The sequence below is a fragment of the Agelaius tricolor genome, unplaced genomic scaffold (genome assembly GCF_023055355.1).
Source record: "Agelaius tricolor isolate 1412-34295 unplaced genomic scaffold, bAgeTri1.0.p SCAF_6, whole genome shotgun sequence".
NCBI classification, from domain to species: Eukaryota; Metazoa; Chordata; class Aves; order Passeriformes; family Icteridae; genus Agelaius; species Agelaius tricolor.
The window spans coordinates 6,345,427-6,476,824 of NW_027269266.1; the positions used below are offsets into that span (position 1 = coordinate 6,345,427).

The 131,398-nt window shown below is 38.4% G+C and overlaps 2 protein-coding genes across 6 annotated transcripts; one reads left to right on the forward strand and one right to left on the reverse strand.

Moving 5' to 3' along the window:
* The first annotated feature begins 38,128 nt into the window (after nucleotides 1-38,128).
* On the forward strand, nucleotides 38,129-47,891 carry RNF32 (ring finger protein 32). Its single transcript, XM_071429895.1, is given in 9 exon segments — nucleotides 38,129-38,275; nucleotides 40,707-40,896; nucleotides 40,899-40,964; nucleotides 41,469-41,488; nucleotides 45,178-45,255; nucleotides 46,902-46,925; nucleotides 47,354-47,418; nucleotides 47,420-47,503; nucleotides 47,714-47,891. Coding segments are annotated over 9 exon segments (852 nt in total).
* A 4,912-nt stretch (nucleotides 47,892-52,803) lies between these two features.
* LMBR1 (limb development membrane protein 1) lies at nucleotides 52,804-121,368 on the reverse strand. 5 transcript variants are annotated; one of them, XM_071428590.1, is made up of 17 exons: nucleotides 121,037-121,368; nucleotides 105,989-106,061; nucleotides 103,728-103,767; nucleotides 101,734-101,873; nucleotides 96,646-96,749; nucleotides 79,040-79,166; nucleotides 78,760-78,828; nucleotides 76,317-76,381; nucleotides 75,054-75,126; nucleotides 69,519-69,599; nucleotides 68,627-68,703; nucleotides 68,316-68,393; nucleotides 67,761-67,834; nucleotides 67,441-67,531; nucleotides 65,929-65,995; nucleotides 61,602-61,763; nucleotides 52,804-59,612 (listed from the first exon to the last, which is right to left on the reverse strand). In XM_071428590.1, the coding sequence occupies exons 1-17, from the start codon at nucleotides 121,097-121,099 to the stop codon at nucleotides 59,530-59,532; spliced, it is 1,467 nt and encodes a 488-aa protein (XP_071284691.1). In that variant the 5' UTR covers nucleotides 121,100-121,368; the 3' UTR covers nucleotides 52,804-59,529. The 5 variants fall into 5 exon arrangements, with proteins under 5 accessions (XP_071284691.1, XP_071284692.1, XP_071284693.1 ...); XM_071428591.1 differs by lacking the exon at nucleotides 101,734-101,873 and having other exon boundaries at nucleotides 121,037-121,097; XM_071428592.1 differs by lacking the exons at nucleotides 101,734-101,873; nucleotides 121,037-121,368 and adding an exon at nucleotides 120,287-121,026.
* Between the last annotated feature and the right edge of the window lie 10,030 nt (nucleotides 121,369-131,398).

The following is a 131,398-nucleotide window of genomic DNA, read 5'->3' on the forward strand; positions in this document are numbered from 1 at the left end:
AGTCCTTTTACCTACCAGTGAATTTTGCTCTTTGATTTTAGGATTGTCCTAGACAAAAGACATCTTGAAATTTTGAATCCCATAATATATTTTCACTCTTCAACAGGAAGAAGATGCAAACATACCAAGATTTCCACTTAGAAGCCTAAAGCTGAGCAGAGCAGGTACTTCTCTGAGACTTAGGCATTGTGCCTTCCTGAAGATAAAACTGGTGAGCTAAAGGCAGTCTGTCTCTGCTTTATGATAAAGCTGATTGTCATAGAAAAGCTTTGCCATTAAGTTAAAAATGGGTGAGAGGAAACTTCCCAGGCTGTATCTGAAATGAAGCAGCTGAATATCTGGCAAAACCCATGCATCATAAACTGTGCCTCTAAAACTTCCCTTCCTTATATGTCAGAAACCAAAGAATTTCTTCCTTTTACCAAATTGCAGGAAACATCTCATCTCATTAACGCCACTCTTTCTTAGAATCTTTTAAACATGTATCTTTCATTAAAACTCTAATTCTTGATAAACTGAAAGCAAGATCTGGTGACAAAGAGGTTATAATTAATCTAGCAAGAGCAGTCAAAGAAATCCATGTAATTGAAAGCGAATGTATGAATGAGGAGACTAATGCTACACAACTTCCAAAGCCTTTTCTGTGGAATTAATACTACAGAGACCCATAAAAGATTAATCAAGATAAGCAATCGATAACTTCTCAAGTGCTAATAAGCACTGCCATGTCCCATGATATGTTGAGCAGTTTATCATGTTTAACCATATGAAGATTTATAGAAAATCCATTGTTAAAACCAAAGGATGAGGTAATGCACCACTTAGTAAATGAAGTGCAATTAAAATTTATGCTTGATATTACACATTCAAAAGATCTGTAAAAATCATTTTGATTTCCTCTTTTTAAGGGTACAAAATTAAGGTACTAGTTGTACCTTTCAGTCAGTAGTCCTGGGAGAACAGGGAAGACAGCAATGGCATTCTTCAAGTTAATATCTGCTTTCAAGTGAAAGGTGATGAAATAGCCTTAAAAAATTGTTAAGCTCTCTTCTCACTTCATTTTACTCAGGCATCAAACTTTGCTTGAAAATTTTGAAAGTTAAATAGAATACATATTAGGAACATAAAGGTCTCTGCTATCCATCAAACTGATAGATTTGCAGGTCAGATGAGTGAATTACTTAATGGCTAATTAATAGTCCATAAACTACAGGTCTTGACCTTGGGGTCACCGTGACAGAACTCCACACTACAGCATATTATTAATTAAAACCATCAAATTATGTATTTAGTGATCAATTATTTAACATTATTAAGATCTCTCAAATGTATTGACATGATTTGTTATTTATTTACATGTCATTGGGCAGCAATATATTCTGACAAGCACACCACAAGCATTCCTAGTGAGCTTTGAACAGAGTTATTAGAACAGGATGTACACTTTTCCTTTATAGGTACCTATTGTTTGTCTCTTTTTGGTTTTGTTCGGGGCAACACTTTGTAAGTGAGAATATCCTCCAAAGCTTAGCAAAAAAATTTAATTTAGAAATCTTTATTAAGTCATAAACATGTCATAGGAAAAAAAGTTAAGATCCTGCCTGGTTCCTTCATAAATTGCTAACTCTTAAAAGCCTTGTATTAAAACCAGTGACACTATGTACATCACTTTGCCTTTACAGTGTCCTGCCCATATATTTAAGCTTATACCTAGATGATCAACTATGTGCACACAGATATATACACACATATCAAACCATTGCTATGTTCCAATCACAGTCATTCCTGAAACACACATGATTCCTGTTTTCCTGTGGCGTGTGGATAATGATACAGGAGAGAAAATAAACCAACTAACCACTACCCCAAGAAGTACAAAATGACAATCGAGTTTCAGCAAGCAAGAATCAGATTTTCACAACAGATTACTGTCCCCTTGTAGGACAGAGGACAGTCACTCCACTAGTACAAGCTGGAAACAGAAAGAAAGAATGAGCTGAGGTGCTCCATGAACACATAAAAAACTTAGGATGAGGGGGAATTGTATCCAAGGCCCTGGAAATGCATGAGACCTGCTTAGTGATTAGTGCTCATCCTGTCTCATAAGATAAACTCTCATTTCATTGCTGCTGCCCCCAAAAAGCATGTTCATGTGTCCAGATGATCTCAATTTGACTTGGGCTCAGAGGAACCTGTTCCTCTTCCCTAACATGGAAACTGAATTTCTTAACTTCTGGTGTGCTAAATCACACCTGAATTAGATGCCTTTAATAAACAGCATGGGTTATGTTCCTCCATGGACAATAAATTATCCAGACAAATGTATCACTGTAAATTATATCAGCATGATAGATACATATAATTGAGGGTGTATAGTTCCCAATTAATTAACTGGCATATTCATCTGCAATTAGCAAATAAGCTCTCAGATCTTGGCGTGGGTACTGTAAATTGAATAAGGCATGGATGCATAATTACAATGAAGCATGCTCTTTTTCATGATAGTTTCTTCAGGAAAACATATTCACTTCAACCTATATTCACAAATCGCTCTGACTCACCCAAAATTACATTTTTTCAAAACAGATATTGTGTTTAGAAGGCAATGGAAGGATTATTAAGGTTATATTGGAGACATGCTTTGCTGGGACATCACTTTTATTACTAATGTTAGCTGGTTGGTTTTAACCAGCTTTGCTTCAGAGTGGTACAAATAATTTTTTACCACCTACAGCTGAAGATATAACATCACATCAGAACAAAAAGTGTTCCAGAAACATTTACAGCCAAGAGAAGTTTGCTTGTGAAGTGGGACCCTCTTCTTCCATTATATAAGTAGAATGAGTGAAATATTTTACAGTGCATACTTGTGTGACATACAAGTTCATGTCCCTGTCAGTAGACACTGACTGAGTTGGCCTTGGGTCTCCTAACAGCTGACTGGCAAAAAAAAAAAAAAAAATTAAAAAAAAAGAAAAACTCCTGCTAAAAACTGTTCAACTCTTCTATTGATTACTGATGGGTACAGAGTTAGCTAAACTGCCCCTGAAGCAGGCTTCTCAAGTCAAGCCTGCTGTTTTTTGAAGTATTCATTCTTAGCAGAACTTTCCTGTGCAGCCACCACTGTTTAAGCAAGGAACCATTTAAAGTTTTAGTGCCCAAACATAATGCTAACACTTCCACTCTGAGCTTCAATCATTGCTGCTTATCTGCAAGTCCCACATGACTGTGGGAGCCCATGACCCACCACCTTGCCAAAATCCCGCTCACGCACCTTGCAGCAGTGGCACTAAAAGGACACCCAGTGCCATTAAGATGTCATGCTGGATGTATGACCTGCAGAGCAAGCACTGCATCCAGAGCAAGAGGCATTGCCTATGGAAACCACGTTCCTTCCTGGCATCTCCAGGGCACAGGACTCACCGTGTTCGTAGTGAATGCCTTAATGCATTATTATTATTATTATTATATTAAACATCTCAGGCACTTTCACTTACCTTTCAGAATTAAAGATTAATCAATTCCATGACTGTGGACATCTAAACAAAATGTATTGATCCCATTCATTTTTAAAAGCAAGACACTCTGTTGTATTTCAATATGTCATATTTTAAGGCAACTTTATTGATCACACTTTGAGAACTCTTGATATTCCATTGGAATTTAAGATACAGAGTAAGCATAAGATTTTCATTATGATGATGTGCCCACAGAAACCACACTCTTTTGTATTGACATGCTTTTGTTTGCTTTGGGATCCACCCACTTCTCTTACTGTAAGCAGAGGCTCCACCTGAGAACCATTGTCCATTTTAGTGTTCCTCTGTTTTCCCTGGGACCACACTTACACATTGAAACCACTCCTACATGCAAGGGGATGATCCTGAAGACTGGGAGCAGACTTGCATGAGTTTCACATCACACACAGTCTTATATTACAAGCCTGCAGAAACCAGCTACTTTTCTGGGAGCCATTTTACTAAATTCAGTTACAGCCTTTCACCTTTATAGCACTCAGTGCAAGACCAGAACCTTTGTTTTCCTCTCTGTTAGTTAATGTTGATCTAGTTGGCTAAAAGAGGATAAATTCAATGGAGCATCAACAGCTTATGGATTCCAGATATGACAGTGAGGGTCTCATAGCACAGAAAGTTTAAGCAAGAAGGGGCACTGATCACATCTACATGATCAAATCAGCAGTCTGGAGGCATTATGCAATGAATCAACAATCATTGGTTCAATTTTCAGGATTTACAGCTCTAAATGCTCAGTCTTTGAATGTTTATAAAGCAGCAAACAGAAAGTGAGTCTGTTCACAAACACCAGACACACTCCTACATGGTTCCGTTTTTTTGGGTATTTCTGGATGCATGCACTGAAGCTGAGCCACAGTCCTGTTGGTATCCACAGAAGTCCAAATGCTACAGACACACAGAGTAAGCATGCTGGAAACATGCTATTCATGTAGGAGTTCACTGAACCAGGAATACACTGGAAAAGAAGAAAGGAATGAATCATTCCTGGATGCCACTTGGAACAGCCAGCTTCACAAGAGGATCTCAAAGAAGATGGCAAATACTGTAAAACTTCTCATCTGTGCACGCATTCCATGTGTTACCCTTAGCATTACCACTGGAGCCTCTTCCATAAGTAATAAATATGCTATGTAAATAAAAACACAAATAAATTCTGGTGCTCCAGGCAAAAAAGAGCTTATATTATAATATTGTAAATTATGAAGACTGTAATTGCTGCAGCCAATAACTTTTCAAAAAAGAACAGTGCTGATAAATATGTGTGATAAGGCTGAGTAAGGCTTACTTATTTTCAGAGTGGAGTAAATCAGTTGATTTAAGTTAATGTAATTATAGAAGGCAGGCAATACAGTAAAGTCCTCAAAAACTCATCAGCTTTCTTCAACACCTTTTTTAGTCCTGAGGAAGAAAAATGTAAATGAAACCTGTACAAGAGGCAAAAAAATAATTATTCTGTGAGTTAGAATTAAAGACTCATAGGATATACTGAGTTGGAAGAGACCCCTCAGGAGCCCAACTCCTGTCTGTGTGCAGGACACACCAAGAATCTCAAAAGATACCAAACACCAACCCTTCTTTAAGCATCTTTACTCTCTAACTACTTTTAAGACATCAATACATTCTTTTCACAAGAAATCGCAGTCAGTGATTTCATATTTAAAAAATACAGAGGAGACTAGGAATTATGATCTTTACACTGGATCACTTCCTGAAATGTGGTGGTTTAAAAGCCTAGTTGAACATATCTACCACAAACAAACACATACACTTTGTAAAACAAAACAAAAATTCAGCCCTGTCTGCCTAGCCACGAGGGTTTCTCAAAATGCCTGCTGGTTCAAAATAGAGTTGAGGCAAAATCAGGGGTTTTTTCCAAGATCTCAGAGTGTTGATAAAATGAGATTAGGATTCAACTTATTTCTGTTTTAATGGAAGATGCAAATTGATTTAATCCATTTTTTAAAACAGGATGAAATGTGCAGAGTATCACCCATTTTTCTCAAGAAGCAATTTCTCTTGTTCTAAACACCAATCTTTCTGTTCCTGTATCTGTGTTCCACCAGTAGCAACTGCTTGGTGCAATAAATGTCTTTTATAAATCTTTAGAAGAGGTAGAACTGATAAAAAACAGTGACATTTCTCAGGCTGCATTCTGAAGCTTTTAATTTGATTTTTCTCTCAGACAATTTCCTCCACTCTAATTACCTCTCTCAGTCTCTTAGGTGACCTCCTCTGCCATACCCTGAAATTTGTCTCCCTACGTTCTACAGATCCTGTAGTTTCTAAATTCTAATACTAAAAAGTCTATATTTTTATTATATCATTAATCCTCAAGATCACTTCAGAGTGCAGCTGGTAGGTAAAATCTCTTGGTGAAGTCCATTTCGTTCACAGAAAATATCACTCAACATGAATAATATCATATTTATTTTCCTTATTACTTGTTTGATAATACCAGCCTTTTTATTGATGAAATCCCCATCATTTTCCCTTGCAGACCCTGAAGTTTCTCCATTTTCTACATCTCCAATTGTGTCTTTTGTTGTCATCCTCATTGCTGTGACTCAATTTCCTATTTTCCATAGCACATTCTCACTCTCCCTTCCAGCTCAGCTGCACTTGAAACTCAGCTCTCTGTAGCCCCTCTCTCTCAGTGCATCTGCTCCAATCTCCCACATCCATGTTTCTTCTTTCTTTCAAAGCTTTCTTTCAAAGCCACATCTCTACTTTCATCTCCTCCTACACTCCTTAGCTCTGGCTAATCCATCCCCTTCACCACCTTTCATGTATATTCCTTACTTTGCACCACCCAATTCGTTTGGAACAAACTCAATTATTTATCAAATTCTCTCGCTCTCCTTCTTCATCTGTGGAATAAAAACTTCACCTTTACTAGACATGTAAGCCCCTTGGGTTGGCATGAGTGCATAAATTCATGGACATCACATCTTATAACATGCAATTGATGTTTGGGAAAGTATCCATGGCTGATGTGGCCTTAAAGAAGGTAAATCACAAAGACTTGCTTCAAGAAATCTTGATCTTCATAATAAAGCCATATCTAAGAAGTAATCAATCCTACCTCTGAGCACATAAATGGAGTCCCTTATGATCCCTGCAATATTTTAAACCAGATACATTTAAAATTTGCTTCCATAGATAATCCTATATCAGAGCCAAGCATTGTACCAACTCATATTTGTAAAGATGGACATCTAATTCTCCCCAGAAATTTACTCTGGAGGATCCAAAAAATGTTTCTGGTGTGCCAAACTCATTGAACACACAATACTTGCTAGATTTCTTCAGCTTTCTACAAGCATCATGCTATGTGCTAATACCAAATGTGTTCCTAAGGGTTTGACACTGGTTCAGATCTCAGGGCTTTGATTGCCATCCAGATTAAAAGCATTTTGTAAGTATGCCAACTTAATAAAAATGCCTCCTTGATACATTTCACCTGGCCTTGCATTACCTGTCTATACCCATCTACACCAGAAGAACAATGTAATTTCAATTCTGAGATTCCAGAGAGAGTTCAAAAGATCTTTCACTCCACTTAAGAAGACTTATTTATCTCTAGTACATAAACTCCATAAAATTAGGGTAAGAAACAGCTCCTCTGCTGTAACCTAAGCCTGTCTATGCAAGCAGTGTTTTGTTTTCTACTAATCCTAATTGTAATCATATTGTAGTTCAATCTCTCTGCAAAATATGGGTCCAAATTGGCTTTTCCTACTGTTATGCTTTAACGTTTCATGATTACTCAGCCCAGACTAAACTGTGGATTTTGCACAAGAGAACTTATCCTTTTTTTAATTAAATCAAGAATGTATTCTAGAAGGTAAGTACTTGAATTAAAATCTTTGTCTCTTAAGACAGGTCCCAGTATTTATTCTAAGAAAGGAAAACGAGCATATGAAAATGTAAATACATCAAAATACATTAAAATGCCCTAACTACAAAGGGAAACAAAGGAGACTGCAAGTTAAAGAATAATAAGGTAACACCACTCAATCCTAAAACATATCTGTAGAGGAAATAAGTCTAAAGCCAATGTGGTTTATTGGTTTATTTTAAAGGGGGGAAGGAGAAGAGGAATTAAACAGATTTCAAAGGCACAGAAAATTCCACACCATAAAATTAGTCAAGATAAAAGGGTTAGCTGAATCTGGATGTGCCATGAAAAATCCAAAATATCTTTATTTCACGAGTGGATTAAATATCTAGATTACTATTGTAGACCAAGATTAGCAAAGCTGTAAACCCCATAATTCTACAATGGCTTCATCCCTGAAACTCCACAGAATTAATTGAAGCAACAGTAAAGCATTGCCAGGACTGACAGCAAATCTCTTCCAAAAACAGAAGTTCTGATCTTACAGGGTACATCATCTGCATCTCAAACACATTCTTGAGATATCATAGGTAGACATCATCATGCCATCCAGTCAAATTCTTTCTCCTTTTCCAGGTGTAGCTTACAAATGGAATTACCTGAGTTGTGACCCTATAATAATTTCCACAGAAAATCTTATCTAGAATCAAGCAATTTCCTTCTATTCAGCAAAAACCCTCTATAACATATATAGCCAAAGATAATGCTAGCAACCTTGAGTGCTGGTAGTCTGGTATAAATCTTAGCCCATATAATGGAGAAACAGTGGCATGTTGTCAGGATGCTGCTCACAATTGTAGATACAAATCTACTTCAGCTTCCAGCTTATTCCAAACACTCATTACCATACAAAATTGCAAATGTTGTGTAGCTCCATGTGCACAGCAGATAATCTCCTAATAATATTATTAATGTGTTGATATTAATAATATTGGCTTATGGTCAGAAACACCTGGTTGCAAAAATCACATGCTTTCCTTCTGATGGCAGGAGATAAAAGTCTACTTTTGAACAGGGAGTATGACAACTTGAATGGAATGCTGATCTCCTTTCGTAGAGTGCCAAACTTATCTTCCATCAGCTCCAGAGTTTCACTAAACATCAGCCAGTCCCACTTCTAAGAGCACCTCTACCTCTTCTTGGAGAATTTGCTCTGGTTATGTTGCAGTCAACAGAAATCTATTAATTGTATTTTCACACGCATAGATTTTTCTAAGTCTCAGCAAATCAATATAATATTCAACTAATTTTGCTCATTCAGTAGGCTTTGGAGTCACCCTATATTTTATTTACTTTTTGGTAAATTCATTGGTACCAAAGATCTAAAATAGACTTATATCCTAAATTATTACTGTTACAAATGATGTATAATGACAGCTCAGGAAGTTGCTGTCTTATAGTTGCTCACTTATAACTGCGATTGGAGATGTCACTGCTTACTCATCAATTTAAAATGTGGGAGAACACTGGTTACTGAAGAAAGAGTTGCAGAAGACAAGGGGACAATATAAACTCCAGACAGTGATAAACATGTTTGTGTTGTGTAGAATCATCTGTTGCTGCTCCTAAATTGTCCTCTACAGCATGGTTTAGTAGCCAGCAGCAATAAATATTTCTTTCATAACTCACCAACTACCCCTCATATAGTTTTAATTCCTTCATTTCTAACGAGTTCATTAAAAAAATCCCTTAAACACATATCAAAGCTACTGATGGAGGAGCACAATACACCAGCATTATGTGCTCATGTTTCACCAGCCCTACAAACCAGAGATCAGCACAGCTGAGTTTAACTTTCCCAACTTCTCCTCTATTGACTGCCAGGGCTTGGCTCAGCTGCCCACACACAAGGATCCAATGCCACTGGAGATCCTTCAGAGATGCTGCAGTATCAGGTGTGACACAGGAGTGGCACCTGAAGGACGGCCAGGACACCCTAAGGTATCCCAAAAGGCACTAGATATCTATGGCTGGGCAGCTGAATGCCCCCCTGTGATTTCAGCAGGATGATGACCAGAAGAAAGCTCTTGGGACACAGTGTGAGCTGGCTTAACCTACTGCACTGCACTCTTTTAGAGACTGAGCACACTCCACTCTTATTCCCTCACAGTTTCTAATGGGAGGTGGCCCCAGAACTTTACCTGCTCTTTATGATACAAATATTGTTCATATTGCCAGCCTTACTCACAGATGGCTAAATCCATTTCTTTAATGCCAACATCTTCCAGCTCCACCAGCACCTGTGGTTTTCCTCCCTTGCTGGGTGTACAGAGAAGATATATCCACTTACACTGCAGTGTTTGCTAGGCTAAACAATCCTAGGCTTTAACAGTGCTTTTTGGGATGACATTAACAGTCTTTATCACTACTGGAAACACTGGATCTGAGACTTTCCATTTGCCTTTTCTGCAGTCACTTGGGTGAATCACAGCCATCCTGTTGTTAGCTACCAGACTCCAGACTTTCTACCCTCTTTGTCATTTTGTGTGGGTGAGCTTCCAGATTACAGCAATTTCTTTCTGTTAACTGTTTTCATATCATGATGTTTTATTTAATTTTTTTTTCTCTTCCTTCTTATATACCCAACTAAGATACCACAATCACAATCCAGTATACCATTTCTCTTATAAGACATGAGCTTTCACCTTCACTCTTAATCACTGGAAGCTCTCCATTCTTTGGCATAACTGAGGAAGTTCATTATTAGTTCAGAATTTACATCCTGGGCCAAAAAGGAAACAGGATTTCTTTCTACTGAGAGGATATGAGAAAGAGAGAAGCAGGAAAAAGCATAAGAAAAAAGCTGATTATCCTCAAAAAGACAACCTAATTCTTGTATTTGGGCACTTAAATCTGGTATCTAGAGAAAGATACTGTGAACTGCATGTTGATTGGGCAGGAAAGAATGCACAAAGTAATGATAAACTCAAAATTCACCATGGCCTTGCATGTGCTACTGCTGAGATGGTGTGCACAAGGCAGTTCCAGACTCTTCTCAGTGGAATCCAAGAAAGCAGGAATACAAGCAAGGAATTGCATTTATGCATAAGAAAAAGCTTTTACCTTGTAGAGGTGACTGAACACTGCAATAGGCTGCCTCCATCCTTGGATGCATTCAAAATGCAACCTGACGTGGTCCTAGCCCTGCTTTGAGCAGGAGGGGCTGGACTAGACAAATTCCAGAGGTGCCTTCCAACCTCAATCATTCTCTGACCCTCTATAATTGAGAAAGTAAGTTGAAAGCTACACAGGACTAAATTTTTGGCCAAATTTTGCTACACAGTAGAAATCTCGTGGCCAGAGTTCCTTGAAGCAGTGAAATCCCTACTTCTCCAAAGCCTGCATCTTTCACTTCCCTATTCTGAAAAACCTGTCTTTGGAAGAATCAAACCCATCTTGTTTCTTAATTGCCCTTTTATTCATTTGTCACCGACTCTGAAATGCAGAGCCCAGAGACCACTGCACATAACTGCAGCATGGACACATGCAGCTCATTCCTGAGCTGGGTTAGCTCTCACTGTCAGCTTGGAGGTGACCCTTCCTCAGTGAATCCCCACTGGTTTCCAGAGCTGTTCACTCCTGCCCTGCATAACCCATCCATTATTGCCACTCTGAGCAGTGTTTGATCAAAGTCACCTTTCCTTCACAGGAAGCATTTCATTTCCTTCCTTTCCAGTCCAAAACCCACTAGAGAAGAGTCCAGATAAATCAAATGGCCACTTAAGTCTCTCACTCATTGCAATCAAGCAGAGACAAATCACACCTGTAGGAAAGAACCAATTTGGCATTCACCTCCTCTAGCTTCACATGAGGCTCCTAGTCCAAGATGGGTCTGTGGGCTCCATCTGTGGCACATGGGGCAGAGCAGGACTTCACAAGAGGATCCAATTCTCTTGGACAGGAAGCACAAGTCCCCACCTGAAGAAGCTTCACCTTCCCCCCTCACTCTGATACATCTAAACAAGAATTTCAGGCAGCAAGTCAGGAGTGCTGAACCCCATGGCATTGCCTCCACACCTCCCTTGTCCATTTCCAAATTCACATAACCACTCTTCCCCTCTCCTCAGCCAAATGCAAGTCCATTTGAATTTGCTTCCACTGTGTCTCCCGACTTAGTAAATCAAATCCATTGTAAGGCACAAAAGCAAAGGCTTTCTTCAAATCCAAATAAATTGTGTTCAATGTTTCAGGATTGCCTCCCAATCTGCTGGTGTCTATAATGCATTTAAATGAAACGTATGCATATGAATGGTGATTGCTCCTTATTGAAACGCACATCTCTAAACACCCTGTAATCTTGTTTCTTACCAGTGTCTCCCAGAAATTATTCCAGCATAAAAGGCTTTCTTCTTCATCCTCACACCAGCTTTAAAGCCATAAAACACTAAATGTAACTCAAGCTTTTATATTGTCATTGTATTTATTATTTATTCCCTTTCCTCACACACACATTTATAAGTGTTTTGCAAATATATAAAGGAAATTCTCATGACTGGAATTTTGACAAAGACTAGGAAAACAAGCAATATATGAAAGACAGAAAAGAAAGTCTCTAATATTCCTGTCAAAAATTGGTAAATATTTAGAGACCTCATCTGATGGTTATTGCCAAGAGAAGGAGGCTTTTTCTTTCTGCAGTAGTTTTTTTGCAGCCTGAATTTCTTTCCCATCAGTCAGTCCCCCAGAACCATCTGATCTCTTAAATGAGCAAAGTAAATGAGTTCTCTTTTCTCTGCCTGTGTCTTATGTGTTCAGATTCCGTGTTCTGAATGACTCAAAGAGACATTAAAATCTGGACACATTGTCTCAAGAAAATATATAAAGACTTCCTGAGAAGATTTCTAGCATACCTGGGGATATATTTTTACTGAGTCTCAACTGCTGTCAAATTGCATTTCTTCCAATTTGCCTACTAAGAAGTAAATTTCACAATCAAAATGACTTTTAAAAACCTAAACTTCATTTCCCAGATGACCAAGCTACTTCAGATTCAAATTACATTGAAAACCTCCTACCTGCCTAAATCCCTTTTTAAAACTGATTCCTTCGTAGCCCTTTCCCTGCAAAGATACCTGCACTCTCCCTGCTGATTTACAGATCTGACTATTTATTTTCTTTCAAGTAACAAGGTGACTTTTTTTTTCAGAAAACAGAGATTTCATCACCAGGAAAATAAAATAATTTTCTAGAATGACAACATTTAAAATACACTAGTTGCAGTATGATTCGTGCGTGAACGGGTGATGAAAGAAATGCTTTTCTTCCTGCCAAAACTAACAGCTGTATTATTAAAAATATTGATAGGATGCTGCAAAAAATCCAGTCAGATTACTATTGTGAAAAAGTACCTCATCTGCTGCTTCTTTTTAATACAGTAGCAAATATACTGCCTGGTTTGGCTTCATGCCAAGATTAATTTTAAATTGGACCTCATGAAATATTTATGAGGTCCAATTTAATGGGATTGCTTTCTCTGGCATTAAGCCTGTGTGGATAGCATCTTAAACACTGATGTCTTTAACAGAACCTCAAGACACACACGCCAAAAAAATCCTTGGGTATTAATAGGCTTATTAATAAATTGTTTAAGGCTGTGACAGTCTATGTTAGAAGTATTTTGACAGGCCCTTTGTAGTGAATCCTTACCTGCTTTTCTCTGAGCCCTCACTTTGCACTCTGTCAAACAAATGCTGCTTAGCATTTAGCTAAATGGTAAATCATCATTAGTTAGAAACAAGCTGAAGTAAGCCTGGGTAAAGAGCTAATCACCCTTTGGTAGGCTTCCTGGGGAACTGACAATGCTCAGAAAGCTGCAGACACCACTCAGCTCCTCTGTGGCTTTCTTGACTCACTGAGACACCATTTACCTTTGGTTTCTAATTACATTTAATCGTTCAATAAAAACACTATATTGAGACACACATACTTACAAAAACCCTCAGTGTTTCGTACAAAGAAAACATGCTGAATAATTGATAAATCATTTTCCTTTCCTTTTTCAATTAAGAGCATGGGCCTAATCTCCAGAGCAAATTATTTCAACTGCATTTGAACCCATTTCTAAATAGCTGCTTCACTGCTTCTCCTCAGTGTTCACAGTGGACCTTCAGCAACCAAGGACCACGAATGGAGTGTGGTGATGAATCCAGTACAGACCACAGCCAAATCTGACCTCAGCCTGCTACTGCTAGGCAGCACCGTGGATGTGTGACCCCTGTCCAATGTGAAAACAATACTGCTTAATCCAAATGACCCCCTAAGCCTATGGATCAGCTCTGCAAGCTGCAACATGGTTCCTTGAGTACAGAACCAAGTGGGTAATGGAGCACAGAACCTCTCTCTTTCCTACAGAGAGCTTTGGGAGGCCTGACCTAACAGGGGCTTGTCTGGAGTGAAGTCGTGTTGTGCACCACAAAATAGAAAATATATCCCTGTGTTTCCCAGCACGACCCCTTTAGAGGGGCCACAGTCAGCTCACACATCTTGGGAAAAAACAACTAAAATCAGATAGTCAGAAAAAAAGATTGTCTGTCTGACCTGCTTGGTCTAACAAACCTTTCCAAAAAAATAAAGGCTGCCCTCCAGAAAGGGAAAGTATCAGGTAAGCAGGAGTGAGGAGCACACAATTTGAAAATTAAAGACTAGGGGGAGAAATCATATCAAATTATGTGTTTGGGTAACTAGAAGTCAATAGCTGAAAGATACATCTTTCCATAGGGTGCCCTCTGAGTCTAGAACAACAATTGACAGTCACAGAGTGGGACATGATATTGTAAAATGTGCCTCAGTTCCTTTGTGCTGGAGCTAGATATATTCCCATTTAAATCCCATATCCATACCTCCAATACTGCACTCAAGGAGCAGAAATTTGGCTTCACCATTTCCCTTCCCAGGACCCAGCATGCTCAAGAGTGAGAGCCCTTTAACAAAAATAGAGCCGTGCTACCAGGAGTTTGGAACTAAATATAAAAAGATAATGATCTAAATAATGAAACTACAAGGGAGTTTTAGGAAGGCAGATTGTAATTAGCCAACTGGAATTTAGCCAGGACACCACAGCTAACACCTCTGTGACCTTCAATCAACACTCTTTTAATATGCATGAAGTTGAGTTTCTTTATCATTAATAAACTGAATGAAAATCCAATTGGAGCAAATACTCTGTTGGTTGATTTTCATCATTACAGAGCTGCTGGGATGATTAAATTCTTGGGGGGAATACTGGTGAATAGTCAGTTTTAAATGCATAGCAAGCTAGCATTCTGTCCCCTCTCCAATACTTCTGGTGCTTGACAGCTGTTGGATGTGCACAGAAAATATTTTCACACTCATATCTGGGGTGTATAAGCAGCACACTTCAGATGTCTTCCTGGCAGAAACCCAACCACCCAAATTCCCACTGAAGGCAGTGGGATGGAAGAAGAATCTGTAGAAGGATACCTTGAATTCCCTTTCACACTCCTGTGAGGCCACCTTAGCACTTGGTATATTTTCTGCATCCTCTTTATTAAGGCATAAAAGTTCCAGGTCAGAACAGCACAAAACCTGCTGATTTTGTTGTTCCCACACAGATCAACACCCCCAGCATTAAAGAAAAGCTAATCACAGAAAAGCCACAATTCACAGGCAGACATTTCAAATGAAGGAATCCCACCCCACACAAAGCAGCTCTATGGAATAAAAACTTTGAACCAGCTACCCCTGTTTAGGAGTGTTGATAGCAAGATTAATTATACTTCTGTTGAGAGGCAGAAGCTGCCACAATGATGTGTCACCAGCACTTACTGAGCAAGGATGTATTCATCACAAGTGACAAGACTGCAGAGAAGTGAAATTCTTGTTTAATATGTGTCTGTATACTAATGCAGTTTGAAAACAAAGTTCTCAAAAGCTGGATGAGAAGAAAAAAGAGAAGAAAAAAGGAAAGGAAGAAGAAAAAATGCTTTAGCCAAAGTAAATGACAGGAAGAAGTAAAGCAATTTAATTTTTTTACTCATTTTACAGACCTTTTGAGATTTAATCTGCACAGCCATTAGGGATTTAAAGAGGACTGATGTTTGACTTGTTTGCCCATTTGACTTAAGACAAATCCATCTGACAACAACAAAGCACTTTCTTTGTCTTCACCACCACTTAATTTAAAGGGGACATGTTTACTAACAGCTTAATCTGTTTAATACAAACAGTCTTTTACATTCTTTAATCTTGTCCAAAAAAATAAGAAAAAAACCAAAACAAACCTTCAGAAACCAATTGGTCCCTTCCAAAACCCAAAGCCGGACATTGTGGAACGTGATATCAATAAAATATCTTAGCTGTATAAACACACTAAACAATTTGAATCTTCTTTATAAAAGCAGGAGAAATATGTTATTTTAAAGGTGTCTATTGAACACTATATGCTTTTTTTCTGAAAAAATGCTGTTGATCTGCAGGAATTCTATAGCAAATGCACATATTTATTTCACAGAGCTGCATGCTCAGAACTTGAGTTAGCATTCATGAGGATTAATGTCAAAGAGCATAATCACTACAACATCGCTCAATGTCACACTATTTCTAAAAACTACTCAGGACTGAGCTCAATGCTCTTTTTTCAATGCACATATAGGCTTGAACTGCATATGGAATGCCTCTTTTTCTAGCATATTCTCTTCCATCACCACTGGTGTCACTTGGTTGTTTAATGCTAATAAAGATGGAAAATGTCTTATTCTGTAAAAGTGTTAACCACCTGCTGGTCAGGTTTATTCTTTTCTGATTGCATTTTCTCATCTTTGCTGTTGATGTTAATCACAATCCAGTGGGAAAAAAAAAAAAGAGTAATGAGAATCTACAGATTCCAATAGTCTCAATTCTGGAACTGCCTGCTGTACCAGCTCAAATAAACAATTCAGCCTCAAGCCAGCATAACATGTGGGCATATATTTAAGAAAAATCATTCATCATAAAGATGCACTTTATGGTCTCGTTGCATTGAAGCCTTGCCTTTCCTCTGCATTTCAATTTCTCCATCTGCAAAATGCACTAAGAGCGATTCCAGCAAAAAGGTATTGCAAATAGAAAGTAATATTCTTGTCACATTTCCTGAGAACTTTGCTCAGGTAATGTCAAGCTATCCTGTAAGGTGCCAAAGATTAAATTGTGTAGTTTGCATTTAAAATTCTTAGTCCACAGGGTTCAGAGCCTTGCAGAACATTGCAGATATACCATGTTATCCCCAGCTCTCTTTGTATTTCAAAAATTTTAGCAGCATCCATCTTTCCTCTTCTTTGAATATGAAGGAGAAAATTTATATTTGTAAAATGCATTCAGGGCTTAGCATTTTTTTTTTAAATGCAGCATAAAATTGTGTATTGTTATACTTAATACATCAGTGCTGCTTCAGGAATTAGACAGTTATTAAAATAATAATCTTCAGATTATTATTTTAATAATAATTTATCTTTTGCCTTTTATCTTCAGATTCAAAAAGGAATGTAACATAAAGACACCTCTGTCAAAATGCTCATAGTGACTACACTCATGAGTAAATGCAGGCACACAAAAGTTAAGTGATTATTAGTCCTGGTTAAACAAGGAGCTCATGGAAGAAATGGGAACAAGCCAATAGTAAGCATTTACATAGGCCTTTTCACACAAGAATTTAAAACATTTTGAAAAGAAAACAACAACAAGAAAAAAAGCATCACTTGATTCCTGAATCTCAGTCTTCTGCTGTATCTACCACACATCAATCTTCTCCAGAAAATGTTGGGTTTAACATTTGCTTTGTTACACTTTGTATTTTCACTCTGCCTCTGTATCAGGTTGCTGAGTAAACTGAAATTTCATACCAACATGCATGCTTTTGAAATCAGACAAATATTTGAATTTTCCTGTGGAGGCTTCTATAAAACCCAATTACACCCTGTTCTGTAAAAACAATCTCTGATAGTAATAATAAAAACCATATGAAAATAATTGTATTTTCATGTTAATGGCAAAATAAAGAGCTGCTAGAAGGTATCTTTATCAGCCTAGCAATTATGTATATTTTAAGAAGACCATGGCCGCAGAATAGGTCAGATTTTCAGAGGTTTCTCTGAAAATTTCCCCTTAAATTATTATTTAAGATTTTACGTGGTTTTGGAGGAAGGTTGTCTTTTTATTTCATGTTTTTATAGCACTGTATCCTATCTATCAAAATCCTAGAAATAATGAAAAAAAAATCCTGGCAATATTTTCATTAATATTGTGATCATTGACTGATGGACATCTCTAGCTTGGTCTCAGAAGTCTTACCATTTTAATCAGAGACACAACATCTTTAAAAAACAAACCAAAGCCTACAGCCTCAAGGCATTTGTGAGAGCAGGACTGAGGGATCCACGTGGCTGTAGGTGTAAAATGTGCATCCCAGCTTTGCAGACCTCTTTTGAAAGCCTCACTGGGCTGTTTTTGAAAGCATGAAGATACTAACTGAGAGGTTCTTTCTCTTTAGCTGCAAAAGTATACACAGGGGGCAATTAAATTGCAATTAACTTCTAACCACCTTGTCTCTCAACAAAGTGGTTGTCTCCTGTGGGAAAGGAGAAAGTAAACGGGATTTGGAGGTGTGGTGCCCTTCCCTCCCTGCTTTCCCAGAGCTGATGAATGCCTACTCCAGCTGGAAAAATAGAAACAGCTCCAGTGAATCACAGCAGTTTGGACATCTTGCCTGGTTACTTGATGCCAGATATCTGATAATGCAGACACTCACTAATCCCCCAGGTACATGGCATTTTTGGAGAAAGGCAGAGTATGAACAGTCTGTTGGTGAAGAAAGGGACTTTAATTAACCTTACTTTGTGGGGATTTACAGTTTTAGACTATGCAAGTGGTGGCATTTAAATTTTCTGTCTTCTCTCTCTACACACTTCCTTGCATATAAACAGTAAGAAAAGCCTTGGGTTCCTCCTTTTTTCAGAGGAAGGCCAAAAAAGTTCCTTGGATGCAAACTCAGTTAAGGAAAATAGACATAATACAATAAAAAAATGAGGCTAAACATGAAGAATTCTACAGTATGTAACTATCCCAAAGGCACAGGAGCAACCAGGCATATTCCAAACATGACCTCTCCCAAAGCCAGTGAAGTGCTGGATGTCACACTGAGAAATGGGACATGTTTTAGGGGGTTTTAATTAAGAATAATCAGTTCAGCTGTGCAGGCAAAAGAATATGCCAGAAGCAAGTGCAGGTGAAAGAAAACAGACTTTTGCTACAACTTTTTGGTGCAAGAATCTTCTATGCCTGCACCCTCACTGGAATGTCTCACCATTATCCAAAATCAGTTGAAATTGGACAGGTTTCTGCATGGCAGGAATAAGGATGGAATAATGGATAAGGAATAATGGATAAGGAATAAGAAATAATGTCACCATAAGGAAAATGTCCCTTATAGCCAGGGACCCCAAATCTGTGATGCATTTTGCTGTGTGCTGCTTCAGTTTCATTTGAAATGATACAACCTGCAAGACAACCAGCAAATCCATTGTGGGAATGAAAAATTCTGCTTCTTTGAGAACACCCCATCTTCTTCAGCCTTTTTATGGGTGGAAGTTTTATGGTTCCTTTTTTTTTGCCTTTGGACTTTTTATTATTTCTTTATTTAATATTGAGAGTGAATACGGACAATTTATGGATCAAAGACTCTCAATTTTTCTGTAATGCGTCCATGTAAGAAAAATTAACCAACCCAGCCCTGTGACATGTAAAAATTATTAGGCATTTGGTGGAATTGACTGGGTTGGAATTTGAAAATTTCCACTTTCAGTGCATACCTTCTTGTGTCTAAATCCATTTCACATTCAAACTATCCTTACAAACTGTGCCTCACACATTCTTCTTTTTAAGAAGCTTTTCATTATTTTCAAAATCATTGACAATGCAGTCAGAAATAATCAGCATCAAGAGTTAGGGTATTATTCATTTATTCATGTCCTTTGCATCAAGAACCAGGTATCCCCTATGAGGCAAATGCTGTATGCTTAATTTACAACAGCTGGCCTGAGCACCACAGTAGAACCAGGCAATGTAAGAACAAAGTTTCTTCACTGAAAAACAAAGGAAAGTCAAAAATGCAGCTTGCTATTACAGCAAATAAAAGACAAATCGCTTAAGACTTTTTTTGTACACTTCTCTTTTTGCTAAAGGAGTCTGTCAGGACATTGGAGAGTATTTACAAGTGCACTGAACAAAGATCATAAAAATGGATGCCAAAGAAAATCAACACATCAGGGCTCACAGTCAGACATTCACAGTGAACCTGAGTGTGCAAGCCCAATACAGTCCCAAGGATGCTGAGACCTTTCAGCTCCTGATTCTGTCTCTAAGGGAATGGTTGGTTGAAGGTGTTGTGTGGAGGAGAACATTTCAGTTAATTGTGCTCACTGTTACTATCTGTTGTTGCCTGAGAGAACTCCACTTTCACAGGCCTATCAAAGAATGTGATGCCAAGACATCCAGAATTAGGTATGGAATCCTTTTACAATTTTATAAGTAATTAAACATTGATTTATGTTTTGTTTAATTGCAGTAAGAGCTGAGAAGGTATTGCAGAAAAGGTAAATTATTCACAAGAGTTCCTGATTTTATTATAAAAATGCAGAAGAGGACCTGTAGAATGTAGACATGCAGAATCTTAATTCATTATCTCATGATCTTTTATTCATGTGAGGAGCTAATCTTATTTTGATGCAACTCTGTAAATCTGGTGCAGGAAAAAATTCATTCAACTGCTTTGGTTGCCATTTGTACCCTTCCTACTCTGTCTCACAGCTCAATTTCTCCAACCAGCCTTCACCTCTCATGATGCACCAGCATGGTTCCATCTTACCTCACCCTGGACCATCCAGGGCTCAGGGAAGATTAACTGGAGAGTGTTTCTCATGGAGGAAACTGGGAGGAAGAAATGCAAAGATTGCAATCACTAAAGCCTGCATAAGCATCTATTTACTTTTAAAAATCACAGTTCCTTGTAGCAGAGAAGAGAATTTTGATAGGGTTTATTAGTGACAAAATATTAGTGTTTGATAAAATGCTAAAGTGAAATGCAAACACCTATAATCCAAAAAGCATTTCTTTTATCAAATGTGTACAGGATAACAACTGTCAGCAGATAACATTAGTAGCTAATGTTTAATTAATGTCTGATTAAGCCAGGTCATGGCACTCAAAGTTTAAGGTCAAAAAATGTTATAAATTATCAGAGGTGACGAAGACATAGATACAGATTAAAAGACAAAAAATGGTAGGATGTGAGGTACAAGAATGCTGAAAAGAGGCACAGATATTAGGAATATGAAAATACACCACTGGCCTGATTCTCATTTGTATTATGGAGTCTTTATGCTCTCTGTTTGTTTAATGTGGCTTTGAATGAAAGAAAATTAAAAATCCATAACCCCACTGGACTTACTAGCATGACTTCATCTGCTTAGTGCTGACGAGAATTTAAATCTTATTCTTCGATAAATTAAATTATTTAACACTAGAACTGGTTAAATACAGAAAAGGAAAAAAAAAGTAACATTCATATTCCAAAATCTATTCAGACTAACTAGATTTCTAATTTTTTTTTCTTCATTCATGCATATTTACCAGAACTCATTTTCAGTTGCTTGAACAGAGAATATTTCAGAGCCATTCTTGATGTGAACAGCCTGGGATGTGCATCAGCAATTCAGTGTAGTCTATTCAGAGAGCAAAACCATCATCAGGTAACCAATCCCAAAGTACCAATATATGCTACAAATATAACCAACTCCTTGTTGGACAAGTTCAGGTCAGGTTTTAGTTTGAGCTGCTTCAAATTGGAGTGATTTCAAATTTCTCACAGAGAATTGCACTGGCTCTGCCACAGGAGTGGGTGTGTTTCAAAAAAAGCTTTTAAAAAACTAAACCCAAGTGAAAGAATAACCCAGTCACTTAATTGGGAATATCAGGTGCAGACAAACCAGACTCATATCTTGCAGCAATAAATCTGAATACCAGATGTGTTAATATTTAAATCAGAGAGCAAAAATTCCTTACACACACTACCCTCACCAAACCTCTCTGAGAAAGGAGGGAAATGGAAAATTGTTTTCATCCCAGCTTCCTCGTACGAATCTCACTGTCAGCAGAGCATCAACTGCTAATGAAAGGTTCCTTCAGACTGCCTTGTACTTTACTCTGAATCAAAGTATCCTGACTGCTTTCACCTGCTGCTGCCAGGACAGGCATCTGAAAGTTGATCAAACATATCTGAGCCTGTACAAGAGCAATAAGGGATGGAGATGGATGCTGTCAGGTAGGAAGATGTCTTCACGGGCTGTTTGCTCAGCACTTGTCACCTCTGGATCACAGAACCTCTGTGTGCACCTTTCTTTTTTATTGTGACAACACTGCAGTCCAGCAGCTTTCATTCCTGAAAGCTTGATGAAAATACGTGATGATTTTCTGAAATATGAGAAGAAGCTGCCTATCTTTGGGAAGATGTTTTCTTTGATGCTGGTGTAAAAATGCACAGAATGCATCTAAACTCAATTAAGGAATATTTGTAGTATCACTTAACCTCTTGCAAATGCTTCCTGGCCAATTGTAAAGAGAGCTGATATTTTTCTTTGAACAGAAGAAAAAAAGGATCAGGGAGACACATATTAAAACTTACTTCTTGTGGGAATATGGTCTGGGAAGTTTCTTCCTAGAACAGAAAAGTTTTAGGGCTTCCAATAAAATGTAATATTATGTAACATCATGTCATTGCTTAAAGATTGTATATAGAAAATATTCATTACCAAAAGAAAATCCATCTAAAGGTGCTGGGAAGTTGCAAAGATATCAATTTTTTTTGTATTTCATTAAAGAATGTAACTACCATGAAACGCTGTACCCTAGTTCTTCTACTGCACAGATGTTTACCACTTCCTAATGACAACTTAAAAAGCATTTTCCTACCCATGGAGTCTTAGATTTGGATACACAAGAAAAACTGGTATGTTATTCAGAGGTGGTTTCCAGTTCATCCAATTCATTTAAGAGTTTCATTACAGCAGACAAACAGGAACATTGTGGCAAAGATCTGAGAAAGAGCAGATTGTGTTAGTAGGATTTAGTGTTAGTAGGATTCCCAAGTCTGAAGGAATACAGAGCTTTTCTTCTAAGGTGCCATTCCAATCTAAAGTCACAAGATGCTGTCAAGTGCTGTTACTATCTTCCTATTCAAGTATTTTACATGCTTCAAGTTATTAACAAAGAAAACCAGCTTCTGTACTCCCAACTATTCATACCAGCATCTCTAGGGAACACTCTGGAGGTCATTCTTCAGCTTCTGAGGTCTCATGGTCCAGATTCTTACAGCCCAAACTCCATCTGAAGTTGAACTGCAGCTGTATGTTGCTTTTGGGCTTTCAAGGAATCTCAAGCAACAGAAAACATCAAATAAGTGGAGATTGGGCTGTGTGAATCAAGGTTCTCCATGTCCAGATCCATACTGTGTCTCTCCAGGGCTTTTTTAACATAAAGCCTTGGAGGAAGAGGGAAGGGATAGTGCAGTGCAGCACACAGCATTTTCCTCCCCAACTCCTTCAGCTGAGACTGACACCTCCAGGAAAGTCATTCCCAACAGGTCTACAAGCATAAATAAAAAGTAAACAGAGGCTGAACTGGTTTGGGGTTTTAGATAAAGTAAGAACAAGGAAAAGTGGGCATAAAACCACTCCATATTCTTGAACATCAAATCTCAACTGTGTTCTTTCATTCACACGGATGATACCACCATGACATCAACTGGCTCTTTTTAAAGAATGATATTGGGCAAAGAAAAATGGAAAATAAGAAAATTCTTTGACTGCTCCAAAAATGCTTCCTAAGGGAGGGTGTGTATTTGTATTTAATCTGCCAGCAGTAGGATAAGGCTGAAGGTGACAGATGAGGAATTGAGCAGCCACCTGATAACGTCAGCATTACGAAATCCTATTCACAAAGACAAGGTGTCAGCTGTTCTTGATTGCCATTCAAGAATTGTGATGGAATTGCTAATAGAAATTCCATCTTTCACGGAAAATCTTCTCCACCACACTTCTGCACACTACAGAAACGTGGTCAGTAGCCAAAATGAGTGGAGTTTATGCTGGCAAACTGATAGAGTTTGCTGCTCAAAATAATGTGCATTGCCACAGGATCTACACCCAGCCACTGCCACGCACAAAGCCATCCACAACCTGAATGAAGTTTGCTCAGATACTCCTCATGCCAAATACCCAAGTATTTGCCAGACTTCCTGGAAGGGATTTACAGCCCATACTCCCAGGACAATATCATTGGTACTGGCCATTATCTACTTTTTGCACAAAGGGTACAAGCTGTTGACCAAAGGATATTGTACCATGAGATAAATGACTTCCTGGAATTCCCTGGATAAAGGCACTGAGAGATAATGCAATACAGAATGACCTCAGGTGGTCTTTAGACCAGGACTAAGCTTCCATAAGCAGGAGGAACTGGAATTTCCTATACTGTTTACTGAATGGGGCATATTTTAGCAGTTCCCAATCAGTCTGCCTTTAGCATCAAAGAAACAGCAGATCAGTGAAATTTGGAATTTTAAGTCCTGGTTCTTTATTGCAAATAACCAACAATCACATTTGCAAATGTGTCCTGGTTCCTCCTGACTGAACATGGCAAGGTAACTAATGAACACACTAAACCATATGAATTTGTTTTCTCCAAAATATTTTTCCAATTTGTTTTGTTTCATTTGCAAAGTGTTTCTTCATAAAGATTTTCCAGAAGGGGAACACTCACTTTTGCACTGTTCCAATTCACCCTGTAGGTGCTCTGCCCTCTGAACACCCCAGGCTTTTGATTTTCTTGTGTTATCTAAGTGACTCAGACTGGGAAGATTTGCCCTCCTTAAGGTTTTGGATCATCATGAACAAAATATTCTAGATCACTTTGGTGATTAAGCCTGAATCCAAATGCATGGATGCTTGATAAACAAATATATAAATTATATAACTATATTGTACAGGTATACTTTATATATTGCACCCTGCCCTAGAAAAAGGATATTACATTGCATTTGTTATGTAATGAAGGACCAAAGACTCCTTCCACATGGAGCTTTAGTTATAAATCATATTTCTGTGGGAGATCAATAGAACTCTCTGCTTTCTCTTTTCTTCTTTCATTCTTCAGGTTTCTTCTCCCATGTAAGTCTTTCCTTCTATAACGTCCCCTTTTTCATCCTTCTTGGAAAGAGAGCTCAAATGCTTTCAATACAAGAATATCATATAAAAATAATGAAAATCCTTGAAAATAGGGGATCTTCTCAACTGGTGGCCTGAAGAAGAAACAAAATCAGTGGGATGCAATCAGAAATAATTGAGACACATAATGGAAAAAAAAGTGTGGATTTGATAAACATCTATACTAAACATACTTGCATTTAATTTGCCTGAGATTTAAAGGCTTTTGATAGCCTAATCTAAAAGTTAAACATCCCAGGAACTGGGAAGAGCTGTTGATTGAGGACATCAAAGAAAGGTTGGCCCTTGCATACGGAGAAGTGTAGGCAAAGTGAAGTGACTGGCAGGTCACCACAAGAATCAATACGAGGACAGTTTCACTCAAACTGGATGCAACATAAAACAAGAGCACACAGCATGGCAGAAGAGCTTAGCAGTAATTAAAATAAAGAAAAATTGGAGCCATATTAAGTTTGGCACCAATAATTTTACAAGTGATCTGAACAAACTAGGAAAGCATTTAGCTTCCTTATTGTAATCAGCATAAAAGCAGGTTAAAGAGACTTCTACAACAGTAAAAACTAATAAAACAAAACACATTATGTGCTGGAAAACTCGGCAAGAAAGCTCCTCCTGATGAAGAAGGACATATCATCTGTTTAGTCTCTCCTGGCTGCTTAGTCTCAGTGTTCAGCAGCACTCTCTCTTAAAAGAGTCAGAGCAGTAGAAAAAACACATACACATCCTAATATTCTTAATATTTACATAGAAAGAAAAATCTCCAGCTACACTTAACCGTTTTAGTGGACATAAGAAAAACTTTTTCTGAATCTGTTTTGTTCTAGTACAGACCACTACTTAAAATACTCTTTCAATGACAGAATTAAACTAACAGCAAGTCTAATATTTTCCTCTAGCACTAGGTTTAAGAAGAGTATTATATCACTTCTTAAATAACCACCTAAATACAAAAAAAAATCTTTTTTTTTTTTTACTTGAGAGATATGGTGCACTAAAAATATCCTTAACAATAACATCCTTATTCCTTAGCATAAGAGAGAGCAAGACCACCTTTTAGAGATCAGTATGGAGGAATTACATTAATTTGACCTGCAAGAAAATTCTACCACTGCAAGTCCTAAGAGCACAAACGTGAATATGAGCAATAAGCAAAACTTGGAAGTGAAGCACCCTGGTTAGAAACAGTGTCAAACAAGAACAAAAGAAAAATTGGCAGTCTTTAACTTAGAAATTCAACCTTTGTTTCTATTTTTACTACCATTTTCAGGGAGCTCATCATCTTACACCTGTTCTAGCAACAGCCTCAAACAATACAGGCATCACCTTCCGATCACAAAGCACTATTTAAAACAAAAAAAACAAACATAAACACTATTTTGATGATGCTAGAGGAAATCAAATTAGAATTAATCTATGCAAGGACTGGAGTTAATCAAAATAGGTATTTCCAAGGTGGTGAGGAGGCACAACAAAAACAATGAATAAAACTTTCTCATCAGCAGAAGACCATGGATTCTGGCAGAGGAGATACTATCTACAGTGGGCAGTGCTCTTAGACAAGGCTGTCTCAGACTTCCCACTAAAATACCATCTTTACAGGAGTTCACATCTTCCCCAAACTGTAATGATTTGGGCTGAGAGACTTGAAAATTGCTAATGCTGAAATTTTTGGGAAATGTTGACCTAGAATTATTCTGCCCTTTCTCAGGGCTGGGAGGATGAATACATTTCTTTCTCTGTTGCCTCCTCCCCCCACCTTTTACATTTTAAGTAAAAAATACCTTTTACAGCTGCTTGGTGGAGATGCTACTGCTCCCTCCATGACTCAGATCAGGATTTGGAAACATGGCACAGCAGTTGCCATAGCTTCAATATCCTGTTGTTTTTGTGAAAATGTCCACAAATTCAGCCAAGTGATGAGTTTCTGCACATCTGCCCACACAGACTGAGTGGAAAATTTGACTGTAGAGAAAACAAGAAGCACAGCTGGACCCACTGAAACCTGTTGGGGCAGACTGTGTGTGTGTGTACCTTGTCCTTCTGAATCACAGGAGCATCCCCTTGCAGGCCTCAGTGAGCCTTTGTGTGCACCCACCTGGCCCACCAGCAATGAAAGCTGCACATTTTCTCCTTCTTTTCCCTTTTATTGCCTCTGTCCTATCCCCCCTCTCCTTGGTCTTGGTTAGAAAGGAACACCGCAAATGATCCCAATAGAATGAGAATCAGGCAGAAAAGTTTAAGCATGATTGGATAAAGAAGTTCAATTGCAAAGTTCAGAGTGGAAACTGGGCCACATGATGGAGAACAACAAATGGCAGCAGATTGTCCAGTGCATCCAAGGATTATGGTTTGCCAGTGTCTCAAGCAATCAACATGTGAAGTTTTACAATCACCTTCCCAATAAATTTGAAGTTCTCACTTCCTTCCACAGGACAGCATTATGAAAAATAAGGCTGAAAAAAACCCAGCAGTCTGGAATCCCTCCATAACTTTGCTCCAGCACCTCAGTGGTTTTGGACCTTTAATCTACATTAAGCTATTTCATTCTGTGTGCCAAGAGGCCATCACAGCTGGAAATGAGAATGCCATCCTTAAGACCCACTCTCACTTGCAGCAGGAGTTGAAAGATGGGCAGTGCATGAGGAAAGTTAAAAATGAGATCATTAAATAAAATAATATAATCCTCAAGTATTGCAGTCAGGTCAGTTTTGGCCACAGCCCATACGACACCAAAAAGATCACACCCAGCTTTGCACTGCTGAACTCTGTCAGGCCCTAACTTTCTGAAAAACCAGATTGCCTGAAATCACAGGTCTGATTTATGAAAGAAGTGGGAATCCAGAACTGCAGAAGTTGGCCACAGACCTGCTTTCCCTACAAGAAGTGTATTCTGAAATGTCAGATGTTTAAGGCATCTCAAATCCATAAAGTTGATCACTTTTACCACATATTTCCCAATTTTTTCTGTCCCCATGCATTAAATAGCAAAAAACATTTAAACAGTGATTAACCAAAGGATTAATAAACTACCCTCTTATGGTAGCACTATATAGAAAGATACTTGAGGAAGTTGATAATCATGCATTCAATGCTGGACAGAATGGTGTGCAGCAAATAACTCAGTGGCATACACTGAGCAATTCAGATAAAAAGAAACATTTCATAAAGCTCCTATTCAGCCATCTCTTTTGTATATGTTAAAGGCACAGACATCTCATAGAAAAAAGTAGCTATGCAATCATGTAATTTAATATCCCTGTCAGGATGATGCTGAATGATTGAAAAAATAACCAGAATGAAGATTGTCTATGTATTTTCTGTTTTCTCTACACTTGACTTTACAATCTTAACACTCTTGTAACAAAGCATATGATAACCTGACTTAGCAAAAACCATTTTCCCACTTTTGGGCACTTCCATATCAGGGATTTGTAAACACTGTTTTCTTGTATTGAAGTCCTACTAACATTTAGAAAAATCAAGAACTTTAAAAAGTCACAAAATCTTATATTCAAAAATATTAGTTTATTATACATTTCTAGTAATTTGGAATACTGAACCTGCCTTTCACAAACACATGCAAATGCTATCATTTATCAAGCAAAGGTGTAAGACCATGTTCAGTGACCCATTTAGGAGGGTATGGGGGTAGAGGCCAGGAATCTGAAAATATCCACTTTAAAATGTCTCCCTTCTTTAACTTGGATCAATTAGGGAAATGGTTTGCCATTAAACTATGGCTCTCCCACACACCATTTAAATACACACTTGACTCCCATTGAAATGGTCAGTTCAACTTAAATTAGATTGAACTGTGCATAAACAAAAGGCTACTGGAGAGCACAAAACTCCCATAGCACCCTCTGCTGATAAAGAGGGAATGGGATTAACATTCATACAGAGCAATTCCACAGAACAGGCAAAGTAACAGAGGAAAGTGAAAATGGGTTTTCATTGCAGTTCAGAATTTAAGCTGCTGCTTTATAAAGGGACCCTTTCAAGACATTACACTCAAAGGTCCAATCCTGCAGTCCTTACTCTGGCAAAATTCCAGCTGAAGTCAATGGGAATATTGCCTGTGTAAGGACTATTCAAAATTAGTCAAACTGTCTGAATATCATTCAATCAGCTCTAATCACTGCATTGAGAATAAAGGCCGTAATTTTAGCAGTTTTTGTCACTTTAAATTCTTCAACAAATACTTGCATTATTCTCTGTAAATCATCTTGCCAAGCAGTATTTGTCAAATAATTGGACAATTTTTTTCCATCAACCATTGAATAAATTATGAATAACAAGCACTGATTTAACCATGTGACTCCCATCAGTCAATTCTTAAGTTTCCTGTGAAGGGCTTAACTGGAGGTTTTATTGGTGGCTTAAACATTAGAGAAAATCTCATTCAACAAGAACTACTCAGCAACCTTTCCATCAGTATTGACAACACTAAACCTGAATGGCAATTTACTTTTTTAATTGTATGGACTACCATAAAACTTAGCATATTTTTGACAGAATGTCTAATTTTATTTATTCTTCCAAATCCAAAGTATAATTTTAGGAAAAAAATGCAAAGCTCTATTTAGGAGAGATGCTGTATGTAAAGAGATTTAATAATATTTGTCAAATTAACAGATATACTTGGAATAAATATTTATTTTCTCTCATGCACATAAGCCTCACACAGGCACAATAGCTACATCACATTAGCAACAGCATTTATGTCTCCTATTCAACAAATATTAAGCTGGTTCTTTCACCTCTGAGATGAATTCTAATTAGAAATATGAGGGCTATTAGGAAATTTTACTCTCTGTTAATGAAAAATTAAACTAGAAAATACATACACATTTAAACAGGCATTTAAAATTAAAAAATAGGGAGAAAAATTAAACTTAAATGAAAAATACTGGGCATCAACATGCACAAATCACCCAGTGACCAGTATCTAAAATATTAAGTGACTTCTGGTTTAGAAGAAGAAATAGTCCCTTTAAAGATCTATTATTGTGCAATCCAGTGTTAGGAGAAAACTTTGGGTTTATCTGAAATTGGATGGAACTGTAGTCATTATGACTTGGAACAAATAATTTTGGATATTAATGATGTCATCTGAAATGGTTTTTGTAACACCTATACCAAAATTCTAGAAGGTATTAGTGTTCCATGCAGTGGCTTGCCCTACAGACCCAACAGGGATTGGTTCTCTCTCTCCCCCATGTGGATGGAACTATCTGAACGGGGTTTTTGCCTCATTAACTCTCATTAACTTTGTGTTTCCCTCTCATTAATTCACCTTTTATTTCAGGTAGTATCAGGAAGTGCAATTAGCTGCATCAAGCACATCTTCACTACACAAATTATGTAGCTGGTAACTGTGTTTATAATTAAGTGGTTTAACACTGCTTTATTACATATTTTCAGTTGCTCACAACCTTGCCAAACTTGAGTTGTTTTCCATGCCAGGTTTCTGTCTCGGGAAGAAACTTTTCTGGAAAATTTCTGTGAAAGTCTTCCATGTGAGTGGAAAAACTGTTTTGTCTACATTCAAGACAGTTACTCCTTTCTCAGCTATTGCTGGTGTGGTAATTGCAGAAAAAGAGATAAACCTGGGGCATGTCCTTCTACATGTGCTCAAGGGAGTCCTGTCGGAGTTGGCAGGTTTAAAGCTCTGCCTTTGGCTAATATGTTCCATCTTCCCACAGCTCTGAAAATAGAACTACTTTGACCATATTTTACCCCAGAAGTTGACCAGCCTCTTGTCCTAGTAGTCTACACAGAATGTTTTCTGCCCCAGTGTAGGAAGACTTAGGCACCTAGGTCAGAAAAACTGTGGCTTTTACACAGCCTGAGATCTGTGGATCCACAGCTTGGTGGCACAACCTGTGCAGTTTATCCACAAGCCTGCCTTGAGCTCAGTGTGGGCCACCCACAGAAGTGTTAACTTGGTTTTCCAGAAAGATTTTCTAGCTCCCACTACATCTGTGAGATGCAGAGTTAGAGGCAGAAGGCAAGTCCCCCACCTTGAAGGTAATTTGGGCAGATGGCAGAGGAGCAGAAATGCCCTGACAGCTGTATGGACTTTTGAACTGCCTACTGCACTCTCAGTGCTCCCTTTTGCTCTGTAGTGCCTACAGAGCAGAGTTTAGAAAACCTCCCTGATGCAAGAACTGGAACTGGGAAAAGGTAGGAGAAAGGACTCGACTGGAGCAGGCTGGGATATGACAGAAGAAATCTGCATCCTACAGCAAAAATTAGAAAGCAACTTTGCATTGACTGCAAAAACTGATCCTAACCAGCACTCAAAAAACCCCACACCTCTAAACGCACACCCTCTAGCCTTTGCACAGCCTTGCTTTCATAATTATGTCAGTCTTTTGCTCTAGGTCTCTGCTATAATCACCCTGGTTTTCATATTAAAAACATATTGGGGTAGGTTCTCTGCTGGTGTAAACTGGCAACGTGCCCTGATTCTCGTGGAACTGTGCCAATTTTCATCAGCTGCAAATCTGGACCATTCTTGCTAATTTACTTGTAAAGAAGCTCCCCACATGCCTCTAATCATTTCCATTTTCCCCCTTGACCCTTCCTGTGTTTGAGGTTGGGTTTTTATCCTAGAAACATGGTGAGAAAATGCTTTATTTTGTTTCATCAGCAAATTGGGATGTCGTTAGTCACCACTTCTAGCCTCTCCTCCAAAATCAGATTCACAATAGGGTGCAGCACAGAAAGGTCTGTGACACCTCCATGGGTTGGGAAGGTGCAGGAATGGACACACACAGGGCAGCTCAGGAGTTAGACCTGCTCTGTCAGATAAAGAGATGGCACTTACTCTGTCCCTGTGGCAGTTTAAACACATCTACAATGATCCTTGGATATCCCACTGGTGTATTTTTCTAAGGAAATCTTTTGTTTTCTATCATCAACCTAGTTTTCCCCCTCATTGAATCTATTGTCTCACCTTAACTATTAAGTGGGTTTTTTTATGCTGAGCTGTGCTGCTAGCTTCTCTAGAAAAACTTTGTCTAGTATTTTTTGTGGAACTCATGTCTTTTTGATAAAGCTGTATATATGTACTTGTAAACTTCTCCATTAAATTGCTCATCTTCAAAATACACTATAAGGCTGGAGCAGCAAGATACACTGTTGCAACAATCAGAGTTATTTTTCCTTAGCATTATACTCCATCCAGGCTCTTTGTTGATTTAGGTCTTTTATCTTTAATGACTTTATCAATTAAGTTTCCTGACACCAAAAAAGTTCACCATTGTAATTCCTGGAAGCATTCTCAAAACCACTTATCCCAACAGGGTTTTGTATGAAGCTGGCTACCTCCAGCGTTCCTCTATTGTATCACATTTTCCTGATTAATTACCTAAGTTTTAATAGGAATTCAGTTAGCAATTCTTTAGCTCCTTCAGATTCCTTGGACAAATGCCACAAGTTCTGACTTTCACTGTCATTTAATTCCATGGGTAGTTGCAAACCCTGTATATACATCACTGCTTTTGGCAACACTTGCTCTTTGTAAATAGCAAATTCTAAGGCAAGTGGTTCCTTATGATCTGCTCTGCTGAAGTTCTAAGCCACCAAAACATTTTGTTTCTGCATAAGCTCTTTGTCTTTCCAGTTTGTTCCCTCTGTGCCTTGGTGACTCCTCATGTATTTTCAGCACGTTATCGCTACAAACATTCTTCAAATTTCTCCAAAGTATTTGAGTTTAATTACACTTGTATTACAAGCAAATGGCTCTGAAATAATAATAAACCCCTATTTTTTAACAATACACACCAATGCTGTCATCTAGCTTTACTCATATTTGCCTTAAAACCCCATCAGAGAAGAAAACAGTTTTTGCTTTGTGCTCTTTACTGTCACTCATAACCTATTCAAGGTAGGATTTAGCCCATGTATTTTCTGCTGGTCCTATTAACTCTTCACTTTTCTTGTCTAAAGAAAACCTATGGGATTTATAGAGCAGCCTCCCACTTCCACATCCCAATCTCTTTCCTACACAGTATAAAGAAATGAATTATTGCACCTCATTGATTTTTTAACTTAGCACCATATTTCACAAGTGATAAATTGTACCTACATTATCCTGATGCCAGACATTAAGCCCTACTCAGAGTTTCCTTTAAGCTCCTTATATCAGTATTTGCAAGTTTTATTATTTTACTGAAGTGTTCTTCTTTAGAGGTGTTTTTTCCCCCTTGCTGCACCAGAGATGTTTATCATGTCTTCTGTTCTTGGGTGTATTTTGCAAAGATGAGAGGTCTGAGCAGCCTTTAAGAAATGGAACATTTTAATCTGCAAATAAAAGAGAAGAAAAGCAAAATTATAGGAAAATACCCTTTCTTGTAAAGATTGTTTTTTGCTGCATACACTTTTGTTCTATGAAGAAATGTGTAACACTAAGCAAGAACAAGAATTGGTTTTGCTTTGTATAGGTTGATGAAGCAAAGAACAGAATACTATATTTTTCAAGTATCTTAATTTTTTTAAGTTGAACATTTGTGTAATGCACAGGGTGCAAAAAAGACAGGAAAATATTCTAGGCCTAAGCAAATGTCTCGAGTGGTCTGACAAACCCAATCTATTCAGATTAACAACAGAAATTGAGGGATGACTTGATGACATCGTTAATGTATCTTTTCAAGGAGCAAATAATACCAGTTAATAAAGAGCTCTTCAGCCTAGATGAGAGAGGCATAAAAAGAGCAAATGGTGAGAAGCTGATGCCAGACAAATTCAAATGAGATATAATAAAGAGTAACAGTCATGATGATTAATCACTTGAACAAACAACCTCCTCCACATTATGAAATTTTTTAGATGAAAAGTGGATGTCTTTCTGAAATACATTATTTAAACAAATGGTTTAAGCTCTAAACAACTGCATAAAATTCCTTGTACAATCTTAGAAGGCCAAAGTGGGCGATCAAACAGTGCCTCAAACCTGAAAGTTTTAATATGTGGCAGTTTCCAGAACCACACAACCATTTATAACTACTGCTGGCTTTCCATCATTTTCTGTTTTTTGGATTTTCTTAAAATGCTAAGTTTGTGAAACAGTTTTCTAGCCCTCAGTCTTGTTACACAAAAGGTTAATTTCCCTTCAGACATATCAGGTAAAAAGCAGGTGAAAGTTGTATTTAAAAAAACACTCCTGTTTCAAATAGCATTTAACATAAATAGGGAGAGGGGGAAGAGGGAGAAAAAGACACAAACAGCAGCTCTGGAAGTATTAAAAGCATGCTCTGAAAACCTCTGTGATGACAGTTTGAAGAAAGCAGCTTTTATGTGCCACTGAGCCCATCTCCACAATGTCTTTTAAATGCAACTGTTTACCTAGAAAATATCAGCAAGGGCCAGAATCTGGACTAGATGAGGCACCTTTTGATTGCAGACACTGAACTGAATCCTTACCTAATAAATTGTTCCACACCTTTGTCTGAAACAAGAAAAGCAAAGGTCTTCATTTTCTCACAAGAATGCACAAGCCCCCTCAAAAGCAGTATGGTTTTCTACATCTAAGTCTCAGTATTTGTTGACTTAAAGAGTTTGTATGAATGACAATGCACATCACTGGTTTGTTACTTCTGTCATCTGTGCTACTGAGTGTACCTTGGCTCAGATCAAAGTTGAAAGCTTCTTAAAAGATACACAAACCACAATGTGACAAATAGCATGCTTTGTTTGACACAGCAAACAAGAAATTACTTTCATCAATCCAGGGAAAGAATCCTGTGTTTTCAGTGCTAATTCTGAAGGCTGCAGTGATGGAACCAGAGCTTTACTTCATCCCCAAGGAATGAGGACCTCTCCAAAGACAAACAGAAAGGAAGAAACAATTTCAGTGCATTAAATGCTGACAATGGTATGAATTTGAGGCTTGCATTCTATGGGACACATTTGCAGAAAATTCCCCCTTTACACAATTAAACAGATATCCCACAAAGTGAAAAATGTCTCCATTAAGCAAATATTAATCTGAGTGGAAATTAGAGATTAGAACCTTCTCAGCACTTCATAAACAGATCCAAAACTAAACATTCCTACATCTACCACATTGCACAGCCTCCTACCACACATGGTTAATGCACCAGCAGCACAAATATTGCAAACAATATGTTTTGTTCTTCTAATAGCAACATTGCCTAAGCAATCACCAATGCATTCTGATCAAATATTTTAAAGTTTTCAAAAATATAAAGCACATTAGATCTATAAATCCTTACTAAATGTGCACTATTGGAGTAAAAAAGATTTTCAATAAGGCGTATGCTCAATAAAAATCAGTGGTCATATGTGAAATCACGTTTTGGTTGGAATCTAATTTGATCCAATAATGTATATGTACAAATTTACCCTTAAATTAAACTTTTTCTCCCTGAGGAGGAAGTAATATTTACTTAACAGAGCAGATTTTTAATTCAGCTATGAACAAGTGACAGCCTTTTCACTGGCTTGTAAGGGCTTTAAATGAGACCTAATAACATCCCTACTACCCTTACAAACTAAAATTGCTCAGCTTTCCTACTGAGTTGGAAGCACATGCCTGAAAGTTAACAGAAATTCACAGAAAATGCAAACAGTAAGAAAATAACAATGACAAATACAGAGTATGCCCATGTACAAACAAATATGTATTTAATATATGTGAACAAAGAGCAAATGAAGTAAAACATTTTCAAACTCCTGAGAAGAAAGGGCAGACACTGTGTTTTTGTAATTAAGGATGTCTGACTCGGATCTCTTTAAACAACCTTTAACAGGGCAACTACAAAGGTCTGTGACACTGCTCCTTGCTGAGTCAAAGGCAGGGCTCACATGTGCAGATTTGCCAAAACCTGCCCTCCTCAGCCAGCAGAAGTATTTCAAGCTGGAATTCCTCTTTAATGCATTCAGACTCGGCTCTCATTGTTTATGACCACAGTGCACTGGGTTCTCAGAAGAAATCCTGGCTTGTAGGCTTCCAGGAGAATAAATGTCCTGATTTCCAATGGGAGAAAAAAATCTGTGTGTTCACACAGGCAAAGGTTTATTCATCCTACTCAGTGTTTACACCCTGGAGCCTGGTTGGGAGGCAGGGACACAGCCCAGCATCCCTGGGACCATCCTACCTAACAAAACCTTTTAGGGATAAGCCCAGGGCAGGTAGAGACCTCACCATGCTCACTGCTCTCCACACAGATTTTATTTATTGTGTCAATACACACTTTTATAACACATCCTTTTAGAAACCACCAACCTGCACAATAGTACTGCTTTCCTTTCACTTATATTCATATTTTTATCACAATTGTTAACAAAATGAAGAGTGAAAACACATTACAGGCGGCAGGTTTCATGATGTAAAGACACAATATCAGTGGAGCCCATTACACTGGCTACACTAAAAAGTTTGCTTCAAACCTTTTCCCCAGCATTGCTGTTTCTGTATCAGATTTATTCAGCCCACACAATTTAATAGCTCTTCCTGAAAAGTTGCTCTCCTGCCATTGATGACAGCAGGCCACCTGCCTCTGCTAATTAGCAGTACCATGCCCAGTTGCAGCTCTACAAGAAGAAAATAGATTGGCTCTCTGGCTGATGCATTTCATTCTAGAAGACCAGAAGCTGTTGAATCTGTGTCTTACTCCTCCAAAAAGGTTTTAAAATTTACTGCAATGTACAGTACCTCAGCTGAGTGCAGCTAACCTGTGGCTAAAAATCCTCATTTTTCCTAAGTCTCCTTACAAAGAATTCTGTAAAAGTCAGTCATTTGAGACAGATCTGAGATTTCAGCACTATTTAAACATACAATTAACATTTAAAAATTATACACATGGATATAACCAGGTATCATTAGTCACTTATTAGTCACCTTCAAAACAGGCAGCGTGTTCATTATGTTAATGTCCTTGGAGGGTTTAAAGCAACCTTTTGCATTTGAAGTGGAGGCTCTTGGTAAAAGGTGGCACTTAATAAGAAATGGCAATTACTAAGGCATGTTACTCTCCAGAAGACTGCAGTATGAATTTTAATTTCTTCCTGGCCATGTATCAGCTAAGGCTAACGCAGGCATTTTAGTTTAGAAGCAGTAGGAAGTACAGTAAAAGTGAAAACCAAAATGAGAGAGGACACTAATCTTCTCTGAGTTTCAATTAAGGCCCAGCACCTCTGGATTAAAGGCTTATTTTAACGAAAAGCCTTAATTAAGCATACATGTGTATAGGATCACCTTAATGAGGTATGACAGAAATAGAAGAGATGGCAAGCATTATTTGAAAAGAAAGTTATTAGCAACTTTAGGAAAGTCAGTCATAGATTCTAAAAAAAACTTGAATGCAATACTGAAAAACACAAGAATGCTGAATCATGTTCAAGCATAAAACTGAAACAGAAATAGGCACAAGATAATTTTCAGTAACTTTATAATTATTTTCAGTATCTTTATATCCACAATGATACATGTCAGTGGTTTTTCTACACATCAGTGGGTTGGGTTTTGAAAATATTTCAGCATTTATCCTTTCATTTATATTTTAGACGGCACAAAATCAAGTTTTCTACTTATTTCCTAATTAAAATTTATTACTGAAAATCTTTAAAAGTTTATACTGTAAAATATCCCTTCATCACATTCGGTGTCAGGATAACGTGCAAGTTTCCTTTAAAAACTGCTATTTTATCTTTTAATTCCTGCCTTTGGAAACAATCAGTGATTTAATGTCATTTTAAAGATAGCCACTTCAGCTGCTTTTTACATCTTCCCCTACCGTACAGAGAGGTATTCTCATTTGCAGATTTGACTTTAAAGTAATTACTTGTAATTACAGAGAAGTGCATCCAGTGGATTAATCACTCCATTTATATGCTGCTCAAAGGATTACTCTCAGGACAGCCTAACTGCTTTTGCTCAGAAAATGTCACTTCCACAGGAAAACAAATCTCTCAAGTCAGCAGCAGCTGAGAAGGACTCTGACAAGTATTTAAACCCAAAAAATCAAAGAAATTGCACACCTGGATTTGAGGCACCATCTGTGCCTGTTCTCCTCGTGAAAAATAAAGGGCCACCAAGTGAGAATAACCAGGGAAATGGCCAGAGGAAGCCCACACTCCTTCTAGAAGGACTTCCACACAATTCTGCATCTGAAAGAAACACATCAGTGCTAACCAAAGACATGGGCAGTGCTTTGGCTCAGGAAGCCACATTTTAAAATATGGGAAGCCCCTGAAAGAGCTGATGCTGTACTAAACACTTCTTATCACGTCCCTGAGCCATTTTCTTTCTTGCCTTGCACAAAAATGGGATATTAGGGGACAAAGACCTTTGTTTGATCCATATGGATACCCTTCATCTGTCCTCTTTTTAAAGATATCTTCTTTTTTTAGTGATGATTCTATCATAGAGTTGCCAAAGACACAGGTGACCCAAAATGGCAGTGAGGAAGCTGCTGAAGGCTCTGGAGCATGAGTCCTGTGAGGAGCAACTGAGGGAGCTGGGGATGGAGAGCCTGGAGAAGAGGAGGCTCAGAGGGGACCTTGCTGCTCTCCAAGAGTACCTGAAAGGAGGCTGTAGCCAGGTGAGGGTCAGTCTCTTCTTCCAGGTAACAAGCAGAAAGGATGAGAGAAAACGGCCCCAAGGTGGGTCAGGGGAGGTTTAGATTGGAAATTAGGAGAAATGTCTTTACTGAAAGGGTTGTCCAGCACTGGAACAGGCTGCCCTGGGAACTGGTGGAATTACCATCCCTGGAAGTGTTTTAAAAAATGTGCAGATGTTAGAGGCAGTTAGAGGCACAGTTTAGTGGTGGATTGGCAGTGCTGGGTTACTGGTTGGACTTTTCAAGTTATTTCAAACCTAAACCATTCTATAAATCTGTGATAATCACAGGGCCTGCCTTCCATCTTACTACCTGCCAGGTTAAAAATGCACATTAAAAACTGAAAAACACAACAAAAATATCTTCAAATCCAAATGCACATGGACACAACTAATGCTCACTAACCCCCACATTCATAGAACTAAATGGGAAAACACTGCCTAGGGACAGTGGGATACAGTGAGTGGTAGGGAAAACCAGAAAGGAATCATTCCCAGGGGCTTCCCTGTGGACAGTGACTGGTATCAAGCCAGGAGAGGCTCCACTCCACCCTCTGAGGAGAAGGGAGCAACACCTCCCACTGCCATCCTTCCCTCAGAGCCTATGGGGCTGTGGGGCTGGGGGAAAAGGGACAAAAGCTTAAAAAGAATCATCATGGCTGGAAAAGACCTGTAAGACCAGTGAGTCCAACCATCAACCCATTAACCACTGCTGGGTCCACCACAAAACCATGTCCCCAAGTGCCACATCTACAGCTTCCCTGCAGCACAGACAGAGCCCTCTGGTCATCCCATCTTGAGCTGTGAGTGGAGAAGAGCAGGGCTGGCTGGGGAACAACCACACACTGAAACAGCCAGATCTGGGCTCCCAAGAGTAGGAGGGACATGGACCTGGGGGAGTGAATGCAGAGGATGCCACAGAGATGATCAGGAGGCTGGAGCACCTCTGCTATGGAGACAGACTGGGAGTTGGAGCTGTTCAGCCTAGGAGACCTTAGAGCAGCTTCAAGTGCCTTAAGGGACAGCAGGAGAGGGAACAGAGTGATAGGACAAGGAGTTAAATGGCTTTAAACTGAGAAAGGGTAGATTTAGTTTAGATATTAGGAAGAAATTCTTCCCTGGGAGGGTGGTGAGGCCCTGGCACAGGTTGCCCAGAGAAGCTGTGGCTGCTCCATCCCTGGAAGTGTTCAAGGCCAGGTTGGATGGGGCTCTGAGCACCCTGGGATAGTGGAAAGTGTCCCCAGCCATGGCAGGGGAGGTGGAACAAGGTGACCTTTAAGTCCCCTTGCAAACTAAACCTTGCTGTGGGTGTGAATCAGCCCTGTAGGCAGTGGCTCCTGTTTGTCACAGCTGAGGGCTCTCACTTCATCCCTGCAGCCTCCCCCCAGGTCCCATCCTCCTGCTGTACCAGGGGGGATCCTGGGACCTCAGAGGAGCAGCTCCAGCCCAAAGGGGCTGCCAGCATCATCCCTGCCCTGTGTATCACTGGCTTCCCTTTCTACAACAAGCAGAACAGCTCTGGGGTTTATTGCTGCAGCCACGTTTTTGTCAGCTCAGCCTGAAATTTGTGATTCCTGCCATTGGTTCTGAGTCCATTCCCTGTACACTGCAGCCCAATGAGGGTGAAATGAGGTTGACAGGAGGGGAACAGACTTGGTGATTTATGGATCCAAAGTTAACTTCTGTGCCTGGAACAGATGGTAAGCTCTTTCCCATGGGATCCTGAGGAGAAAACAACAGAAATTGTAGGTTTCTTATCTGCTATTGAGGAGGCTGCTTCTCCTGGGAAATATTATTGAAGTCCTTGTACAAATCTGCATGTAAAGGAACACTATTCTTGTCAAACCAGCTAAAGATTAGCAATGGAACATCATGATTTTACAGGGTTCTCCTAAAATAAAGCATAAGCATGGGGAGAAATGGAGGAACAGGTAGATAAGCCCATTCTCTGTATAAAAATAATACATTCTTGTTTATATTCAGGGCTCTGGAAGGCAAAATTAGCCTTTGGGATTGTTTTTAATTATATGAAATTAAAATGTGTTTGGGCATGCCAAACTTTTATAGTTCATAATGAGTTTATTGAATATAATAATTATGAGCTCAGTAATTAAAACTTTAAAATTACTGTTATTTTATTTAATATAAATGATAAATCAAAGATTTCATTTGACTTTTTATAAGTTAAAACTAGGATGTGTCAGAAACATCAATCTTAAATATCTTAAATTTCATATTACAGTAATTGCATGTTAGGCTTCAACTACTGGAGTTGTATGTGTATAAAAGCTTTTAACAATTCAAAAATATTGGCTAAGTGCAGAGTTTAATTTAATTTACTATAATATGTATGGTTTTAAATAGTTTATAACAATAATTATTCAAGATTGGTTGGGGTTTTTTTTGCTTTTTAGGGCTGCTTCTCCAAACAAGAGACAAGAGCAGTTTCTGCAGTTGCTCTGCAGGATGATATAATAGACAATCATCAGCTGCAGGATCCTTTAACATCCTAAGTCAAGGACAAGGAATACAAAGAACTTTTACAAATCCCATGAATAAAAGAAATAGTCAGAGTAATAGCAGATACAGGACTAAGAAGAAAGAGCACAAAAGCAAGGAAGGTGCAAAAAAGGAGAATCTTCTTGACCCCAGTGCTCCACAGCTGACATTAGGTAAACCATTCTGATTTGTAATTTTTGTTATTATATAAAATAAACTAAAATGTGGACACTAAGCTTTCTGTTCAGAAGACAATTTAATGCTCAACAGCATGGTATCTTGTTTTAAAATTTATCAAAATTCAGCAGTTTAAGCCATTAGGTAAAAAATGGGATTGCCATCAGTGGCTTAAATGTGTGATTTCATATCTGAAATGCATTTAAAACATTATTTTTGTGACAATGTAAATGTAAAAAGGTGAAACTAGGGCATCTTGATGAAGACATATTCTTCATTAGAACCAATAAGTACTTTTAATGTCTATTGAATGTCCTAACTTTCTTTACATTTTATTTTAAGAAAGCATCAGTGATTTTCTTACTGTACTTAGTTGGGGACAGGTTCTAGCATTAAGCTTTTTTTAAGGTCTATTTGAAATGGTCTGGTTTATTCCCTATTCTGTAAAAAGACATTTAATAAAGCTGCATGAAATGTATTCTTTGTTAATACATACCCAGCTTTGCTCAAAGTTAAAAAGGTTTGTTTATACAATGGTCCTGGGGCTAAACCAGGGAAGAATTAACACCTGTAGCTAAATACCTTTTTCAAATTTAGAAGCAAACATGCAGCAAGATAAAAGTCACAGATGTGAGGGCTTGGAATGATGCCTGGTGAGAAAATTCACTTTTAAATAGTGTTATAATAATACAGTTGTGGAGCAGCGACAGACGATATTGCTCAGAAAAACAAAACCAGGGAGCATCTTAAGAGACCAGGAGATCAAATGTGCTTCTTGCCTCTCTGTATTTCCCTTTTCTAAAGATTTCAACACTATTTTTGCCATGAACATCCTCTTATGTCCATCCTTTCTGTTGCCTCAATTGGGCACTACTTAAAGAACCTTCCGGCTCCAAAATTTGCAGTTTTGAGTATAATAAACTTTCATCATTGTTAATAGCTGTTTTATTTATTCTTTTTCATGCAAACACCCTTTGGCCTCCCTGAAGATCAGGTTGGCTTTGCCATAGGAACTGTCACAGTAATCCCAGCTCCAAGGGAACCCATTCAACCAGGGATGCTCCATTCAAGCACATCGGCCTTTGGAACCAGAAGATTCAGAGTAGTGCACAACAAGAGAGTGTAACCAGTGACAGGACAAAGGTTATTAGATGAGCTAATTAGCACTATATTTACATGGTTATAGTTCTAAAGACGGCAGGGTTTTGGTTTTTTTTTTGGTTCATTCTGAAGAGAGGATAGCAGGGGGAAAAACAGAAAAGAGGTATTGGGGTTAAAATGAACATCAACAATGAGTGATTATGGAAGCTAAAGGCTGAGGTGAAAAAATGCAGCCCAGGTGTGAGCATGTCTTCTGCTGTTATTAGAAAGACTAAGTATTTTCTCCTTAAATCACAGCACTGACTGAATTTTCCCACACAAATATTCGTGAAAGGGATTCAAAAGACTGTGCTGAAATACTTTTTGAAATTTCAATTGTTCCTGGGTTTTACTTTGTAGTATTTTCACCAATATTCTCATATTATTTCAAAATACATCTGTCAAACTTTCTCTTCCTTAATAAGGATTGTGTGGTTTAAACATTAAAACTGCAAAACAACTTTGAAAATGTAATTTAATGGAACATTTTCTTCTTGAGTTTATGGGTAATAAAACAAAGTTTCACAGGTCTGTGTCATTCATTTTTTTTCAATAGGGGTTTAATTCCTAAAATCTAGCATTAATAATTGAAAGGTTAATGTATGTAAACGCTTCAATAAGGTTTATTTTAGGATAAATAACTTGGTTGTAAATGGGTGTGTCAGTAAATGGGTTGGGCTTTTAAACTTGATGCATAAGGATGAAAATTCTTGGATGTCTTGAGCTGTAATAAATGTAGGTTTTCTTTGCTTGTATTTTTTCAAAGTGCTGCTTTGAGAATATCTCCACAGAGCCTTTTGCTTTGACCACAGGTCCCTCCTTGTGTGTCCTGCCACCAGATTTCCCTCAGAAACTCTGCTGCACAAAAGTTTTTCTTCTAAACACCTGTAGAACCTGTCTCTCACAAGTGTCCCATCTGGCTTGTATTATTTAGAAGTTCAGCTTTGCTGCCAATCTCTTCTTCTTTGGCAGTTTAAATAATCCATTTGTGAAGGCTTTAAATAAGAATTTTCTCTTACCCTGGGGGTATACAGAAGGCTTTCCACAAAGCCATCTCATTTTCTTCCTTAAAACAGTCTCTGACCACAGTGCTTGGAAAGAAATCAAGATCAGGCATTTTCTAGGTTGTGATGGTGTCTTTCATGCTGTCACTGCTTTGCTTTCTTGTTCACTCCCCCTGTACCCAGATTTTCTCATCACAGAGGCCATCACTTCATAGATTGGGCTACCAAAATAGGATAACAAAAGTGGGGTCTAGGTGAACCAAACCACATGCAGGGTAATCTCTCCCCACATTGTTCCAAAAACATAAACTGACCCAGCTGAAACCTCAAAGCTGTTGCTCTAAAACACAGATTCAAATTGATTTATGTTTGAAGGATGTCATGACCTCACAAGGAAGTGGGTTAGGCAGATAGTTCAACTAAAGGGAAGGCAGTATTCCTGATAGATCCTTTAGTACCTCTCAAAAGATCTTTTAAAAGATCAAAGGCAGTTTGTGCAAATTTCAGATGATTAACGATATACATCTGTAGATGGATGAGCTCAGAAGGAGAATTTTAGCCTCAAAAATTAACAAATCCTGCCCTAGAATAATGAGATGCTTGAGCAAGGGGATCACCAAAACCCCATGACTTGCTAGGATCCTTTTTTCTTCATGAGAAATGGGTTTGGATGCACAAGCTGCCTGATGGGGGTTTTGAAAGCTTACACAGAACAAATATGTGCTGCACAGTAGTGTCAGATTTGTGCACAGATTCTGGTATGAATGAAGGAGTTTACCCTTTCCTTCCCATCTAGGATTGGAACTCTCATCTAGGTGTCATCAGCTTGCATTGTAATTATTGCAATTACTGTATGTCAGTCTTTCTTTCTTGTTTTGTCAAACACCAGTAAGGCCTCACCATGGACTCAAGTTACAGGCTTGTTACACAAACCTTGGACATTTCTCCAGATTCTGGTCTTCAAAGATGATAAATTTCTATATTGTCCTAGCACATGGGTTTTATTGCTGAGGTACTGACACTGGACTTTATCTGGCACTTGTAGGGCAGGCAGGAATGCTGTAAGTATTTCACTTGTAAGGAATTTCACTGATTCCTTCTTTAAGAAAGCAGAGATTTCACATCTACATGCAGCAGGCACCTCACATTCATTGCTGGAGATGGACAAGTTCAGCTGTAACAGTGACAGTATCACTGGCCTCTTGTGACCACCTCTTTGTCTCTTCATGCTCTTTATTTCTCTTTCTTATGTCACAGCCTCATTAAACTCCAGAATTTTGCAGCAGCAGCCACAATTCTTTATTAGACTACTTGATTAATTTTTATTTTTAAGAATTCATAAATGCGATGCTGAGGAAAATTCACCATTTTGAGATTTTATTTATACTGATTATTTGAAATTGTGTTGTTATATTCTTTAGTTAATCCCATTTTAAAGGCTCTGAAAAGTATCAAAATAAATTCAAATTACTCAGCAAATAAAAATGTACATTAAAAAATCTTGTATAAATCCTGCATGTAAAAGAGGTTCTGGTAATTAATGAATAGCTAATCCATTAATGGTTTAGTTTGGAAGGGACCTTAAAGATCATCCAGTTCCAACTCCCTGACATGGACAGGGACACTTTCCACTACCCAGGTTGCCCAGAGCCCTGTCCAACCTGGCCTTGAACACTTCCAGGGATGGAGCAGCCACAGCTTCTCTGGGCAGGCTGTGCCAGGGCCTCACCACCCTCCCAGGGAAGAATTTCATCCCAATATCTAATCCAAACCGACCCTCTTAGAGTCTGAAGCCATTTCCCCCTTATCCTATCTCTCCCTGCCCTTGCCAGAATTCTTACTTAACAGTAAGAAATGTGTTGCCTGATGGTGCTTTGTCTGATGATAGATTTATATGAAGTATCTGTATAAAGTATTTCTAAGCAAATGCGGTATTAATGAATTTCATGTGAAGAAAATCCATTGTCTGTAAAGGCCAATGAGGTTTATTCAGTAATTTGTTGTCATTGTTGCTCAGAAGTCAGTAGTTGAGCACTCTTCCTTATCATTTCCTGCTGAAAAACAGGTAAAGAGATCCACACAGCATGGAAAATCCATACAGTGCTGTCCAATACTGAGGAAGGAATTTGCTATTGAACCCAGGGTACAAATATAACTGAATAATTGTGTGGACTCACAATTGTATGTACTTATTTTATTTTCTTGAGGTACTGCTGAAAGTCATCAGCTGGAGGAAGAAATGAAGGAAAGATTCTACTTTTAGACACCATTTAGCTTTTAATAGGTGGACCAACTCAGTGGCCAACTCTGATATTATTTTGAAGATGACATGGTAGAGGAGGCATTTGTGCACTTCTGATGTTATGTTATGACAATAGAGAAGCCTTTTTATCTGCTCTTGCAAAGCAGGTATAGGCTATTTTCTGCTTCAAATAAACTCCTGTTAGATATGGCTCTGGCCCTCATTCACCAGGGAAACATTTACTGTGTGTACAATTCAAGATATTTTCACCTTCTCAAAAGCTTTGTTAATTTCAGATGAGAACAACAGTTACTTCTATTTGGGAAACAAAGCAGGTGTACACCCAATGCCAGACAGTCACTTCCTCAGGTTATTTGATGAAATGCCTGCATTTTACCTTGATGGCTTGCTCAATGCCCATGTGTAGCATGGACATAAATACATCCTGTTTTATTTCATTCTCTAATCTATTACCTTGAAAATATTAGGCAAAAGAGACAAGTGACTGATGGAACAAAGAGCTGCTTCAGAGAAGTGATGATGGCAATTAGAAGAATTATCCCAATTGCTTAGAAGTTTCTTTCCACAGTGCACCTTAGGGCAGTTTTTCTGCCTGTTCCCTTTTCAATTTTTTAGAGGACTTTTCACAGCCAAGTGTGTGTTGTGAATCAAAGTCTTTGAATATCCTTAGATACAGGCCTGTTGCTTCTTTTTACACCAACATTAGCTGGAGGTGAACAACTGTCCACAGACAGGTGGGAGAGGTCAGGAAAGACCTGCCCATTTCTGGCTACCCTGAAAGTCTGAACCTTCACAAGAGGGAGCAAAAGACAGCACTCATTTAAAAGGTAACTCTACATTTGGCACAAAAAGGCAAATGCCTCTGGATTTCTGTTTGTCCTCCCTTAGCTTTCCTCCCTCGAGGGAAAAGCCACTGCCTGTGAAAGCTCTGAGCTCTCCCTCCAGCTGCCTGCTGGCCATTACTGCTCCTGTTCTTGCCAGCTCCAGTGCTCACTGCTTCTTCTGGGCTTCACTCCTTCCCCAGGTTCCCCTTCCTCTAAGAGCCAACTGCTGCTCTTGTCCAACTCTGTATCTTTTGTCAGGACAGAGATCATCAGCACTTGGTGGGAATGTTGGTCAGATAAAGGTGAAGTTTTCTTGTAGCCTGTCAGCTTTCTTTCTCTTTTGTCTTATTGTATGTGAGAAACGCTGCATTTGATGTGCATCACTTCTTGAAATGTAATGACTCTGTTGGGAAAGGGGAGGAAAATTATTCAGATTTCATTTTAAATGTTTGGTTTATAATTTTTTTCTCCAACCAGTAGCAGTTGCCATTTCTTCCTTTCTGCCACCCCATGTGCTGTTAACACAAAATTCACAATTTCACAAACTAATTTTGTTTTCACTCAAAAGAGTGCAGTAATCACAGAAGCAAACTGATGACCTTTCAGAATTTTTCTTGTCAGCATTTTTTTCCTTTTCAGCTGTTAGAATGCTTTAAAGTCAGGTTTGGTTCTGGGGTTGTTTTCTTTCCTTTGAAAAAACAGGTGCTGCATTCATGTTCCCATGTAGTCCATTAAGGGAGTACATTTTTATATAACTATTCAAGCACATGAGTCTTTTAATTAAACTACCTAAGTGAATATCTTAATGAATTAAATGTAATCATCTTGAAAAGTAATTTTGATTCCAGATTTTTATGGTAAGAAATATAATTTAAAGCTATTTTATGATGAAGCACTTAATTCTTTTTATAACCTTTTTTTAAAAGCATATGGGAAAATAGTTTGTAACTCAACTATACAGGAGTATACTAACCTGGAATAATTTAATCCATGAAATTTCATGTGAATACATAGAGACTTACAAAATTCTCTTAACAGTTCAATTTTAAGAACATGCATGTTGTAGATTGTTCATAGATTGATTAATTAACTGTTTTTACATTCTGTAATCTAGTCTGTTTCATCTGTACCAACAAGATGAAATATATTGTAAGTAATTGTAATCATAATTATTTTTTCAGTGATGCCTGAAAGCCTTTGAAAAATTTACAGGTAAAAAGTTGTCCTATGTGTAGAAAAGAGCAGGATCAGACCAGAGTAATACACGATGGGGCATGCTTGGTTAAATTGAATTAATTAGGTAAGCCTTACTTCTGCTACAGGTGTGTCACCAGACAATATTTATTTCTTAATAATGTTCCAAATGCATTACACTTTTAGTAAGAAACTAGACAGAATGCATGCACTAGAAAAGTTAAAGTTCAAAAAAAAAAGTAATAAATCATTGTTTCGTATAAATAACTAAATTATAAAAATTCGAGTTTCCTCTTCTTGAGCAGAATTGTGTCTTAGAGAATTTAAGCTTCCTGGAGGGGATATATTGTTATAACAGAGTCTAAAGACTTAAGGGAAGCAGTGCCTCCTAAGGATAGAAAATTAAGAAAGCAACTATTTGAAAAAATGTTTTGCTGTATTTGCTTCCTTGGTCTTTTTCCTTGGGGCAATTCAGCTTCCTTAAACCAGAACTCCTGAATATGATGAGTTCCCTCCCTCCCTTTTCACTCATTCCTTCTCATTCACACTGACCAGGCAGCACTGGAGCCACCCAGTTGTTCTGTCAGTCTGTTCATTCCATCCTCTTCAGAGCCAATGCAAAATCCTTCCCCAGAAAAGAGAAAAGAATACGAAGGTGACTGTAGAACGCTGATGTTCCACTCAAAAGTGCTCAAGCCCTTAAGTTTGGAATAAATTAACCAGTCAGTGGATTGTGACTGTCCTCAAGAAGCATGACTGGAACAGCCAACACTTGGATTTTCCTGCTGTTTGAAGCTCTGGGGAAGCACATACAGGCATCTTTCCCAAGAAGGTTGCCAGTTTCCCTTGGGCCCAAGACACCATGAAAGCCATGAAGCAAGGTCTCAGCAACAGGAGGTTGCAGAAGGCTCCTAAATGTGCTGAAAGCTGCAGCTGAATGGCATTGGTCACAATTCTCTCACTGAAATTCAGATGGCTACAGCAGCAGCCCTCCAAGCCACCTGCCTGGGCTACCTTTAGGGTCCCTGCCTTTGGCAGCTGGCTGCCCACATTTCAAAAGCCACAGGAAGATCTTCATCCAACAGGGAACAAAATGGGGACTGCTTTTCCAACTTCTATTAAGAATAAATTTATAAAGTCTTCTTATAATGATTAGGTTTGAATAAATTCAGTGCAAGTCATGATTAAAGGACCTGCACTTATTTTTCTTAGTGGCTTTCAAGTGGGAACTGTAGATGAGTTTTCCTGCTGTTCACTCTTATACTTTAAAGTGTTGGTTAATTAAAACATTAAAGAAAGTTTTCACAAGGAGCTATCCATTTCCAGGCACTAAAAAGCTCTTCTAAAATAACATTTGGTTCTCAAAATTGAACTGCGCTTTTAAAATGTCACTCCCCAAATATTAACATAATCAAATGGCATCACAATAGAAAAAAAAAAAAAAAAGAAAAAAAAAAGAAAAATTTTTTAATAACCCTGCTGCCTTTGGAAGGATCACAAAGGTTAAATGTCAAGTTTCATATGCTTAAATAAATATCACAAAATAAAAAAGAAGGTCTGAAATATTAGTACTAGGAAGGACACATTGTTTGTTTCAGGGTGCTACAGTAGCCCTTATTGCACCTGGCATTAAAATTTTTAATAATCTAGATCAAAGGAGATAAGAAAGGTCACTGAAACCAAAGTAGGCTACTTTTTAGCACTCCTATACACAGAGAGCAGGGTGTTGCTTCAGCATGTTAGGTAGTGAATTTCTTTGATCCTCCCTATAAATGTCACTCTGTATGTCATTTAATTGTGGTATAGCCTTTTATTGGTGCAATTAAATCTTTTCTAATGCATTACTTTATCTCCAGCTCTGCTAAAAATCCTGCCATTGTTCAGGAAGCGAGGTAAGTCACTGGGAAATGATGCAGTTGACTTTAGTTTCTTCCTCCCCCCTCCACATGATTTCTCCCAACGATTTTAATTTAAATCTCACCAAACAGTATAATGGTCCTGGAATTTGTTTAGTCATTTGACTTCCTTTATCACACAGAGATGGTAAACATTCTGTTGCTAACCTGAAGTGGGCTCCAAGCAGCAAAACTAGGAGGATATTAAACCAGTAAAAGCTTATCAACTGATTCATTGATATGCTGTAAATTCCAGCCTTTTCATTTTACTTTTGAGGGTTGCCATAAGTCAACACATTAGTAAGCAATTTGCTGACATTGGATCACTTAAAAAGGCTTCCCCATGGACAAAGTTCACCTCAGTGCTTTGTTTCATGGTTTCATTTTATCATAGTCCTGGGCTGCTGTACAGATGACTGATGCAGCTCTGCATACCGATGGGGGATTGCACAGTCACTCTCTGCCACTCTGTCCAAGCTTTAGGAAGTCTCAGGCATAAAATGGACAGGATATGGCGTTTTCAGAAATAAATTCAGTTACTCTGTTTCAGTTATTCTAAGATTTTAAAAAGCTATTTGGTATTGTGCATTGAAATTTCATTTTTACATCCTAGAACGTGACAATAACAAATTATTTAAAATGCTGATTTCCTTTCCATTTACATTGATAGTTCATGCTGATTTACCAGTTAACAAAAATTCTGGGTTAAATTTTAGTTACACTTCTTTAGTTACACTTCTTTCTTTCTTCACAACCTTAGACTTTATTTACTGAAATAAAGTCTAAGGTTGTGAAGGATTTGAGGTTGTGATGGATTTGAATCTGGTCAGATCATACTACAGAAAATCCAAGAGTAGCTCAAAGATAGTATCTTAGCAGCAGAGGAACTTCATAGATCCCTGTCTCATGCAGGAAGAGAGTTTTCCTCTTTTGTTTTTTACAGTTCCAGCTCAAAGATGCTCACTTGCTTACACCACCAGGTCAGGTCTGGTCAAGTCTGATACCACTATAAATGAAGACCAAGCATAACTCAGGGCCAGAAGTGCTTTAAAGTGATCAACCTTTACTTGATGGTGAACAGATACCCCAAATTACATAAGAGTTGGGTGTAATCTTACCTTGCTCTTTCTGAAGGCAGATTTTAATATGAAATCAGTAAGAGCAGTTAAAATTGCAATGCAGAGATTCAGTTCTAGAACCCAGCCAACAACAGTCAGGTACAACTTACCAGAGTTGTTATTAATTAAATACATAGTCACATCAAAATATTAAAGATATAAGCAACATTTTATGAGTCATTCAGAGAGCACATGGTGTCACCAGTCAGGACTGTTTGGAGACCACAAAGTGTAAATATTGGAGGAGGCCTGTGGGGGGACAGTTGTTAGTTTGTTTTTTGTTTTACACATACCACTGAAGGTCAGTGTGAACGAGAGACTGGGATGTTTCATTCCTGACACTGAGCAGTCCTGAGGGGAAGCACCGGGTTCCCCACCTGCTCTTTGCTACACAGAATTCTCTCCGAGAGTACAGGAGAGGCTGCTGCTTTTCCCATCACTTTGGGATGTAAATACATCCACAACACAAAGGCTCTCAGGGAACTTTTATGTTACATTGCTAAATCAGCATTTACTAACAAGGAAACTAATCCTATTTCTACTGACAAATGGATACATCCTTTTAATATCCTGTTCTGTTAGGGATCTTTTGGGAACACAGTAAGTCATAACAGCTCTCAGCAGTGAATCAGACCATAGAATAAAAAGAATATGAGATCATGTTAGCAGAAAATTTAGGAAAGTCAAAGTTTTTATAAATTCTTAGTGAGATTTTCACATCATTTCTGAGGGATTTTTGTGAGATTTGGGCTCTCAATTTCTTTGGGTCTAGAAAAGTTCATTTTAAATACTCTGATATATGCTATGGAGGGTCACTTTCACAGCTGGAAGGGAGCAGGTGTGCTGGAAAAGCTACCAAAAGAGAAAAAAAAAAAAAGTGAAATGAAACAATAGCAGAGTGTTCAGGTGCCATGAGGCTGGCTGACCTTGAGCTCAACCCTTCTGCCACCTCACCTCCCACTTCCCAACCCACATTCCCTGAAAAAATGGCTCCTTCTTTTCCTAGCAGGTTTTCTGTCACAGGAAATGCATGGAGAGAAAAGCTCACATTGCCTGGTCATGATACAGACATCAAAATGTCCCTTAAAACTGCACACATTTATGGACAGAGACACACAGACTTGTGTGAATCCCTGCAGAGCTTTCAGACACAGGGGTACATTAGGAGGAAGTGGCCACAGTGAGCTGGGATTGCACTCAAGATGATTAAATTCAAGAAAAGCAATCATTGTAGGTATTTATTTTGTTGAGCCCCTGGGGGAGCATCTTCAGATATGAAGATGAGATTGCCCAGTCCAATATGCAATATGCAGAAACATACTCAAGGCAGTAAAAAGGCATAAAAATCTATACTGAGGACAACACCTGAGATGCTTCTTCTCCCACTGACTGTCAAAAAAACCAAACCAACCAAGCCCAAAAAAATACAAAGAAAAAAAGTACTGAAGACATAATGTAATGCCAGAGCTCAAGCTTGGAGGTTTCTGTGTCCACTTGAGCTCTGTTTCCAAAAATACATAAGCATCCCCACAGACAGCAAAAAGGATGATAAGAGGCCTCCATAAAACTGTTGAGGGAATTTGGGGTCACTTCTCATATAGAAAATAAAGGGAAATGTAACCTTTCAGGTGGAAAATAAAGGGAAATGTAACCTTTCAGGTGTGGAAAAAACAGTGCAAGCAAAAAGACTTGTTTTACTATGGACATTTGAGAACAAAATTAAAGCTTAAAGCATGGTAAGGGCCCTTCACATTTGACATTTATGAAATCTTGGACAATTAAACATTGGAATATACTGCCTAGAGACAGCCCAGCAATCCCATCACAGACAGCCCCTGCCAGGCTGGTTAAATACCAGGAATAATGCAGCTATGTTTGATCCTGTGCAGCTGGATGGATCAAACATCTCCAGGTCCCTTCAGGACACGTGATCCTTGAACTTTAAAAACAGCCTAAACTCTCCTGTGAAATGGAATTTAAAGTCTGAAGCTGTTTAAGTTACAGACAGTTTAGGAAGCATGGTGGTCAGGGGTTTAACATGTAAAAATTGCCCTTCAGTCAAACTATTAAGGAATTGCAAATTACTTACAAATTACATAATGAGCATACTTTGCTATAAACAATCCCCACTGGCCTAAAGCAGAGAGTTCCAATTAATTGCACACCTGTCTTAAAACACAGGGCTGTGATGCCTCTGAATGTAGAGCAATCTCCATCACATTCCCTACCTCAGCTATTTTAGAAATGCAACCATTTGAGAATTTCAAAAGCAGGTTAAATTGGGAAAAGGAAGAAGAGAGAGGAAGACAACTATTCATACCAATTATAGACAGGATAACTTAGAATGACACAGATTATTTTTTCATTGCTTATAATAAAAAAGGGATAAAACTCTGCTATAAATCACACTTTACCTTTATTGAAAACACAGTAAAAAAAATTTTCCTACAAAACATTCAGTGTAACATTTCAAACAAAGGAAAAAAAACATATTACCACTGCTTTTCACAAAACGAAACAAAAATATCAGCCTAGCTAAGGCAGCAGATTTTTTTTTTTTTTTAACACAACAAAATACCCACAACAGAGAACATTATAAACCATAATTCTGGATGACCTAAAATGAACCAGGAGGGTTTGATGGGGAGATAGTATCTACACCAAAAACTATTGGGATTAAAGTAACACTCAAAGCACAATTTTTCAGCTGTGTTATACCTTGGTCAGATACATCCATGTGAAAGAAAATTCAGCTGCTCAAGATTGTGGAGTTTACAAAACCTGAAGCACAAATCAGACCAAGAGGGGACCACCAGTTCCATTCTGCACTCCCAGCCTCACGCAGTTCAGAGATTGTGCGTAATTTAAATTGCTCTTGTAAACTGTGACATGAACCAGGAACACTGCAGTGAAACCCTGAACGTGCACAGTGAAGGCTCCTGATGCCATCATCACAGCCCAGCCAGCAGCACCAACAGCAATGGCCAGGCCAGCTCAGAATTGTGGTTTTATGATCGTGCTACCTAAGCTCACAGGAAGCCAATTCCACCTGACAGGGATCAGGGTGCCAGCAGCACCCTAAGAACATCCTCAGTCTCCTCACTGGGAATTTTAAATACAAAATTTAGAAGAGACAAGAGCAACACATGATCTCTATTAAGGTAATGTGGGGTTGGCCCAAACCCCACAGGAAAGGAAATATTTTGTGTACATGTGTTTCATACACACACACCAATATTTCAAATCCCATGACCTAAATGTATTTTCTTTTTCTATCCAATTCTCCTTAAAGTAACAGAAATCACACCAAATAAGGCAAAAATACTTTGAAAGCTACCTTTAAGAAAGCAAAAGTGACTGAATTTTTTTGTTATATAAAGCCAAGGAGGAGAAAGTACTCAGAGACATTTTGTGACTCTTAAAAATTTTGGTCCAGACTGGAAAAAACTCATGGTTAGGGGGAAACAGGAAATCATGCACCAGCCAATTTTCTTCTTAAACATTTAAACACACTCACTGAATCCACTGCACAGGTATCACCACCATGCCACTTCTCTGAATGATCAACTCACGTGGGGAGAGAAGGCCCAAAACATGCTCATCCACATGAAATACAAAAATCCAGAGGAAGGTGAAGAGCCTGACCTCAGCACCTCTCACAGCCTGCCCCTGCTGAGAGCTGACACAAGGTGTGTCCATCTCCCACTGCAGGAGGTGTCCCTGCACACCCCGCAGCAGATGAGCTGCGGAGCAGGAGCACAGCAGGAGCCACCCTGCAGTGACACCACCCCAGGGGCTCCCAGTGGCCAAACCAGCTGGTTCCCCTCACTGAGAGCTGGGGCTGTACCCTCACAACCCTGGAAGCTAAAACCCAAATATATGCCATGACTAAACCCTCTCAACTCATGATTCAAACTGACTTGAGCTCTTGGTAATTTGTTAGAGGACCCTCTAGTGACAAGATTGCTTCAATGGAATCTAGTGGTAAAAAACAAGTTCATAAATGTGAACATTTTTGTAGTGGAAGAACAGTTCTAACTAGGGAATATCTCTCTACAGGCTATGTGGGAAAAGAAATAGATGAAAATCAAAGCAGGTTCCCCAATACTTCAATAGCTGGTATGTGTGGAAGCAGGGAATAGAGGAGGAATGCAAAATAAAGCCCTGTTCAGGAAAGGAGCTTCATCCAGTGATGCTGACTAGAAAACTTAATGTAATGGGGGTAGGGAGAAAAGCAACAACAGTGCTTGGGGTTAGTGATCAACAAACATCTAGAAGCAGCATTCCAAAGTGCTCAAGTAGGTACATATCAACATTCAGATACCTAAAAGCCTTCAAGAATTAGGATTTCCTAATTTCTATTTGAGGTAAGGCCTTCATACAGATACAGTTTCTAAATAGCTTGGAATTCAGTATGTCAAGAATATCAGCATTTACAGAACATTACTCACACTACCTCTTTGACTGTTTGGAGTCACCTTCTGTATTTGTAAAACATTTAATGCTATGTATATTTTAAAAAAACGTGAGCAATAAATGAAACTAAAAAGCTACTGATAAAATATGGTAGTTAATACAAAATTAGCAAGCATCCTGAGGGGTTTCTGTTGCCAAGACAGAGATACCTTCAGAAGTTCACAGGCTTCTATAAAAGTCCAAGATACTGTTTCACTGTGAATCACAAGACATTTTAAGAAGTGATGAAATTTTTTTCAGTCTCAGTGAATTACTGGCTTATTTAGAGAACATACAATTGACATTTGTATACTAATGAGACACATTTCTTTCTCTTTGAAAGAAGAGTTCTAGATACTCAAATTGTGACATATTTTAAAAGCCTTCCAATAAAGTTGCCTTCTGGTATGTTTTCTTACAGTGCATAAATCAAATCTATGTGGATTCTTCTGCTATTTCATATTTTGTCTATCTCAAGGGGGCAAGGTAGAAAAGGGGGTAGATATTGTATCACTGTGTGGCTGGTGGCTGTGGCCTTAGTTTGCTCTTGCTGAATGGGATAAATTCAAAAGTAGCATTTTTGTAAAGTTCAAATCTGACAATGTGACTGAAATAACTTGCCAGCTTATTACCAATAGCAAATTCAGTGTTCATGGGTTGGGGAGGGAAGTCAGTGTAGGCAATATTGTCTCAACTCAGTGCTAAAACAACAACAAAAATCCTAATACTAGGAGGTAGGGAATCTTATTTCATTAAAGCAATTAAAGCTTCACAGTTCACATCAACACTTTTTAAAACAAAACTAAGCACATTTCTTTTTGAAGAGGTTATTTATGTGGCCTTAATGTCCTGCCTCTGCTTAGATTATTTCACCCTGGTTTTAAAAAAATGCTATTTTCAAGATCAGAGAATACATTAAACAGGATTTAGCTGTTTTCCTGTATTTGTTATTTCAAAAATTTAGATGCCAGTCCACTAAGGGTAAGGCTCAGTTGCTGTACATACACCACCATCCCACTCCTGGGAGAGGAAGAAGAGGTGGGAAATAACCTAGAGCATGCTACAAGAACTCAAGGAAAGCCACATGCAGGAAGAGGCCAACTGCTTTCTGTTTCTACCTTATTCCTTTCTAATTAACACTGTAAATTCTTAAAGAAAAGGGCCATCATGTCTTTACTACACAGCACTGGGCACATGTGAGCACCTCAGGTAGCATCAGCTGCTGCACAGCCTCAGGGGTGAGTGGCAGAGACAGGGTGGGATGGACACTGGCACCCATCACTCCTGGTGACACAGGGGAGATGTGACACTCCTGGTGACACAGGGGAGATGTGACACTCCTGGTGACACAGGGGAGGACATGTCCCCAGGATCTGCTCCCATGTCCCTCCTGCCAAGCACCTGCTGCAGGATCTCCTTCCTGCCTGCGTGGGCAGCCGAGCCCTCCCTCCGCTGGTGCTCCAGGTGGTACTACTGGACAAGGAAAACCATTTGTCAAATATTTTAATTTCTATGACATTAAAACAGCCAACAGGGTCAAAGGGATCAGAGGAACAGGGCCAAAGATAAACAGCACATTACAGACAGTAAATAAAGCTCCCTATAAATGCAAAACTGTTACTTGTACAGTAACCAATACTACTATTTTTTAGCTTAAAGTGATAAGCATGTGTGCTTTATGCTTAGAAATCCCACAAATGTTACAGTTCTGCAATTGCATTTAATATTGTGCTACCAACACAGAAAAAAAGCCAAAAAACAGCTAACTTAAAACACTCAGTTTACACCTATTTTTTGGTCTTGTGTGGTATCTAGTTGAAGATGGAAGCATTGATGTGCTTTTTGCCTCATAAGAAGAGAGGCAGATGTTAATGTTACTAAGATCAGCTGTATATACCTTGAAGGTATAGACCACCTGACTCTACATGAGTCAAATACTAGGAATGTATTGTCAATATCCAGTAATGAATTACCAGTTGCTTGTACTTAAGTGACCATATGATTCTGTGAGAAGTATACAGTGACCTGTATCTTGCATGCAGTGACAAAGCCTTGCATAAGCACGTCATTTTCAAGGCCAAAGGCAAATTTTAATGTAGACAGTGTCACCATATCAGCAGTTGACTTTAAAACACAACACTGTCATAGTTGCACAAGGTAGTTGTGAATTATCACCCATCTTGGAAACCACACAGCACCTCAACCATCCCACAGAGTCCAGTGTAAAGTTTTCCCTAAGGCAGCCTTAACCCCACATCTGCCTGCAGAATCCAGCAGAAGGGGTGGGGACAGCCAAGGCCCTAACATTTGTTTTGAAAAAGAGCTTTAAAGTCTTGCCTGAAGCTTGGGTGCTTCTCAGCAGGAATTGCCCCTGCTCAGTTGAAGTAATTGCCCAACTCACTTGCAGAAGCCACACACACACACATTATAATCCACCTTTTTCTGTGTTCTTGGGTCACTGATGCCATGACAAACATCTCTCCAAAGGCACAAAGAGCAAGACCTATGCTGGTTCATACTTCTAGGTTTATTCCTAATATTATTTTCTTCAGAGTGTATTAACTGTCTTAGCATTGTAACAGAAATATCTATTATCTAAAAGCTAACTGGCCTCACACACCACAGTTCACCACTTCATTAAGACATGAGGACAATTTTGGTCATACAATGACTAGCATGGAAAAGTGGACATATTTCACTGGGTTTTAACTATGATGCCAATACATAAGGCTATAAGCTCTGAGGATACCTGACTGATGCCCCTAATAATATATCTCCCAATATTTTAAATATAAACTCATTTTAGAACAACTTTTAATTATAGCTTTCTGTTATTGGTTGCAGAACTTTGACTCAGATAAAGATTTCTCACTAAAGTGTCAGCACTAAACAAGAGAAAAGATGCTTGTAAATCTTAGTGAAATCAAGTAATTTTACTTTTTCTTCCAAGACTTGATACAACACATCAACAGTCAGTTCAATAAACCTTGAATTTATACTGATCACACACACACAAAAAAAAGTAATTATCTAGCATCATATTTACTACAGAAATATTTACATTATGCCCCAGTTCAAGTCAGAAAAGGCAGCTGAAAAAAAGATAAATCCTCATGTGTACTGGAGCATGATTTTTGAAGCACTTTAGGGGAAAAAAAAACCCAAGCAGACATTCACACACACAGCAATAAGGTCTACAGCCCAGAGCAGTCATCTCAAGAGAACAGCCAAAGAGTTTCTGACACAAGGTTTACCTTATTTTGGAACCACACTGGAAACCAAGTTGTCACCAACTAATATAAGACCTCAAACTTCAGACAGGCAGACTTGTTTCACAGAAATAGGAAATGAGCAGGAAAATTTTCTGGCTCCCTACATGAAGGGGCACTCACTGAAGGTGTCCCCATTCCAGTCTGTTTGGAGATTACTTGTGGCTGAGCAGGACAAAAGTGCAACCAGATTTTGAATACTTTCTTGGTATTTTTCTTTACTATAAACTGCTTAAAGGATTCCTAAGGCTGCAAGGAAATGCTACAAGAAAGGACATTATCACCCACTGATGCCATCTTGAATCTAAGGCCTCTGAGCAGTTAAACACTTCAGAAATTCAAACTACCAAGACTGCACACATTTTACTTACCAAACCACCTACTGTCATCTCTATAACTTTAGAATTTAATTTATGATATCTACACATATAGGCCTATATACATTAAAAAACAGGCTAGTGACAGATAACTGAGTTATGCCACTGAACAGAAATCCTGGTAACTGAAGTATAAATTCAGAGAAATTTACTTCAAATTAAAGATTGTAGAAAACTGCAACTGCAGCCTCCTAGGCCTGCACTCCTTGCATTGATTCCAGGTACTGCCTAACACAGTAGTTCATCAAAAATTTCACAGGGTGTCTTGGGTAGGGGAAGGGAGCTCCAGGGCACAACAGCTCACAGAACTGAGAGCTGTGACAAAGGATCTACACAGCTTTTTACAAAGCATACTAGGCTCAGATTTAACACTGAAGTTAATCATCATCTTGGACTTCTGTAAGACATTGTTTGACCACCAGTAAAGCAAGCTGGCATTAGGAGCTAAGGACAGAGAGCTGAAAACACTGGCCTGCTGAGAAGGCACCATGACACAGCCTACTGCATCCAGCACTGGGATCTCTCCTGTCCTTTTTAACTCACTCTCAGTAGAGCTGTTTATCTCCTGTCATGGGTACCTACTCCAGCTACTGTACATTTCCAGTAAGGGTCATATGGGCCTTCAAGTGTATGTTTTCTTCTTTTTCTTTTTTTTTTAAATCAAGTCCCAAAGTTATTCTTTATAGCTGTGTTTGTATAACACAGGAGGTACTGTGCATTCAAATGGTAGCAAGTCTAAAAATAAAGATGTGAGACTGTCAACAAATAAAAAGGAATGCATTTTTCTCTTCAGCTTCCAGTCTTCAAGGCACCTCCTGCATTAACTTCCTGGGAAATAAACAAGCAGACCAAAAGTTCACTGGAAAGAGAAGAATCTGACACACCTAACTTCCTCAGAAGCATCCAAATGAGACAAGGCTCGACCCACACTAACAACTAAAAGCAATATAAAAATGCTGATGAGATGACAGGAATGCCATGAGGTTGATGTTTCCAGCTCTGCTGATTGCAGGTGATTGTTATCACAGTGTTTTCTGATGGCCATTTGCAGAAGGCTTTGTCTCCGAGTCTCTTGGATTGTTTGATAGGTGAAGTTTATCTAATCCTGCAAAACATTACAGAATAAGGAAAAACTTAAGACTCCCCCTTGTTTCATGCACACAGGCATTCAAAAGAACACAGACAACCCAAATCCTACTTCATGATTGCAGACTTCACATTTGCTGAAGACCAGAACTGATGTTCTACCTCCTGCAAGAATTGCTTCTGGGAAATTCCCTCAGTGTTGTTTAAGTGAGAAAATCCATTACAGTGGACAAGCATGGAAGACAGAGAACCCTAACTTTCCATTGCTTAAATCACAGACTCAGATGTTACGGACCAAGACAGACTTGCAATAATTTACCCTGTCACCTAAAAATACCTAAATAATTACCTAAAAATATTAATTTTATTAATTTGATAATTATTCTTTATTTTAAACTATAACATCTTTTTGTAAATCACCCACTGCTGATCTTAATGTCACTGGTGATGACCAGATCATGTCTCTAAACTATTTATATGTCTAATTACATTTTTAATACTACGCTATTATTGATTTATCACTGTTTCCAGCCTTTTGTTCTTATTGCACAATTCTCTATTGTGAGTGCTAATTGTAGTCTCACATCCTGCCCCAGGCAAGCACTTAAATTACTCTTTTTGAGGGGGAGGGAGATGAGGAAAGATGGCAAATTTAGCCATATTTTATTCAAAAGAGGCATGATGTCAGTCCTTCCTTGCTTGGTACAGTTTCTCTCTGAAGTCTCCCATCAAGCCTCTAAAGCTAAGTATCAAACCTGGGAAGAATTTCTTATTCATTTTGTGTAGACTACACTGAAGTGCCATGATGTGCACAATTAAACTTCTTGCATTGTTGGAATTGGAATTCCAAAATTGATTGCACTACTAAAAAAATCAAATTCTCCTAAATATTGCCTTATCTGTAGTCCTAATATGTGAAATTTTTGGTCATAAGCCAATTTTGGTTCTCGTTCTTTGAATTCCATGGGACAGTTTTCAACAGATGCAGCCTGTGATGTACAGCACTGAAAACAAACCCAGTTTGTGCCAGGAACCTGCACATTTCAGGGTTTGTGACTCCCTACTTGTGTCAAATCCAATGATCATTACCCTACTATGCCTGCATTTTTATGTTTCTTAATCTGCCTTCACCATCTGCAATTTTTTATTAAACACTTTATTTCTAATTATTTTACAACAATTTTAAATTAATCTTTCACCAGGATTCTGGGAAGTGCTTGGATTTTGTTTCAGCACCACAACTCAAAGCAGTGAAAACTAACAAGAGTAACTTCTAGATGATGTAAACTGAATCCTCAGCTACCAAGAAACACTAAAGTTTCACCATTAATCCTCTCAGTTTAAGCAAATACTACTCTAGGGATCTAAAGAGAGAGGAGCTTTGTTAATTAGTAAAGATAAGATGAGGCAACAACAATAGAATAAAAAATAGAATAAAAAAATAATTTTATCTTCTTAGTATCAAATGTGTTTCAATCCTTTCATCTATGGTCAACAAATATCAATGCAAAACTTGATCAAATTTTTGATTATATCAGGTACAGGTTTTACTCAGCCAGTTACCAAGGTTCTGTACATTGTGTACAATGATTTTCTGAATAGATGTTCAAAAAAGAGCATGACAATAAAGTTGAGATCTCTGCTAACTATTTTTAGGGAACTAATAAGTTGCTTTAGTCAAAAAAGAAAGGCAACCCATACACAAGCTGAAGTTTTAATGTGGAATAATTGCTCATAGCAATGAGAATGCTTCTGTGCTCTCCCAAGACTGAAAATCCAGCTGGAGACCAATCAGTACCACAGGCGTATCATTGAAATCAACACTGTACCTTAGCTCTGGACTCTTCAAAAAACAACACATTATTCATCCTCACACTTTAACTTAAGAGAAATTTCCAGAAAAAAGTATTCTGTGACCTGTGACAGAACTTTACCAGTAGCACATCATGGTGTCAGTGGTGGAGAAGGGATGGTGAAGCACAGAGTGAATTTTCAGGGCCGTGCTTACCTAATGCCTTCAGGAGCTCTTCTCGCACAGCAGACGTGAACTTTCTGACCAGACACAACGTTGTCATGATAGCAAAGAGCAAGTTGTATGATAACACAATGTAGAAGTTCCCTAGCCAGTTGAACCTTCCAAAGTCTCCAAGGAGATCAAATCTGGTGATTCCTGTTAAATTGCATACAAGATTTAGATCAAAATAATCATAACATTTTTTTAGGAAACACAAAAATTTCCTTCTATTATATTTACACTTGGATGCAAAATTCTTATAGATAGCACACCAGAAGACACATGGTTAAACACACAAGACAATGCTTGTTGGTCACTATAAAACTGTAAGACACCTTTATCAAAATGTTTTTTTAAACTTCATATTAAAATGCTTGAATAATGGGATTTGAAATGAATTGTCCATTCTAGGTAAGAACTCTTTTTATGATATTAGTAGATGTAATTAGGAAAAAAATCAGCTTTAGTATGAAAACTGCTTGAAACCTCAGTTTTGAGAAATCCTTAATGATTCCAGAAAAGACTGAAATGCACCTTGAGCTTTTTTTAAAAAAAATACAGGTAGCAAACAGCCTTTCTATGAGAGCCACAACATCTTATGGTAACCACTAAGCCCCTAAAGTGTTCTTCCAGAGCACTGCTTTTGAAAGCAAAGTTTAAAGACATCTTTCCAACTGCAGTTTTTCTCCTGGATCCACCCCACTACAGCCATGGAGCATTTGCACAGAAGGAAAAGAGGCTGAAAGATGGTGCTGATAGGTCTCCTCCAACCCTGACACTTGGGCTTTGTGCTGATCAAAGGCCTGTCAATCACTAATTAAATGAACAACATTTTTCTGAAACATGGAAACATCTACAAGGTGTAGGGCCCATGGCAGAAGAGGAAGCAGCACAGGCTGTTCCTTTGTCAGGTGCCATGGAATACTGCACTGAACACAGAGCAGAACACTGAGATGACAGCCACATGATCACTGTCTAGGATCCAAAAGCTGCTGTATTCCCAAAAAGCTTTGGCACAGATGATGTCAGAGGGAAGTGTGCCCTCACAACAGTGCAAAAGCAGGAAGCTGACCCTGTCCCAGAAGTAAAATGGCAGCAGCAAATGAAGCAATCACAAAGTAGCCTTGGCTCTGAAACTCCTGAAAGCTCCTGATTTTCTATCATCTTATTTTGAAAGTTTTTTGGGGCTTTTAAAAACTGACTTCAAAAGTGATAATAAATGAAGAGACAGAATTAAGGGTCAGCTGCACTTCTTCCAAGGGTAAACCTGACACTTAAAAATCTCACTGTATCTGCATACCCAAGACTTGCAAGCCAGTTATCACAATGTTAAAAGATATACACACTTCTTATACTCAGCACCTGTCATTTAAATTAAAACATGGAAATTGAATTTGGTACCAAATGAAAAAATACTGAAATGAAAAGGAGTTGTTTCAAATAATGAAACAAAACAATCACTGGTCAAAACAGCAGAAGAGGCAGGGAGATATACTAAAAAAGCACAGAAGGTCTTAGCACAGAAAGAAAACAACTGAATTAACTGGTAAAGAGATGAAGGACAATAAACACAAAGCTGCTTTCCTACTTGAAGGCAAACAGTGCCCTTAGCATTTCCAAAGCAGCAGTGTTTTAGCCAGATTGTGAAGCCACATGAAAATTAAGAAAGTCAGGTTTGAATGTACAGGCTCCCAAAACTTTAAAGGAAAAGGAACAAAACAGGCAGAGCACTGGAGTTTTCTGGAAAAGGAAAAATATTCCTTGAAACACATAGAGGTCCAGGAGCAGCGTTACCAGGACAAACAGAAATGAACCCTGACACTTCTGTTAGAGTAGGTGGGAAAATAATTGTCCATAAATTACATTCAATTACATTGAATTTCTTCTTACAAACAGAAAAAGTCACTGCTCATCAGAAAAGTGACACAGTAACAGTCTGTAAACTCATGGGAGAAAAAGGTTAAAAAGGTTTTGAGGTCTTTCTTAAAGAAGCAGTATCTACTCAGCCCACAGAGAAAAAAAACCCAAGACTTTTAATAACTCTTCAGTAATTGAACAAAAACTTGCATATCTAGTGGCACAAATATATACACACAAAAGCTGATGAAATTTTACCAAATAAACTATTAAACAAAAAAAAAAGGTAGGTTTTAGACAGCACACACAAATAAATTTAAAATCCCCATTTACTTGTAGATAATAGTCAAGTGTGGAATTCTAGGAAAACTTGCATATACTCGAAAGTTCAATTTTCTCTGGAAATCTTTGTTTTTTGTATTCTTGACTTTAAGTGCTTTATTCCTAATTTGTTTCTCTGTGACTAGCAATATGGTGTTGGCAGGAAACATTTCTGAAGGGCTACTAAAAGGCTGAAAAGTTCTGGGGAAATATGATTTAACTTATTTTCGTTTAAAACTTTCCTGGAGTTCTAGAAGAATGACAGGTTAGACATATCTACCACCTACATATCTAATTAGAATGCTATGAAACATGTAAGAAGAAACCATTTCCATTTTGAAAAGTTGAAAAAGGTCAGTGCATGTATTAGATAACTTTTGCTTTTTCACCTTTCCCATAAGGATAAAGTCTAGTCTTTTCTGTATAGCCTAGAATCTCGCTTTTTTAATAAAGTGAAAAGACTATGAATCTGCTTAACATATTTATTTCTTTTCATCTATTCAGTGCCACAGGGAGGTGGCATGTAGTGCAACACACATTGATATTTCTGCAAAAGCACCACATGACTCACTGTACTCTAATACACTCTATTAATCCTGTTTGGACAGCTGTGACTGTGCATTTGTTAGCTGTGTGTTAATTGTTCCATCTTTTTTCTTCTTTTATTTATCTCTATGGCAAACTATTCAGGAATTTCACTTGTTAGTCTGGTTTTTAAGTGAGTTTTACCATTAATCTGTTTCCTATGGGACAACAATGGACCCAGCATGTACACTTACTCCCACAGAATCTGGTTATTATCAGCTGGTAATCTCATGGATCATTAACAATTAATTTTATTTTCTTTTAAACAAGTCTTGAATGCAGTAACTTAGTGGGCACAAACTTATGTTACAATTCTATTCTAAAACTGATTTTTCTATGTAACATCAGGCTCCACATCCTAGAACCATCTCACTTCTTAGACCTTTATTATACTGGTTATATTTTAAAACTGCACTGCTTTAAGTACTTGAATTACCCTTTTGCATTTTTGTGGAGTTTTACTATAGATTTTTTCAAGTTCTAGAATGCTTATTTTAAGATTCAATTCTCCAAAATGCACTGCAGAAGGTTTTTCATTTGCTATAAAAATGATCTATAATTTATTAAAATGTCCCCTCTGTAGAAACACATAGCATGAGAATATCCAGTATAATACTGGAAAACCATGAACTACTCTTGATTCAAGAGTATGAAAGGAAGAGCAGCTAGAGAACTACTGAGCACACACTGCTGGTCTGTGGGCCTGAGCTCAAACTTCTAAGCTTGTACTTAAGACTTGTACAGCCTGAGGTGAAGATTTTTGTTTTGTTCTATTTAATGTTCCCAATGAAATTCACATTAGTTACAAGGATTCTGCACTACTTAAAAACGTGTAATAGCCCTGCAATTTAGCTTCAAGAATTCAAGCTGAAGATTACCTAATTAAAGTGAAGATACAACACATTTTTCTAACTGGTTAAAACAGATTGACTACTTCAAATGCTACTCCCAATCCTTAGCACTAAAATCAGGAGTTCTTCGATTCTGCTATGGAAGACTCCAAATTGTTAAATTTGAAAAATTAAGTTAACAAAAAATACAAGCATGTTATTGTAGGGAAAATAAAAGTAGCCTGGTATCACTGCTGATTAAAAAAATAAATGAAGAGTCATTAACTCTTCATTAAAAGTCATTTGCACTCAGTGTTACCTCAAATTTCAGACACCAAATCCCAAATGTAATTCTTGACAGGAACTAAGCCCTAATTTCAAAGTGAACGTGAAACTATTTCAGACTGCTCTGGACAATCAGTTTTCCTATCTTTTCATCTCACAATCTCCTGTTTTAAGAAGTTTCAAATCTGACCTTTTTAAAATAATATATTCTCTAAAAAATGCTTAGCATCTTTTTCTTTTTAGAAAGTATGTTCTGCAGTTCATGTACAAAGATGTATGTTCAACAGTTCATGTAGAAATGAAGGCCAAAGATACATGATCTTTCATCTGAAAGTGATGGCAAGTTACATAGTATGGAAAATACAGCTACAGGCTCTTCTTTTTTCTTGTATTTTTTTTCAATTAAACATCCTTTATTATGATGTTACTTCCATTTCACTTACCCAGTGTCCTTGACATCACTGGCAAAGCAGAGCTCAGCACCAAGATTGAGACACAGTTTCCAATTATCTGTTTGAAAGTGACAAACAGCATTTAAATGATAAATGAGATTGCTGAAGGGAACACAAAGAAAAACAGCAGTCAAGATGAAAAAGAATAATTCTTAAAAAGCACATTCTTCAAACTGAACCTAAAGCAATTTACTGTAATATATTGTTAGTCTTGCTGACTTCTGTCACTCCTCTCCACATGGTGTTACACAAGACAAAGATGATCCAAGAAAAAAAATCAAATATGTATTCATGTGCTTTTAATCAAAGTGTTATGTATGCTCAGATCCAAAATTATTCAAAACAACCATGTTGCAAAGCATCAACTGTTTACTTACTTCCTGTGAATGTTTTATAAAAGAACAATTCCATGGGCTTAGAATGGATGACTGATACATCAGCTTAAGCCTTGGATGTAACTGCTTGCAGGATTAGCACTATTTAAAAAATTACAACAAAGAGCTTCCTTTCAATTCAATGCCTGTTGTCTACTTTAAATAATACCAAAAAAAAATCACAGCTGTTAGATTTCTTTTTGTTCTTGTAAAGCCTTTAAAAAGAGTAATTGAAACTTTCTTTCAGAAAGGATCATTTTCTTCAGGTCTAGTTCTATCAGAAGCCAAAAGGAAAAAAAAAGTAAACTTGAAAGTAGGTAGACATTTGTACATTTACTATTTATTTCCACACTATTCCTGGTGTACTGTAAACAATCAATAGGAAATATTAAGAACATTCCAACTCTCTACTACTTATTTCTCTAATCATTCTGTGTGTATACCCACTTTCTCACTTCCAACAATTTGTAGTAAAAGTATCTTAATCCATTACTTAAATAAAAAAACAATGAAACATATTGAAAAAATAATTAAATTCAACATCTGTTCCTTGGTTACTGATCAATTCCCCGTGTCAGCTGGGGGAATATTTTGCCAAAAACCTAGGCATGTTCCTCCCAATTAGGTAACAGCACTGGTTATGCTAAAGCCAGTGCTAAATTGTAGAAAGTCAAATTAGCTTCAGATTGCAAAATGTTGCTGAATAGCTGTCCTCAGTCTTACTTTCATTATTCAAATTTGAATTACTTTGTCTGTATTACTTCTAGCAACCACGTTGTTCAGATCTCAAACAAGCTCCCTGAAGTACAGTTAACACAATCAAAGTTACTCATTAGCAATAAGTTCCCTTTGAAGGAAGTTCTTTCACTTGCTTTTCTATAGCCAGTTAACAAGCTCTGCCATTCCTGGCTTTTTACAAGTCAATGGATGCCATCCAAACTAAACAGAGCACATCCTTTTTCCCACTCATTCAGCATTTTGACAATCTTCCAGTTTGTGTTTACGCAGCTTACAAACAAATACTGATCACTGCAAATGAGCCATTCAGGACAATTACTAAGAGAGTCAGTTTGTCTTGGGTGGCAAGAAAGACAGGAGGGGGCCATGCCCATCCCAGATTGTACCTCACCTTTGTCATAGTTGTGTCATCCTTCCTGGGAGTAAAATTCTCAAAAAAACGAAGACTGTAGAAGCCGACGACAGAAGATACCATAAGATAGCTGTGAGAATCAAGGAAAAAAGGAACCTCCAAGGAATGCAAGTTTCACTCAAGTTCTCAGCAGTCTCCTAAAAGTCTTAAGAACTAAAGAAAAAAGAAACAAAAACAAGTGTTTGAGAAGGACTGACCTACCTTTCTTCCTTCCAGGCTAGTGTCTTAGTGTATTATCAGTGTCCCAGAAAACTAGACAGAATACTTGTTAACAGACAGAATTCTTTCAGAAAGGATACAAAATCAAAATGATTTCAAGTGCTGCTCCCACAAAGCCAAAGGTGGATAAGGAGGCATTTCCTATTCCAGGTCCCTACAAGGAAGAAGATACTTTGCATAATTAAGTAAGATACATGCAACAGTTCATAAAGTTAACTTCTACCAAGAACACAACATGTAACATCTTATATGCAATACAGCCTTTTCTCAATTCAGTGTTTCAGTGGGGTTCTGATGTCCCACTCTCCAAGTGCCCCCACCTCATGCAATGGCACCAGCAGCTTTCAAACTGCAGTGAAATGTATTGCAAAGACAGAACTGCAAACTCCAGATTACTGATCTGCTGTAGTGCATCACTGTATCTACATGAAGCTTCTGCACTATTTTAGTAAGAACTCACTGCAACATGACATGTAATAAATGTTTGTGTGGGCACAGGAATGAAACCTAGAAACAAAGTCAAGGTCAAGACTCATTCGTTTCCATGTTATTAAAGCAAAGCTCTCACTTGCACTTCTGCAAGGCCTCCAAAGCTTTATTAAAATTATAGAAATTGTAAGAGAAGATTACTTTACCCCTGATCCCTTTGGCATTGCAGTCTCATCAACCAACAGGTAAAGAATGTTGAGAGCGACTAAAAGAACTGAAAAGGACTATAAAAAAGAGGAAACACTCTTGTTATTGAAAAGTATTCCACATTTTTAAAGTCTTCACATTTATCCTCACTAGACTCCATAATGTCAAGTTTTTGTTAAATGGTCAAGAAAAGAGTATCAAGATGGTTGCTTAAACAATCTTCACTCAAAAAATTTTAAACTATTCCCTCAAATAACCAAAGAACTCTTTATACTTTTTGCTGGGAAAAAAAATAAAAGAAAATTCTTACTGTCTCAGTCAGGAGCAATATCATGACAGCTGGATAAACTAAATTCCTTTCCCAAGCAGAAGCTTTTTTCCTCCGTTCTGTTCAGAAGTGAAAAAACATAAGCTTAATACCATAGATCACTTTAGAATAAAACAAGTAAGAATCATTCAGCTACCCATAAGCTGACTTACATTAATGTAAGTAACAACAGTATCCTGATCTGGAACAAACATCAACCAGTTCATAAGAACATCCACCCTGTACAGCTCCACAAAGCAATGGCACAAATATGAAACCTCTCTAGAGAAAGGCTGGGGAGACAGAGACAAGCAGATTTTTCCAAGAGGCATGTTTCCCCTTAACCTTTTTGTTCCCCTAGCACACAGCAGTTCCACAAAGTTTAAAATCTGCTGAATTTACAAATACACTGTTTACATGTACATTTTAGCATGACCTAAAGGGACAGAACAGAATTTTAGATATTTAAATAGTATTTTCCTCTTGTAAGGCAGGAAAGACAGAACTAACTTCAGTGGACATCATTAGCATGTGCAAGAAAAGAAAAGAAAACACTGTTTGAATATTACAGAAATAATTCAAACAGAAAAAGGAAAGTAATGTCATTGATTAGCCCAAATACTCATAAGCATATTATACATGAAAAGCTCCATGCAAAGAAGTGTTACAATTTCTCTAAAGTAACGTTAAAGGTAAGATCCAAATCAGACTCCTTACTTTTTTTTTTTTTTTTTGTCGGAGGGGTGCAATGATTTCATTTGCAAATTATTTGCAAATGCACAAATTTATTTAAGGACAAACTGGAATCAATCAAGCAACTGCTCCAAACTAAACACAGCACCTCAAGGTCATTTAGTAAACTATAATCTACATGAAACTTTAGAAAGTTCATTACCAAGATTTGTTTTCTTGCTTCTCACTTTTTCAAGCTCACGTTCCAGCTCTACCGTCTGGTATTCCACTGTGGAAGATACACCTTTTAAAACAAAAGACATGATTTTCTTTTGGATGCAACTGCAAGGCACACAGTGACAATTTGGATTCAGGAAGCATCACATTAAGCACTTGTGACTTTAAACTGCAGATGTTTCTTTGAGACTCTTCAAATACTTCTCAAAAACAGCAGAGTCTACCCAGAAGATTTCAGCACAGAGGTTTCAGCATCATCTCCTGTGATCCCAGCCTGTTTGCTGATGCTGAACTTTCACACAAGTCCAATAACCAGCCATAGTGTGACAGACAGGATGTCTCAAATGCCTCATTCTTAAATCCCTATATGATTCTGGTATGAAGATTAAAAGAATCCCCAGATGCCCTTCAGGACCATTATAATTTAGCAAAAGTGGACCTTTGCCTTTAAGGCGGCCAGCGCTCCAGATTCAGCTTCTGCCCCTCCCTCCCTCCCCTCAGTAGGCTCCACACTCCTCAGTAAGTTTCCACACTGCTAACACCTGCTTGCTGATGAATCTTCTGCTCATACCAGCTTGCCTGCTCTGTCCCTCCATGCTTTCCAGCTCACAACATACATGTGTCACTGTTGTGCAACTCCTCATACTTTCTCCTGTACATCAGCTTAGCCCTGACAGCCATAATATTAATCCCTTTCCTCCTACTAATTTTCTGCCTAAAAGTTGCCCATCAACTTTTCTTCCTATCCTTATGCAGCCTTGGGGAAACCCAGCCCATTTTCTCTTTCCATCCTTTTTCTCTTCAATCTTCCATTCTCTTCCAACAACTCCTCTTTTCCAGTGCAAGCTCAATGGGGTTTTCCTCCTTGATGCCAGTTCCTCTACAAACCCTGCACAGTGTTCAAGCACTGACACAGCTCTGCAATGCTGACTAGAGATCTGCTGTTTCAGTTCCCATGCCATTATTTCTGCTTTAGCTTTCACTCTCTGCAATCACAACCTGGAAATATTCTGCCTGGGATAAGTTAGAAACACTCTCCACTCACCTTTGTTCAGAAGGTGAACAAAGGGATGAAAGTGGGGCAATCTCACTTGAAAATAAGTTAAGGGCTCATACTTTCCCTGTCTATTCCAGGCCAATTTCACTCTGCAATAACACACCATGGCAGTGACAGTTCAAGGTCTTAAACCCAAAATCCTCTCTGCTGTTGTTTTGCTGATTTACATTCACACCCTTCACCTGCTGGCCATTCCCTACCCTCAGCCCCACCTCTGGCCATGGGCTAACCTGCAAGAGCACCATGCTCCATGGACTTTTTTTAAACAGTGTGTAATAAATTTATATGAGATTAATATTCTTATCCAGGCTTTTATCTGATATCTTGATCACTTGCCTACAAAATCTAAACAGCACTCAGGCTGCTGGCACAGCAACACTACTTTGTAGTCCAGTCTCATTATTTCCTTATTTTCTGTTGTCTCCCCATCCATCCAGCAACCTCAATACAAGAAAAAAAGTGACTCTTCTTATTGCAGGCTATGAAATACTTATTTGTTCAATGCAGTCAAATCACCAATCAAACATCCAACTGTTTAAAATTTTAAATGTTTAACTGAATTAACTGAATGTTTCTTTCAGACACATTTTTGCATATAACAAGTAACTCCTGTGCTTTCTCTAAACATTTATCTTGAATATCAGTGAAATAATGAGTATGGGATAATATTTACAGGGCTTCATATATACGAATATCTCTAATCTCAGGACTATTCAGTAAGACCTACAGACTCTGTTCCATTACAACATCTTATCAGTTGAAGTGCCTAAAATACAAATGTCAGTTCCACTTCTCAGTGTTTTTTAAAAAATTAATCATAAAACACAGGTTTTCAGAAAAAGTCTTTAAAAAACCCAAGCTAATTATCACTATAAAAATAAGCTTTTGTGATGATGCATTCCCCCCCAAAAAAGTCTAAAACATCTGTTTTATGGAATGACTAATTACCATTAGGTGGGAAAAAGAATAGTAATAGAGCTCAGTGGGAAAAGAACTTTCATGGAAGCGGCTGGACAAGAAGGAAAACTCAAGTCAGCATCCAATGTTTTCTTCTTTTCTGTAACTGATTTAGGAGTCTCTGAGAAAAAGCTCAGTTCAATATATATCTATGTTTTTTTCTCCCCTCAACATAAAAATCCAGAGTTCAAAACACTGATTTCATGGGAGTCCATCCAATAAATCAGCATCATCACAGAAGGTCCCTAAGACACAGGTCAGTAGAAAGTCTGAATCATATCTAAGTGCTGTTGTAGTTCCTCCTTAAAAAACAGTTGCAAACAACAGGTTGCTATACAAAAGGATATTTTATGAGAGAGGCAAGGTTTCAGATCAGTCAAAAGAGTATTTGGAAAGGATGCAGCTAAATTCTTAAAAGCTCTCTAACATTAGCTTTATTTCAAACACGCACAAAGTTCAATGTCAGCGCTGTCTAGCCAATAAATCAAATTGGTAGACGAGACTTGTTTGGACTAGCAATGAAAAGTTAGAAGGGATTCTCCAAGAAAGCCACAAAGCAGCTCATTTAAGGTCAATTTAACGGTATTATTCTGTTTTTCTTCCAGCCCCGACATAAGATTTCAGTACCTCAAAGGAAATTGTAAGAGTATCTATTTGCATTCCCCCAAGGTGATTGGCAGTTCACCACCAATTAGTTCAAAATTACACTGTTACTAGTGTGCAATAAAAACAACACCTTTCATCTTTCTTACATAGGTAAGGATACCTTCAGAGCCAATAACTTTGATCAAGTAAGTATTTTTGATCCTACCCCACCCGTCTCTTTGGATTCAGGAAAACTAATAGCTGAAGGCAACTTTTTTCTTTTAATATAAAAAAGTCCCAGCTTTATTTTTCAACTGTAGGAGTGATGTGGGTACTGAAATATAATACACTGGAAACAAACATTTTCCCAAAGCCCAGTATCTCTTCAATAGATAAAAATACTAGGGTAGATAACACAATCAAACTTTCCCCTCCCTCCTCCTCTGATTTTCAGTTAGACACTGCAGACACCTGAGGAGGAAGAAAATTAGTTCCCACAAAGAAGATCTACAGTTTCACAGATAGATTTATTTTCAAATATGAAAAGCTTTACAATCATCAAGTATCACTTAAGCCTCTGCTCTAGTCCTCTTCATTTTAATCAAAATTCAACTCTTTAGTTATACATATAAATAAAGTATTTAATTTCAGAGCACTTTACTGGAAACCTGCCCAGCAAGGTTACTTAAGCACCATGGATTCCACCACCAACATGGTGGAAGAGTTGCAACAGCCATGGCAGAGGAAGTGTGTAGCTGAATATATCCACTGTGATACAGCAACAATGACAATCTATGTGCTAAAACACAGATTATGGCCTCTAACATCACAGACACCTTTTACTGATGTAATTAGCACCACTCCCACTCCTGCACACTTTCTAAAATGCAATAAACATGGTAAACATGACCTTTCATAGTTCTGGCAATAATGATGTCAATGCTTCTGGCATAATTTGTATGTATTAGAAAGACTTCTGGAAGAGAAGATGAAGGTTTCCCTGCTCACCATAATGAGAACTGTGCTTAAATTTGCTAAAGTAACTAGTACAAAAATCCTGCAAAGTATCTTCCTGCACATATAACATCTTGTCCCACCTACATGCTATATTCAAGTTTAAATTTTCATTTACTTTTCATCTTAAATCCATTAATTTTCTCTGTACACCAACCTAGGGATTTTCAAGCATTCCTTTTGGGGGTGTCCATGCCATTCCTTCAGCACTGGAAACAGAGGGGATCCAGATCCTCTCCTGTCTCATTTAAGCCCCATGTCTTTCAGTGTTCAAGAGCAGGCTGGTGAGTGCTCCATGGAATATGGGTGGGCTGCAGTTCCACTTCTCACTGAATACCAAGGCATGTGCTGAAAGCAAATCCAGTCTCTTGGCACACATCCTAAATCCATACCCAGCTAGTAGGCACCTACAAACAGCCTAGGTCCACTCCACAAGTCATATCAATCTGCAATATAAGCAACTCTTGAGAGACTTCTGCAAGAAAAAGAGCAGCCAAGCATCACCTAAATAATCCCATTCCCCATCTGAACACTACTTCCAATAGATTCCTGAATAACTACTGGGTCATTGCTCTGTGTTGTACACAAGTAGAATCACCATGACAACATAAAATATTCAGTAACAAATATTTTACAGTTCCCAGCTAACATCAAACACACAGAATGATTATCATCACCCATCACAGCTTCAAAGACACTCACTGCCTGCACCTTCTTGTGTGCCTGTGTGTAAATGCACACATAGTGTGTCACTATAAACACCTGAAAAGGTGAATGTAACTTTTAAACTGAAGTTATGGCTGATTTCAGCACAAAAGTCGCTACTCCTCCACAAATTTTAAGCCCTGGAATAAAGATGACCACCATGATCTTCCATGTACTTCCCCTGACCAAGCAACTTTGGAAGGAGACTTAATGAGACCTCAGAGCAGGAAAGCTTAAGATATATGACAGAAGACTGAAAAGCAGGAGAGAAAAAACAGGAAATTTTAAAAATTAAGGCTAAAATAAGTCATCATGACACATACATTGTTGTGCTGTCTTACATGAAAATTCCTTGGTTCTCCAAACTGCAGTAACTGCATAAATTATGGATGGATGGCTTATCCATGCAGTTAAAAGCAAGTCAGAATATTTGTACAACATGATTTCCAGGTACATAGAACCAATAAATTTTCCATAAGTGGTGCCTGCCTGTTGCAACACTCCTTTCCATTCTAAGTCAAAACTTCATACTTTACTTCATGTTTTTAAACAATCCATAACAAAAACGCCTTATTAAGAAATGCAAAATTTTAAGACTAAATACAGTAAGTCTAAAATCATTCTTGTAATTATTAATTTTCATTACTTATTAATAGAATATTTTTATTTATTGAATTCACCAAATAACTCCTAGAATATAATGGCGTGCTCTGATTTTTAATGGATTTTACCTAAGATTTTAAATAACAATCAACCAAAACACAAAAAATCCTCCAAATTAAAAACAAAAACTCATATTGCAGGAAGTCAAGCCTCTTGCTAAGCTTGCTAGCAATCAACTTGTAAGTTCATTGTCCTTCAAACAAGGCTGAAATAGACTCATTTTCCAATCCAAGCTATTTTGCACTAAGGGTGGTGGGTCTGGACAACAACTCAGTTGCTCTCTCAGGCTCAGAGCAATTCCCACATTAGAGAGCTGATGAACAATTCAAAAACAAAACCAAAGCAAACCACACATACACAAGAACCAATCTTGGAAAACCTGGTGAGGAAATGTACCCCTGTAACACTTGTAACAGGCTAAGATGTTGAAATTTTCTGTTTTGACAGAGGAGGCTGATCAACAGCGAGATTCCTGACCAGAACCACTCTACTCTAAACACTGTATCTGAAGCAGTGCCATTACAGGTATAGCATACATACCATTAAGCTTCCTCTGAATTGCTTCTTCCTCTAAAGTGATGATATACATCTGCTCATCTAGGTCTTCCAGGATCTGTATTTGCAAACAGAAACATGAACTGAGTATCAGAGGCACTTGTTTTCCTGACTGCATTCACATAATCAGATTCACTTTGCTCCTGTAACCTGTACTTCAAATATACAGTCTACAACTTTACAATAGTGACACAAATAAGAACTTCACAGAATATTATTCCATTCTGTTACACAATTGTATCTTTACTGTAAGCAAAGTTAAAGTTTTGATTTTGAGTTAAGGCTTTTATGTTCAGTTTCAATCTAAAGAGACAGAACAGTATGTCTGACTACATTCAAACCATATCAAACCACACCCAATTTAAACAAAAATAACTAAAGATTTTGAAAAATTGTACTAAAAAGCAGCTTTTCACATAAGCCAGTATTTCATGGAAATATAAATTGCTATTGGAAGCTAAAAACCAAATAAATGAAGTCAGTCTATCTCAGCTACCAGGTGCTTTGAGACTAAAGATAAAAATAGTAGGTATTTTCTTTGTATTTCCAGGGTTGAACCGACTAATGAAAAGGAAAACAAGATCCAAGTGCACCCAAATTTTTGTAACTACTAAGTAGGACATGTGACACTGAAGTCACTAAAGCACTTCTATGTGGTACAAACTTCTCCCTTCCCTCACAGCATTCAGACCATGAATCAAAGAGGATCTGTGTGTAACAAGCTCTTAAAGATGACAACTACCCACATTTCACACATCTCTGTGTACCCCAGGTACCCTTCTTGTTATCCAGACTTTGTGTTCTTTGCTACTGAACTCAGAATATGCCCACGCTTTTCAGGCACTGGTAAAACACAGCAGGAAACACTGGTAAATAAATAATATTACTAGCATCGACAGAAATTGAAAAATCAGAGAAAGTCTCTATTATTATAAGAAAAGCTTTGGGGAAAAAACAGGCTTTTGTGCTATATGAAAAATGTGAGATGAGTACATAAATAGTGGTTCTAGAAACTGATGAACTGAAGAGTTCTGTAGAAGTATTCTAGATGAAAGTACCAAAATACCATTCCACCTTCTCACAGGTAGCACAGGAGGGCAGACTTGGGGAGCACAGGAGGACAGACTTGGGGAGCACAGGAGGACAGACTTGGGGAGCACAGGAGGACAGACTTGACTTGGGGAGCACAGGAGGACAGACTTGACTTGGGGAGCACAGGAGGACAGACTTGACTTGGGGAGCACTTACCGTCGGCTTCACCAGCAACTGACCCATTACTGTAAACATCCTCGAGAGCCCCACTGGTGTGCACACTGCAAGGGAAGGAAGAGTATGCCAAACATCATTTGTAAGTCAAAGACCAGGTGTTTTTATTTGGATGCTAAGTGTGCTATTCCACATATCACCATTTTTTGGTTTAGAAAAGAACTGCAAGAGCTTAAAGCTCCAACATTGCACTTTCAAGCACATCGCATGCACATGAATTTTGATCTCTCCCCTCCAAGAGCTTAACTGTGACTTTTTGTCAACAAGGAACTCCATATAATTGGAGATCTTAAACTTGCTCAACTAATTAATTATTTATTCAAAGCATGTGGCACCAGAGGCTATGTCTTCACCAGTAAATTCAGCAGTGCCACAATGCATTCCTGGGCTTTAGACTGGATTGCCTACACCAGTGAGTTGCTAGAACTATTCCTGGCATGATTTGCCCTGGGCCAGTTAACACTTGCCCAAATGATTCTCAATGCTCATCTAGAGTTCAGGCAGCCCAGGAACCTTTTTCCTGAGCCAAAGCTGCACAGACATCTCCCAACTGCAATATCAGACATCTGCCAACTGCAATATCCTCAATGGAGTGACATTGGTTGGCCACAGCACTGGAGAACATCTCAGGCACATTTCATCTTTTAGCACAGGTGTAGCTGCAAGACCAAGAGAACCTGAAGATGCTTTGGTCTCCTGAAAGTTATCCCTCAACTTCCATTGAGAGTAGGCTCAGCTACCAGACTTTAGACTATTTTCTGTGAAATAACAACAGGCCCTTTCTGATCCTAGCCTGTGATGGTTTTCAGGAATGATGCATGTCTGCTTCTTGGGAGAAGGGCTTAATCATGATAATAAAAAATTATAACAGTTTAGGGAAAACTGCCTTCAAATACTGAAATACATCAGAGAGGAAAGAATTTATAACAATATGGATGAGCATGTACATACATCTATAGTTTCCATTATAATAAAACACTGTTGCCAAAAAAAGTAGACAAGATGTTATTGTGGGAATTGAATTTATTTTTATTAACTAGTGTTTCACCGTAGCTACTGTGTATTACAGAAAAATACAAGAGTATTGAAAATCTAACTTAAGCTTGTCTGCCTTTACTGCAAAAGAATCCTGCAGGAAAAGGAGAAAAGACAAATGACATGATGCTCCAAATCACCACTGCAAAAGGCTTTACTCAAACACTGCTTCAGCAATTAAACCAGCTGAAGATCTAAAGCTCTACCCCAGCAGCTGCCCCACTGCTGTAAACTGCCCTTTCAGCTACACAGATCTAACAGCTTGGAGGGCCTTCACCTCAGTGGTTTGCTTAAGTTACACATTTCCAAAACCTGGCATTTAGTCACAATAATTTCAGTGAACTGGTTTACAACAGCCCCTGAACTCAGCAGGCTGAGTTTTCAGCTCTGCTGAAGCAAACTGCAGGGCAGATTTGAAGTTTTGTAAATCAGCTTCCAATTAAAGTGTTCAGCACCTCTGTGAATGCCACTCTGGAACAGTCTGCACAAGATGTTGAGAATCCCATTGTTTATTCCTCCCACCTTCCTCCAAAGGGCATTTGAGAACCTGCACATACAGACAATCCAAGGAGACTCACTGAGGTCTCTTTAATAGATCTGTTTAAAGGATATCACAAATTATGATTCCCCACCCTTTCTCCACAGTGACAAGCTTGAATCTGTCAAGCTTGGAGAAGAGATGAAGCCATAGGAATCTAGAAAGGGAGATCTTCTGTTCCTCTCAGGAACTTTCTAGAAATTATTCAAGGAGGGGGCTGAGATTCTAGGTGGGATCTGGAGCCTTCCATCATGTTTCTTATTCTCCTGAACATGGATGACTGAACTCTGGCTAGGAGCAGTCAGTGTAAAGTTGGGTTTTTACTGCATTTGTTTCAGATGCAATTGTGTAACTGACCTGCAGACTGGCCAGAGCCCAGCTGAGTGATTATGGAAGCTGGCTGCACTGTCTTCCAACTCCCGCCTATACAGCAACATTTTCAATTACAAAAGGAAGAATGGTAGTTTACTGAATATAGGACAAAATGTTCCAAAATAATTTTCTCACCATACTACCGGCCTCCTGCAGACATTTCATTTAAAAATTGTGCTTTTCTTTGCAGAATAGAGTGCCTGTTTTTCAACTACCTGCTTTAACAAGTTATTAGTCAAAATTGGGTGAGTTGGAAAGTTTCTCAAAAATTGAAAATCTAAGGTACCATTTATTTAAACTTCAGAACTCAAACCTAACAAATTCACACCTATATTTAAATTTAATCAGAAAAAGAAAATCCCACTCAACTTTCACAATTAATAAGTTTCATTTAACCATAAAAAAAATTGAACACAATATACAAAAAAATCCCCCACCATAACACCATTCATCTTTTGGAATAATGAGGAAAACACTTACACAGAAGTAACAAGCATCCCATCAGTGATATACAGGAATATAAATATGGGAGGTAGAATTCCCAGAGGTCTGTAAAAAAAACATTGAGCACAGGTTTAGCTAATTACCAAGAGGCTACTTATGTCACAGAATTTAACATCAAAATGGTGCTGACTGAATTAAGACACCTCCTTCACAACCTGTGCAATATTCACATAGCACATACTAGAAATACATTTAACTGGAAACCTGCATTTCTGTATTTACAATCAATCTGGGTGAAGGTTTTTGCATTCCATACCATATAAAGACTCCATACTGGCAGCATCATTGTCTATGAGTGCTGAAGCCACCCATACGATTCCAAGGATAAGCAGTGCAAGAAGAATGAGCATTACAAGGGTTTCCAAAATCCGTGCTCTGATGCCCTATGGACAGAAGAGGGGAGAGGGAGGGAAAAAAAAACACAGCCAAGAAGTTTGAATCAGGTATTTTCAAACCTTTTTAAAATTGCAAGTAAATAGCAGATCCTTCTTCCTAAATACATACTCACATTTTATCACAGACAAAAGCATAACATGTAATGCACATTTAAAAGGTAGTGCATAAAAAAAGGAAGTACTTATGGCTTTATAGTGCCCAGATTGCATTCTTCCCCTTAAACCCATAGAAAAACGTTTTAAATTGCATATGCCTTACAGTTCTCATTAATCTCATTATTCCATAAAGTACTCTTTATACCATATGATTTTGTTCGAGCATTTTTAAAAGATGGATTACTTTTCTAATACTTTCAGCAAAGAAAGTGGATTAGCAAATTTTTATCTATGATTCCAATCAAGGGAATGGAAAGCCAATTATGGCAAATAGCCAAATGGCCCGGCAAGCATTAAACCCCGCGCAGGTACAATGCAGCAATTCCCCCGAAATCGCTGGGCAGCCGTCAGTCTGCGGAGCCCTCCAGCGCTCGGCTGCGGAACTGCGGCTCCCGCACGGCTCCCGCCCTGCCCCGGCCCCGCCGGGCACACGCAGGGCTCACCGCTGAAAAAGGGAACAGCGCTCCGACAGCTGATGCTACATTCGCTAATATATATAATATTTTATATATATATACATATATTATATTATATATAATATACCAAATAACCAAAAAATAACACCAAAAAATCACACCAAATAACACCAAAAAATCAGATTTACTTTTTACTGGTATCACTAAATATTAACTCATTTTGAGCGATAGAGTGTTTGGGATGCTTTCTTCATGCATCCATGCCATTAAGGAACCATCAGACTGATATTTAAATAACAATTTTACTTCTTTCTTTCTTTCTTTGCCAATATACATCTCCACAAGCAAATCCAACTTGTTTTTCATACAGGTTCACCCCACCTTGGGGATATTTCATTGCAAAGACTACTTGATAGTTAAAAGCAGAAAATTTGTTTTACTTTATTATTTTTTCTATTTTTATCACATCTTCCCTCGCTGCTTAACTAGGGGGTTACTTAAGGGTAATCTTTATATGAAATTTACCCTAAAAATGATGCTCCCTACATAATCTCTGCATCCAACCATGAACGAGGACCCCAGGCATCCTAACCATGAGCACTGATCTCTTGTAGCACACCAGTTCCTCTCCTCCACCAGTTCTCTGCAGAACAGGAAGATTACCACTGACAACTCTCTCCATTCTGCTCAGGGCAGAAGAATTTTTATATTTCACAGCACACACACAGACTAGGATTCACACTCATTTAAATACAGTGAAATCATAATACTTTAAAGAACTTTGGTGAAGTGATAAATAGAAATATTCTGCCAGAGACACTAATGAATACTTGGTAATGGTCCAGGATAAAAAAGAAATTAAGACACTTAAAGCACATAGGTAAATACTTAATCTCAATTAGGCACCCATAAGACTGTGCCCTATGAAAACATTAATGTTCCAGGCACATTAGTTCATACTACATACATTAGAGTACTTGCCAAATAGCTGCTATTTGAAAGGAATGAAAGGTACAGAATTTTCCCCCTGTGCATATGGAGAAAACCTCTGGAGAATCACAGAATGATTGAGGTTGGCAAGGACCTTCAGAGGTCACCTGGTCTACCCCCAGCTCAAGCAGGAATCTTTTGAGTTTGCCCAGGAATCTTTTGAGTTCCTCCAAGCTTGGGGACTCCAAAACCTCTCTGGACAACCTCTGGCTTCATTTTCAGTAAGACAAGCTGCCCCCTGGAGTACTTCTACTTTAAGGCAGTCAAATTTTCATTTGACATTTATTTTTCATTGACCAAATAATGCTGGGATCCTGATTAAGTTAGAGGAGTTTAAAAAAAAAATTCACAAAATACACAAAATATAATTAAGCTCAACATTATAAAATTAAGTGGACAATGGAAATGCATCTTAAGGTTGTGGGCTTTCATACACCCCCTGCTGTACACTAAGAATACCGCTATGACTTCAGGTTACATTTCTGTGCATGAGGGGGAAAGGGTGGGAAAGAAATAAGGGAAGTAATAAGGGAAGAAATAAGGGAAGTAAGAAAACCTGGAAAAATACATTCCTTTTTAAAAAATCTTGTCTAAACAAAGCCTACTATTAGAAAGACTATTCACCACTCTAAAATCAGAAAATTTGAATCTGTAACCAGGACACATTTTCATGAATGGAAACAGATGAAGTAATATAAAGCATGGTTGGTTCTTCAAACATTCCCTGAAGATATCAGAGGAAAAAAGAAAAAAATGAAGAGTAACATGAACAGAGAGAAGGGGCTCAGAAAGTAGCCTCACTTTTGTACACACTGGGGTTATTCATACTCTCCAGGGACATGCAGAGAAGAGGGAAGGCTGTGTGCTCCAAGAGGGACAAAGACATGACCTGGACCACACAGAACAAAATGACAAAACTAATGCATGCTGAAAAGAAAGGTGGAAGTGCTGGAAAGAATCTGATCTTTGGTCTTCAGTTCATACATCAACTTCTCTGCATGTCAGTAAAGGAGAGGGACACATTCCCAAACAGACTCAGGATCAGAGTTTAGGAAGGATGAACACCTGCCAGTTTGAAGGAAGGCAGTACTTCTCCTTCTCAACAGTGATTTTGCTTTTAGTAGCTCTCCACTTTAATGCCTTTTTCCATGAAGGTATCTAGAATAAAGCATCAACTGTCATTGCACTACAAGCCCATAACAACATCTCTGGTAACAGCTGAACAGGAAAACAAAATACACCCAACACCTTACAAATTCTTCCAGCTGAGTTTCAGATTATCCATAAAGCAAAAGCCACTCCTGCAAGTCAATGCCCTGTGTGGTTCCCTGCTGTCCCTAAGCAGAAGTCTGACACCTTACAGGCTGACTGACACATTAAAGGAGTCTCTTGTGGAAGATGAAAAAAAATATGATAAACAAAAACTTTTGGAAGCAAATTACTCTAATCCAATAGAAACTGTAATTTAGCTATTTATCAAGAAAATTGGGGGAAAAAACTGATAGATTATACCCTCCAACCCCCCAACTTCTTTTTTTAAACTTCAAAGTTTCACAGCTTATGAGTCCACACAGCTCACCTACACTTTCACTCACAGCATATTTTCAAAATCCACCCAGTTCTTTAACATGAGCACTTAACCAAGTGAAGTATTTTATTAAAGGAAAGATATTTAACATATCAATCCCAGCAGACTGCAACTTGCCAGGAGCTCTGTAATATCTGTCATCTTCTCTCTGCACTAATGGGGGAGTGGAAAAAAAAAGAGCATTTGAAGCTCTCAAGGCCTGCCTACAAATAAAAGCTGTCCTACAGACACATTCTAAGGATCTTGTGGTTTGTACAACCTGACTCTCAGACTTCTAATTCTTTAAAATTCAATTGTCAAGACGATCAGAAGTTTTTATAGCTTAATCCTGAGCTACTTATGCTGCCTGGAGCACCAGGCCTAAGGGTTCATGTTTCCAGGAAAGCCTAATTTTAGCAGGAAAGGTTTTAATTATTTTAGAAGTGTCCTGACAAATTTTTAATTGCTACTCTGTACTATCAAAATCTTACCATGTTTCTTTTCCATTATGATTAACACAGATAAATCATCCCAGATGACTAATAGCCAAAAGATATTAAAAAACAGCATATGGCCAAAAAAGGTAATTCTTCATCTGAAAAACCCAATGAAGTACAAATGGCAACAACAGTCCTGAAGGAATAACAGATGTCATACAAGCAGCTCAGCATAATTACCAAGCAAACCACCTCTCCCTGCAGTACATTTGTGTTGAGGGATGACTATTATGCCACTTATAACACATTAAGCCTTTTCCTGATATATGTGCCAACACATAACACCTAGAGACTGGTTTTACTTTAGAAGACAACATGTGTGGTGATAGGTCCTTACAGCTTTTCAATAAGGAAAAGGAAAATTTCTTGATAATGGAGACAAAGTGTTTGGGGTTTTTTTCTCCATTTAAAATTCTGGAACTACTTTGAATTATACAAATGTAACAACACAAGATGCTTTGACATTAATCTGGCACCAGTAACAAGTGAAGACTTTGCTCTGCACACTGGTTGTCCTCCAGGTTCAGGCCTCTCACACAACCAGCAGGGCACAGGGATCTCTCCTGACTCACAAGGACAGTGCAAGAAACCTCCTGCCTGCTCCTCTCTCCATTGAGAGCCACATGGAAAGCTCTGGAAAGTTTAAATGTGGCACAATCTGGGCCAGAAAATCACAAGTTGCTATTTTCTAGGAAAGAATTATTAAATAAATGAAAGCAATCAAGCCATTTGTTGCTGATTTTTTGCTCTGTCAGTTGTGAGGAGAAACACAATCATTATTCTTCAGAAATTTAAGCATAGTTTTTAATGCTGTCCAATGCTATATGGATTCTAACATATACATCCAGGTATTTACCTAAAATTCTGTTGTTTTAATGCTGATGAATGATCAGAAAACCTTTCAGTATTTTATCATCTCTTTTTGCAAGATGCAAAATTCCTGGTAAAGTGAAAGAACTACAGCCCCATCCTTATTTTAAGAAAAAGCATTTCTTTGTTGGAACATTACCTATTACCTGACGATAGAGATTTTGATGAACATATTATGAGTTCCTGTACAATTAACATTCTTGGATCTACATTGCTAATGCAGGACATGGAATGGCTTTTATTAATTCCACATTTTAACCAAGTTGCAAACTGCAGGGGAAAAAAAAACACCCTATCATCAATGAAATAAAAATTACACATTACACACAAAACCAGAGAGTGCTAACTAAGTTTCTATGGTGCTGAATATGTGAACACAGTTCTGCTTGGACATCTTGACCTCTTGCAAGGTAGGTAAACATCACTTTTTACACCATGCCCTGACCCATGGGGAAAGCCTGGGAAACATTTCTGCAATCATGGCACATTTAAAGTACACACGATGCCCATTGTTCTCACGTGACAGAAAGGAGCCTTAGTAACCTCAAGATTTGTTCAGTGAGGGGCTGATGGCAACAAACACACATGATAACATCTGCAGGAGAAGTGGAGGCACTACAAAAAGGGAGGATTACACTGGGTATGAGCTTGGGGATGTTATATATTAACTCCAATTACATTTTTAGCATGTGACACCCCCTCTTTCTCAATTTGTTAGCATTAGTGAAGAGATGAGTGTCAAGCATTTCACCCTTTTCTATGGTTTGACACCAGACTTGGAGCAACCCTTGCTGTGACCTATTCAAGGCAGTCCACAAACAAGTTTTTAACAAGTAAAGGAGAACAATTTTGCATCAGGCAACGTTAAACACATCCTACATTTAGCACACTGATATTTTGTCAAGGGGTCACTACCTCCCGAGACTACACTAATTACTAAGTCAAAAACAGATGCTGTAGTTTTAGGAAAACTCAGTTAATTTTAAAAATGTAGCTGGTAATGACTCAGAACCTTCATGAAGGAAGCTAAGAAATTTTAATCAAGAACTAATATATTCCAGGCATCAGATTCAAGTAAGTAGGGAAAATAGAAAACCAACATTTCCTTGCCCATACAGGAATCAAATACTTCAGACTGTAACTACCACTGACTGTGTCTTCCCCCACACCACCTCCTCCCTCACAGAATCTTCACAGCCTACAGGGATTTTAAGATTAAAATGAGCACTTTTCACCACAATTTTAAAGCTTATATTTCTTTTCTACACAATACAAACATGAAAAAATCAGTCATAAAACATTCCAAGCAACTTTCAGCTGATTTTTCTGTTAGTATCCTTTCTCAAATGGTTTCACAGTTGTTACCATGCTGTCAATGGAGCAGCCAAAACACTGAACTTTATCAAACTTAACAGCCAAAACTTTTGTAAGCAGCCAAAATACTGAACTTTATCAAACTTAACAGCCACACTGGATAAGTAACAAAATCCAGAAAAATTAAAGTTTTGTTGGAAAAAAAACCAAAATTATTTCTTTGGGTACTAGCTAAAGACATGTAACAATCAGCATTAGAGTTATGCCTGCCAAGTTGGAAGTGAAGGACCAAAAATCCCTCAAGTACAGCTCAAGAAAAAGATATCTTTACTTAATAGCCTGGGGAGGAGGCCACCTATCCAGGATCCAGTACACTCCCTGCAGTGACTCCTCTGCCAAAAAAACTTATGCTCCCTTCTCTAGTGTCTCAGAGGAACATCCAAACCACAATGTTATAGCATAGTTTGGGGTCCATACCCATCAAATGTTCCTGTTGACACCACTGCACACAAATAACTCAGTGAAATAACCTAAAAACCAAGGAGTCCTTGCAGATCTTAGTCCTTGGGACCAGAATAAAAAACAGTTCTTCCTCACTTTTTTCCCTATTTAATTATCCAATGCAAGATGGACTCCAGTGAGAATGATAAGGTGGGATTAATTTATTGCCTAGCAGTTAAGGCACTGTTTCAAATACATGGACTGAAATCATTCAAGCAAAGAACTGGCTCTTCCACATTAGGCATCACTCCTGTAAATTTAACAGAGAAATGGTACATTTAAAGTATTATTCCTTATAAATTTTGTATCAGAATACATACTAGAATACAGAATACATACCAATTACTTAAAATGAGGAAAAGCTAAACAGAAGAGCAGCCAAAATGCAAGCAGACACTAACTGGAATAAAATAATCACAACCTACAGCTGTCAGATGCATATGACTACCCTGCTGCAGCTTGCCCTAAAAGGGACAGATGCAGACCTGTGAACATCCAACCCCAACCTTCTGGGGAGAAGGGAAATGAAAAATGAAAGGATAATCACAGTAAAATGGTCACTGTCTCAGTGTTACCCCTTTCTCCCACAAGTTTGCTCTGTTGTTCCATTCACTAGCCCAGCTCTCACTAATTAGCTCTGAGATGATCCACTCTCTCCACCTACCAAGTTTCCCAGAGTTTCCAATGCCACCTGCAACAACAACATGGGAGCTGTGGGATTTCTGACACTGTGAGTCTCCCTCTAATCATTTACTTTTGGATCAGAAAGAATCTTTCCTGCTAGACTGGCCTGATAGGAAGATAAATAGATGCTTTCCAACTTCTTTGTAGCTTGGCAGAGCACTAAGATAAGTAACATTAAGACTTGGAATTTGTGATTGTGTTTTGGCAGAATGAAACCCTGAAGACAGTTACGAAAAGCAAATGACATGTACAAGCACAAAGGTCACTTTTAATGTTCTAAAATAAATAAAGAAAACAAAAGTAAATCCCCTGAAGTCATGTCTATTACTAATGCCCTGAGAGGGTGAATAAGCCCAAGAAGAAAGGAACTTCTAGGAACTGGCCAAAGCACCAGAATGCTGAAGTTCCTGTTAATAAGCTGGGAAACTCTTGAAAAAGGTACAAAAAAACCAAAAGACAGGGATGGGAGAAAGTCTTTGGTTCTCCCTCCTCCCTTCCTTTGTAAATAAAATTGTTGTCTGCCTCACAGATTTTCACTAGAGATGTGTAAGCTCCTTCCTTGTCAGTGCAGAAAAAGCAATTCCTAATACAGAGCCATCCATAATGTGAAGTAATTTTAGTAATACTGAATAAGTAATACAGACTACAGGTCTAAATATCACATGCTTATCAGTATCAAAAACCTACTGCCTTCAGAGAAGGAATGAAAAGTGGTGTCTGCCTAGTAAAGTTTCAGTTAATAAATAAAAACCCATTAGAAAAACATTTATTGACTTTCAGTGATTAAGACAATTATATTAAACCTTTAAACTATTAATATAAAATTCCCTGGAAATTTTCTTCTGTGAATTAAAATTATAGTAAATCTGTAAAGAATTTTAAATTTTATTATAAAGCAGCAAAAGTGCATAAATAGACTTAAAATAGAGACAAAGTTTTGCTTGTTCTGAACAGTCACTACTTGATGTCAATGGAGACTCAAATGAAGACCCTGACTAATGTGGAAATATTTAAATATTCAAATCTTAATAAGACAGTCCTCATTCATAAACCAGCCACTTTTATAAAACAAATTATATCCTCCAACTAAAACTAACAGCAAATCAATTTATTGTTTCTGACCATTTACTGAAATAAATCCAAACACAGTGAGATGGGAAGATGCTCACATTGCCTCTTGAAGGCAGTGCGCCTCTCAGATATGTCAAACTCAGATATGCCAAATTCTTTGCCAGGGGTCTGAATCACAGCTATTTCAGGGATCTTGCATGTGTGAATAATTCCTTCCCAAAGGATGGCAAATTTTCCATGAAACATGTCAGTTTTTAATTAAATTGTTACATGAATTCTATTATAAACTGACAAGTAAAATAAAATAAAAAAAAATTGAAAAAATACATCTCTGGATTTTTAGATACACAGCTATCATCTACCACAAACAGAAAGGTCTATAGAGGGTATTAGGAATGCTCCATCCAAACAAAATTTAAAAGCTACTTATTTCTGCCTAAAAATAAGTGTCTTAGGAAGAATATTTTAGAAGCCAGTGCTTCAGTTTACATCAGTGATAAAATAAGAGATTCAAGCTTAGCATTGGTAGCTGTACCATTTGAACACTTGACAAGTAGTAGAAGTACTTAACATGTTTAAACATGTTTTAACAGTTTTGCTTGTTCAGAACTCTGTAAGCTATCCTAAAACCAAATAAAATCTGCAAAAAACCCCTCAATTTATCCACTAAGAGAGAAGAGGAAAATATTCTCCTCTTATTCCATTTGCAGGCTTCCAGCTACGTGTTAAGGCTATTAGCAGAAACTGTGGAAATTCTACAAAGCACAAACTTGCTACATACAGCACAAACGTGCAAGTTCAGGGCAATGTAGGCGTGGGGAAAGCACAAAAGTTCAGCAATGCAGCCCATTCCTGCCTGGGGTGAGGTGGAACAACTAATGCTCCAGTGCTAGCTTCCAAAACTGAGTTGTTTTACAGATGCCTCTCCCTACTCACAATGTGTCACCTAATGCAGTTTCTCAACAGCATGCTAGAGAAATCAGTCAGAAAACCACTTTTCAAAATAACACCCTTTTCTTTGTGCAGTATTTTTACCCCAACATTACTAACAACACTAGGCTCATCTTGCTGTTAGTGATACTGGGGTAAAAATACATCATCATCTCAACTATCAATTTCCATAGCTCAAATACATTAAAACACTGCCAGAACACAAACTAACCTGACACATTTTGATTTTCTATCTACATTACAGAATTGGACACAAAAAGTAATTTTAATCTCAGCTCCATTCACAGTTGCAGAAAGGCTGAAGCCCTGCTGAAGATAACGAAGCAGCAGTGAGGCAGCCAGTGCAGAAAAGCTGTACCAAATAAACTTTACCATCAGTTTATCTCCTGGTAGCCCACTTTTTTGTACCTTCCACTGAGGCCTCTTTAAACGAAGTACCATCTAATTTATGGAAGCAACCAACTGACATTTAACTACTTCAATGAAACTGAGCACAAATCACATCTCATCACATCTTGATCCAATGTGTGCAACAACCAACATTCCCTTATTTCCCCCTCAGCTGTCCCCAGATACAGAACTGTTACTTATATTCAACAAACCACCAATCTCCTATGCTAATATTAAAAAAAGGCAGATTTTTGCCTATAATGTCTCCAACTGACTTAAGGAAAAATTATAATAAAAACCTGATAAAATATTTTTTATATCTACAAAACCAAATTCACATTAAGCCACTATTCCTCACCTAGCAAGTTTCTCTCTCCTGGCCATTGATTCTTGAATTTCTTTTTATCTCACTCTCAGTGAAACATGGTATGGCCTTAAGCTGACAAATACATGGATGTTATTTACCTGTCCTGCACAGCCTTTGATACTAAATGTATAAATACAAATATTTAGGACCAAAAAAAATATTGTGTTTTGAAGTCAAGATTTTGAAATACAAAAAAATAACACAACCATGATTCCCAACCTCTTTTGACTTACCTGTAGTAATTTTCATGCTCTAACAGCCATAGTGAAAGGACAGCAGACATCACTGTAGACATCACTTTTACAAAGGTATTTTCATTTTCACACTAATCTACAGTAGAGTTATATATTCCAGTCACAGATTCACAAAAGCAGGCCAAACACTCACCAAACTCTAATTTGCTAATGTATATATACCTGTAAGATAAGAACTTTTTTTTTTCCTCTGCAAAAGTGTAAGTGAAGGATTTGGTAGTGTAAAGCTGCAATTTTAAGATGTTTTCAGAGTTTAGTGTAACACTTGTCAATGTTACATGCTAACAAGTTATACTAAACCTTCTCACCTTCCCTCCCCAGCTGTTCTATAAGCTCTTCTCATTGTTAGTATTACATGGGGTTACCCTCTACATGACAAATTACAAACACATTCTACATTTAGCCATGCACAATCTGTTTCTGAGACTTTGGTGGAAGCAGCAACCACACAAAGGTTCAGGATAGGCACCATCCTTAATACAAGATTTACAGTTAAATACAGTCCTTAACTCTGCACCTTACATCCTACAGATTATGTTATGGGCTTGTACAGTTGTCAGCTAAGTATACTTTTAATTAGAAGAAGGAAAACTATGATCAAGCTTCTTGCCAAATCAAAATTCCAGAATCATCAGGATCTGCTTCTAAACAACAACAAACTCTAATAAATTTTAGGTCGTGTCATTTAAAGGGCTCCAGTTTAAAAACTGGACTTCATATCTGAACTTAACATGTTAACTTATATCAAAAATACAAATGCAAGCAGCTGCCTTTGATGTGACTGATTAAACAACTTTTGTCTCTGGCATTACTAGTGGAATGAGTAAATGGGTTGTAATACAATGTACAATAATTCAGTTGCATACTAGTAAACATTTCATAGAGATCAGAGCACTAAAGTCTCAGTTCATGCTAAATGATTTTATAGACAAATAAATATGAGCTTAAATGCCAAATAAACATCCACTGTCATCAGGGCACCTCAAGACTACTTGGTGAGCCATACACACAGTGGCCTGTGGGTATTGCAGTCAAGGGTAGAAGTAAGCATAAAGCACAATCAAGCGCTGTTTGCAAAAAATGTTCAGGATTCTTGAATTCTCCAAATGCATTTTACAGAAAAATCAAGGCAAATTTTAAAAACTAATCTTAATTAGAGATAATTTCATATTGGAAAGAACTTCCAAGCCACTTATTTTCTAGTGTTTTGCAACACAGGAACAATTTCTTTCCATGGAAATTGCTTGAGACATGTGAAAAAGTTTCTAAATGTAAATACTTCAAAACTAACTTTGAACATACTTCCTTGTCATCACACACTGTAAAATGTCTTTTACAGAACTCTACACCTATAGTTGTACCGAAGTTCTACTGGTACAAACAGCAAAGCTGGGAGTACAGATTTTCTATAAGGAAAAAAAAAAATAAATTAGAATTTGCATACCCACCAAGAAACAAAAAAGCAGCATGTTCACTTTTCACTGTATTTATTACTGTGTTTAGTTACTTGGAATTTGCACTTACAATGCACTGCAACAAAATACATCAGAAACTTAAGCTCAGTTCAGCCCTACTTCATAGTGCAATGACTAGGAAAAGTAATTGCTATTAATAAAGTGGATCAAATAAAATATTGGGGAGATGGAAGACATACACACTATGGTTGTTCAGCAAGGTAACAACAGAGTACAGCAAAAAAAGCAGTTTGAAAATTGTTAATATTTTTGCGAAGCTTCAACTTTCACCCTCTCCCCAAATAAGTCATTTTACTTACAAAACATATTTTTAAAAGAGATGAAGGGAAGAAATCTGCCTTTAAAAGCAGAAACCCCTGCATTTCACTATTTTGTGAGGAACCTGTACCCCCATGTTTTACTTGCATGGGTTAAGCTGCAGCTGCTGACACAGGCAGGGCTTTGCAGCCACAACAGCCAAATCTTTATACAGTAGCAAGCACAACACAATAAATGTTCTGAGCATGGGTCCAGCTCACCTGCCTTCAGCATATCAACAAATTGCTACATTTTTAAGTGGTGTTTTTATTAAAATAAACTGAGAATTTGGGAAGAGCCATCAAGGAAAAGGCAAGCAGATGGAGAGGCAAGCTGACACATAACAATAGCTGGTGAAATATTACTCTTATTTTCTGTAATAAACACCAAGATCAAAACATTACGCAAGTTAAATTTCCTTGAAAGGTTCCCAGCAGGAGTTTTCCTTTTTGTTTGTGCAGTACACGATTTCCTCTCACCCACAAAAAACATACCAAGAATGTGCATGTGCCACTAACACTAAGCAGCACTTCCTTAATCACTCATTTCCAACAATTTATGGATGATCAGTGGCAAAAACGAGCAAAAATAATGAAAGCATGCAATGAAAGCTCATTGAGACAAACCGGCTTGGACTTCCTACTCATTTCTGTGTCTCTTTAAGATGGGGGTCTGATACAAATTAGCCACTGGGAAAAAAGTCATCTGGTCATAAAATACAGTACAGGGTCACTTTTATGTAAGTTTGCCAAAAGGGACATAAACCAGGACAATTTCAAACTGTGACACAGGATAGAAGTATATTAAAAAAATCTTTGTTCCTCCTCCATTGTGCTGTCATGTTGCTCAGCTTTATAGACATTCTGAGCACCAGCTCTGGCCTCTTCGCTTCCACCTGGTCTACCTAATTAATTAAGCAAGGAAGTTACCTCAAATTTTTGTACTATTTGTTTTTATTATCATGCACTTCTTTTGATGTTCCAGGAGTTAACCTCTTAATCCACAGACTCTGTGTGTTGTGTTCTGAACATTTTGGGATGTCTGGATAATTTGGATAATTGGTCAGGATGTTGCTGTCGCTCATGTTAAACTTTATGCTATGACTACAAGTTCAAAGATCAGTATTAAAGTAATATACTTCATAAAGCCTTTTTAAAACTCTACACTTGTGATTATGCAATACCTAGTTTTTCCAGTTTCTCACAGTAGTAAATTGCACTATTTGTATTTTCTTAAAAGGAAATTACTCCAAAACATCCTTCTCTTTGTCAACTTCAAATAAATACGAATTTCCACTGAAGTTACATCAAGAGAAAGGTCATATTTTAAAGGTCAAGAAAAGGTATGGCAATTATCTCCTCAAAAATGTTTGCCTCCTTCACACAGCAGCACACATGTAACTTTCTGTGTAGTCTGTTACCACACATGGAAACATCAGCACTGCAACCTACTCAACTGCAAATAGAACAATTTTTCTTTTTGGAGGGAATGATAAAGAATGAGGTTAATTCTGACATTAAGAAACACTGCTGACAACTTTGTTTCATAACTACAATCTGAGCACATCAGCGACAAAGAACTAAAAGATTATCTAAACAAGAAACATAACTTTATGCACAGTCTCTACAAAAGAAGACAAGAAGAACAGAGAAAGATGTAGAACAGTTTTTAATACTGATGCAAGAGATTAAAGTGATATCAGGTACACCAACAGCTCAGTTAACAGCACTGGCTAAGTTGCAATGTATTATGATTCAAAGTCTTGAAAAATCCAATCCACACTGTGCACACAAAAATGTGTGTGCATGCATTCACACATGACAGATACACAGAGACATACACATCTATACATATGTATATTATACAGCTCCAGTATTGGCTAGATTACTATTATCATTATTATTATTATTATTGTCCTGGCATCAGAATTGTTCAATCCAGTCAATGGAAATGAACATGAGCAAAGAGCAGCATTTAAGCTCTTTAGAAGGGCATGGTCAGCCCCCTCAGGCCCAAAATGCCCTCTCTGAGTTCACACCGTGGATTTCATGAACAACTAGCAGAGAATCAGTCTGAACTCCAGTGCAGCACTGCATCCATCCATGGCCATCATTTATTTCATTTCCCAATTTCTCTCTTCTGCACAATGTGCAAGCCCTTGGTTGTTTCAAACTGTTGCCCTGGGGAAGCCAAGTGAGCCTCTAAAAGGGACCATGTGCCATTTAGCAAGTACACCAGCAGCCAGGGAAAATGGCCATGGGCAATTGGAAGATGGTTAATCTAGCCCATTCTGATTCAGAACAGTTAAGAGAGCAATGCTACCACTCAGGAACATGGAATGAAAAGTTATACAAAGCTCACAACAGTAATTTATGAGCTATCTGAAATATCAGAGCTTGCAAAAAAAAAAAAAAATCACATTACAGTCAATACACAAAATCAACTTTTATAGCACAGTCTGTGATAAACGAACAGATGGCTAAAACCTTCAGGAGTCAGACCCACACGTGATAATGACTAAAATTACTGTTGCTATTTAATCTGAACAAAGACAACCATTAAAAAATGAAAAAATCATTTCAATTTCAGGAATGAACCTCTTAATTATGCGCTTTCAAAACCCTTATGGAAGTCCAACAAGTAATTGACATATTAAGACCTTCAAATAGACATCTTCAGTGCACGCACCTATATCCCAAGTGACCTATTTAATCATTATGATGAAGGAAATTCAATGGCAAAAGGACCTGCATAAAAGCTTCCACTGGAACAGACTTTTTATCCAAACTTTCATCTGAGTTGGGTATCTAGAACCAACTGCTTTCCCAACTCCCAGCTGAAAGATTAAATATCCGTGCCAAACCTCTTTACAGAATGTCTTCACATTTACAGTAGATCATTCTTTTCTTAAATGCTAAAAGTTTTGCCAAATGTATGAAATGTTCTTTTAAACTGAGATCACTAAAATCTGATTTTTCCAGTGAACAGTAATAGCATTTGAACAATGTTTTATCTCTCTGGCCCATTATTTTGATGCGATGAATGACAAAATGAGACTTTTTTTTTTAAATATACACAAAATAATTTGTTCAAATACCAAAATTCTACAAAGTAATCATGGTCTCAAAATCTTCTTGCAAAAGAGGTAACAAACATGACAAAAATCCACTGAAAGTAAAACTTGATGGGAAATACCCTTCCTTTGCAGATGCTAGAACTGAAAACCTTACATGCATTCATGAGTTTGATTAATCATGAATTTTCCCAGATTCTAATCACCCAAATATGTGATGTAATTCTTTAAAACATATCTAGCAATTATTACAAGGAGAATCCTTTATCTACATCAGCATCTGAAAAGAACAGCAGATTTAATTTTAACTATCACCTTAGTCCAGAAGTGCCATCTGCCACTTACTTTCCAAGAAAAGCAACCAAAGACAAGGTCTGTTCATATTACAACATCCAACAATACCTGAATCCTGACCAGCAGCTTCAAGGCTCACTCCAAACTGGCAAAACAATTCCATCTATTTTGAATAATTTTAAACAGAGCAGTGAGATAGAACAGACATTCCATAAAGGCCAGGAGTATTTGTACCAGGAATCAAACTTGGCTTCTGGGATGCTCCAAAAACATCCAGAACTCAAAGTAAAAAAAAAAAAAAAAAAAAAAAAAAATCAAAATGGAATTTCCTCCCCTCCAACAGGTGGGTTTTGATTCTAAAATCTGATCTCATCTACCCCCATGAAGAAGCAAACTTCAAAGAACCAAAAATCATCTTTGCCCTGGCATCTGCAGAAGATTATGGTTCTATCCAACCCATCTTATCTCACAAATGCTCTCAAGCATAAATGTGCAATGGTGAGCTGATTGATCTTGAATGGGGTTTATTGATAGCCACTACCATAAGAAAGTAACACAGTAACTATTAAAAGTTTCATGTAAAGTGCCAGTTTCATGTAGCTGGGATACACAAGACCTTACCCAGTATGCTAATGGAGAGAACCCTTGGTTTTGTTGGATGGCAGGAAACACAGACCCCACTGGAATCAGTTAATATATTTTTAAGAAGAAAAGATAAATATTAGCTGTGGCCAGATACTTAAGTGTCAAAAGGAAAATGGAGTGGCCTCCACATGAAAACTGGAAAGACAGAGTTGCTAAAACCTCTCAGCCCTGTAAATACCTGAAGTGAATGAAGAACAGAAAGTGTTTTCCAGCCAAGATGGATGAGTTAAACACAGGAGCCCATCACCCAACTCCCTGGAAGCTGAATGCATTAGTTTGGTCACCCAAACCCATAACTGAAGTGACCTGGCTACTTGTGCAGTTTGGTCAATGCACAGCAATGCTGAGCAGCATCAGCTCAGCCCAGGTGACACCAGACAACATTTACACAACCCCTGGGCCAGGCCCTGCAGGTGTTTTCTAACACAGCTGCATGGCTGTAATCCACCAGTACCTTCTGCTGTGGAACAGAGTCACTGTTCCTCCACAATATTCTCTCTGAATTAAAATATTCCTTCACACAGTAGTTCCTAAGTTGTTTTACATTTGTTTTGCTGTCCTGTTTTTTCTCAAGTGAGCCCAAAAACCCCAACATGATGGCAGCACTTCAGTTGAGTTTTCCCTAATCCCACCAAGAACCAAAATGGTAACTTCACTGCCTTCATGCCAGTTCCTGTCAATGCAACCAGGAGTGATGTTTTCCTTCCAAACACAATTAGCCCCTTGAGGCTTTACATTACATGCCATGCTTCAGTGACTCATAGTCTTTTGCATCCATCTTTAATTCATTTTATTCTCCAGATTTCAAGATCACTTTCCAAGACCCTTTGCTTTGTGACAATTGTCATCCAAAGGGAGCAGAATTCCCTCAAGTGTAGTATCATTAAAAACAAAAGTGTAATCATGTGGATGATAAAGATTAATGGAAAAGTGCTACAACTGGTCCCCAGACAGTCATTCCAGTTTAATCTATTTGATATTTATGATTCGAAATTAATTTTGATGTGCCTCCCATTATAGTAATTTTTCACTGTATTTCTTTAGTTCATGTATTATTACAATCATTATCATCTTATTGTTCAAAAATTGCTTTGCCAAGTTCCCTGCTTCACCGAAATACTCAGCCCTCTCAACCTGAATATACTCAACTGAGTTGAATATTTTAAGACATTTTTAACATATTACTTTTAATATTGACCATATTTGAATCTTTTTTGGGATGTCTGTAACCTTTAAAATTCACAAATCAAGCTTGCATTCTCAGGGTCATCTGTTATTTAATCACACTTCCCATTAGCAAGAAACCTGTCCTTCTTTTCCTTATTATTTTATTTCTAGTGCATTTCTTGAACTTTCTCTCCTCTTAACATCCCAACAGAATCATCTTCTAAAAAATAAAACCTTGATTGAATCATTTAATTTAAAAAAGAATAAAAGTAATGTTCTTTATTTCAGTACACATGGCTTTTAAGGAGTCATTTTTCCCCCTGTGTACCTGGCCTGTGCCAGAGTGTGCAGCTGTATATGACCTTCACATAAGCACACACATGCCAGCACGAAGTCCTCCCCAATCTGGAATTTCAGCTTCATCAGAAACAAGGGCCAAAAATGAAATGTACACTGCAATTACTCTGTATTTAATAGTGTTTTCCTACCTTTTTTAAGCCAGCAAATCCTTCTGATTCCAGGAAGAAAAATGCAAAGGGCATCAACACAAATAAACATAGATTTGAAAAAAGAGAGGCAAGATTCCACAAACCTGCAACAAACAAGAAGTTTACATTGTAAGTTTCACAAATATATTACACTTTCCTCCCTCACATATAACAATGTAATATATGTACAAGTGCCAGGGGTTATGGATATAGTTATTTACAGGTCACTGCTGAAAAATATCCATTTCTCTGCATAATGATCTTCAAGCAAAACCTGGATACAACTTACCTTTCCATAACAATGTCTGAAACCTTGGTAGACAGGCTGCAAGCTCGGGTGTACCACTTCCACAATCTCACTGAAAGTTCTTTAGAGAACCACTGCAGAAGTTCTCAGGACCAAAGTATTTTACTGCTCTCAGTGAACCTCACAAAATTCACCTCTGTATACTCCTTTTCTGCCATATTTCCCAAGTAAACCATGGATCTCAGCATGAGCAGTACACAAATGCCATCATCACCTCCAAATCAGAAGAAGACATCCTGGTAACAGCAGCCTTCCACAATGGGATGACTGGCTCAGAAGGCAAAAGAAGAGCAGCAGATATTTTTATCTCAATTTGATAAGGCTTTCAATGTCATCTCCCATGAACCCCCTCATAGCTTAATTAATGAGGTATGGGCATGGTAAGTGGACTCTGAGGTGGACTGAACAGTGGCTGAGCTTCTGGGCTCTCAGGGTTGTGGCAGAGTGGAATGGACACCCTAGGGGGCTGCTGGTGGGTCAAACACCTTCACCAGTGACCTGGTGATGGCACATGCCCAGCAAACCTCCTCCAGAGACAAAATGGGGAGCACTGTCCTGCAGCACTGATGAACCTCAACAAGTGGCACAAATGGACAGGGACCAGAGAAGAGAGGATTTAGGGAGATTTTATCCATGTATATAAATATCTGATGAGGGAGGAAGAAAGGAAAGCAGAGTTGGATCTTCACAGTGGTATCCCACTGATCTGAGGAGAGGCAATGAGCATGAATTGAAAAACTGGCAAATCTACTTACTCAGGGAAAAAAAAAAACAAACAAACTAAAAATCCCAAGCATTTTCCACTGCCACTGTACTTAAGCATTGCAACAGATCGCCCACAGGTTTTGAATTCTCCATCCTTCAACATATTCAAACCTAAAAGTGGAGGGCCTTGAGCAGCTTCTCTGACTGACCCTGCCTGGAGCAGGTTATTTCCAGAGGTCTTCCCAACCTCAACCATTCTGTGATCTATGTGAAAAATCAACAGCTGACTACAACAAGGACATCTGTAAGACACATGTGACATCTGCAGGAAGAGAAAGGGTTTAGAAAACAAGCTGAACTGATAACTAATCTCTGTTAGGCTATCTGCTCTATTAAGATTTTCTAAGCTGAAAACTTTCTGAACAGCCAGTTTCTGGTGCCTAAACATGAATCCATCATTAATCATTCTATCAGAAGTTGTGCAGGATGCAGTGTTTCTTCTTTATAAAAGCAGAAGTTTATCTGCAATTTAGTAGCTAACAGGTCTAACTACTGTCACATGTTCTGCATCCTAAAAAAAAAAAAAAGTCAGTAGAAAAAAACAGGTTTCCTTCCCCAAACCACACACACTTCCATAATTCTGCAGGACTGTATTGTATAACTTGAATATCACTCAAAAAATAATATTCCCCCATGATAAAAAAATTCCAACTAACAGCCTTGTTTGTTTACTTCTTCCCATGTACAGGCTTGTTCCTTTTCCTCTTTGAAACTGTTCATTTTGTAAAAAATAGGGAAGAAAAAAGGCATTTACTGGATGTCCAGGGTATTCATTATCAAGAGAAGTTTCTGAATTAGATCCAAGTGTAAAAAACTTAGCAATGATTTCTGCCTATACCCTCTCAAAAAATGGTTCTACCATACACCTCCTTTTTTCTTAAAGGACAGCATTCAAATTTGAAGGAAAAATAGAAGGTGGAGGGGAACAGGGAGCCAAGTGAACTTCAACAATTGACAGCAGCAGGAGACCAGCAACCAAACTCAGCCAAACAGGCTACAGAAAACAAAACACGAAAATTCCAAAAGATGCGTGAAATATAACACTCATTTGCTAAAGAAAACAGAGTGCCTAAAGGTGGCTAAACTCCAGTTAACAAAGAGGGGGATTTTTTCCTTTTCAATTTGCTTTGCCAGGAAGCTCCTGTTACCATTCGAGAAACATTCAGGCATGGCAACATCAGCAGGAATGTCATTAACAGCCCTTACAAGGGGACATTAACTCCAGCAGCCTGCACTTTTTTTTTTCTTTCCCCCCTAAAAAAGACACCAGAGGAAGAGTAGAAATACAACTTGATGGGGGTAGGAGTCTTATTTCAGCAGTTTTCTCTCACTGAAGACAGAGTGCATTCAGTTACCTAATGCAAAGCTGAATACCTGCTTGTCCTAATTTCAGCAGCTCCATTACGTGAGTATCTTACAACAGAAAACAGTGCTTAGGAGCTGCAGAGAACATTGAGCATTTGAAGGGAGGGGAGACTGGTGCACACCCAGGGTGATTTTTAAAAAGTTAAAATCCAGAAATTTACACATTAGTAGCATACAGGAAACACATTTATAGAATATTAAACTACAGAGCTAAAATATGCACATAAAGTTAGGCAAGACAAGAGCAGTGCTGTTCTGCTGCTCACAGACACATGTACTTTCCTCAAAGTAAGGATGTTCTCTATTTCTTATTGAATTTGATAGTTCAGCAATCAAATTAAAATAGACACAGAAAAATAATTATTTTCTACTATACTGACTGCATCATAAAATGTCATAAGACACTTGACATCAACATATAGAAAAGCTTTAAGCAATCAACTAGAATTTTTTTCATTTGCATTTGTAGTGACCTAAGACTGTCTCCCATAAAACAAGTTCATAAAACGCAAAAATTAAAAATTTCTCAGTCTTTGGCAAACAGATTAGACCCTAAGCAATTTCCCATTTTTCTTATTCATAGCAGTTTCATTACGTTTTACCCCCACCTGGTGGCTGTACCCAAAAGCAGCACAAGGGAACACTGCTGTCAGAACTAGTCCTGGATTAGTTCAGCATGTATTAATTAGCTAAGTGTGTTTATACTGGATCCAGGTCTGGCCTTTCTGCCTAGCTTCAAAAGTTTCAGGCATATATTTTCTGCTGGTTTATTTGATAGAAGTAATATAACAATCTACAGGATTTTAACTCTGTCAGCTTCAAGTACCTCAGATGATAGCTGTAAATCATAAATCTAGAAAAATAAAACGTTTTAAAGCAACACAAGTGCTCCGATTTGACACCATTTTCAAGGCAGTACACAGACCATAGGTGAAGGCTGTGTAGGCCGAGCATGACGGGGCTGGGAGCGTTTCTGAGCTCGGGTACCGGAGCTGGGATCTCAGAGCCGCGCGCGTTTCTCACCGGGCGGGGCGCGGAGTCCCGAGCGCGGCGATCCCGGCGAGGGCCACGAGGGGGAGCCCGAGCCCGGGAAACGGCCCCGGGCCAGCGCAAAGCTCAGGGACCGCCACGGCACCTCCCAGGCCTCGCAATGCACACCTGGAAACGGCAGAACCTCAGCTCCCCTCCCTGACAGCCACTGCTAACGAGGGGCACAATTTCCATTGGGTAGGATTCCTATTCGACCAAATAGAAATTGTACTGTGCGTCCATAAAGAGGTATTTTCAAACATAATCACACTAAAAGATGGTCACTGGCAAATTCAAAGGCTTTCCTATTTAACAGCAACTATTCCAGATTTCTTACTAACCCAGATTTTCTGAAGAAACAAGTGACATTAAAATTTTTTGAAATGGTTACTATATAGTTTTCAGTCTCTGATGGATTTTATTGCCCTTTTCCCAAAGATGATTCAGACACAGAAGGAAGCATTACCTTCCAATAGTTTTTTTTTTTCTCATGTTTGGGAATAAAGAATATAAATGTCTGAGCAGCTAAATCCATGTAAAAAAATCAATATTTAGCTTTTCCTCCCATGTAGGAGACATACCAAATTAGCAATTCTCCCTGACATGTCACAAAACACATCATAAAATAACTCAACTAGAAAGAGCCTGTGAAGCCACCTAGCCTGACCTGCCCTTCAAGAGCCAAACTGCAGGTGCCATCAGGCTGCTCAGGGCTTTGGCCACCTGAGTTTTGGAAAACTTACAGGATATTCCAGTGCCTTTTCCACTGTTCAACCATCCCTGCTGTGAAGAATTATTCCATTATGTCCTACAATCACTTCTCACCTCTCACTTCACAAAAAAACCAAACAAAACAAAAATCCAAACTAAAAAAGAAAAAAAAGATGCTTGCAAGTCAGGGATCTGGAAATTCATTAATTTGCTATGTGGGAATATTATTAGACATTTAGCAAAAAGCATGCACTTTTCAGAGAAAAATCCTCCAAAGTCAAATTGCTCTCTCTTCACACAACTGAAGAGAACTCCATAGTTAACCTGTAAATTATTTGTACCAGTTTAAACAGTTTCATAGAGTGAACACACTTTCTGCAGACAAACCTAGAAAAGAATGTCCTGTTTTCACCAGTTATTTCATTGCATATATTTATCACAATACTTATATTCCACAATTTTCTTTGTTTGCACATGAATCACCAACACCTGAATTTAACTATCTAGTCTGAGCTGCCTACAGCTAGCAAGTTTCTTAAAACATGTTTTTATTTATAGAATAAATTTATTGGTATCACCATAAAGAGAAAGGCATCTGAATCTTGCATTAACATAAAGAAGAGGTGTGAACAGCATGTTTCAAGTTAGCTTCTAGTAGCTCTTATTTACATTAATATTCAAAGCAGTGAATTTGGTTTAATTCCATCAAGCCTGCATAATTCTTTAAAAAAAGAACAGAACAGTTAAGACAGACTTTTGTGATATATCACACAGCAACAAAACCAACTAGCCAACAGCACATTAACAATTAGCATATTAAATGAAAATTAGTTATCAGTTTGAAAATAAGAACATATCTGTGCACATATAATGAAGACATTCATTTTAATTAAATTATGCTGAGTACTAACCATGAATTAGTGAGCCATTTAACCACTGAATATAGTAGTTTTGTGGAAAAGAAAGCAGGATCTCATTGCTGATTATTGAGAAAGGTAGAAGCAGGACTGCACCAGCTGAAACTGCTAGAGTGAAGGTGCTCAAGAACAGCCTGAAATTTAAAGAAATGTACCACTGTTACCACCAGCAAGCTCTGAACAGCAGGGAAAAAAGTAATTAAACTACCTGGCAATCAGTGTCTAAAGGCAATACATTCTTATATTGTAAATGGGCAGGAGAAACTGGGATTTCAAAAACATTTGACTTTAAAAAAGCAGATTGAAAATAGTTTACAGAACCCAATATAAGTAATTTGTTTTTACCAACTACTGTGATTACTCTCTTGGCACATGCATACGTTCAATTCCACTGTAATACAAAGGTTAAACTACTGGAGTTCATTAAATATCTTTTCACAAATCTCTTCTGTCAGTTTTAATTTCCCACATAGACATATGCACAATAAAAAAATATTCAGTTTTTACATTCTTAGGAAATTTTTAAAAGCAGAGCAACATTCTAACCACTAAAGAGTGAGTACAATTATACAGAAATATTTGAACAACAAACTAAAAAAAAATAAGTTGGGTTTTTTTCACAAAGGAGTTACTCAAGTTCTCATCTCATAGATGCAAAGTCAATATACAGAAATTGTCAGAAATGTTGTAAATATTTAAGCTTATTCTTTTCAGATCTCAAATGCAACTTACACCAAATGCCATCTTGTGGCATTAAAAAGAACTGTGTCCTTAAAAAAAATAAGATCAACAAAACTTTCTTACAGAAATAGTGCAATAATAAAACTAGATAGTGATATAATAGTGCTATAATAAAACTAGAAATAATTCTCAACACAAAATTGCATGACAAAATAAATAGAACACTCCTACCACAGTAGCATCAGTAAGCTTACTTTTCCTTAATAGTCTACAAATCCATTTTTCATTCATACAGTACTTAGAAAGTATGAGTAAGTAATTTTAACTTTAAAAATATTCTTTTGTTGTTGTTGTTGGCTTCTGAGATTTTTTCTTTTATTTAAGAATGTTTAAGTATTCTAAGCCAGAACTGGGAAACCTAACAAACTACAGCAAAGTGCTCCAGCCCCTTTGCCTTTGTTTTCCCATCCCTCCACACCTCAAGTCCTGACAATTATGCCACGTGAAGAAAAATCTATTTACAGATGTTTGAGGGTTATTGTTTTCAGGAAAATAACATGCACATTTAAAGAAGCTTATGCTGAAAGAAAAAAGAACATCTTCTATTTACAACAACACTTTTCTCCAAGCTCTCCTTCCAAGGGGATGCCAGCAGCACCAGGGAAGCCAAGAACACTGGAACACAGCAGGAGCCAATTCACACAGTTCAGCCAACTGAGAGGGCAGCAACAGCCACAGCAGCTCTGCACATCCTGAGGCATTCTCAAATAGGAGATATTCATATCTAACTTCACACAGCAAGAGGATAAGGAGAGAGCTGCTGGCAGACCAGTAGGTCTGGCAAGTGCTGGTCTTCCCCTTGTAACCTTTCTGCAGCTTTTTTACACTGATCAAAGGTATCTTCTTCAGAGAGAGCTAACTTGCTTCACAGGAGCCACGGCCTCCCTTCCATTGACTGCTGTGGCCACTTACAACACCTCCCATCCAAACACCTACATTTGGAGACCTAAATGCAGGTCTGGCACCCAATTCCATCTCTTGCCCCAGGTCCTCATGCAATGTTCTGGCCAACTTCATAGCTACCAGCAGAACTACAGGTGAAAAAAGGCCTAGACCAAACTTACACAACACTTTTGATAACTCAAGGTGCCACTATGCCAAATCTTTTTCACTGACCCTCTAGCAATCTATTTAAGATACATTTAAATGTATTTCAAATAGATTCTTATTTATTGGGAGGCACAGAAGATTCCTATCATAACAACACATTCAGGAAAAGCAGTTCTGCCAAGAAGAGCTGTACATACGATATTCTGTTAACGATGGCATCTTCATCCTCTTGCTCATCTGAAAATTAAATGACATCAGGTTATATTCAACACTCACTTGTCTTTCTTCAGGCTAAAATGTATATAGATAGGAATGATTTTCATTTACAATTAAAATTCAGATGTACTGATACAATTCATGAGCATCAATATTTTAAGAAGGTTCCTTCCAAAAATGAATACTCTCACCCTGTTTTTTCCCGGGTCAAACTCTTTTCAATCAGTGTAACAAAGCTATTTCACTTAAATATGCAGATCAAAATCTCTTGGAGACCTCTTCCAGAGGGCTCTATGGCAAACATGCTTTCAGACTCCTACAGCCACAGCTTCTGCTGGAAACTGCCCCTTTGGGCTCTCTGGAACCACAGAGAGCAGGCAAGCTGCAGGGAAGTCTAAATGTCCATACTAAGCTAGCACACTGCTAGAAATCATTTGCAGTATAAGTGTCCTTTAAAAACAAGAAAGCATACCCAGAACAATAGTGATGACTACTCAGTTGCTTCCCTTTTCTTACCCCTCTTCCCAGCTCCTGGGGATTTGGGGATGGGGAGGAAGGAGAGGTGGTCATATTCTTGTTATTTGTTTTGGATTTAAGGTATCATGACTTCCTTCTGATACTTCACATTTTAGACCATTTTTATTCACTTACTCCTCACTTAATACTTCACTAAAACAATCTTTTTCAAACAATGTCAACTTTTAACTCAGATGAATCACTAACACATCATTTATTCTTTACACCCTTCTCTAAGCACATCAGTACACAAATGTAAGCATTTCTTAATTTGAAATAATGCAGACATTTTGAAATAAAAATTTCTGAATTTGAAATAATTTTACACTCAGCATTCTAAAGTTCTTCCCATTTTCCTTAGGAGATAGAACACTTTGACTTTATTCTTAAATTTAAAAATAAATTTAAGTTCTTAAGAGTCATGCACACAGTTGAAATAAACACATAGCAAATAACCTCATGCTATTTTGAAATTCTTCTGTGAAAGAACCTGGAGGTGTTGGTTTTTTGATGGATACTTCATGGTGTTTTGAAAGACTACGTAAAGGTCTCTTATGAATCATTTTGGCTAAAAAGCTTCTTGGAAAAGCAGTGAACAATTTGTCCTGAAAGAGTTGCAGCTGAGTTAACTCTTCAAACATTTCTCATCAGGAAGACCATAGCAGGCTACAAAGTGTGCCTAAGTACATGCTCACAAAGCTTTCATCAAGTCAGGGCAGCTGCAGAGCTGTTCCTCTTCCCAGCTGAGGAGATAACTGCCAACAAAAGGTAATAAAAGTGTCTTTGCATCCAACAGGGTTTGCCAAACCAGCTTCCCCTTCCTGTTCTTTCCATCTCCAAATGGTAGCAGCTTTTTAATGTCCAAAATACATATCAGGATCAGAAGATAGTATCTGTCTCACTTCCTATGTTCATAGAGATGTACCTTTTTTCCAAGGAATTAAATTCCATGAGAAGTTTACTTTTTAAAACACAAATCCATACATGACAGCAGCTCTGTCACAACACAGGCCACTCAATAAACAGTTTCCAATAAAGTTCAGAGCACCAAGATCACCATACACAACAATGTTTCTAAAGCCTGATTATTATCAAGCACCAAGGTCCCAGATAAGCTGTCATAAGTCAAAGATTCTGTGATTTTATACTGATTTTTATGCTGTCTTTAGAAGAAATATCAAAGAGAATGACAGAGCTTCCTACAGACTAGTTTTAGAATGGAAACTAGACAGTGCTCCCAAAGGGAAAAAACAGAATGTTATCTCAAGGTATTTTCTAAACTTCAGTGGTGAAGTCATAAACAGGTTAAGACAACTGAAACAATAACTGTACCTGATCAGAGCAGACTTTTTGAAGAAATAATGCTCCTTCCCTTCTGTAGGACTGGCAACCTTTCACTTTCCTAGCCAAAGCTCAGAACCTGATTTTGCTGCTAAAACACAGCTGAAGATACTTATCCTGGAAAAGCTGATGTGAAAGGAGAACATCAGGATCTCAAGACAGGGGAAGCAGAAGCATCTACTTTGACATGAACTCCTTTCTTCCATCTCAAAACAATGAACACATAGGCTGCCATACACAACCAGGTCAATCCAGGCTGCCATAGACCAGGACCTAACAAACAATTCTGTTTCTTCCACTTTCCTTGTGGAGATGGACAGGAAAAGAATCATCTATTTATTTGAAAAACAAAAATTTTTTGACATATTAAAAATTCTATGCTTACCTGCTTTCCTTTTGTATCTTGTGATTATAAAGTAGGAGACTATGTAGAGAACAGCAAACAGGAGAAAACAGATCTGGAAAAAAAAATTGCATTTATTAGGTCATGAAGAAGTGCCTGGATTATAATAAGCAGTAAATCTAGTTTAAACAATTGAATTCAATCAACATCAGCATATTTTATGTAAATTTCAAGACTGTTATATCTTATTAATATCTTATTAATAGAAAGTTAAACCCATTAAAATAGCTTGATTAGAGTAACAGGTATTGCATCAATTATTTGGTCAGCAAGTTTTACTCTAAAATTAAGAGAAAAGACTTATTCACAGTGTGATTTTTTGGTTGAGGGAGAGTGAGTGGAGAGGGATGAGCTGATTTTTGAAGCTTGAATCCACTTGATTTGTAAAAGTTATCAGGCTTTGTATCCCCTTCAGAAGTACCCTAAGGGTAGTTGTATTTTATATAATGGGCTCTTGAGGATCTATTTTGGGCTATGCTGTCAGCACATGTGAAAAGAAACAAACATGTTTACTATTTGCATCCTGTCTTGAATCAAACAAATTCCAGGTGACAACACACACAGGGACTCTGCCTACAGAGCATGTCCAAGCATGAGCTCATCAAACATGAGGTTTCCTTCACAGTCAGAAGCCAAGGGCACAACTTCCCTTCTCAAAGGTTGGGGGTTTATTTAGGTCAGATACACCTTCAGCCCACAGTGCCTTGGACCAAGTTGTTTGTAAGATTTAGCACTACAATAACAATACAATAAGACCAAAACACCTGAAAAAAATGCTGGAAATACTATAGGAAAGGAATTGAACAGCAGGAAAGTTTTAGCCCTCCAAGCCTTTACAGGTTCAAAAAAAAAAAACAAAACAAAACACAAAAACAAACCCCACACATTTTATTTGCTCCTGAATGAAGCATCAGTGGCTCAACATTGCTGCCTTAATCCTGGATGCCTATGCCTCTTAAACACGAGTCAGTCAGAAATGCAACAAGAAGCAAGCATGCCATTCTGTTTTGGAAATTACTCCACTGGACAATAGCTGACCTATTCCTTTAAGCTATCATCTGTAGATTTGTTGCCTTTAAGACTCACTGTCTTAAAAAAATCAAGAGCAGAAAGGCTACCCTAAGAGAAAGGGAAAAGTGAAAATGAAGGCAGTGGTCATAGCCCTGATAAATCTGCATCTAAATAACAATACTGCATCCAAACCAGCAAATCACAGTGGAGAATGATGTATTGTTCATGTAAGACAGACTTTGTAAGAAATACTGATAAATATAAACTGAAAGGGTTGTTTTTCTGGTGTAGTCAGACATTTCAGATTTTAAAAAACCAAGTACAGCCAAGTATCTGAGTATGGCATTTGGGTGACTTCCAGGTTCCTCCCTGGGACAACAGTGCTGTAAGTCTGGAAGTGGCAACCCAGCTCATTCTCTGTGCAGGAAACACAGCAGCAACACCCAAAATACAGGCATTGAAAATGAGATTTCATAACTAGATCTCTGAAATCCAGTCTTTAATCCAAATAGAGCTTACCACTCCAACTTTTTTAAGGGTGCCTCATAGAAGAAATGGTTTTGATAGAGAATCCAGTTCTTTAAATAAGTCATTCTAAAGAATGTTATTAAGATTTAATATAAAAAAGTTGGTATATTTTTGAAACAGGAAGAAGAAAACAAGCTGAGAACAGCCTTGGTTTTTCAGAGTCCTCTGACACAGCTTGTCATGTCAGTATTGGAAAATGCATTGCCAGTGCTGAAAGAGAATCCTTCTCTAAGCTTCCAGTTCCTCTGAAAACTAGACCAAGGCTACAGCTAGAGACATCTAATTTTAGGCACCCACTTTTGAAAATCAGGTATCACATATACAGGGTAAGTGAATTCTTTAAAAATCTGTCAGATGCAAATAACACGGTGTAACCTGTGTATAAGAAAAACAGTTAATAAGTTAAGTTCATTTTTTGTTAGTTTTATTTAAAACAAGAATAAAAATTACTGTGGTCTTGTTTACACCTTCAAATAGAGCAGCTGACCTTTATTCTATCTGTGATAGCAAGGTTCCAATGAAAATGTGGGTCTGTACTTACAAGGCACCACTGAGATAACTGAGGTATTTTGAGGGCAGAGCAGACAAAAGCTGTCCAGTAACACAAACTGTCAAATGCTGGATTTCTGGCTTTAGATAACAGCTACTCTGCAACCCAGCAAAAAGGGGTAACTCTACAGTCTGGTAATTCTGGTGTAATTCTCCCTTTACTTCTGTCAGATTCGAGAACAACTTTGTAAATGTTTGCTTCAGTTTACTATTGAAAATTCACAAAATTGTAAAATTGTTGGCAAGAAAATAAATAAATTCTATTGAATTAAAGCTTTATGATCTTAAAAAAGAACTCAGATTAAAAGTCCTTCATACTGACCAAAACAAGTTAAACAGCAAACTCAGAAACATTACTGCAGTCTCAATTTACACTCAGTGAAACCTCTGATCCTGAACTGTTTCTAACCATGCATTCTGAATAGCTTTCTAAAGGAAACAGCTCAAGTCAGCATCCCAACTATTTTTAGAGTAGAATTCAGTTAAGCTGGGGAAAAGGAATGTGTTGCCTATGATAGCTGAAGAATAGGCTCCACTGTCCTGTCAGCACTGCAATCCTGGGCTCCTATTCCTCATACTGCTGTTTGTTTCAGGATATTTTTGTATTAGGAAAAGAAACCATCCAGCCTTGTTTGTATTTGCTGTAGTTTCAGTTCATGTTTCTCAATGATGAGTGGCTGGGCTTGTATGCAGCACTCCAGGCAAGATTTTACAGCTGCAGGTAACAGCACTAAGTCCTTCTTGCTCCACTGAAAACGCTTCTCCACACTCACATTGATACCTCAGGTTTCAGCTTTTTATTTTTTTATTTTTTTCTGATTTTGGGCTGCTTTGGTGTGTGGGTCTGGGTTTCATATTAGGGGACAGTAAAGTGTGGGTCTGGGTTTCATATTAGGGGATGGCAAGATTCAAGTCTGGGTTTCGTATTAGGGGATGGTGAGCTCTCCTCACAGAGCAGGCAGACACAACAGAAGGAAAAAAATTCCTTCTCCAGCTGGGGACCCAAGGACAGGCAATCTGGATCTCAAGGCCAAGAGTATAAACAATGTGGACTGAGGAGAGAAAAACAAGAAGGATGGGACATCATGGGCTGGGGCTCTAATTGGACAATTAGTCCAATATGCAAATGGACCAAAACTTATTAAAATGTGAGATCTTGTCACCAAGCCCTCTTTTGCTTCCCCCTTGGAGCCATGCAGGCAGAGCCACAGCTGTGGCTCTGGTACTGCCAGGGTGTGGCCTTTGAAGGCTCTTCAGTAAATATCCTCTTTATTCCCCTTAACTCTGTCTGGCCTCTGTTCCAGCTGCTTAAGGCATCAGCCTGAGAGCCACACTGGTAACTCAGCATTAACCTCCTGCCAATGCATCCATCAGCTCTGTCCTCCCCAGCTGCTTACAGCAGAGTAGCTCTCAAGTTTCAGTAGAAACTCGGTTTTAGAGTTCAAGTTCATCACCATGTCTTTTCTTTTTTTTTTAAACCACACCTTAATGTCACACTGCATACAATCATCTATCAATTCCATTTCTAATCTCCTACTAAAAAGCACAGGTAGTCATACGGAAATAGGGACTAGTCACAAAAGAACACCATACACAAAACTACACTGATACCTTCAGTAAAAAGAAAAATTTAAAAGATCCTTTATTCTGTTAATTCCATCTTTCCTTCAGAAACTATTGTGTGTGTCAGTATTGGAGGCAACATTGGAATTCAGTGTTAAATCCAAATTACATTGCAAGTTGTTTCCAACCAAAAAGCAGTGATTACTGCCATCACCCATCTCTACAATAACAGCTGACAAAAGGATGCTGCACATACAGCAAATCTAGGATGAACTGTATTCCCCAGATCCCCAAGATCTCTGCAAGTTTTTCACTGGAGCTCAAATGAAGCTTTTCCAGGTTTTACTTGGGCAGACAGTCAAGACACTGTGCAGAGAATGTACCCAACTGTGAAGAATAAGGATTTCTGACATCCCTCACTTGACAAGATGTCCTTTCAATCTTAAAGTTTATTTCCTTAAATTCATTCCACATTTGAGAGACAAAGTAGTTGTGGATCTATTGCCATAATTAGACTGGGAAGCTACTTTAAACACAACTAGGGTACATTCTGACCTTACAGAGGAGAGATACACTGTCCATGTTTGACCAGGTGGATCAAAATATAAAGGAAATTATGAGGAGCCCAAGACTTGTCTATGGTTATAGCCAAACAGTCATCCAAACCAATTCTTAATAATTTGTAATGTCTTTGTGTGCATGTCCCCTCCACAGCACTCAGTAATTGCAAACAAGACACATGGACTCTGTGCCACATCCCAGGGCTCCTTTCTAACAGATGGCACATTAAGAAATCTTCAAACCTCAAGCAAATAATTCATTTACATCTCTTCCCACAGACTAAACACAACTTCTGGTAGGACAAGCAAAAAGAAACCTGTCTTCCCCTGAAGCCCTTAATCTATTCAGGAAAGGAAGTGCCTTCTGCTCCTGCTTAGATTACACACCAGGCATGCCAGGAGAGGCTGCTTCTGGAGACACACTGCACTACATTCTTGTGTCTCTTGTGGAGAGACTCTTGCACAGTGTCAGACCCTTGGATCTCTCATCCAAAGGCATCCAAGCATGATCCACACCATACTTTGGATCTGTACCACACATCTCCCAGCCCCTGTGAGAATTAACTGCACACCACCATGTGCCTCTAAGGGGCCAACACTGAAGGTTTCACGAGCAGTAACAGTCTGAACCAGGTCAAATCACGTTGTAGTTATCCCAAATCACATTGTAGTTATCCCAAATCATCCCAATCACGAGCAGTAACAGTCTGAACCAGGTCAAATCACGTTGTAGTTATCCCAAATCATGCTGTAGTTATCAGCAATTACTGAAGATCAGCTGACATTAATTTGTCTGTGTGGATGATCTTTAAAACTCTGGCACTGAAATTCACGCCTCAGATTGGGAAAGCATCTTCTTCTGTTGCAAGTCTAAGAGCTACATTTTCATGCTAAGAAAGAATGTGCTCAAAATGTGTAAGGTTCTCTTTTTTCTCCCCTCTTACAAACAAGATTCAACCATCTTTTAAAACTGCAATTTGTGTGTGTGCACATTAAAAGCTGCATTTCTACATACAGGATTCCATTATATATAATGGATATATAATATCCATTATAGAGCATTGAATTATTCCCAACTGTTGTGAGGGAGCCGTACTTTACACTAAAATAAAAGCATATAGGTGCCTTGTCCAGTAATTGTTCATCACCTCTCAGTCAGTGTGCCCTGGTAGCACACACCTTAAAGAGCATCCCTGGCTGTATTACTTGAAGCAAAGTAATTGTCTCTCTCGAAGCAGCATTCACCCTGTTAGTTTTGAGCCCCCAGTACAGGAGTTGGCAGTTACAGAAAGGATGGTCAGCAATGATCCAGTGGAGGCTGGAACACTGGCCTGGTGCAGACAGGCTGAAGGATCTTAGCATGTTCAGCCTGAGGACAAGAAGGCTTCAGGAGGACCTGACAGCAGCTTGCCAGTGCCTAGGGGGAGGTCAGTACAAACACAGAGCTGAGCTCTTGACCGTGGTGATGAGACTGAGTTAAGAAGAAATCCCCTCCATGGGGAGAGCCAAGCAGTGGAACCAGCTGCCCAGCAAGGCTACAAAGTTCCATTCCTGGAGGATTTTAAGCCCCAAGTAGTCTGATACCATAGCAGACCCTCCCCTGAGCAGGAGCCTGGAGTCCACTCAGCCTTGTTTTCCACTTTCCTGACTCAACAAGCATTATAACAAACTTAGTCACTTCATAATTTATACCCTTCTCCAGGTCATTTATGAAACTGTTATTAAGTGTAAGCACAGGCCCCTGTAGGGCTGTGTCAGGGATGTCCTCCCACTGTGAAAGAGCCAGACATCCTGCAGAACAACTTTTAGCAGCAAGGAACCACCACAGAACTCCTTCATAGAGAGATGTCCCACACTTAGTAATGTTCTTTAACCTAACAACACTTCCAAGCATGAAACACAGATTCAACACAGGTTCATTTCCACTTGAAAAGCATCAAAGCAAATAAGGGATTGCTTCCTCCAACTTGATTGCATACTAGCATGTAGAACAGGGAAAATCTGGAGGACCAAGGGACAAGCAGCAAACAACATTTTACTATGCCATGTATGAAATGAAAGATCAAGAAGCTCCAAAAAGTAGCTCCAAAATGTAAGGAAAGAAAGGAAATAACTTTAAAATGAAGTGGCTGTGTCAGTATTAAAATAAAGTCACTGCTAGTACATCCACAAGCATTTCTATGCAAATGATACACAAAACAAGGCTACAGACAACATCTCCACTTCTAGCTGCTACTTTACAGAATGTGGCCTTTTGTCTAAGCAGAAAAAACAGCACAGAGAAAAGAGAAAGCAGAGATCACTCTGGGTAATATCACTATGTAGAATATGTCTATTTACATGTTTAAGTGTTGAAAATGAAACAGTACTTTGCCTGTGATTACTATCTAAATAAAATAATAGTGTTGCCCTTCTAGGTTTTAATTTCTGTAATAGAGAACAACAAACATACCATTATACATCCATCTCTTAATGCTGTTGAAGTATTTTAATGTGCATTACAATACCACAAGGCAACTAAAAAGCTTCCTCCTACTGTCCTACTTGGCAACTGCTTTTATTTACTCATAGAAAAGATGGCAGGAATAAACAGCAAGAAAATACAGGTGGAGACAAGCAGCTCTGCTTGGTCTATTTCTAATAACTCAATTATCCCACTGACATCTAAAAAGCAAACAAGGTATTCCACCTGTTTTGGATGTGTCAGCAGTAAGTAACAAACCAACAAAGCACACTAAAGAAAACTGAAATCTTTGTCTACGGTCTCAGTTTGACCTTGGCATTCATTGTATCATCTGCTCTGGAAATCTCATTTTTCTCAAATGAGACATTAACTCTGCTGTGGTTAGATTAAGTTCACTCTAAACCAGCCAGCCTTATACACTTGGCAATTCACACTAAATTTAATCTTATGAGAAAATATCAAATACGCTCTATGATTGTCTATGACCACAGATCAATTTTGCCCATTAACACTGCCCTCCATACCTATGATTCCCTTCCATGTATGGCCTCTTCTCAGGACTCCTCCCTGGCTTAAAACATTTGCAAGAGGTTGACCCACTTGTTTTGATTCCTAAGTCATGAAGAAATTATAAATGGTTCAGAGGCAGGTACCTAGACTTGGTCATCCAAAATAAACACCCCAAATCCAACAGAAATAAAGAAATACACAAAAATATATTATATTTTATAAATATATATAAATATATTACAACTATAAATATAAATTACAAATATATAAAAAATATTATATTTCTGTATACTAGAAATTCTGCTGAAGATAAAAACCAGCTTCTACAGCCCTTCAGTCAAAAATGTTTTTCAGCACAGGTGCAAGATTTAAAAACACTCTCTAGAATTGACACAATAGCACCAACCTAGATCATTCTAACATTCTGCCCCTGAATGAGGCATTATTCAACACTGGAAAGTCAGGCTGTAATAATCAGTTATATTAAAACTCCAGAGTCATACCATTAAAAACTCATTTCTGAAAAAATAACCCCTAAAGCTTCCCTGGTAAACAATTTATTTAAGACAGCTTCTTTGATAATATTATTTTCAGAGCAAGATGCAGAAGATCTTAGAAGACAGCACTAATAAAGTTTCTCATCATACCACATAAAAATCCTCTTCCTTGTCTTCTCACACACATATCCTGGAGCATTTTCAAGTGCCCCCCCCACTCCCAAAACACAAACATACTTCAACAGCAGTAGCTGTGTGTTTTCCTAATTCTCACCAATTATGCAGACTCTACTGGACACAAGTTACCACAGTCTGAAACTCAGCAAATATTTGAGATATGTTCCTATTGTCAAATTCAACTAAAACTCATCAGCAGCAATTTTTCCCATAAACACATTAAAAAGAGAAATTACAGTTAGATAATGGAAAAATTGGATAATCAAGGCCTAAACAGGCACTTAAAATCAACAGTAGAACTGAAGCACCATGTTCTGATGACAATTGTGAAGACTATGCTGGAAACCACACAAGAAGGTAAAGGGAGAAAAAATAATACACAATACACTGCTTCTATCCTCTATAGATTAACCCAGCCATGTGCAAACTTCAATGCCATCAATACAGTATACACTACCTGCTGCAGGGCACACATGATTTGGAAATGGAGAAACTGAAACATAGTTCTGTATTTTCCAGTTAATCAAAAATCTAAAAAGTTACTCAAGTGTTCAAATATTAGAACAGTACAAAGCCCAGGGCTCTCTCTTGAAATCATGTTGATGGTAGTTAGAAACAACTTTTAACATATCCAGCTAACCAAAAAACTAGAAACCTCTGTATGGGGAGCAACACTATTACACATGAATATTCAACACCCAGCTGATAAAACAGCAACATGAGTTTTGAAACATCTTTCTGAGAGTCCCAAAGAGCACAGGCCAAAGCTGCTGAAAGCATGAAGCAATCTCACCTGTCACACCTAATCAGGGGGTTAGAGCAGCAGCTCCTTCCAGGTCACCTCTACCTGGCTGTCACCCTCCAGAGTGACACAACAACCAAGCTGTTTGTCACTGGAGGCATAAAAACAAACTCCAGTCATGACTTTCAAAGTCTCTCCTCTTCCTGTGTTAGAAGTTGTTTAAATTCTTGAGCAAGATTGTTCTTAAGAAGGCAGGGCCCCAAGTCATTTGACAGCACACATGAAAGAGTCAGTGGTTTTCAAGGGAAAGGGGAGAGTGTGGGTGTAGAGAGTGATGCAGGAGTTAAGACTTTCTCAACAAAAGTTATCACTGCCCTCCTAAATTAGGATAAATACCAAATTAAATAGGAAAGGCTGAAAGACAGGAAAGGAGAAAGCACTTCAGTTTAGAAGAAAGAAAAGAAAAGAAAGAAAAAAACCACTTGTATAATCTTCAAATACAACCAGTAAATCTATGCTGACTGGAATGTTTTCTTTAGTGCTCCTCAACCCAATATTCCATCTATGTCTACAGAACTGAGCCCTGAATTTATCATAATGTCACTGGCAAGGTGCTTCAGATTCTCCCTCCACTCTGACTTTACCACCATCTCCTCTGCTAATCTGGTCACCTGCTCAGCCATCCCTCAACTCTCTTTAACCTCCCTGAAAACACTTATTTCCAGAGGCTCTTGTGCTAATAAACTCAGGAACACTCAGCAACCTCCTCACAGCAAAGACTGAGCTGTTGTTACAGCCCTCACATCTTACCCAGTCCCTCTACTCCATACCCAGCCACTCAAAACCCAAGACAGATATGCTTGGTTTAGGTGACATTATGAAAAGCTGGTTTTGTTTGCTGTCAGTTCTTCCTCTTTTCATTAGATTTTCTCAAGTCTAGTTACACCTTAATATAAAATTTTCTTAAACATATGCCTGTACCTTCCATGAAGTTTGTTGCCCTTTTGGTCAACTGCTCCTCCAGAGAAACACACCAGTAACTCAAAAGGAACTATCTGCAAATTTTTACACTTCAGCCTTTCATGCCTGTTTTGTGTAAACAGAAATAGTGGAACTCTCCAAATCTGTTTCTGTTTTGGGAATAAGTATCTCTCTGCACTTGTCCATGCCAAGTATTTTGAGATGCCTATTGATTCCAGATGGATCCACAGTGCTGATCCCCAGGACCAACAGCCAGAAGATGATTCATCACTTCTTAAAGTTCACAACAGCACCCTTGTTTACAAGTAAACTTTTAAAATGACAGAATTATGCCAATATTTTATATATTTAATTATGTTAAATGTGCACCAATCTTTCAGCTTTATGTCTCACATCACTGCTACAAATACTTCTTTATTTAGTCACAAATCTTTCCCAAAATATTTAAGGGGGGAAAAAAAGAAGCAATACTGAGAAATCTAAACAAAGTTATTTTCTGAAATACAAGAAGCCCTTTAAGATATAAAGTAGTCCTCAAGTTTTCAGTGTACAGGTGAAAAAAAATTGAAAGGATTTTTTTTAACAAAAGATAAACTTGCATAAGCATTCAAACAAAAACATTTCAGTATTTAATAAGTTTACTCTTACAAATCACCCCCACTTCTAATCAGAATATCATCACTGCTGGCAGAAAAAAGGGACTGTGAAAAATCTCAGTTTGTGAAGGATGCACAACTGGTCACAGACAAGAGCCCACTACCAACAGAAGTGCTCAAACCAGCTCCCTCATTTTACAGCCTTACAGAGGACACATGCCAGCAGCAGCCACACTGAACTAAGAGAAAAAAGAAAGAAACCAAGTTTCTCAGAATATTTAGCATCTGAAGCCTGCACCCCTGAAAACATTTAGTCCCTCAAATGGAAGCATATCACACTTAACATAAAACTCCATATTACACCAGTTTCAGTATCTGCCTGAACTCACATGGAACAAATAAAAGTTATAATAGCACTTTTGTATGTGAACTTATTCTACCAGGACTGGTTTTTTTTTCATTACATATTCAATATAATAAATTTATTTCCAAATATACTATGTTTGTTCCTAACTAATAGTTCTATGGTGCTAATAATAGAACCTAATGGTTCTGTTTTGTTCTTCCACAGTTTTCCCCACATTACAAATGCAAGCACAGTGTATTTATTTTGCCAAAAAACCTTCATAACCAGGTGTATGTGTATATTTTTACATACTCAAAATCCTACATTTTTTAAGCTGAAAAAGAACAAAAAAAATAGCTTTTATTTTTAAAAAATACAAGCTAGTACTGCAGAATAGAAGACTCAAACTGGAAAAAAAGGAAGTTAATATTCTAAAAAGTAAACCCAGGGGACCACAGAGAGGCTCAAGCATTGCACTTGCTCTATTTCCATTTGAAATAAACAGTTCACAACAATACCAGCTGAACATGGAACACTTTATAAACAGGCATAATAACAGGACCCAAGGGAAAAGCAGTTCCCTAGAAGTTCAAATATTTTCCATGGATGTGCAAGATCTCAGCAATTATAAATGAATCTAAAGGACCAAGGAGGTTAAACTAACAGAATATTGTCTGGCCTTTTCAACTCTTTCACACAAATACTGACCAAGTGCAGAACACAAACCCTTTTCTGTACTTTGCCATCAACTAAAGCTGCTCTTCAGAAAGATGCTCCCTCTAGCCAGAACTGAGGATGGCTCTGGCTTTGTTGAAGTCAAGGATCTTAATGACTCCAAGAAAACTCCTGGCTGTGCCATCTCTTACATTGGGTCACCAGTTCACAGTGTCCACATTTACCTCACTGCATCTGAATTTTCAAGTTCAGGCTCAGACCATGTGTGAGTCTCGGTGTTTTCAACAACAACTGTTCAAAACAAAAGATCCTCTCTAGAGCAGATTCACGTTTGAAGAGCCACGCCTGACTGGGGAGTCAACCACCTTCTAGTAGCACAGATCATCCTCATGAAGCAACAAAATCCAAAGCAGATGATTTTGTTGCAAACAGGCACCCTCTTGAAAAACAGGTGCCATAGAGACACTCCAAATGAGGTCAAGAGCAAACAGGCCCGAGTTAAATTAAGCATTAAACCACTGAGTCACCTCAAAAGCAGACGAAGGATATATTTTTTTAAAAATAATCCTTTACTATCCTTGTTCAATCTATAAACATGTGTCAGAAGTATTTGGTTTTTGAAGGTGGAATTAGCAGAACTTGGCACCTGCAGAAAGAGACAGGCACCACCACCAAAAGCATAACAAGTCTTGAATTTTTTTTATGTTACACAACTTTATGGAAAACTTTGTAGCTTGCCAGTTCAGAGAATACATGAAACAGAAATAAAGCATTACACTGCAGCTAAACTCAGTGTGCCCTTAGGACTCTGATTCCATCAGAGAGCACAATATAGAAATTCTGTATGTATTCAAAGAAAATTTGTAAAAGACAAGTGAAAAGGATTTTCTTTTCAAGTACATCAGCTTACTTTGATTTCTGTTCTCTCATGAGTGTATCATTTTAGCTTCCAGTAAAGGCTGTGCCACACAACTAGCTCTTCAAAGGTACTTCTAAAAGACAACATAAATTTCTCTTGCTTCTAACAGGCATAGAGAGGTCTCCTCTGCTGTAATATTCCACAACTGGAATGGAATGGTTTGGGTCAGAAGGGACCTAAAATAACATCTGTTTCTAACCCCAGCCATGGGCAGGGACACCTTCCCCTAGAGCAGGTAGCTCAAAGCCCCATTCAAACTGGCCTGGAACACTGCCAGGGAATGGGGCACCCACAACCTCTCTGGGCAGCCTGTGCCAATGCCTCACCATCCTCACATCAGAGAATTTCTTCCTGCTATCTAATCTAAACCTACCCTATCCCAGTTTAGAACCACTACAGCTTTTAATATCAAATGCTGCTTTGAACTGCTCTGCTGCCCCCAGCCCACCTGCAGCTGGAATCAAGGTTTAATTCATGTGTCAGAGTGGAACATGTTCCCTGCTCCAGCTGAGGGGCTGATGACAACACCCACTGCCCACACAACCATGTATTTGCATATTTTAAGAAATTCTATTCACCATATAACTTCATGAGCAGCAAGGGCAGGACTGGTAAGGAGAGGATGTTAACATAATTGTACATGTAAGCAACAACCTCTGTGTGCTCCAGCATGCTCAGACCAACCCCAAATGCACCCATATCTGCAATATTCTCCTGCAGGCACGTGGGAGCCACAGGAGGCTGCACACTCAGGTGGGGGTGGCAGCACTCCATGCACTCATAAAACCCTGTGGTGTTCCAACATTAATTAAAGGTCACAACTATACCAAGGTATGATTTAGAAGGCAACATTGTTATTATTATTCCTACTGATTAAACAATAACCAAGCTGGCCTGTGATCAATATTAACATCAAAGTGAAGTTTCAAGAGCAAGAATATTCTGAGTCCACTGTCCAAACAAAACAACACTGCACCTCTACAATATGAGTTACTGATGTCCTGTGTGATTTCTCACGTGACTACACCTGGAGGAAGATTTACCAATTGCTCTGGAGGGGTTGAAAAAGTCCCTCTAACTTTGGAGGAGTACCTGCAGTACAGATGAACTAGTTCTTTCAGAATTTAATAGACTTCACTATTTGTAGTGACACCCAGAGAGGCTGCACACAGCCATTCCTTCAGATTCAAAAATCTGTTTCCCACTGAATGAAACCACAATATGTAGCATCCAATTTATCAGAACAAGACTCTGGTGAAAATAAGTAGGAGATAATTAGCACACAATGGAATACAAATGGAAAAACAGACATGAGGGAAAAGAAAGAAGATTTGTACATACATTCACGTTTTCATACCACAAAGGTGATTAAGATAATACTTAGAGCCTTCTTTACAATGAAGTATCTTATTTTTAGTGCCCCTCCACTAGTCAGGACTTCCAGGACATAAACTACGTCCATGCCCAAAGAAGAGAATTCCAAAAAATCCCATAAAGTAGCTGTTGTCCTCATACAGGCTTGTTTTGTACTCTTCAAAAAAAAGGTCCTAGAAATAGAATACTTCACAAGAAACATCTTTACAAGGATTTGTATACTATAGAAGAGTAATCAACACATTCCAAGCAAGTCTGCTATCAAGTGACCTAGCCATAGTGCTACATAAACCAGTTAACCATGGTATTTTTAGAGTCTCCCAACAAGGCTGAAAAAAAACTTAAAGCTAAATTGTGAAATTTTATTTTAATTCAAGAAATCTGTTTTTTCCCCCCAGACAACAGGGATGGCAAAGAAAACATGATTCCCTTGCTGAGCCAGGACAGCACGTTCACAGGACTCTGTGCTGCATGCCTCCCTTGCTCAGCCTGTGTTTCCTTCCTGGAATTGAAGCAGGAGAGACATGAGCCCCATCAAAACACCTCTATCAGATTGAACAGTCCTGAGAACAATTACGAGGCTGTCAGAGAGGAAACTGGAACTGCTCTGTCTGCACGCAGGGTGTAGTGCTGAACCTGCCTGTGGAGGGCTGAGATGGGACAGCACAGGCACTGACTGCCAGGTGCTCCACTGGGAGAGCACCAAAGTTACACCCAGCACTGCAAACAGCCCAGCAAGGCAGGAGAATCCCAGGATGACAAGCGATACCGTGAAATCCCATGCACACCTGATGGGAACAAGGCTGCACCTGAGGACTGAGGCGTTCACAGAATCCCAGAATGGGTCACAGTTGGAAGGGACCACAGTGGGTCATATGACCCAACCTCCCTGATCAACCAGGGTCATCCCAAAGCACAGGGCACAGGATTGCATCCAGACGTTCTTGAAAACCTCCAGGAAGGGAGACTCCACAGCTCCTCTGGGCAATCAGTTCCAGTGCACGGTCACCTGCCCAGTAAAGAAGTTCCTCCTCGTGTTCAGGGGGAGCTTCCTGTGCATCAGTTTCTGCCCATTGCCTCATCTCCTGGTGGGCTGGCACCACCGAGCAGAGCCTGGTCCATCCTCTGGGCGCCTCACCTTTAGATCTTTGTGCACATGAATGATGTCCGCTCCCAGTCACCCCTTAGCGAAGCTGAGCACTGCTCAGGAGGTTGCGGCACCGGTACCTGTTCCGAGAGCCCTTCTATGGAACACACGGTGCCCTGCCTCATACACCGCATCTCCATCTTTCGCTGAGGGCACACGGAGAGGAGAACCCTCCAGGGGGTGAGCGCTGGGATCCTCCAGCTCCCAGGGCAGCTCAGCGAAGGTGCATTCACCGCTCTGCCCACCCGAGACAGGCCCCCGAGTCCCGCCGGACACTGGGCGAGGGGCAGGCAAGGACAGCGGGGGAGAGCGGGACAGCCCGCCCGCGCCCGGGGACACGGCTGGGGCAGAGAGCAGTGACAGCTCAGGGACGGTCCGCGGCGGCACCTACCGTGTACTCCCGCACTTGGCTGTGGAAGTTCTGCTCCCGGATCGTCACCTCGTCCGCTTCCATCCTTCATAGTACCGCGGCCCCCGCGAGCAATGGCGGCCGCCGCCGCCGCGCCTGCTCCTGCCCCGCCGGCGACGAGCGGGCCACCATGGCCGGAGGCAGCCCGGCTGCTCCCCCGGGCCCCGGCAGCGGCTGAGGAGCCCCGGCTCCGCCGCTCTGTCCCCGTCCGGCGGGCGCGGAGGAGGAGGAGGAGGAGGAGGAGGAGGAAGGGCGGGAAGCGCCGCCTCAGCTCCTCCTGCTGCGTCACCGCGCAGCGACCCCGGCGGGGGCGGGCAGGGGGAGGGCGGGGTCAGACCGGGGGGCGTGGCTTAGGATAAAGTGAAGGGCGTGCGAAGTCACGCCCAGGGGCGGGGCTAAAGGGGGGGCGGAGGGGGCGGGGCCGTGAGGGGGCGGGGTCGGGGCGGGCAGGGGCGCGGCTTGGGGCGGGGCTGGTTCTACCGGCGGGACGCGGACGCAAAATCACGGAATTGTTCAGGCAGGAAAGACCCGAGACCATCGAGTCCGGGCTCTGTCCCAACACCACCGTGTCAACTAGACCGTAGCACTAAGGACCACGGCGTCTGTCCTTAAACACTCCCAGGAACGGTGACTCCCCCAGCTCCCTGGGCAGCCCATTCCAATGCGTAATCTCGTTATTCCCTGTTCCCTCTACATGCACGGGCAATCTTCTTTTCGTCTGAGTTTGCAAGTAGATCAATTGTCTAAATATACAAAGACTATTAATCTAGGACACACTATAAATTATAGATTGTGGTTTAGCAAATGGAACTTTTATTTCAATCCAAGTATGTATCATAAGTCTAAAGAAGTTTCAAAAATAAGGATCATCATTTTTTGCTTATTTACAACTCTTGATACATTATACATGTTGTCAATGCCAATTATAATTCCAATTATATTAATTCCCCTGTCTCTGGCCCATTTTCTTGGTTAAAAGCAGATGATATTTATGAAATATTGGAGTTAGAAAAATTAATCTTTGACTGATGTTTTCCTTGTAGTGCTGAATGGATGCAGAAGGTCCTGCAGCTTCAGTATGGCCACAATCCCACCCTCGTACTTGTGAAGTCACAGACAAGGTATTTGCAGGCACAATCATACCAGGGATGTGACAGGCCAGAAATGTTCCTGTGCTCTCTCCTCTTGAAGCCCATTGCTCAAGGAGGGAGACTTTAGGTGTTCACTGAGGCTGTAGGAACAGAATACCATTAAAAACAGAGTTGAAGGAGCAGGGAGCACAGTCTCTGAGCTGCGTCTTGGGAAAAGCTGTCCTACTTTACAGCTGTTTTCTGCACAGCACTTGATTCTGTCTGGTATTATTACTTGTCTGGGTTTTTTTTTCTTTGTCTATTCCCATTTATCTTCAATCTCCTTTTATTCTTCACATACTGAAAGTGATGAAAGCATCCCTAGTTTCCAAGATGAATTTGACAAAGAATTAGGCTTTTAGTTGAACCCTAGTTCTAATTTTGACTAGAATTAGGCTAGGGCTGTTCTCTGCTCAGGAGTTAGTCCAGACTGAACAAGGGCAAGGTTACAGACAGACAAAATCTCTTTTATTATAACAAACACAGCTGGCAAGAACAGACAACTGTCTGGCATGTGCAAACCTGACCCCAGGGAAACCAAATTCTCTTCGAGCTGCCTATAGAAGTATTGGAATAGAACAGACAGGATCCCAACTTTCATCATCTTATATAAAAACCCACACAATAAATGGCAATGGTATTGGAGCCAGGCTGTTAGTAACAGGATGGATTCAATGGATTTGTGATGGAGAGAGAAATGCTGAGACGAGAGCAAAGCAGCTCTAAGAACTGGGGAGACCACATGGCCCAATCAAAGAGGAAGAACAGGAACAACCAGAGATTCAAGCCAGCAGTCCAAGCCTGAGGTGAGGGTTAGTTCCTGAGCTACCTGGAAAATGACTCACCCACTGTCAAGAATCAGCAATTCAAGCATTTCTAACTTTATCTGCAGACATATCAAACACTGGAAGATTGTAAGGAAAATTAACTGTGTTTTTGTAGCTCATAGAAATTGAGATTTAGAAGAGCTGAAGCTTCCACTCCCACATGGACAATATGTGTTCTTTTTAATTTACTGAATTTGAAGTAAACCTAAGGAGGAGATATAGTACATAATTGGTCTCATACTGTGGACTGTCAAGTTCTTTCTTCCAGTTGAGCAGATGAATCATCAGAAACAACATACACATTTATATTTACTGAAAAGGCAGGGGAGCGGTGGAAATAGCTTCAATCCTTTCTTGGGCAGAAGTTACTGCTCAGTTCTGAGGTATCTACATCACAAAGGAAGATCAGAATAGCCACCACAGCAAAATCTATTTATACCACAGGAAATTCAGTCTAAAGTGGGCAGCTCTTGCAAACTGATGCAAGTATTGATCTGATGGGAGTACAAAAGTAGTGATTTGAAGCATACTAGATGTAAAAGTACCAAAGCAAGTCTGTGGTACTTTACACCAGAGAGAGGTTAAAAGATCTCTAGGTGTTTCTCATCCATATCCCAGACAAAAGGAGACAGTGCTGGAGAGACTGTCCTCAGCCATTCTTAGGACCTCCTTGGTAACCCTAAGGGATCTGGTGTAAGCTATACATGATTTAGGTGTAAATAGAAAACTTTCTCACACTGGTAATGTACAGATACACACAAAAGCAGTAATAAAACTTAGACTCCTTTTAAATCTTCATTTGGTGATCCCTAATCCTTCAGCATAAAAGTTGAGAAGATTTATGAGATTTTGCTCAGTTTATTGCTTTTCAGCATAGTTCTAACGCCATTTTTCAGCTCCAGGATGACCCAGTAAATAACTGGAACCCTGAATGCCCAAGGAGGGCTTTATGTACACAGGGTTACCTCTGAGATTTTCCAGAAAAAAAATGTTGGGATATTCAAGCTAATAAAATTCATTAAAATTGTCAAAGATGGAAGTTTCTAAAGTTGGAACTATTTCTCTAGGAAGGTTCCCTCAGAATTTGCCAATGGATTTTAAAGCATTCTTTAACTGTAAATGCAAAATTTGCAGCATGCCTTTAAATCTAAATTTATCTCACAGCATTTGAGTAGGTGATACCTTCTTTTCAAATCATCCTTCAGCCAAATGAAGCTTGGACTAAACAGAAAATAGGAAGTTATTCTTCCAGTTAGTATAACTACTTACATACTTATATTCAAGATATTACCAAAGAATTGGTCGGATTGAAGCCCAAAGCCCACTTTAATATGGTTCCAAGAATGACCTCTGACTTTTAGAAGAACTTTGGGTACACACATGCATGGTTTAGATCCAACACTTTATACTAAAAAACCAATTATGGAAGACAAAAAGAAAGATTCAAAAGTTAAAATATCTTGATCATGGTATAAAAGAAACATAATTATCCACATTTTATTTATTAGGTGATTTTTTCAGTGTCATATGTGGTAAGCTAAAGCATAGCATGAATTGCATTACAACTTTAGAAATCTAGCTCAATCAGTCTTGGATCCGAATTCAGCTTAAAATGTTCCTGACTGACATTTCATTTCTATTCATAACTTATACTTTTTATTTCTTTGCTTTTTTTTACAAAGAAAAGAAGGCCTTTTTTTGGTTCCAAATACTTCCAGCCCATATTTTCATTAAGTGCCCAGTAACAATAACTCCCCAGCTAAAGTGCTGTATTATAGCACAATATATTTATTTTAACTTTTTGAAACAGCCAAGGGAAAGAAATTTAAATTTAAAATTACAATGTTGGCATGTAAAAAGAGGATATAAACTAGTTTAGTATAGACTCACATAGGTATGTGCTGGATTTTATATATCTATAGTCATAAATGTATTGATGAATATATAGTCCCCCCAAAAAGAAGAGAAAAGCACAATCAAATTATTGCCATTTTGAACAAGCATTTAAAATTAACATTTTAGTAAAAATCTGCACTATTTCTAACTTAAAGCTTGGTCCACTGGTAAAAAATTAAGTGAGATTGCTTTCAATAACAAGGAACTGGATTTAGAAATTAATAAATCCCCTTTGAATCCTTAAGTTTCCTTCACTGATAGGAGCCTAGAGTCAGAAAGCCTGCAGAGTTTATTATGGTCAGAGGTATAAACTCTGCAGGAGTTCAGTGCTGGCAGGTAAAGGAAGCATAAGTCACATCATGAAGCTAGAACAGTTTCTCTTCCATATCTAGGCAGCATGAAGGGACTGAAAGCTCATTTTGCCTCCATTCACCCTTAATGGGTTTTTCATGTCCTCAAATCAAAACAAAGCAAAACTCACACCACATTGCAGCTTCAACTCGATTAGGAATAAAATGAAAGGTAATATTTAAGGATATGCAGCTGCATCTGCAAGCCAAAGTTCACCTGCTGTGTAAAAATGAACAAGGCCAGGGTCATATGTCCCATGCTTGTGCCCATGGCTGTTTGGGCTGATTCTTCAAATAGGTATTTCTTGGTGAAATTCTGGAACTGCTGTCTGGGTCAATGTTGTTACAGAAGAACCAAAGAACTAAATCAACTTTAAGAAAAAATAAGTGTCCCTTTCACCAGTCTATGTCTGGTTTTAGCTCAGAAATTAGTGTTAGACTCAATCAGCCTCTGAAAGGCATTCAGCTGGAGCAGATGGATGAAAAGAGTGAAAATTCATTACTTCTCCTTATGGTGTGCTCAATATTTAATTCCTGCTAATCACAATTCTCCTCAAAATCTCCTTTTCAGTCAGTTAAAAAGATTTACTCTAAGTAAATTTACCCTTTGAAGATTTTTCTTAACCGTGAACTCTTTTTTTTCCTTTCATCCCTGAATTGTCTCCAAACTTTTAACCTTCTTATTAAAATGCAGACATGAGAACTGAAGGCAGTATTCTAGGCTCAGTTTCAGCAATTCTATGAAGAGATGTAAAATCACCTTATTTTATGCTTTTGTTACAGACCATTTAATCATTACAGAGGAAAACAGCACACAGATTCAGAGGTGAAAACCATGATTGCTTCCCAGAAGTAAATGGAATGTGCATTTGAAGACACTTGTATCTACTCCTGTTTTCCTGCTGTCAGAGGCCTGGCTGTAGGTAAAAGGCTGCCTTGTGGTTTTGATTGCCATATCCACTTACTTCCTTACAGAGAATAAAGCCTAAAGCCAATTTTAGGGACATTTTAATCCAAATGCTGTAACAATCATTCCCTTTACGTAAAAAATAGTGGTTACCTCTGAACTTCACTCATACCAACCAGCAGCAATCTGTAATTTCTATTCTGAATCACTGCCCTGCAGATACAGCCCTGGTTCTGTAGAAAGGACCTCAGCCCCTTGTTCCTGGTGCATTCATGGGCTTTTGACTGAATTCAAGCCTCTTTTGTTTTCTGCTTCCCAAATATTTCCAATTACTCTGTATGATTATCTCATCTTTGTAATTTACCACTCCTATTTCCAGTATTTGTCAGCATTTTTGTGTTATCTGCCAGTAGCATTAGTGATTTGTCAACCAGAATAAATACATCCTCTAAAAAAGTCATTCCTGTCTCTGTGGGCTTTTTTAAAGTTTTTCTTACTTTTTTTCCTCATCTTTGGAAAGTTCCTGATGTACTAAGTACATAAAATAATTATTTTACTGGTTGCAAGTGTTATATTTGCCCATATGTAATAGGAGTTTGCCAAGATCATGGGTTGGTTCCATGGCAACACCATAAGGGGATTAAAAGAATTATCTGAGAGTGAAGTCAATATTATTTGTGTTAGAAAATAATCATTAGAAGCTTTAATGCTGTTTTACCACTGGCTGGATTGCAGCACCAAATGTGCTCTGAAACCCAAGTGTCACAAACAATTCTTCTGTTCTTCCAGAGGAGATGCTCTCTTCACTCTGTGCTTTCTTTTCAATTTAATTCCCACTCTTGAAGTGCCCACGTGGTCCCATTTTAGATGACCCCAGGCCCTGCTGCCCTTTGGTTTGTTGTGTACATGGCACCACGTTCCATCTACACAGAGCTGCAGACTCTGCCCTGGGCTTTCTGCACCAGCTTTGCTGATCACTCACCTTGTTACTTACAGCTTTTCTCTGTCCTTTCAGAGTATTCCCCTTTGATTTGTGGGCCAGTCAACAGCTTGCATTAGATATCTGAGTCTGCCAATCTGCAATTGATTCTAAAAGATGTGATCATGCATTAGCTGTATTATAAATGATGAAATTGCAAATATCCACCCGTATGATCAGTTCCTGACTACTTAACATGGCTGTAATCATCATCCTTTAAAAAAAAATTAAATCATTAATCTGCTGGGCATCTGTGCTTACTCTGAACTATCCTCAAGCTAATTTTTTGTTGGTTACATAGTTTTGAGAAATGGAATTTTCCCATTTTTGGAGAAGAGAGGTTGCACTGTGAAGTCCCTAAACAATAATAAAAAAAACATTTGGTATTAGTTAATTTTTTTTTCTCTAAATTCAGCATCTGACTCATCATGACTAAGATGCTTGCACTGTTAAATACCACATGGAAGGCATTTCAAAAATCTATCCAGTATTAACTACAACCGTTTTTCAGTCTGGGTGACAAAAATCACCGTATAAATTTAGCCTTTGAAAGTAAGCCATGCACCTTTTATGAAGGACTTTTATCCAAAATGCTAGAAATTTTAAAGGAAATTAATCATCTTAATTTCTTAAATTAATAGGTGCAAGATTTATTCTTAAATCATGGATACTCCTTTCTAATTAAATTCAAATATGTTTAATGCATCTCAAGAGTGTTAAGATAATAAGTAGTCCTTTTCTGGAACTTAACATCCTCGATCCCTGTCAATAATTATATTGGGTGACTAATAAAATATGATGCCAGGCATTTTTTAAATCTTTATCTTCCTCCTCTGTCTCATTAGCAAAATGAATAGGTTTGCTCCACAGGCACCACCTAATCTGGAGAATTCAATGTTGTTCAAGGACACAGCAATTAAATTTCAGCAGGTATTTCTTCCTGCAACAGTCATATATAAAATGCACTTTTACAGCATCTGCCAGTAGCTCATTGCTGTATAAGATCATTGCCATTGTAAAAGCCACCAAAGGCTGGAAAACCAAAAAGGTCTGTCAGGTATGATGTCCTGACTAGGAGAATTTTATGCAGTTATCCCATCAAAAGCTACACTCCTCATAGAGCTCCAGTGTCCAGTAATTGATCCCCAGAAGACATGGCACCCATCCACTCCACCAGTGGTCTATCAGAAAATGCTGACATCAAGAGAGCAAGTTATTTTATAACATAAGACAATACTTATTTTCAGAAACTGGACTCAGCTGTAGCAGGCCTTTTAACAAAAATCATGCCATTAATGTGAAATTAGCTAATTTGTTCTTGAGAGTTTAATTTCCTTTCTCAAGTAGATATTACATTACAGTAATTACACCTGCAAGTAAGAAAAAAAAAAATGGCAGGCTCCTCAGTCCCTGGGATGATAGATAGTCCTCTGGCCCTCACATAAAAGCAAAATCCATCTCTAGTCACTTGGGTATATCTAAGTATTTGAATGGAGGACTCCAGAGATTTCATTTCACTTGACAGTAGGAGGACAGAACAAGAAATAGGTTGTGATTCATCCAACTCTTTGAAATATTTTCATCTTTCTAATTTTAGGTCCTGTACACCATACATTGAACTCAAATGATACCCATCCTGCCAGTGATTGCAACTGCAGAGATGCTGCATGCTGATACTCCATCTCTGCCTGTGCTACAAGGCCCTTATGTGATATTTGACCACATTTTACATGTGGTGTGTCACCCAGAATCCTTTGAATTGAAAGGCACCCATAAGGATTGTCAACTCCCTGCTCCTTGCAGGACCACCTGGAACTAAACTATGAGACTAAGAGCAATGTCCAGATATTCTCTGAACTCTGACAAGCTTGGTGCCATGACCACTTCAGGAAGCCTGTTCCAATGGCCAACCACCCTGTCAGTGCAGAACCTTTTCCTAACTGAAGTCCAGTCTGAACTTCCCCCGACACAGCCTCATTCCATTCCATAAGGCACCTCTTTGGAAGTCACTACCACTCTGTGCCCCTTGATTTTTTTCCCATTTTATTGAGTTGTAGTTCTCGGCCTGGGCAAGAGGAAAGGTCAATCTACACAATGTACAGAAAAGCATGTGGCTGTCCTACAAAATCTCTGGATCCAAGCTTTGTCTAAAGACTACTGTCCATATACTTCATCTTACACTGTAATTACCTTACTTAAATTGCAGAGGTAGTACAAAGTCAACAAACTTTCATAGGATGTATCCATGCTGTTTTACATCATGTGTATTGATGCCTCAAAACTTACTTGCTTTTACAGAAACAATATTTTTTGCATGATTTTTAATTTGCCAATAGCTCAACATAAATTAAAAGACTACATTAGAAGTCACTATAAGGCACATGGAAAAACCTGAATACAAAAGTGTCACATCATCCTGAATATTAAAACCAACAAACCATAGGAAATAACTCTGCAGTTTGTAGTCACTGGTGAAGCATTGCAGAGGAAGTAGTTTTCATTGCAGTACCATTAGTGCTGCATAGCATATGATAGCTTTGCTATTTATGCAGTCATGCCTGTTTCTGTAGCCTGACAGCCCATCTCCCTACCCCACACTCTGTCCTGTCTTCACTGGGGTTATCCAAGTGCCAGTACCTTGGGCATATGCCAGCCTGACATCATCCCCACCTTTAAATCCTGGCCTGCAGCACCCTTTGATCTATTTATAGACACATGCCCCAAAATTAGCATAATTAGAATATACTTTCAGACCCATTTGCTGCCTCATTGTGTATTAACACCTGAAAATCATCAACAAAATAAGAAAACAACTGGACTCTAAGTGATAGTCTGGAATGCATTCAGGCTGCTAGCAAACCTGTTAGGGAATTAATTATTGAGCATTGCTTTTGTCCTAAATAACACTATGGGCTATGTCATACATTTGGATTTTTTGTTGTAGTGACAGAGATAGCACCCCAGTGAGCTCATCATCTTTCCAGGTTCACCCCACAGGCCACAGTAAAACACCAGCAGCACCCTGGTGAGATGAAATTCCAGCCCTGCTCCTTGCCTTCCTCTGTCTTGCAGCCCCACATGACTGCCATATTTAACACCATATTTAACACCATCACCACACAGCAGGATCTGCAGATGCAGCCTTCATATTTTCTCAATGGACCTTGAGTCTAGCCAGGCTTGAGGGAACATTAGCTTTCCTGTCCACAGCTCTGCAGGAAGTCTCAGATTCCTTCTCTGTGGCTTACAGCACTTCTAGAAATTCTGAATCAAAAACTATTTTGTCTATTCAAGTTCAAAAATTTTCGCATAATTTGGCACTTGTGAATGAATCCTGCAGCAGACACTGTACAACTCCAAGTTCCCTACATCTCATTGATTTTTATATTACTGCAGACTAATAATCTCCACAGAGCCTCTGAAAAACCCAAGTGAGGATTTCATTTGAGCACTTTGTAAAAGTACTCAAGCAAGTACTTGTTGGGCTGTAGTGCTGATCCTGTCCAGCTCTGTTCCTGTTCAGTTTATTCCCACTACCCCTCAGCAGCACTGGCACAGCCATACATGGCTGATCAGACCTGGGGAAAATAACTGAGCAAAAATAAAAAATTTAATCAGAATGAATTCTCTGAGCCAGTTCATTCTGCATTCACACAGCAGAAGGAGTGATGTAAACTGAGCACAGAGAGCTACTCCAGCCATCACTGTTGTAGAAATGCTTGTGAGATTCAGTATACATGTAAAACAATCACAAATATGTTTTTCTGTTTGGCCAATGCCATTTGTAGTACTGAGAGTAATAGAAAATGTGAGAAACCATATTGTTCTTTTGCTCTGTAATCACAATCCTCATAAAGGATTTATGAGCCCAGATATAACTACAGACCAACAATTTTCAGACAGTTCTTCCTGCCCTGGGCTATGGAATAAGAAATACGTATGCAGAATGCCAGCAGGACAAGTTTATTGCATTTTTAAGAGTTTTTTCAAAGATTCACTCATGCAGTGGGTTTTAAAGTGTACATTTTCACATAATTGAATGAATTTATATATTGTATGCATACTTACACATAGTGTGGGTCTGTGTATTTATGTCTCTATGTGCGGTGTGTGCTTACTTTTATTTAAAATTCTCCAAAATATAGTTACTCTGCTATAGCACTAAAATAAGCTTGTACAGAAGAGATCATTGGGTAGAGTCCTCTAGAGAATTTCTTTACAAGAGCCAAATTATATAATTTTTATGCTGAGTTAA

Excerpts from the sequence above, each read along its gene's own strand:
- LMBR1 (XM_071428590.1), bottom strand. The coding sequence starts at position 121,099 with ATGGAAGCGGACGAGGTGACGATCCGGGAGCAGAACTTCCACAGCCAA. Across the intron at positions 106,062-121,036 it reads GCCAAGTGCGGGAGTACACG|ATCTGTTTTCTCCTGTTTGC; the intron begins GTAGGTGCCGCC and ends TTTTTTTTCCAG. Across the intron at positions 61,764-65,928 it reads AGTGATGTCAAGGACACTGG|GAATCACCAGATTTGATCTC; the intron begins GTAAGTGAAATG and ends GCAATTTAACAG.